Raw genomic sequence first — 115020 nt, forward strand, 5'->3', positions numbered from 1 at the left:
TTCCTTCCTTCCTTCCTTCCTTCCTTCTTTCTTTCTTCCTTTCTTTCGATGGCATCTGGCTATGTTGCCCAGGCTGGTCTTGAACTTCTAGCCACAAGTGATCCTCCCACCTTGACCTCCCAAAGTATTGGGATTACAGGTGTCCTGCTTTTCTAAGATGAAAGCTAGAAAACTTGTATTAGGAGCCTGTGGTCTGGAGTTCACCAGTCAGGGGCACCTGACTGAGATGCAGGTGACAAACATGAGGACAAAGTATACACAGGTGTGCACTTTTCAAGGGATCATGGTGGCACACACATCTGACGTGCTTTGGGTAACAGCTGTGTGCTCCTGGGGCAGCAGCAGCATGTGTGGTGGGTGCCACAGCAGTCACGGGTAGATGGGGTCCTAGCAGTGCACAAACAGCACCAGCAAGAACTTGCGGGTGGCTGCAGCATTCTCATCCAATAGCTTCTGCAGCACGGTCTTCTTACATATGGTTCCTGGAAGCTTTACCTCAGGCCTGGCTCCCGGGCTCTCCCAATATCCTTTTAGTACATTCATTTCTTTTCTGCTGAATCAGTTCAGTTGCAGCTTTGGCTGCTGGTGATGAGGACTGGTGGAGAGCTTGTGAGACATGGGCAGGGAAAGACAGGATACCTGCAATCATTTGAAAAAAGTCCTTCACAGAAGGGCCCAGTGAACCCAGATAATCCAGGAGAAGGCTGATTTCTTCAATGGGGGAAATGGAGCACAGGTTTCTTCAATGACACAGAGAAACTAATCTTCACGTATTCCCTCTGCATGCAGGATGTCTGGATAGACCTTAGATACTAGCAGTTAAGGCTGGGTGGAAGGAATGCTCTGAGGCAAACAGCAGGAGTTTAATCAACCACTAGATACTTGAGTGGCTTCTGTTCCCCTTGACTAACCAGCATAGACCACGCCAGGTCAGCCTTTGGAGAAGCTGTTTCTGCTTCCATTGTGTTCTCTACCCCAGCTAGTAGGAGTGCTGAATGCCTGGTCAAGCTCTGCAGAAGGCAGAACAAGCCAGGTGCCAATCCAGTGCCCCAGACCAAGTGGGTCAGGGCTGCCCAATCTTGCCAGGAACTGAGACCAGCCAGGGGTGATGCAGAGCTGATGTTCTAATACATTCTTTACAATGGACCCATTTTACTTAATTTTTACAATAGATCTATAAGGTATATACATATTATTTTTAGTTTTCTAGATAAGAAAAAGTTCAAAAGAGTTGTCTACCTAAGTCACATAACTAGTAATTTCCTAGAACATGATATAGGTCCTAAATATGTATTGAATGAGGGAAAGTGCCTGGCTGAAGTTTGGTCTGAGGACTAAGCCCTTCCCATTCACCTTGCAGCACACTATCGTGTGAAGTCAAGTGCATCTAGGAAATACTACACCACTTCCAGTCTTTCTTCTTTTTTGAGGAATTTTTCTAAATTGTCAACTCACCTAGGGCTTAACTTCCTGTAGAATTGAAGATGCAACTCTATGTGTGCTATAAAATTCTAGCTGTGTTCAGGGATAGGCTTCTAATAATGAACATACCTTTTGTTGTTGTTGTTAGAGGCAGGGTCTCACTCCCACCCAGGCTGGAGTACAGCAGCAGTGATTATAGCTCACTGTAGCCTTGACCTCCTGAGCTCAAGTGATCCTTCCATCTCAGCCTCCTGACTAGCTGGGGCTACAGATGCATGCCACCACATCCTGCTATTTTTTTAAATTATTATTATTTTTAAGAGTTGAGGTCTCACTATCTTGCCCAGACTTGAACATACATTTTTATGATGTTGCTTTTATCCGTAGTCTGCCGGCTGATTTGATAGTCACTATTGTTCCATGAAACAAGTATTAGCATGGCCATTTGAAGTGACTAGCCCGTGGTAAGGAAATGTGTGAATACTGCAGGCAAGCTGTCTCTCCGATCTTATACTTCAGGCTGGGCGTGGTGGCTCATACTTTTTAGGTTGTTTGTGATCAGTGGTAAGTGGGCACCAGCTGCCTACTTGGAGTGTTTTGTGTTATGAGAAAATACCGAACACCTGTTTGTTAATAATGATCACTTGTTCAGAGAGAATAAATGCATGGGTCAGAGTCTACTGGGGCCTTCAGCCTGGAATGCTGTCAACAACCCCAGAGACTCTCAGCTCGGAAGGGCGCTGGCTCCCTGGATAGACCCACTTTGCTGTTCTATCTGGGTGTCTGCCTCTCAGTTCCATCAGTGCCGCCTGGGTGGGATTCTCTATGGCCAAGCTGGTACTCATTATCAAATAACTTCTTTTGTAATGGCTTTTCTTTTAAAAAATTCTTCTTATTATTATTTTAAGAGAGAGTTGCTCTGGCTGGAGTGCAGTGACCCATCATAGCTCACTGAGCCTCAAACTCCTGAGCTCAAGGAATCCTCTCCCCTTAGTCTCCCAAGAAGCTGGGATTACAGGTACACGCCAAAACATCGGACTAATTAATGGTTTTTTTTTTTTGAAATAGGGCCTTGGGGTCTTGCTATGTTGCCCAGGCTGGCCTTGAACTACTGGGCTCAAAAGATCGTCCTGTTGCTGGGATTATAGGCGTGAGCTACTGAACCCAGCAGGGATGCCTTTTTTTTGAGAGAGTCTCGCTCTGTCACCCAGACTGGAGTGCAGTGGCTTGATCTTGGCTCACTGCAACCTCCACCTCCCAGGTTCAGGTGATTCTCATGCCTCAGCCTCTGGAGTAGCTAGGATTACAGGTGCACGCCACCACATCCAACTAATTTTTATATTTTCAGTAAAGAAAGAATTTTGCCATGTTGGCCAGGCTGGTCTCAAACTCCTGACCTCAAGTGATCCGCCTGCCTCAGCCCCCCAAAATGCTGGGATTACAGGTGTGAGCCACTGTGCCCAGCAGTGATGTCTTTTCTGCTGCCACTTCCTCCTCCCCTTGGTTGAATTATATTCCTACTTTGATCGCATTTCCTAAGATCAGAATGGGCCTTAGGCTCCTCTACCTGTGCAGGGCTGGGTTTCCCCCAGGGCAACCTAGGAGAGAGGTGAGGTGGGGTAAAAAGCACCACATAAAGGCGCAAAGCCAGTAGGCCAAAGGACTATGGGGGAGGGAGAGCCATGGAGGCTGTGTGAGCACAGAAGACTAGTTGACCCATCTCTGGGGGTGCTGGAGAGCAGGGTCCCCAGGGCCCTGTGAGAAGTCTCGCCTGCCTGTGGGGAAGCACAGCCTGAAGCCACATAAGCAGGCCCCCGCTTCAAGGTCTCTCTCCACTTGAGCTCCCTGGCACTAGACTAGATGGGCTCTGTTCTCATCCGCAGGACCAGCCTCTTGCTAGGGTTCTCCCCTCCCCACCCTCTCACTGCCCAGTAATCACTCACACCCAATGTTGCCAATGCAGAAGTGTTTCTGGGGGTGGCTGGAAAACCACGCCGCCCTGTCAGCCTGCCAGCTACTCTACAGCACTAACATTGGCTCTTGGTACCCACTGGCATCGCGTGTGGGCAGCACTCTGTGCTGACATGCTGAAGGTATTCAGTGCTCCCTCTTGTGGGTGATGTGTGGATTAGAACATACATTAATTTGGCAAGTGTATCTTGGGAAGGGTAAGAGGCAGCGGTGTTGAGTCTGGCCAATAAGCCCATAGCCATTTATTGTTATGATCTCACACACTCTCCCAGAACCATCTAAGGGAAAGCCAAGGTGCTAGCCCCTCATCTAGAACATTATGAGCAATTCATAGGACCAGGTGCCAGAGGCTGGGCACCAGGGTTAGCTTCATCTTTACTCAGTGAGAAGACTTTGGGCAAGTCACTTTAAAACACTCTCATCTTCATGTATCAAAAGGGGGCTAACCAGGGACAGTGGCTCACACCTATACTCCCAGAACTTTGGGAGGCTGAGGCGGGAGGATCAACTGAGCCCAAGAATTCGAAGTCACATTGAGCTGTGATTACACCACCACACTCCAGCCTGGGTGACAGAATGAGATCGCCAGTCTCTTTTTTAAAAAAGAAGGGGATGGGCAGGACATCTAACTCTCTGCATCATATTATCTCGGAATTTTTTTTTCCAGGTTCAATAGCATGTTCTTTTCTGGTTTTGTTAATAAACTGAATTTGCATCCACACACCCAGCAGAACAAAGCCAAACACTAACATGGGGATTGCAGTTAAAGAAAGTGAGGCATTTATTGCAGGGTGCCAAGGAAGGAGAATCTGGCAGTTCATGCTTCAGACCAGAACTCCCAGACAGTTTACAGGTAAGACTTTTTAAAGACAGAGGTTACAAGCCAAATCATAAACCATACATTAACACATGGAGACTATACATTGGCTTGACCTAAAAAGGTGGACAACTCAAGGCGGGGGAGGGGTTGGGGCAAGGGTCACAGGTGAATTCATGAAGGTTTTCTGATTTGCAATTGGTAAAGGAGGCAAAACTTTGTCTAAAAATTTGGAGTTAGCAGAAAAGAATGTTAGCTCTGTTGGATACAATGAGTTCTCAATTTCTTTTCAAAGAATCAGTATGTCAGTATGTTTAGTTCTTTCCTCCATTTTAAAGTTGAACTTCTTTGCAGTTGCAGTAAACAACCTTTTCCACCAGTTCTAATCAGTAGTTCACATCTGTTCCCCCGGTCCCCTGCTTCGTCCTGACTCATCCTGGTCACCTGCTCCAGTCACCTGCTTTGATCTGAGTTACCCCTGGTTACCTCCTCTGACCTGTCCTGTAACCATCCTTCCTGTCAAACTACCCATCCTGCTACTCTGGCTCGTACCCCTGCTCTCTTTAAAACAGCCAATCAGAATCAGCCTAGACTGTGTGGTTTAACCCTAGCCAATAGGGAAACAACACAGCAGTAGGGGCTACCTCAGTCAGGAATAAGAACCCTTTCCTTTTCCTTGTCCAGGTGTGCACTGCCCATTGTTCCGTCTGTCAGCCACACACTTCTATAGAAGTAAATTGTCTTGCTGAGGAAATTTATATTCAAGTGCTACTTTTGCGGCACCGAAAATTTACATATAACAGCTCTGGCCCATGGTGGTGAATAGGTGGTCAGAGTTCAGTCCTCAGTTCCCCTTTACCTGAGGTCTAATGTGCCAGCAGATCATTTGGTGGGGGTCTGGATTTCTGAAAAACAACTCAGGAAAATATTGTAAGATGTCATCTTTAGTTTCTATAGGGAACTGAAGTTTTTGAGACTCTAACTTCCTTGGTTGTTGTTTAAGGATACTCTTGCCTTCTTGCTTATCAAGTTGCTTACCAGTTTCTTAGGGCTAGGTAGATGCCTGGAATTTCCCTTGAGGGAACTCAGATTTTCCTTTATTTCCATGCTGAGTGGGTGGAGAGGGTGCCTGGCAGGCTTCTAAGAGGACTCCCTGCTCCTCTCAGTTTCTCAAGTACCGAGCAGAGTGAAGGCAGGGACAGAAGAAAATACAACATAGGTGCTGCTGCTCTTCCTACCCTCTGCCCCTATCCCAGCAAAGACCCAATTCAGATATGGGCTGGGAGGAAACAGGAAGTGGGGTGTGGAAGCTCTGGTGAGACAGTAGTTCAAGTATCTGAAGATGGTTATCAAATTCTGCCCTCAAGAGCATTCCATGCATGGTTAAGCAATCTAGTTCCTTCAAGCTTCCTCGAAGGCCCCAGTCTCCCTCTCCATCCCCTTCTCCACTGGGCTGTCTCCTCTGGTGGCTCCTGAATTTGTCAGGATCCCTCAGTTCTGGTGGCAACCAGAGTGGGACACATAATTTTACTCACATTTCTATCCAAAAATTACAAAATTGGGCAGCCGCTAACATTGTAACAAAAATCAGTGGCTGAGCCAGTAATAGGATCTGGGTTTTCTGATTTCTAAATCAGTCATATAGCGCCTTGCTGTCGTTGGTCAGTACTGAGTTAGCAACCTGAACCCAGTTAATTTCCCACCTGTACACTCAGTTCCATGCTGTTTCTGACACTGCTAACTCCCAAGCAACCCTCACCAAGCGTGAGGTGGAGGTGGAGCTATGCACACACAGGGGCAGCAGCTGGTCCTGCCAGGGATCAGGGCTTCAGCTGGGGCATGGGGGAGAGGGTGGGTTGGAGGGTGGGGTGGGGATACGTTCTGAGAAACATGTCCTTAGGCGAGTTTGTCCTTGTTTGGACACCATAGAGCAGTGGTCACCAACTTTTTTGGCATCAGGAACCAGTTTCATGGAAGACAATTTTTTCACACACAGAAGTTCAGTGGGGAGATGGTTTCAGCATGATTTAAGCACATTACATTTATTGTGCACTTTATTTCTATTAATACATTGTAATACATAATGAAATAATTATACAACTCACCATAATGTAGAATCAGTGGGAACCCTGAGCTTGTTTTCCTGCAATTAGACAGTCCCATCTAGGGGTGATGGGAGACAGTGACAGATCATCAGGCATTAGATTGTCATAAGGAGCATGCAGCCTAGATCCCTCACACGTGCAGTTCACAGTAGGGTTCATGCTCCTATGAGAATCTAATGCTGCTGCTAATCTGACAGGAGGCAGAACTCAGGTGGTAATGCTTGCTAACCTGCCACTCACCTCCTGCTGTGTGGCCCAGTTCCTAACAGGCCACAGATCAGTACTGGTTTGTGGCCTGGGGTTGGGGACCCTTGCCACAAAGTACACTTACACAAATCTAGATGGCATTGCCTACCACACACCTAGGCTGTGTGGTACAGCCTACTGCTCCTAGGCTACAAACCTGGGCACTGACCACTGCAATGCAATGGTAAGTATTTGTGTGTCTAACCATAAAAAAGGTACAGTAAAAATACAGTATTACAAACTTATAGGACCACCATTATAAATGTGGTCGGTCCATCATTGACCAAAACGTTGCTCTGTGGTGCATGACTGCTTTATAAAGCACATTACATGGTGATCAATGCTACAGAAAAAGAAATAGAGCAGCATAAGGAACATGAGGGTTGGGGACAGATTACAGTTTTAACTCATGTGGTCCCGTAAGCCTAATGGAAGGAGACATTGCATCCAGAGTTGAAGGAAGGGGAAAAGCATTCCAGACACGTGGACAAAGACTCGAGGTTGTTTATTTTTTACTTTTTTATTGAGACAGAGTCTTGCTCTGTTGCCAGGTGCCAGGCTGGAGTGCAGTGGCGCAATCTCGGCTCACTGCAACCTCCGCTTCCCAGATTCAAGCACTTCTCCTGCCTCAGCCTCCCGAGTAGCTGGGACCACAGGTGAGTGCCACCATGCCCGGCTAAGTTTTGTATTTTTTAGTAGAGATGGGGTTTCACCATGCTCTGGATCTCTTGACCTCGTGATCCACCCGCCTCAGCCTCCCAAAGTGCTGGGATTACAGGCGTGAGCCACCTAGCCTGGCTATTTCTTAAATTATAAACAGCATACCAGAGGATGCAGCTCTAGCTTAGAATTAAAAACTGACATACGTACGTGTATAGGCTGGTGGCAGGCCAAGTGTTGGATTCCCTGGGTTGCTGCAAGGGCTGTGGTGTTGGGTGTGCTGTCTGTGTGTGATTCTCTCTGGTTGTGGGGGAGTGACCAAGTGGGCAAGTGACCACTGCTGTGTGTGGTGATTGTTGCGACGGTGTGTGGTGATTGGTTCTGATTCAGTGCAGGTCACTGAGTGTGTGGCTGGGAACACTTAGAAGTGGATACACACTTGTGTGTGACTGTGTAAAAGTGTGTGAAACATTTTCTCACCATTTCCATGGAGCAGCCATTTTACCAGAAGGTTTGCAAGGAACTTCAAGGCTTGGAAGCCTAAGAGTTTATCTGGTAATTAATTTTAAGCATTATGTCTGTGCAAAATAAATGTGGATTATGAAGAAGACAAAGTCAGCAACAGTGAGATTCACGGAGCTTCCTGTGTACGGGTTGACATCACTCGTTCATTCTCTTTTGCTGTTAGGCATCTTTGGCATGGGAAAGTGTGGGAAGCCCTGGACCTGACACATCCTGAGGCAGCGTGGTTCCAAGTGATTGGGAGTCTGAGGTCCTGGATGCTGGCCAGCCCCTGTGAATGCCCAGTCCTCAATGAGAAAATCTTCCCTATTCAAGGTGGCAGTTTGTCCTTGAACTAGGTCCAGACTCCAGAGCTAGTCTCTTGGTTTGGTCCAGTTTGTCTAGACCCTGTGACCTCTATAGCGAAGTTAAGAGTGTGGACTTAGGAGACAGAATGCTTGAGCTTCAGCTTCAGAGATGTGCCTCGGTTTCCACATTTGAAAGTGGGGATGGGCCAGGCACGGTGACTCATGCCCATAATCCCAGCACTTTGGGAGGCTGAAACGGGAGGATCCCTTGAGCCCAGGAGTTTAAGATCAGCCTAGGCAACACAGGGAGACCCCATCTATACAAAAATAAAACATAAAAAAGTAGCTGGGAGTGGTGGCTTATGCCTGTGGTCCCAGCTACTCGGGAGGCTGAGGTGGGAAGATTGCTTAAAGGCCGGAGTTGGGGGATGCAGTGATGGAACCACTGCACTCTCAGCCTGGGCAACAAAGCAAGACCCAGAAATTAAAAAAAAAAAAAAAAAAAAGAAAAAGAAAAAAAAAGAAAAAGAGAAAGAGAAAGAGAGAGAAAGAAAGGAAGAAAGGAAGGAAGGAGGGAGGGAGGGAGGGAGGGAGGGAGGAAGGAAGGAAGGAAGGAAAAAGAAAAAAAGAAAAAGAATAAAGAGAATTATAGCACATAGCTCACTGAGTTACTAGGGAGGACTAAATGTAAAGTACTGCTGCTACTGCTGCTTCTGATAAGGATGATCATGTGCAAGAAGCTAATGCTTTCTTTCTCCAAAGATACTTCTTCCAGGAAATATACCACATCACCTCTTTCTTCACACATTCTTTAAAGTAGGACAGGCATGGATTCAAATATACTAGTTTTGTCTTTTCTTTCTTTCTTCCTTTCCTTTCCCTCCCTCCCTCTCTCCCTTCCTTCCTCTCTTTCTTTCTGACAGTCTTCCTCTGCTGCTCAGGCTGGAGCGTAGTGGTGCAAACTCAGCTCACTGCAACCTCTGTCTCCTGGGTTCAAGCAATTCTCATGCCTCAGCCTCCCAAGTAGCTGGGACTACAGGCATGCACCACTATGCTTAGGTATTTTTTGTAGTTTTAGCAGAGTTGGGGTTTCACCATGTTGTCCAGGTTAATCTCGAACTCCTGACCTCAAGTGATCTGCCCGCTGGGGGCTGGCCACACGGAAAAGCCAACCATGTAGTTAGTGTTGGGGCTTTGAGTTATGATACCAGTCCAATCTCCAGGAAGGAAAAATGGGGCTAGAGGTTGAGTTCAACCACATAGCCGATGATTCAAGCATGCCTAAATAATGAAGCCTTAATAAAAGCTCTGGATACCAAAGCTCAGGAGAGCATCCCTGGTCAGGATATTGTCAGGCTTCGATGCTGGGAGGGCAATGGGTCCCTGAGAATGAGGGAAGCTTCACATTTGGAACCCTCCCAGACTTTGCCCCAGGCACCTCTTCTGTTTCTGGTCTGTTCTTTTTTCTGTAATAGAACTGCAATCATAACAGTGCTTTCTGGAGTTCTGTGAGTTGTTCTAGCAAATTACTGAAACAGAGAGTGGCTATGGGAAACTCCAAATTTGTAGCCAGCTAGTCAGATGTAAGGATGGCCTGGAGACCCCTGAAATTGCTGCTGGTGTCTGGAGGACAGCTTTGTGGAGGAATGTGCCCTTCATGTTGAGTTCCCATTTTCTAAGTGTACAATTCAATAGCTTTTGCTAGGTTCACAGAATTGTGCAGCCATCATCCCCAACATGTTTTTTGAACTTTTCCAAATTTCAGATCTGGTGTCATCAAAAAGGAACCTCCACTCCAGGTTCATATACTTAATTTGATTATTTCATCTCTTTAGACTCTATTAATTTAGAATATTACATATATTTTAAATATTAGTGACTTTTTTTTGAGACAGGCTCTTGCTCTGTTGCTCACGCTGGAGTGCAGTGGTATGATCACAGCTCACTGCAGCCTTGGCCTCCTGGGATCAAGCAATCCTCCCACCTCAGCCTCCCAAGTAGCTGGGATCACAGGTGTGTGCCACCACACCCAGCTAATTTTTTATAATCTTTTTTTTTGTAGAGATGGGCGTCTCCCTATGTTGCCCAGGCTGGTCTCGTTGGGCTCAAGAAATCCTCCCAACTCAGCCAGTCAAAGTGCTGGGATTACAGGTGTGAGCCATCATGCCTGGTGACATTGACTTTTAAAGACTTTTTATCCAGCTATAACATAAGGTAAAAAGCACAAATCCTGTGTATTGCTTTTTCACCTGCTATAACCCTATAACCAGCATCCAGATTAAAAAACAGATCATGTGAACAGGAAATAAAAGGATTGGTGGCTATTTTGGCTAAGCCCAGGTGTTGCAGTTGTGTGTGTTTTGATCTAAGGGTAGCCTCCAGAGTAGCTGGGATTACAGGTACCCACCACCATGCCCAGCTAATTTTTGTATTTTTAGTAGAAATGGGGTTTCACCATGTTGGCCAGGGTGGTCTTGAACTCCTGAGGTGATCTGCCTATCTCAGCCTCCCAAAGTGCTGGGATTACAGGCGTGAGCCCCTGTGTCCGCCCTGAGCACAATCTTTTTAACTAGCTATACATGTGATACATATAGAAAATAAGCACAAAGTGGGCCAGTAGTATTTAATGAAATCTAATGACTAAACATAAGTCCACAGAGGGAGAAAAACATTGATCAAATTCACAAGTCACACTTCTAATTAAATCTCTTTAATTTCCAGGGTCAGTTGTTCATAAATCTATCTACTCATATAAACAACTCTGCCCTTTGAAACGAATCCACTGTGGTTCAGATCTGTTGCCTGTTTTTCTTTTCTGAGAGTAGAGAGAGCTACCTTCATAAACAGCATTTCCTAGCAAGAGCAAGGCAAAAAAAACTTAGTGCATTTGTGTCTTTCAGGGCAGACTGGTCTATCAAGTCCTTAATTTCCCCTCTCTCCTGTCTCCCTCCCTTCCCTAAAGGATGTGCCTGTAGTAGGTACAGCTTTCTACCATCCATCACAACATTTCATTCCTGTTTCTGATGTTCAAATATAAGTCAATTCTGGTCATCAATAAAAAAACCAGACTGCCAACAGGATAAGTAATGAGCCACTCAGATTAAGGTATGCACTAATAAAAATTTAATATCAGAAAACAGCATTTTTTAACCATTCACAATTAAAGTGGAAAGAGACAAAATTATAAGGCAGCCATCCATGGAATGATTTCATGTTTACAAGGGATCCAAAAAAGGGGACATTTAAAATCACTGTTCCAGCTACTGAACCAGGGGAACTGCAGTCTTAACCCATGAGATTTCTAACTTGCTGGCAGATACCACAAGAAAAAAAGATCAAAGCCAATTTCCTTGTGTTAAGCCACTGGGTTAGGCTGAGCAGAGAGAATTCCTAAATGGTTGTCTAGTTCTTTCCCACCAGTCACACATTTCCTTCAGGTGTCCTGGAGTGAATCTAGATGTCTCAGGTACAAACAGGTTACATCACTGGTTTTAATTTCATAGCATCTCCAACAGTGCACTTTGAGTGATGTGGACCATTCTGTATTGAGCAGAAATTTTCTAATGCAAGGAAGGTTCCTCTGTAGAACAACTACAGAGGATTCTCACTTAACGCTGCAGCAGTTCTGGATGAATCTGGTCATTATTCTCAGTCTCCCAAGGGGCTCAGGGACCCACAAGGCCGGCACGTTCTTTGGGGGTTTGTGCTGCTGTCATAGAGTTCCTGTGTTCAGTCCCTAGCTACCATGTGTTTCAGGGGCTTAATACACTCCGATGCTGGTGTGTCCTCTTAGTTCTAATCCTTGAAAAAGAGAAAAACCAGGCAGTGACACTTAGAAGTAGGCTGGTAAAAAAAAAAAAATCATAATCACATTTTCTCCTTTCTGCAAAGAAAGGACAACTCAAAACAGCTACTCCCTTTCTTTTCTCTAATGATTCAAAATACCAGAAAAGGGCTGACTTGGCTGTTTTGAACTGGGAAAGAAAAAGGTGAAAGGGGGACAAAGAGAAAACACGTCACCTCTGTAGGTAGTACTGTTTCCAACTATCTACATTCCAGTGCAGAATCTTTGCCTAAAAAAAAATTTGGCAACAGTGTGCACAGGAAAACTGAACCAAACTTGGAACATCACTGCTTTTGTGAAATAAGAACTGACAAGCAATTAACTGGAGAAGTGGGGGGAATGGATCAGTAGTATTCTTTAGCTTAATTTGCCATTTAAGAGAGCACTTGGAATCTGAGGAAAGTCTACCCCTACCAAGGAAAGGGAGTCAAATTGCAATTAAGATTAACTTTGGTTATATGGAAAGATGAATCATGCTTTTCGTCATCAATTGCATCTCTTTGGTAGCCAATATTTCCATCTGTAATCATGGCAGCAACTTAAGTACTGCCAATGTTTTCAAACATGTTACAGCATTAAGGCATCCACATCTAAAGAGGCAGTTTTAAACAAGAGGAAAACGGAAGTGAAATGTGCCAAGAAGTGAACATGGACATGGCCTCTCCTGGAACACTGCCCACCACCACAGCAAGCTCTTCTTCCAGTGAAGGAGGCCTGTGCCATGCTGCTTGGTTCCCTGCTGCCTGAAGATGCATTTGAGCCCTATGAGATTAGTATGGCTATTTCTGCCTACCGACCAGGAGAGAAATGAGTAGTTCCTGAGGCAGCAGCTTTAAAATCTGGGAAAGCCCATTCATAGCTTCTGAGAGCTAAGAGGGCCGTGAAAGGTTTGCTTGTTAATAGTGAAGTCCAGAGGGGAAGGCAAATTTGGAAGTCAGATGGTTCAATCCTTGCCAAAATTCAAGGCTCCATCCAGCAAGATATACTAGCCAAACTTTTAAGCATGATGGCAAGGCACTGCTGAAAGAGGCTTTGGCCAGCAGAACAATTTACTGACCATTGCACACAACAATATGATAGAAAGCACTACTGTCCAAACCAAACCAGACGCTACAATCTGCTATTTATTTCACAAAGTCAGTTTCCAGAGAGAATCTAGGCAACCATATAGTTTGAAGGACCAGATGAAACCTCAAATCTCTCATAAAGTCAGCTGTTACCATCCAATCAAGGAAGTCATTAAGTCATTTGGACTTTCCATCCTATACCTTCTCTTGGTTGTAAAATTGTATGCAATTGTTGCCAGTGACTACATAAAACTGTATCTTATTTGTGCTACTTTCCTCACTGTGGCCAGCAGAGGGCTCACAAGCTTTATTTCCACAGCCGCTGATCCAGTGACAAATTTACAAAGGAAATAAAGAAATCATAGGCATGCTGGCTTATGTGTCATAGAAAACATTTTTACAAACTACTACATCCACTGCCCTGAAGAAACTAGTCTCGGTTCCCCCTTAATGTAATGTGTTTTGAAATGGTACAGAAAATAAAAATAAATTAATAATACAGTATTACACACTTATTTGACAAGACAGGGTTTACACAAATTTTGGCAAATGAGAAAAAAAAATTATCTTAATTTGTTAAACACTTTTGCTATCTCAATTGTTTAAATTACCAGAATATTAGTGATTGTGTCAATTTACACATGACAGAGTGATACTTTAAGGGCCTAACAAAGCGGCATTTGACACAAAGGTAACTTCTTTGAAGGGGGATAAAGAATAAAGATATTATCTTCATCATCACAGTTCAAGAAGTGGTTGTCCTGATAAGAATTCATCTCACACAAATATTAACACCAGCAGTAAGCAGCAAATTGTGGGGAGGAGAGACTAGGGGAAAAGTTAGGAGAAAAGCATGGAAAAGACAAAGAGACAAGAGACACGATTCCAATAAGCTTTAACTCAACAGGCAAACACTTCTTATTTATGATCCATCTTGCTACAGGTGGTTATGTGAGCAGACACCGTGTCCCCTAAGCTGACCTAGTATTTAGGTTCCTAGAGGGATTGCTGATCTGATAAGAGAGACAGAAAAAAAAGACAACTATACATATATATTTTGGTAGTCTTACTTTTAAAGGAGGCTACCATAAAGATATCAATAACCATCCAAAAATCACTTAAAGTTTAATATCCCTTAATTTCCAAAGCTACTTTGTGATCTGACTGTTCCTGAAGGAAAGCCTAGGCCTGAAGCTACTAGAACTTGGCTCCTCTCTAAGAATGTGGAGACAGATATTCTGCAAAGAGAACTTGAAAAGGAATGCTACAAAATACCAGTCACCTCTTTAGAGGCTACTCCCACCCCTCCCGCTCCATTTGATGGAATGGCAGGCTGGATTCAGAGAGGCATGTGCAAAAGGAGCTGTTTAAGTCCCTCTAGACATCCCCTTTAAATGGGTATCTCTTTTGAGTATAAAGTGAGCTTTCAATGTGTCTTGCCATCATTTTCCTGACTCTAATCCCAAATTAACTACAATCACCTTTAGCATCTAAGAGAGTGGGTGCTATGACCTTCCATCAAGGCATATGGCATAGATGCTAAAGCACCAGTCTTACATGGTGGGAACCATGTTAAAAATCAATGGATAAAGTGGCAGAGCCTCTAAACTAAGCAGAAACTGAATTACAGAACACTGTATTTTCATAATTACTATTTTGATGTGAGTATGAAATTCTCCTCTTTTCCTTAAAACTAAATTTCATCTTCCCTGAGAATAGGGTCAAGAGAAACATTAAAACTCAAAATGTCAAGGGCCTTTTCAAAGATAACACAATGGGATGTCTACAGCTAACTGCAACATGTTTCTACTCTAAAAGCTTTTCCATTACTCCGGTTTTAATCTCACCTCCCTCCGGACTCTAGGAATACATGTGGAGATGGGCAAGGCGAGACAAGAGATTGAGGAAGTGAGTAGCTGTTCCTCGCCGGCTGTTCTCACTGGATGGCAAACGGCCTTGGACCGAGGCTGGACCTTGAACATTTAATGCTGGTGTCCTATTGACAGGATGAGGGGAATGAGGCAACCCAGAACCAGGGCTGCCACCTCCAGGCGGCTGAGGCCTCTCCCTCCTGTGGTGTCGGGCTTGTGGCTGTGCCCTATTCCGCCCACCTCAGGGAGGACATGTACTGTGGCAACATAAAGAAATGTCCCGGCAGAGAAAAGCATGGCCACTCCCGTGGCGTTCACCTCGGAAAGGGCTTCTTTACTGCTCTGTGAATTAAGAGAGAAAGGAAAAACTAAGTCAAGTAAAATTCAGGGTCAGGAAGAAGTCCCAATTAAAAAACACTAACTATTCTTGACTGGTGCTGTCTAGGACACTGGGGACATCTAGAGAACAGAGCAATTTTTTTTTTTTTTTTTTTTTTTTTGAGACGGAGTCTTGCTCTGTTACCAGGCTGGAGTGCAGTGGTGCGATCTCGGCTCACTACAACCTCCAACTCCCTGATTCAAGCTATTCTCCTGCCTCAGTCTCCCGAGTAGCTAGGATTTTTTGGTATTTTTAGTAGAGATGGTTTCACCATGTTGCCCAGGATGGTCTCTATCTCCTGACCTCATGATCTGCCCACCTTGGCCTCCCAAAGTGCTGGGATTAGAGGCGTGAGCCACCGTACCCGGCCAAGAATAGAGCAATTTTAAGTTATTCATGGAAAGCTTCCAAATAAGGGTTTAAGAATATCAGTGATATATGCAATTAATTTTTTTAAAAAACTTATTGTAAATCAACAATTTATAATTGTATATATTTATAGGATATAAAGTGACATGATTCATGAGTATAATGTGGAACAATTAAGCTAATTAACATCTGTCATCACAAATATTTATCATCTTTTCTGGTGGGAACATCTGAAATTTACTCTTAGCAATTTTGAAATGTACCACACACTATTATTAACTATGTTTACCACAGTTCCATCATTCTGTCCATCCATCCATCTAACGTATCTGTCTTTAGAGATGAGGTCTTGCTACATTGCCCAGGCTGGAGTTCAGTGGCTATTGACAGGCACAATCGTAACACACTACACCCTGAACACCTGGGTTCAAGCAATCCTCCTGTCTCAGCTTCCCAAGTAGCTGGGACTACAGGTGTGTGCCACTGCTCCTAGCTCACAATTGCTTTTTAAAACTAACTTTAAGTGCTGGTTCAACAGGTTTGGCTTGTATTATTCTTGAGATAGAACTGATAACATAGTATTGCAGATATTAAATTTAAGACATACATTTATTGATTCTACTAATATTTAATAAGCATCATCTATGCACCAGGCTCTGGGCCAAGTGCTTGAGATAAAAGTAATCGAGATGCAGCAGCTGCCCTCATAGAGCTTAGAAATATCTCATAAACTAATCTTTTAAAAACTCATTTCAACCTTTTCTATTAAAAACGTGGACCTGTAGACTAAGACAATTAATTAAAATGCTAAGAAAAGGACATGCCACAGATGCAGCAAGTAACTCCACGTCTCCAGAATTATCAGTACCTTCCTGTCAAAACTTGCACTGATTACTGAAATGACAGAGTAATCTTTCAAAGGGAACAACATACTGTTCACTGAAAGAAGAGAAGGTTCTTCAGGTAAAGGGTTTTTATAACACACTGTTAGCAACTAAGATCAACAAACCCTTGCTTAACAGGAACCTAGCCATTCTTTATCTCATTTTTCATATGTTCCTATTAATACAGGTTTTACTGCCAAATACTGAATTGACTGACACTCAGAAGAATCAATGACCTTTAGAGAGGGCGTCGGGGAAAGAGTTCCCATCAACTAGCCCTGAGTCAGTATGCTTCTAAGATTTTCCTTCAGTTGCCTGCCAGTTGACATTTAGGAGGGTTGTTGCTAAGAACTACAGCCCAGACAGACAGGATTATAAGGCATGGAAAGGTCCAGCTTGGAAGCAGACGAGCACACGTTACCTCAGGTCTGAAGCTATGTTCAGTATAAAGTATTCAATATAAAGAACTGGACAGTCGCTATTTGGTGACGGGAGAGCTGGGAGGAGAAGAGGTTGAGTTAGCTGCTCAGCTGCTGTTCTCAAAGCTGCCATGTGGCTTGTTACTCATGCTTCATGTGTCTACCTCAACATTAAATATGGACGGGTTTGACTTATTAGGTGTCTGTCAAATGAAACTGGCACGGCTGGTTAAGTTACACTATTTTAAATATTGAAGGACAATCATATTTATGCAAATATTCTTGGAACGGATAGGGAAGTAGTTTTCAAATTAAATGAATAAGGAAATGCTAAATTTCTGAAGTGGACAAATTGGAACTAGGATATTTACCCTGTACAATTTTTACTCCTAATTTTATCATTAGTTTGAGAGAGAAACTTATTGGAAAAATTCAATCCTAGAGACCATACGTCCTAAGAGATCAAAGACACTTGTTTAGATAGCTAGGAGTAGATTCGCTTACCTTACTCAGTCCTAAGTATGTCAGCATGGACATAACTGGTGCTGCCAGTGCAAAGACCAGCAAGTGCTTTCTGATTCGATTCCGCTCTAAGCCAGCATGCATCAAGAAGGAAACCAGTCCAAAAGCAGCTGGTGCCTGGAAATAAAAAATAACCTCTTATTATCACTCTAGAAGTATGGATTCCTTCTACGTCAAGAAGTACATGCCATTTGACTATGTTTTCTCATACAAAGAAAAACTCACAAAAGGACGGGCACAGTGACTCACACTTGTAATCCTAGCACTTTGGGAGGTCGAGGTGGGCAGATCACCTAAGGTCAGGAGTTTGAGACCAGCCTGGCCAGCATGGTAAAACCCCATCACTACTAAAAATACAAAAATGTGTGATGGCGGGTGCCTGTAATCCCAGCTACTTGGGAGGCTGAGGCAGGATTATCATTTGAAACCCCGTCTCTACTAAAAATACAAAAAAAATAAATTAGCTGGGTGTGGTGGCACTTGCGCATAGTCCCAGCTACTCGGTAGGCTGAGGCAGGAGAATAGCTTGAACCTGGGAAGTGGAGGTTGCGGTGAGCTGAGATCGTACACTGCACTCCAGCATGGGTGACAGAGCAAGACTCCGTCTCAAAAACAAAACATAACAAAATCCACAAAAACCAAAAAACAAAACCAGGCAGAATACTAAAGCTGAGCTATGCCTTCAGGAGTTAATGTTTACCAAGAAAAAATTCCTATTTGTGTGTGTTTCTTGGACAGTAGAAAAGAGAAACGGTCAAGAAAAGAAAAACACTTTTGAACAAAAATTACTATGAAATATAGAAATCCGAGGAGAATCTGACAGTTTGTGTATATGGCTACACAAAAAAATTGAAACCCATCAAGCAAAAGCTTAAGAAAATGAAACAAGAAGCTTTGTACAGATTTATCCAATTCTCTAAAATGAATAGCAATTATGAAACTAAGAAAAATTTCCCAAATTCCAGAAAAAACATTAAGGACCATGAGAAATTTTAATTATGAAGACACTCAATACCAAACCTTACACCAAAATTTTGCTTACCTTATGTAGCATGATTGCCACAAACACAATTAACTGGACGCTAGTCTGTGAAGTAGAAGCTGCTGCTCCCAAAGCAACACCATCAGCTACATTCAGAAACAAGGAAACATAAAATATCATAAACAACAACAACAGTGTAGTGGCTGAGTGTGTGAGCTTTATAGTCAGGTCCAGCTGGATGCCAGCCTTCTTATCTTTAAAATGTGTTCAATAAAGTATGTATTTCTTAGGGTTTTCCTGAGGATTAAATGAGATAACTTACATAAACAGCTTAGCATCTGGCCCAGACTATTCAATGTTAGTTATTTTGGTTGTTGTTGTTACTGTAAAACTGACATCCAGTTTTCCAACTAATCAAAAAATCCATTGATTAATCAAACTGTAACAAGAGAAATACCAAAGAAGAATTTCAGAGGAAGCATCTCTTAATATAGGTAAAGAAACAAAACAGTCCCATCTACTCGGGAGGCTGAGGAAGGAGGATCACTTGAACCCAGGAGGCAGAGGTTGCAGTGAGCCGAGATCATGCCACTGCACTCCAGCCTGGCGACAGAGCAAGACTGCGTCTCAAAAAAAAAAAAAACATACTAGAACTCTATATAGATGATGAATATACAATGAGTAAACATTGGTTGAATGAATGAAATGTGTTAGAAAATCGTATTATACTGAGAAAGGACCAGGTAACAGTGTATCACCTTTCACATGCCTTTGTCACTGACAGAATTCTACTACTAGGACTAGGTTTGGCTTATGATTCTAAAGTGTACCCTGTCAGCAATGCTGAGACCTCTGCATTCCACCACATACCACTTCTGCTTAAACTGATGCTTTGCATATAGACTGGTAACAGGGCTGTTCTGGACAAAAGTGCCACGGCTCTTTTCCAGATGACATTCTAGAGCAGAGGTCAGCAAACTTTTTCTTAAGGGCTAGACAGTAAATATTTCAGGCTTTGCAGTTACTTGGTCTCTTGCAACTATTCAATTCTGCCATTGTTGCACAAAAACAAAAGAAATGGATCATTGTCATTGTCTATCTCTTCCTTAGCCTCCTGCAACTTTATCTTCATTCTAACATCAGTCGTGTTTGCCTTTCTCCATCTTTTATTGCCATCATCCTAATCCAAATTTTTATCACTCAAACAAACCTAAATTAGCTATAGGTTCCCTACTCCCATTTTCCCCTTATCTAATTCATTGCTATAGACACAGACAATACATACATACATGGTCATGGCTGTGTTCTAATAAAACTTCCTTAATTTGAATTATATAATTTTCATGTGCTACAATATGTTCTTCTTTAAAGAAAAAAAAACCTGCCATGTATGTACCTATGCAACAATCTTGGATGTTCTTCACATATACCCCAAAACCTAAAACGAAACAAAACAAAACATTAAAAAGAATAGAAACCTTGGGGATGCTCTGCAGAGAGGTAGAAAAAAAAAAGTACAAAAACGATTCTTAGCTTGCAAACACCTGACACTGAGCATGCCAGGCTTGTGCTTGTGTTGGAGGACTTCATTAAGTAACCGTTTCCTCAAAGGCCAGTCCAAGAGCATTCAGTGCAGACAGTCCCTGAAATATAAACACTGAGGTCTCCCCTGTGTGACAGAAAACAAAAGGTTCTACTGCAATCCAACCCTACCTGCAGCATGGACGACCAGACCCAGCGTGGTGGTGATTTTGGAATTGCTAGACCTTGCTGCTTCTGGATCTAAAGTGAAAATGAGAAAGACAGCATTAAGTTATGTGTGAGACAGAAACTGTTCAAACAATGATCTAGAGGTGAAAGAATTTTGTGAAAGGTCTTAAAGTAGATTATTTTCCTCACTACCGTCTTTTTTTTTCTCTCTTTTTTTTTGGCGGGGGAGATGGAGTTTCACTGTCACCAGGCTGGATGGAATACAGTGGCATGATCTCAGCTCACTGCAACCTCCACCTTCTGAATCGGCTCCAGGGATTCTTCTGCCTCAGCCTTCCCAGTAGCTGGGAATACAGGCACGTACTACCATGCCCAGCTCATTTTTTTTTTTTTTTTTTGTATTTTTAGTAGAGATGGGGTTTCACTATGTTAGCCAGGCTGGTCTGGAACTCCTGACCTTCAATGATCTGCCTGCCTCACCCTCCTAAAGTGTTAAGATTACAGGCGTGAGCCATCGCACCTGGCCACTATCTTTTTTCTTTCTGATTCAAAGAGAAGCCATCCTGAAGAGGTGGCTAAGAAGGAACTCTTCATTTGACCCAGCCTTCCCTTAAGAAAAATCACTGAAATGTGTAACCCCCAACAACCCCAACTTCCTCCTATTCCTTAATCCTCTTCCTTTACCACTCCAAGGAAAGTGCTCTACGGCCTCTGATCATTTCTTTCCAGACCAATCTAACTGTCATTGCCTATCTCTTCCTTGGCAACCTGTAACTTTATCTGCATTCTAATATGTGTCACATTTTTATTGCCATCATCTTAACCTAGATTTTCATCACTCAAACCTAAATTAGGAATAGATCCCTACTCCTAGACTTTTCCCTAATATAATTCATCTTACACATCCACATCAGATCCATCTTTTGAAAACACCACCCTTAGCAGGGTGCAGTGGCTCATGCCTGTAATCCCAGCACTTTGAGAGGCCAAGGCAGGTGGATCACCTGAGGTCAGGTGTTTGAAACCAGACTGACCAACATGGTGAAACCCTGTCTCTACTAAAAAATACAAAAATCAGCCGGGTATGTTGGCAGGCACCTGTACTCTCAGCTACTTGGGAGGCTGAGGCAGGAGAATCGCTTGAACCCAGGGAGTAGAGGTTGTAATGAGCGGAGATCGTGCCACTGCACTCCAGTCTGGGCAACAAGAGTGAAACTTCATCTCAAAACACCACCACTCTTCTGATGTGTCAGTTAACAGGTAAGAATCTGCTGCTTTTCAAATTCAGGGCAAACTGCCATATTAGGTAGGTTCCTAAGCCCTTTAACAGCTAGTTCCAACTTATTTCTCAATGTCCAGTTTAGTTAAACCAGTTTGTCAACACCATCTAACAAAACATTCTTATTCTCCTTTCCACAAATCTCCTTACCTGTAATTCTTGGCACATACTGAACTTCTCAGCTCATTAACCCAAAACTTAGACATCGTTCAAACTACAGAACCACTTCCCTCAAGAAAGAACAAAATACTGAAGATTAAGCATGGTGGCTCATGCCTGTAATTGCAGCACTTTGGGAGTCGAGGTGAGAGGATCACTTGAGGCCAGGAGTTTGAGACCAGCCTGGGCAATATCATGAGACCCTATCTCTACAAAATTTAAAAAATTTAGCCAAATGTGGTAGTGGTGCATGCCTACAGTCCCAGGTATCTGGGAAGTTAAGGTGGGAGGATCACTTGCCCCTAGGAGTTTAAGGCTGCAGCAAGCTGTGCTCACGCCACTGAACTCTAGCCCAGGTGATAGAGCAAGACCTTGACTCAAGAAAAATTAAAAATAAAAATTAAAAATAAATTTAAAAAATTGATTCTGGCTCAAAACAACTCTCCCTTTGCCTACATCTAGTGATCTATGGGGGACAGTCTCCACATGTGACTTCAAAGGTTCTTCTATATTACCACCTCAGATACAGAAAGCTATTTTTACGTAAATGTTTTATATCCCCAGATGGGCTGTAAATGATAAAGCATTAAATATTCTACTTCTATCTCTTTTCCTTTAACATATCTCACAGAATGTAGCATAGCACTAGGCACATAACAGTTACTTAATAAATCCTTGCTGAAGGGTGAAAATGAGTATTTATGTGTATTAAATTAAGATGTTACTGCTATCATAGGAAACATATAAGTAAATAAAGTTAAAAGATGGGATCATCAGAATGCCAGGTAAAATGACAGATGAATATCAGTCAAGTAAATTACAGGGGATTTAATCTTCTTAGGAGTCCAGCACACGAAAGGAAGGTGTTTACAATGGGAAAGTATACGAGTAAAGTAACAAGTCACCTCTTATTAATAAATGATATTTTCCTACTAAAGTATTGCAAAGATGGGAAGCTAAAGAGCCAGGAAACAGTTAAATGTTACCCTGAATTGGACAACAGTCAAATTACACTGTGTACAAGCTGGCTTTGGCCTTATTTTGTACAAAGACTTGTGGTCTAGTTACACTTAGGATCTTAAAAAATAAGAGGCTTTAAAATTAGAAAGTTTTTATAATCCTATAGAAAAAGACTGCAGTTTAGCAGAAATTAATATACTTTTATTGATATTTTATAATACGTAAAACTCTGCAAAATAAAAACCAGATCATCACACACATGAAAGCCAGCAAAAACAATGACTTCAGAGGTAAAACAGGAGGAAGAATAAAGGAACACAAGCTACATTTAATTCTCTGTGTAGCATTACAGGGTACTACTGGGCCCATACATTTTATTTTTATTTTTTTAGAGACAGAGTCTTGCTCTGTTGTCCAGGCTGGAGTAAAGTGGTCTGATCACAGCTCACTCTCACTTCAGCCTCGAACTGAAGTGATCCTCCCTCCCATCTCAGCCACCTGAGTAGCTGTGACTACAGGCACGTGCCACTATGCCTGGCTAATTTTTAAATTAATTTTTTGTTGAGATGGGTCTTGCTATGTTGTCCAGGCTGGTCTCAAACTCCTTACCTCAAGCCATCTTCCCACTCTGGCCTCCCAAAGTACTGGGATTACAGGTGTGAGCCATTGTGCCTGGCCTGACAATCACCATATATATCTTTAGAATCAGGTTTTTTTTTTTTTTTAAATCATTTGTTAAATGGAAATTTCTTTCAACTTACTGAGGAAAATTTTTATTTTTCATATTTAACATGTTTACATTTACATACATGTTTCAAAAGACAGAAGTGAGTGACCATTTCATCATTTTCCAAATTTCTCTTTGGCAGATCAAGGATTCTGAGAAAGTAGAGATGGTATGGAAGAAAGATACCCTGAGAGAAGGCTGGCTTTGCATCAGCTCGGTCTTCTTCCGTCTTTTCTTGCATAAGCAAACACTCACACAAGTACATACAAACACAGACAGCATGGGATGTTAGAGGGAAACTAGAGCCACTCACCCCTTCCCAGGATCAGAGAACACAGAAAAGATCATTACTTTCCACAGCTACTCTCTGTTCTTGAACTCACAGCACTGTCCTGACCATGAATAAGGACAGGTAGGAGAAATTTACAACTCCCTGAACTACAGGTTCACAAGTGTGAAATTTGACCATCCTCGTTTCTCTCCTCCCCACCTTTTTTTTTAGACACAGGGTCTTCCTCTGTCACACGGGATGAAGTACAGTGATACAATCATAGCTCATTGCAGTCTCAAATTCCTGGGCTCAAGAAATCCTCCCACCTTAGCCTCCCAAGTAACTGGGATTACAGGCACATGCCACTGTGCCCAGCTAATTTTTAAGATTTTTGTGGAGATGGGGTCTTGCTTTGTTGCCCAGGCTGGTCTCGAACTCCGGGGCTGAAGCAATCTTCCCATCTTGGCCTTCCAAATCACTTGTGATTACAGGCGTGAGTCAACATGCACAGTCTACTTTACATTGAAATGACAAGAATCACAAGAAAAATGTCTTGGAGGACAATGTGGCCAACTATGTAATACAGCTAGAGTCCGATACCACCCAATGGTGCTTCTTATTTGCTGTTTGGAATAAGGCACATGAATAAAACCATTTATTCCTAAATCAACTTTCCAAGATAAAATTTTATTTAAAAAAAAAACTATGGAAAAAAATTAGCTGGGCACAGTGGCATGTGCCTGTAATCCCAGTTACTTGGGAGGCTAAGGTGGGAGGATTTCTTGAGCCCAGGAATTTGAGACTGCAATGAGCTATGATTGTATCACTGTACTTCATCCCGTGTGACAGAGGAAGACCCTGTGTCTAAAAAAAAAGGTGGGGAGGAGAGAAACGAGGATGGTCAAATTTCACACTTGTGAACCTGTAGTTCAGGGAGTTGTAAATTTCTCCTACCTGTCCTTATTCATGGTCAGGACAGTGCTGTGAGTTCAAGAACAGAGAGTAGCTGTGGAAAGTAATGATCTTTTCTGTGTTCTCTGATCCTGGGAAGGGGTGAGTGCCTCTAGTTTTTAATACAAGATTAAAAACTGTTCTAGACAAAAAGCATTTTGTTTTGTTTTAAACTTAATCCCATAATTTTTTAAAACCGTAATTTGGAAATAATTTTAAACCTTTAGGAAAGTTGTAAGAATAGTTTAAAAAATTTATATATTTTTTTCTCAGATGGACCTATTGACTAACATTTTGCCCCATTTACTTCATCATTTATACTCATGGTCTCTGTACACACACACATTCTTTTTCCGTAACATTTAAACATTGTACACACACATCAATAACCCTTTATCCCCAGATACTTCAATGTGCATTTTCTAAGATAAAAGATATTTTCTTACATAATAACAGTATAGTTATCAACGTTGATATTTTTCCTAATTTTCTTGCATACTAGAATTTTGTTGATTGCTCAATATTGTACTTCAGGGCCTATTTCCTTTCCAGGAAGGATCCAGTCTAGAATCACACATTTCACTTAGTTGTAACTCTTTAGTCTCTTTTAATCTGGAACATTTCCTCTCCCTTTGACTTATAATATTGCCATTTTTGGATAATACATTCTCCTCCTTTCTTGTTTTTTTTAGTTATAAAAAACTTTTGTGTGTATGTCCTTAGACTATGGGTTCTTGGATGGAATGCTACAAAGGCAATCATGCTTCTCAGGGTATCACATCTAGAGGTGCAGGATATACATCTGTTGCTCACTGTGGTGTTAATTTTGAATTATATCCTGGACATTGCCAACATTATCTCATGGATAGTTGGATTTTGTTATATTCCTCCAAAGAGTAATTTTTTTTGTTTGTTTTGCTTTAAGTAACTTAGTTGGATTAAAACTGCAAACTGTCTTCTGGGTTGCTGCTCAGTTTTCAGTTTCAGCTTCCAAGCACAGGTCAACACACCCAGCTAATTTTTGTATTTTTTGTAGAAAGGTTTTGCCATGTTGCCTAGGCTGCCTCAAACTCCTGGGTTCAAGCCGTCCACCCACCTTGGCCTCCCGAAGTCCAGGGATTATAGGCACGAGCCACTGCATCCAGCCCAGTTTAGTTCATAATTCTCTTCAGTTGAGCTACCTGAAATCTGCCCATGCAAGCATGGTTCAGGGGTCAGCTAGAGACTGAGGCAGTTTATATACAGAATTTGGGGCTGAGTTTCTCTCCTTTCTAGGATTCTTCCTTCTTTTCAGTGCTGTGACTACTGAAACTCCTGAACTCTGTCCTCTGGCCCTTTAAGACAGAAAGGCTGAGTTTTCTATCAGTTTTACCTGTCCCACAGAGGGCTGATTACTAAAAGCAGTAAAAATAGGAAATGCATCCTGTTCCAAGTGTTGACTCCCCTCCAGAAGTTACTTGCTTTGGGTCACTCTCCATTGTTTGTGGTTTTTATGAATTCTGTCCAGCGTTTTTAGTTACCTATGAGGAAGCTGATCTGAGAGCTTACCTGGTCATAACAAAAGCAGAATGCTGGTGACCTTAATTTTGACTATCTGATCAAGGTGTCATCTGATTTCTTCATTTAGTTACTTCTTTCCCCTTGAAGTCGATAAGGAAATAAAAATTTGCCCCCTATATTTAACATTCATTGATGATACACGCCTGAGTCAACCTTTACTGAGGCTTGAAAAAAATGAGTATTTTTCCAACTCCAGCACTCTCTCTATATTTAACAACTGGCATTAAGCATTCTAGGAGCAAGTGCCCTCTCTTCTTCTCTCCCTCTCTCTCTTTTTCTCTACACACGCACACACACACACCCACCCCACAAATGGGTTCATGAATTCTCATTTTATCTTTTTCTTTTTGAGACGGAGTTTCGTTCTTGTCTCCCAGGCTGGAGTGCAATGGCACAGTCTCAACTCACTGCAACCTCCGCCTCCCAGGTTCAAGCAATTCTCCTGCCTAAGCCCCCAGCAGTTAGGATTACAGGTGTGTGCCACTATACCCAGCTAATTTTTGTTAGAGATAGGGTTTCACCATGTTGCCCAGGCTGGTCTCAAACTCCTGACCTTAAGTGATCCACCTGCCTCAGCCTGCCAAAGTGCTGGGATTACATGCATGAGCCACTGCGCCCAACCGGATTGCCATTTTTTTTTAATGGTTTATGCTTTATTACTGTTCTTAATTATGTTGGTGCTCAACTTATCCCAGATGTGGCTGGTGGGAACCCTTTTAAGAGGGTTCCTACATCCTGTGACATGCTCCCACCTTCTTCCTTTGTTTTTTTCAGTACTAGATGTTCCAAGCTCACTTGTTCTTACCCTGCCCCTCTCCGGGAATCAGCCCTGATTCTTCTCTGAAGAGTCTTGGCATGCTCATGCTAGTGGGATGTCTTTATTTCTAGGCCCCATCTGCAGACAGAGCTAGCATGTATATATATATATGTACATATATGTGTATACAAATATATATACATAAACAAATATATTTAGAAATCACGAGTCCAATACCTCCAATTCCAATCCATCCCTATAGGGGTTCTTTCTTGCCTTCCTCACTCTGTACTTGTGTGTTCCTTCTTCTACACTTAGAACCCTGGGTCCACCAACGTTAACATGTGGACCCATTTACTCAATCCTATAAAACATCTAAAGCAGCTTCAGTACTGTTTTGCCCATTCCATTACAAAACAACAACGACAACAAGTTCAGTATGTGTTTACAGTTTCTCTCCCAGCTCCACCTAAGACTAAACATGTATAGTCAAATGCTATATTCATAATTTGCTTGAATTAGCTTTTTTTAATCCCTTCAGTGTGATTTGAAATACAATTCATCTGTTTCCATTAGTGCTCCCATCCTTATTGGTTTCATTCTATTTTTTGAATATGTAGAATATTCACGTTTCCAAAAGTCAGAACTATACCAAAAAGGCATGCTCAGGGAAATATCATGTGCTCCCAAAACTCTTCTGCCCTCTCATATCCTCCACCCCACCCCATGCAGTTAATAAATGTCTTTTGTTTTCTAGCCAGTTCTTCTTATGTTTCTTTTTTGTAAAGATAAGTAGATACAGTTGATCACTGAACATGTAGAGGCTGGAGTGTTGACCCCCTACACAGTCAAAAATCCACATAGAACTTCTGCCTCTGCAAAAACTTAACTGCTAATAGCCTACTGTTGATCAGAGGTCTTAATGATAACAAAGTCGATTAACACGTATTTTATTTGTTATATGTAGTAATACTGTATTTTTACAATAAAGTAAGCTAGATAAAAGAAAATGTTATTTAAAAATTGTAAGAAAGAGAAAATATATTTACTATTAAGTGGAAGTGGATCATCATAAAGGTCTTCATCCTCATCATCTTCACACTGAGTAGGCTGAGGAGGAGGAGGAGGAGTGAGAGGAGGAAGAGAAGGGGTCGGTCTTGCTGTTTCAGGGGTGGCAGAGGTGGATGAGGTGAAGGAAGGGGAGGTAGGAGAGGCAGGGACACTTGGTGTAACTTTTACTGAAAGAAAATCTGTGTATAAATGGATCCACATAGTTCAAACCCATAATGTTCAAGGGTCAACTGTATGTTTTTCTTATTTCCCCTTCCTTCTTATATAAAACATAGTATATGGTAATGATCATTATATTTTTTGCTTTTTTTTTCATTTAACAATATCTCCTGGAAATCTCTCCCTATTAATTCACAGATATCTCAATCTTTATTCTTTTATTTTTTTTTTAGAGCAACAGGGTTTCGTACTGTCACCCAAGCTGGAGTGCAGTTACGCAATCATAGCTCACTGCAGCCTTGAACTCCAGTTTCAAGTAATCATCCTACCTCAGTCTCTCAAAATGCTGGGATTAAAGGGTGAGCCACTGCACCCTGCCTGAATCTTTATTCTTTTCTACAGCTACATGGTACTCCATTATGTTACATACCATAGTTCATTCAGCCAATCTCCATGACATTTAAGTATTTTCCAATGATAAATAATGCTGCATTGAATAATCTTGTGCATATGTATTTTCATATTGGAGCTGTATTCAAGAAAATCCCTAGAAGTGGGATTTTTGGTCAAAGGGTAAATACATGTAGTTTTGTTAGATAGTGTCAAATTTCTCTCCATAGGTATTGTATCATTTTGCATTGCCACCCACAGTATGAGTGCCTATTCTATCATAGCTTTGCCAATCGGTTGTATTGCTAAGCTTCTGAAGTTTTGCCTGACAGGTAAGAAATGGTATCTCAGCATAGCTTTGATTTGCATTCAAATGAAACCGAACATCTTTTCATATGTTTAAGGGCAATTTTAATATCTTATTGTGATTGTCTGTTTGTGTCTTTTGCCTGCTTTTCTACAGATTTTTCTATTGACCAGAGATTCTTAGCCTGGGGTCTACAGAGGTGAAAACAGGTAGAATTCAGAGGATGTCTGTGACTTTAACTTGAAAAAAAATGTGTTTTTATTTTTTACTAACCTCTAACTGAAATTTAGCATTTCCTTTATCTTTCTTTTTTTTGAGATGGATCTTGTTCTCTTGTTCAGGCTGAACTGAATGACCAGTTCATGAGGTTCATGGCTCAATGTAGCCTTAAACTCCTGGGCTCAAGTGATCTTCCCACCTAAGCCTCCTGAGTAGCTGGGACTACAGGCATGCATCATCATTGCTGGGTAATTAATTTTTTTGTAGAGATGGGGTCTCACTATATCTCCCAGGCTGGTCTTGAACTTGAAGGTCTCAAGTGATCCTTTCCCCTCCACCTCTCAAAGTGCTGGGATTATAGGCATGAGCCACCACACCTGGCTGCATTTCCTTTACTTTTATTATCATTATTATTTTTGAGACAGGATCTCACTCTGTCACCCAGGCTGAAGTACAGTGGCATGATCTTGGCTCACTGCAGCCTCAACTTCCTGGGCTCAAGTGTTCCTCTCGCCTTAGTCCCCCTAGTAGTGGGGACTACAGCTGTACACCACCAGGCTCAGCTAATTTTTGTATTTTTTTGTCGAGATGGGGTTTTGCCATGTTGCCTAGGCTAGTGTCAAACTCCTGAACTCAAAAAGAGCCACCCGTCTTGGCCTCTCAAAATGCTAGGATTACAGGTCTTTGTCACTGTGACCGGCCCGGCATTTCATTTAATTATAAATGTAGAAAAAACATTCATAATTATATCATATAATTAGTGTCATATCATAAGTAATATCAGCACTATCTATACTTTACTGCCAGTAGAAATCAGACTAATCAGACAATTTTATGGTTGTAGTATATCTTTAAATTATTGTTTTCACTCATCACTACTTTAAAGACATACAGAACTGCTACCACATTGCATGATTACAGCGTTCCTGTCTGCAGATGCTTGCTTATGTGATGGAGCTGGGCAACTATCAAGCAGCTCCGCACCTAACAGTCACTCAGCCACCAAATAGAGATAGTCACAGGGCTCTCGCATTGGGGACCAAGATATTTATGCTGCTTTCCAATACTTCCTGTCTGCAAAATTCCCTGCTGACATATCTGAAAAAAGATATCTATGAATCAATCCTTGGAGAAGTTTCATAACTCCCAAATTTATTTCTATTACCAGGTGATCAAAGTGTATCATGTATCAGAATCCTTTTTATTAATATAAATCATATTAAAAATGTTGACCTAGCCAAAGATGAATTCATTGATTTTAAATCAAAACAGTTACTATGACTGGAGTTAAATTTGAAAAGTCTTGGAGAATTCTAGTTGTCCTTTAGAGAAGCTTATCATTCCTTAAAAAGCAAGCTACAAATGTGTTTAAGTACATTTGTAAGAAAATACCTTTGTAAATCAAGATTTTCTACACCAGTAACCATCAGAACAAAAACTCAAAATCAACTAGATGTTCAACCTGACATACATGTTGCCTTCTTACAGACTACCTCAAAATTTAATGTTCTTAAGCCAAGCATAGTACTATGTAAAAGCTAGCATACTAATGTACTAGAAAATAAAATTCAACTCTAACTTCCTTAGGATTTAAATGTATTATTTCATTATTTAATGCACTGATAAAAACATACCTTACTATATCACAAATTTGTTCTGTTTTAGTAACTATATTTCAACATAGGTGGCTTTTTCTGTAATCCTATGTACTATGTTTTGTGTATTTAAAAATAATATTCCAATAAAAAGTCCACAGTCTTTAGACTGCCTAAGGGCTCCACAGCAAAAAACTAAGAACTTCTGCCCTAGACTCTCAAACAAATGCGACAGCTTTAAGACAAGCAAAGTAATAAACCACTAAATACTTCCTTGTTCCACATGCCACAACTCAGTATCTCTCCCCACTTAGTTAAATGTTCACTAGAATCTGAGAAGACAAAGAGTTTTAGCACTAAATATAGCCACTGATACAGACTGAAATATTTGATCATTTGTAATTTTCTAAACTGCAAATTTATTGCACTGCCCAGAAAGCCTTGGAGCCACTCACCGTCAGTAGAATGCACATGGGAGTTACCAATCTGGTCCACCAGCAACATGAAAACGAAGCCCAGTACGAGGGAAACACCAATGTAGGCATGTAGCTGTGTGTGGTCGTGGCTGTGCTCATGTTCATGGACAACTGACATTTCTGCTGCTTTGTCTGATGCAATCACATTATGTGTTTCACTTGCTTGGTGGTGTTTTCCTAGAGCAGAATAAACCATAAAGAGAAAAAATGTTTTTCCCCTAAAACCATTTTCATGAAGAAGTTTCCATTCTTTGTATTTCAAGCTCTACTTACTTACTGTAAAGACATCCACTTTCTATATTGTAATCCAGCCAATCATTAACTCCTTCAACTTAAAGTTCATGGTGAAAAAATTCCCAAATGTCTTCTGCCTTTGGCATGCAGACCTTCTGACTGCCTATTATTCTCAAAACCTGGGAAGTGGAAGCAAATCACCATGCAAGAAAGCAATCATATTCCCAAAAGGACATCATCCCTAAATCTTCCTCTGTCTGAGAAATTCATGCCAATCTCATCAGAAACTACACTGTTTTATTCTGATGAAAATAGGCGAATGAAAAGCAGTAACAACAAAAATAATTACAAACAAATTCATCTAGTTTATACCTAGGTTGATACAAACATTTCAAATAAGGAACAAATTGAGTAGAAAATTTTTAGCTTTATAAAGTATCAGCAGACAATCGCCAGCAAGAAACCAAAAGGACAGAGCAGTTTAAGAGGCACATCCTTCAATCTAAATTCATTTCTAGAAATATGGAGGTTGAGAGACTCTGAATTGCAGTAAATGACACCTGGCCGGTTGAAAATCCCAGTTTACGGTAACATATTTTCATTTAAAACATAAATGCTTCAAGGCCAAAATGCTTATCTTTGCTGTATTTAAAAAGTAGAGAATAACATACTAGACATTTATAATTTATAATCAGGTTAAGCAATTTAATCTTTTTTAAAAAAATTGAGATCTCATCGTTCACCCAGGCTGGAGTGCAGCAGTGGTGCAATCACGGCTCACTGCACCCTCGACCTCCCAGACTCAAGCAATCCTCCTATCTCAGCCTCCCAAGTAACTGGGAAACCACAGCCAAGTACCACAACAATCAGCTAATTTAAAATTTTTCTGTAGAAACAGGGTCTCCCTATGTTGCCTAACTGGTCTTGAAATCTGGGGCTCAAGTGATCCTCCTACCTCAATTTCCCAAAGTGGTGGGATTACAGGTATGAGCCACCATGCCCAGTCTACAGACCCTGTCTCTTAAAAACAAAAACAAAACAGGCTGATCGTGGTGGCTCATACCTGTAATCTCAGCACTTTGGGAGGCCAAGGCGGGCGGATCACAAGGTCAGGAGATTGAGACCATCCTGGCCAACATGGTGAAATCCCATCTCTATTAAAAAATACAAAAATTAGCTGGCTGTGGTGACGTGTGCCTGTAATCCCAGCTACTCAGGAGGCGAGGCAGGAGAATCGCCTGAACCAGGGAGTTGGAGGTTGCAGTAAGCCAAGATCTTGCCACTGCCCTCCAGCCTGGTGACAGAGCGAGGCTCTGTCTCAAAACAAAACAAAACAAAACAGTTTCACAAAATAATATCCAACCCTACAATAGTTATAATACACTCTTGTATTTCTTTCTTTCTTTCCCTCTCTTTCTTTTTGAGACAGGGCACAGCCCTGTCACCCAGACTGGACTACAATGGTGCAATCTCAGTTCACAGCAACCTCCATCTCCTGCACTCAAGTCATCCTCCTACCTCAGTCTCCCAAGAAGCTGGGACCACAGACACAAACTACCAAGTCCTGCTAACTTTTATATTGTTTTTCTGGAGATGAGGCTGGTCTCAAATTTTTGAGCTCAAGTGATCTACCCACGTTGGCCTCCCAAAGTGCTGGGATTACAAGGATGAGCCGCTGTGCCTGGAACTATTCTTTTCTTTTTGAGACAGTCTTGCTCTGTACCCAGGCTGAAGTACAGTGGCATGATCTCGGCTCACTGCAACCTCTGCCTCCAGGGTTCAAGTGATTCTTATGCTTCAGCCTCCAGAGTAGCTAGGTTTACAGATACACTACACAGTGAGTTCTTGTGAGATCTGATGGTTTTACAAGGGGCTCTTCCCCTCTTCACTTGGCACTTCTCCTTCTCACTGCCTTGTGAAGAAGATGACTTGCTTCCCCTTTGTCTTCCATCATGATTGTAACTTTCCTGAGGCCTCCACAGCCATGCTGAACTGTGAGTAAATTAAACCTCTTTATAAATTTCTAACCTTTATAAATTACCTAGTCTTGGGCATTTCGTTATAGCTGCATGAAAATGGACGAATACACTGGGCATGGTGGTGCACACTTGTAGCCCTAGCTACTTGGGAGGCTGAGGTTGGAGGACTGCTGGAGCCCAGGAGTCGGAGGCTGCAGTGAGCTATTATTCTATGATTGTGCCCCTGTACTCCAACCTGGGCAACAGAGAGAGAGACCTTGTCTCTGGAAAACAAATAAATAAATAATTAAAATAAATCATTATATAAAAGAAACCTGCAACTTATATGTTTATTGCAGCACTATTCACAATAGAAAAGATTTGGAATCAAACTAAGTGTCTATCAATGGGTGAATGGATAAAGAAAACGTGGTAGATAAATATCGTGGAATATTATGCAGCCATAAAAATACATGAAATCATGTTTTTTGCTGCAGTGCAGATGAAACTGGAGGTCATCTTAAGTAAAACAACTCAGAAAGAGAAAGCCAAATACTGCATGTTCTCACTTACAAGTGAGACCTAAATAATGTATACACATGGACACAGCGTATGCAATAGTAGGCTTTGGAGACTTGGCAGCACGGGTGGGAGGAGGGTGAGGAATGAGAAATTACTTAATGGGTACAAGGTACATTATTTGGGTAATAATTTCACTAAAAGCCTAGATCTTACCAGTATCCAATGTATTCATGTAACAAAACTGCACTTGTACCCCTTAAATTTACACCAATTAAAATGAAGAATCTTAAAGAGCTCTATTTTTATGAATAAATGTCAGGGCAAGAGTTAATAAGGGCAGATTAACCCATCCCTATTCATTCATTCATTCATTCATTTTTCCAGATTTATTATCTGGAAAATCTTAAAGATTGGATAATACTCCATTCTGTGTGTACACGCATGCGTATTACAATTTATCCATGCATCCACTGACAGACAGACACATTGATTTCATATCTTGGCTCTCCTGAATACTGCTATAGTGAACATAAGAGCAGAGAGATATTGCTTTGAGATACTGACTGCATTTGTCTTGGATATATACCCAGAGGTGGGATTGCTGGATCACAGGTATTTATATTTTGAGTTTTCTGAGGAATCCCCATACTGTTTTCTATAATGGCTGTTTTACATTTCCACCAACAGGGTACAAGGCATCCTTCTTTTCTACATCCTTGCCAACAGCTATCCTTTGTCTTTTTGATGACAGCCATTTTAACGGGTGTGAGGTGATATCTCACTGTGTTTTTGATTTGCATTTCCCTGATGATTAGTGATGCTGAGTGTTTTTTCATATACCTGTTGGCCATTTGTATATCTTCATTTGAGCAATGTCTATTCAGGTCCTTTGCCCATTTTAATGTCTATTCAAGTCCTTTGAGTTGTTTTCTTGCTGTTGAATTGCTTGAGTTCCTTTATATTTTAGATATTAAACCCTTACCAGATATATGGTTTAAAATATTTTCTCCCATTCCGTTGGTTGTCTCTTCACTCCGCTGATTGTTTCCTTTGCTGTGCAGAAGCTTTCTAGTTTGATAGAACCCTATTTGTCTATTTTTGCTTTAGTTGCCTGTGATTTGGGGGTCATATCCAAAACATCATTACCGATAAAAATGTTAAGAAGCTTTCCCCTGCATTTTCTTCTAATAGTCTTACATTTAAGACCTGAAACTGTACGTTTAAGTCTTTAATCCATTTTAAGTTCAATTTTATATTGTATGAGATAAGGGTCCAGTTTTATTCTTCTGCATGTGGAAAGCAGTTTTCCCAAAACCATTTATGAAGAAACTACCCTTTCTCACTATGTGTTCTTGGTACCTTTGTCTACTATCATTTGACTGTAAACAGAAGGATTTATTTCTGGGGTCTCTTTTCTGTTGTATTGGTCTACATATTTATTTTATCCCAATACCATACTATTTTGATTACTATAGCTTTGTAGTATATTTAGAAATCAGGTAGTGGTATGCCTCCAGTTTTGTTCTTCTGGTTCAAGACTGCTTTGGCCTCAGGGCCTTCCATGGTTGCATATAAATTTTAGAATCGTTGTTTCTATTAAGGTTTATTTGTCTTACAGTTCTGCAGGCTGTCCAAGAAGCATGAATCTGAGGATCGCAGGAAGCTTCCAATCACAGCAGAAGGGGAAGAGGAGTCAGCATGTCACATGGTGAGAGAGGGGAGAGGTGCTATGCTCTTTTAAACAACCAGTTCTCCTGTGAACTAATAGAGGGAGAACTTACTCATTAGCAAGAGGACAGCACCAATACATGCATGAGGGATCCACCCTCATGACCCAAACACCTCCCGCAGGCTCCGCCTCCAACACTGGGATCAAATTTCAACACAAGATGTGGAGGGGACAAATATCCAAACCATAGCAAATGCCACTGGAATTGTGATGGGGTTGCATTAAATCTGTAGATCACTTTGGGTAGTATGGATATTTTAACAATATTAATTCTTCCAATTCATGAACATAGAATATCTTATTTATATCTTCTCCAATTTCCTTAATCAATGTTTTATAGTTTTCAGCATATAGATTTTTACTTCCTTGGTTAAATTTATGCCTAAGTATTTTATTTTCTGATCCTATTATGAATGAAATTGTTTTCATAGTTTCTTTTTCAAACAGTTCATTGTTAGTATACAGAAATGCAAATGATTTTTGTACGCTGATTTTATATCCTGCAACTTCACTGCATTTGCTTATTAGTTCTAATAATTTTTGGATAAGTCTTCAGGTATTTTCATATATAAGATCATCTCATCTAAAAAGAGACAACTTTACTTCTTCCTTTCCAATCTGAATGCCTTTTTTGTTTGCCTGACTGTTCTGGCTAAGGCCCCCTGCATTTTATTTAAATGTAGAGCCAAGTGACAAAAAATGCCACAGATTATCATACCTCTACAAAGAATCTGATACATGGCATTCCTACAGAAGTGATAAAAATGAGTGGCATAATCTATATTGAGCCATCGCTGAAAACAGCAGTTTTGACAATACATCATATTTGTATTTTCACCTTTGACCCAAAAGTCTACCTTCCTAAACATACCAATTCTAACAGACCAAAGAATTTTGATGGTCAAATTTTGGCTCAACAGTAAAGTGCTGCATTACGCAATAATCCTTGAAGTTCTTAAAACTTCTTTCTATAGACAGTTTTTTTTTTTCACATGAAAGATGATAATCATCTAATTCCAGTGATTTTAGGGCTATAATTACAGACAAGAGGTTCCTTTTTATGTTAATTAGTATTTAACAATGCTTATTAAAGCATCAGAGCAATTAGTTAAGATGATATACTGAGTTCTGAAAACAATATATTTCATAATTATAAGGTCCACAGAAGAACAAAACTATAGGCTGTAGTAACATGTATACAAACTTTTTTCTTGAAGTATGAAGAAAAGTTAGTTTGCTTTACAATAAAAAAAGATGGAGGTGGGTGTGGGGGGGTGGGCATGGTGGCTCACACCTATAATCCCAGCTCTTCGGGAAACCAAGGAGGGTGGATCACGAGGTCAGGAGTTCAATACCAACCTGGCCAATATGGTAAAACCCTGTCTCTACTAAAAATACAAAATTTAGCTGGGCATGGTGCATGTGCCTGTAGTCCCAGAATGCTTGGGAGGCTGAGGCATGAAAATCACTTGAACCTGGGAGGTGAAGGCTGCAGTACACTGACACTTATCACTGCACCCAGCCTGGGTGATGGAGCAAGACCCTGCCTCAAAGGAAAGAAAAAAAGAAGAGAAGAAAAGAATAAAGATCTCAAATCAATGAGCTTCATCTAAAGAAACTTTAAAAACTAGGAGGAAATAAATCAATTATTTGAAAGACAGAAACTTCCAAAACATACTCAAAAAGAACTAGGTAACTTGAACAGTCTTATATCTATCTATTTAAAAAACTGAATTCATAGTTAAAAACCTTCCAACATAGAAAACTCCAGGCCAACATGGCAAATTCACCAGTAAATTCTAACAAATATTTAAGGAAGAAATATTATTGATTTTATACATTCTCTTCTAGGATATAAAAGAGAAGGGAACGCTTCCCAAATCTAAGAGGCCAGCATTCCTTAATAAAACCTGTACACAGACATTGTAAGAAAGGAAAACCACAGGCCAATATTCTTCATAAACCGCAACACAAAAATCCTTAGTAAAATATTAGTAAATTGAATCCAGCAGCATCTAAAAAGAATTATATATAATAACTAGGAGATGGGTATATGCAAGACTAGGTCAACATTTGAAAATCAATCACTGCAATTTGCTCCATTAACAGACTAAAAAAAGCATCTGATGAAATTCAACATCCATTTAAGATGAACACTCTCAGCACACTAGGAACAGAATGGAACTTCCTTATAACATTAAAGTGGCCATATTGCCCAAAGCAATCTATAGATTCAATATTATTCCTATCAAATTACCAACATCATTTTTTACAGAACTAAAAAAAAAATTCTAAAATTCATATGGAACCAAAAAACAGACTGAATAGCCAAAGCACTCCTAAGCAAAAAGGACAAAGCGAAACGCAACACATTACCTGATTTCAAACTACACTATAAGACTACAGTAACCAAAACAGTGTGGTCCTGATAGAAAAACAGACACATGGACAAATGGAACAGAACAAAGAACCCAGAAAAAAAGCCATACACTGACAGCCATCTGATTTTCAGCAAAGTCACCATGGAGGACTCCCTAGTCAATAAATGGTGCTGGGATAGTTGGCTAGCCATATGCAGAGGAGTGAAACTGGACCCCAACCTTTTACCAAATACAAAAACTAACTCAAGGTGGATTAAAGATTTAAATGTAAGACCTCAAACTAGAAGAATCCTAGAAGAAAACCTAGGAAACCATATCAGCCTTAGGAGAGAATTTATGACTAACTCCTCAAAAGCAATTATAACAAAAACAAAAATTGACAAGTAAGACCTAATAAAACCAAATAGCTTCTGCACAGCAAACTACCAACAGAAAAAACAGAATGGGAGAAATTATTCACAAACTACACATCTGACAAAAGTTTAGCATCCATAATCTATCAGGAACTTAAAAAACTAAACAAGCAAAAGACAACCACATTAAAAAATAGGCAAAAGACATGAACAGACACTTCTCAAAAAGACATGCAAGCTGCCAACAAACATAAAAAGCTGCTCCAAATCACTAACCAGCAGAGAAATGCAAATCAAAACCACAATGAGATATCACCTTATACTAATCAAAATGGATATTGTTAAAAAGTGAAAAAACAACATGCTGGCAAGGCTAGGGAGAAAAGGGAACAGTTATACACTGTTAGTGGGAATGTAAATTAGTTCAGTCACTATGGAAAGCAGTTTTGGAGATTTCTCAAAGAATTTAAAACAGAGCTAACATTCAAGCCTGCAATCCCATTACTGAGTATATATCCAAAAGAAAACAAATCACTGTACCAAAAAGAAACATGTACTCTTATGCTCTTCACAGTACTGTTCTCGATAGCAAAGACATAGAATCAACCTAGTTGCCCATCAACGATAGACTGGATAAAGAAAATGTGGTACATATACACCACGGAATACCATTCAGCCATATAAAGAATGAAATCATGTCCTTTGCAGCGAGGTAGATGAAGCTGGAGGCTATTATCCCAAGTAAATTAAGGCAGGAACAGAAAACCAAACACCACATGTTCTCACTTCTAAGTGGGAGCGAAACATCAGGTGCCCATGGACATAAAGATGGCAATAATAGAAACTGGGGACTACTAGAGGGGGAGGAAAGAAGGAAGGTAAAAGGTGAAAAACTATTGGTATGCTCAGTACCTGGGTGATGAGATCATTGTACCCCTATCCTCAGCATCATGAAATACAGCCAGGTAACAAACCTGGACATGTACCCCCTGAATCTAAAATAAAAGTTGGGAAAAAAAGAGATAAAGGGAATCCATAAAAAACCTGTATCTAACCTCATATCTAATGGTGAAAGACTGAATGTAAGTAAGGCAAGAATGCTCATTTTCATTCCTAATCAGTCTCAGAATGGATAGTCTAGTTAGGGCAACAAGGAAGGGAAAAAAAGGCAGATAGGAAAGGAAAAGGTTTAGCTGTCCCTATTCGCAGATGACATAAATATTTATGTAGCAAATCCCAAGAAATCTATAAAAAAGCACCTATGCATAATGAAATTTATTATACTAGAACTTTCAACATATTAGAATACTAGAAATTGAAAGCATTTTGAAAGTATTATTTACAATTTTTAAAAACTTGAAATATTTAGACATAAATCAATAAAATATCTGCAGCTCTATAAGCTAAAATTACAACACTGATGAAATAAATCAAAAATCTAAATAAATGGAGAGACTGGGCTCATGGATTGGAAAATACAATATTCTTAAGGTGTCTATTATCTCCCAAATTTATGGATTCAACTTAATCTCAGTTAGAATGCCAGCATGATTTATTCTGTAGATATATGACAAGCTGATCTAAAAATTTTTATGTAATGGCAAACAATTTTATGGGAAGCCAAAACAATTTTGAAAAATAAGAACAAAGTGGGCTGGGTGGGGTGGCTCATGCCTATAATCCCAGCCAAGGTGGGAGGATCGCTTAGGGTTAGGAGTTCAAGACCTGGGCAACAGAGTGAGACTGTCTCTACAAAAAGTTTAAATAATAAGCCAGGCATGGTGGCGTGCACCTGTTGTCCTAGCTGCTGGAGAGGCTGAGGTGGGAGGATCGTTTGAGCACAGGAGTTTGAGGTTACAGTGGGCTATCATCATGCCTCTACACACTCCAGCCTAGGTGAAAGAGTGAGACCCTGTCTCAAAAAAAAAAATAAATAAATAAATAAATAAAGGACTACACTACTTGATTTCAAGATTTGCTATGAAGCTACAGTCATCAAGACAATGTAGTACTGCAAAGGGTAAACAAACAAATCAATAAAACAGAATAGAGAATCCAGACATAAACCAACGCAAATACAGTTAATTGATTTTTGACAAAAGTGCAAAGACAATTCAATAGAGAAATGATTTTTTTTTCAACAAATGATGTTGGAACTACTGAACATCAATCCATATGCCAAAAAAATGAACTTTCACCTACATTCAAAATTATATCAAAATAGATCATAGAACTAAATGTCAAATCGAAAATTATAAAAATTCTAAAGGAAAATGAAAGAGAATATCTTTGTGAATGTGGGCTCAGCAAGGGGTTTTTAGATATGATACCAAAAGCACAATCTCAAAAGAAATAACTGAAAAATTGGACTTCATCAGAATTAAAAACCGTTCTCTAAAAGATACTGTTAAGAGAATGAAAAGATAAACCACCAACTAGGAGAAAATATTTGCAGAACATGTATCTGATAAAGGACTTGTATCTAGAATACACAAAGGACTCTCAAAACTCAATAATAAGAAAACTCAATTTTTAAAATGAGCAAAATGCTTGATATCACCACAGAAGCTATAACAATGGCAATTAAGCATATGACAAGATGTTCAGCATCATTAGTCACAGGGAAATGCAAATTAAAACCACACTAAGATATCACTACGTTGCTATTAGAATGGCTAAAATAAAAAACTAAAACAAAACAGACAATACCAAGTATTGACAAGGAAGGGGAGAACTTGAACTTTCATCTATTATTGATGAGAATGCAAAATATTACAGCAACTTTAGAAAGAGTTTGTCAGTTTCCTATGAAATTAAACATATATTTGTCATGTGACCCAGCAATCCTACCTGTAGGTTTTTTGTTTTTTTTTTTGAGACAGGTTATGGCTCTGTCACCAAGGCTGGAGTGCAGCGGCACAATCTTAGCTTACTGCAACCTCCGTCTCCCAGGCTCAAGCAATCCTCCCACCTCAGTCTCCTAAGTAGCTGGGACTACAGGTATGCAGTACCACGTGTGGCTAATTTTTTGTAGGTATAGGGTTTTGCCATGTTGCCCAGGCTGGCACTTGTAAGTATTTTTGCAAGAAAAATAAAAACTCACGTTCATACAAAAACCTGTATATTCATAGTGACTTTATTCATAGTCACTGAAATCAGAAACCACCCATAAATGTCTTCCAACTGGTGAAGGAATAGACAAATATGGTTCATCCAAACAATGAAATATTACTCAGAAGAAAAGGTACAAATTATTGATATACAGAACAATATGAGGGGACTTCAAAAATCTTGTTGAAAAATTGAATTAAAAGATTAAAAAAATTAAAAAATATAACCTTTATTTCTCAACATAAGCTCTATCAAGTGAGAGACACTTTTGTAAACAATGATACCAGCTTTTTAGTTCACCTCTAAAAACCTAAGGGTCCCGGAAATTTAACCATGTCAATCAATGCAGTCATTTTTACATTATTAACTGAAGAAAAATCGGTGCCCTTTGTAGATTTTAAGATTAGGAAACAAAAAGAAGTTGGAAGGAGTCAAATCAGGACTTTAATGCAGATGCCTAAAATCTTCCCATTGAAAATCTCGCAAAATTGCCCTTGTCTGATGAGAGCAATGAACAGGAACATTGTCACGGTGGAGGACTCTCTGATGAAGCATTCCTGGGCATTTTTCTGCTAATGCTTTGGCTAACTTTCTAAAAACCCGCTCATAATATGCAGATGTTATGGTTCATTGGCACTCTAGAAAATCAACAAGCAAAATGCCTTGCACATCCCCAAACACTTGTCAGTGACCTTTGCTCTTGACTGACCCACTTTGCTTTGACTGACACTTCCACTGTTCGGTAGCCATTGCTTTGAATGTGCTTTGCCTTCAGAATCATATCCGTAAAGCCATGATTCATCCTGTGCTACAATTCTTTGAAAAAATGCTCCAGGATCTTGATCCCACTTGGATCCCATTTCCATTCAGAGCTCTGCTCTTGTCTGCAGCTGATCTGGGCACAACAGTTTTGACATCTATCGAGTGGAAAGTTTGTTCAACTTAAAATTTTCAGTCGAATTGTGTAAGCTGAACCAATGTAGAGGGCTATGGGGTTGATTATTTTTTATGCTGTTAATTTTGTCTTCTTTATTTACGGTATGAACAAAATTAATCTGTGAAAATAGATGTGGCTGGTCATTTTCAACATCATCTTGTCCCTTCTTAAAACAAGTTATCCATTTGTAAACTGCTGAATTCTTTGGAACACTGTCCCCATAAACTTTTTGTAAACCATCAATTATTTTTCCATTCTTGCACCCAACCTTCCCCACAAATTTGATGTTTGTTCTTGTTTCAATCTTAGCAGAATTCATGTTACTCCAATACAGGCTCTCTTCCTTGTCTTAACCTTTTTAGTGCCTCTAACTAGATGTTATAACAAGTCAGTGCAAGCTTATTTTAAGGTTTTTGAAATCTATGCATAGTTTTTCCACAATACACATTTTCCCTGCATATACTGAGATTCGAATGCATTATGCTAAATAAGAAGCCAGACCCAAAGATTACATGATTCCATTTATACAACATTCTGAAAAGGCAAAACTATACAGACAGAGTAGAGATCAGTGGTTTGCCAGGGGTTGGGAACGGAGGAAAGATTTTAGTCTTAAACTATAACTGGCCTGAGGGTGGTGGCTCACACCTGTAATCCCAGCACTTTGGGAGGCCAAGCTGGGAGGACTGCTTGAGTCCCGGAGTTGGTGACCAGCCTAGGCAACAGAGCGAGACTCTATCTCTACAAAAAAAATTAAAAATTAGCCAGGCATAGTAGTGTGCATCTACAGTTCCAGCTACTCAGGAGGCTGAGGTGGGAGGATGGCTTGAACCCAAGAGAGTTGAGGCTTCAGTGAGCTGTGATTGCAAAACCGGACTATAGCCTGGGCAACAGAGTGAGACTCTGTCTCAAAACAAATAAAAAACCATACCAAAAAAAAAAAAAAAAAAAAACCAACTATACCTGAAACATGGTATATGAATTATATCTCAAATTGATATGAAAAATAACACAAAGAAACTATACTTGAAGCACTTCTTTACTCTAGTGTTTCCAAAACTTGTTCCATAAAAATCGTAGACAATTTGTTAAAAATAGATATCCCAGGATCCTTCCCTGGAGATTGATTAAGGAATCTAGGCTGGTGGTCAGTAAATTACACTTTTAAAATGCACCTCTTCCTCGAAGAAATGATAAGGAAATCATTATCACACAAGTTTAGAAAACAACTGCCACCCATAAAAAGCCAAATATTAGGATAGTGATTTCTATAGTGGAATCACATCTCAGAAAAATTCAAGATGGCTCACTAGGATATGAAAGAAAATACAGATCTTCTATGTATATTTAAATCTCAGGTCTCAAAAATATTCCTATTTTTGGAGTGTATTTTATAATGTACACATTAAATCAGTGCAATAGTGCATGTAAACCATTCCCCCACCCCGTAGGATGTATGACCATAAAAAAGTAGAGACCACTGCTTTAAGGCTCCCCAATACAGCTGACCACTCCTCAGCCCCTGTCCTATCTTGCAATCCTTATTTATATCTGCCACAACATTTCACCCATCAAACCCCAGGCCTAAGAGCATCATCATTCTGGATAAAGGACACAGTTATTTTCCTCTACCAAGATCTGAAAAAGTATATATTATATTGTATCTTGTAAGAAATTTGGAAGTGCCTACTTCTTTATATTATTCTTAACATCTGGTAAACTCTTGGTACTTGAGGATTCAGCTCACAGATTTAACAGCTGTGGTGTCAATCTTTCACAGGTAACTGTGAAGTTCCATGACAATGTAGTCATGAATGTAATCTGATTTTGCTGAGTCGCAAATGTGAATCAAGTATGCTTCTCGGCTGTGTGAAGGACCAAATTACTTTGCTGGTGAGTGAACCAAGCTGACCACCAAGCATTTACTCACACATAACTATACTGTTCCCTCTGCTTGTTGCTATTAAGGTCAGGAAAGGCTTCTTTAATTTTTCAGTTACAGGTATCTTTTACTGCATGGGTCCTCACCAATTATCTATAAAGTTTACTGTAAAGCGTCCTTAAATATTTATATCTATATGTTTTTTAAATAAAAAAAATGCAACCACTATCATGTGGGATTTGGGAAGTGTTTGAGTAAGCATTAAAAAAGAACTGTCATAACTTAAAATGACTCATATTCATGCACTATGGCAAATAAACATTAAGTGGTATTCATGAATTGGGCCATTCAATTCACAAACTGCTAAGGACGTGTTCAATATCAAAGACAGCAAGATATCTCTCAACAATTCTTCTCAGGGTAGAATTTACGGTAAACATGAACTGTGCTCAGAAAATATACGACTAAGCTTCATCCTGCCCCTCCAAGTCAATAACATATCTCAAATAAGGCTCTTCTCTTTCTCACCCTCAAGAATGTCTTCATAAAGGGCATGTACTCCTTCAGGCACGATGACCGCCAGAGCAGTTCCACAGAGAAGTCCAGCACCCAAAACAGTCACCAGCTTCAGTCGCTCCTGGGCAGAAAACAAAAGAAATCATTGTAAACTTTGATTAATGAATGGGAAAAAGTTTCTGAAGTACCTGTAATCAAGACTGTGAGCTGCTCATTCGTGAGACCAACATCTACGGTAGACAGTAAAGATGAAAAATGATCAATTTCATGAATAATGCCAATTAAAACAAAGAGGTTTTTGGTTTTTTTGGTTTTTTTTGTTTTTCTGTTTTTTTTTGAGACAGTCTTGCTCTGTCGCCCAGGCTGGAGTGCAGTGAGGTGTCTTGGCTCACTGCAACCTTCACCTCCAGGGTTCCAGTGATTTTCCTGCCTCAGCCCCTGTGTAGCTGGAATTACAGGCACATACCACCACATCTGGCTAATTTTTGTATTTTGAGTAGAGACGGGGTTTCACCATGTTGGCCAGGCTGGTCTCAAACTCTTGATCTCAGGTGATTGGCCTGCCTTGGTCTCCCAAAGTGCTAGGATTACAAGCGTGAGCCACCACACCCAGCTAAATGATTTTTTTTTTTTTTGAGACAGAGTCTTGCTCTGTTGCCCAGGCTGGAGTGCAGTGGCATGATCTTGGCTCACTGCAACCTCTGCTTCCTGGGTTCAAGCAATTCTCTGTCTCAGCCTCCCAAGTAGCTGGGATTACAGGCGCCTGCCAGCACACCTGGCTAATTTTTGTATTTTGGGTACAGAGAGGGTTTCACCATGTTGGCCAGGCTGGTCCTGACCTCCTGACTTCATGACCCACCTGCCTCAGCCTCCCAAAGTGCTGGGATCAGGCATGGGCCACCACGCCTGGCTGAGATGAAATTTTTTAAATGACCAAGTTAACAGTTAAGAAAACATCTGCTATCCATGATAGGGAGAACACGTACACTTTAACACTAGAATGTGAATTGCTACAACCTATCTGGACCACAATTTGGCATTTCGATTTAAAGCCTCAAAAATGCAAACTCTTTAATACAGAAATTTTACTTCTAGGAATTCACCCTAAGAAAGAATTGTGCAAAGATGACCATTGTACTTTTTACGAATGCAAACCTAAAAATAAATGTCCAATAAAGGAGACTGGCTAAATAAACTATAAACTTCATCAGAGTACCACATCACTCAGCTATTAAAAATTACGATATAAGTCTGTTCATGGATATAGGAAGTCAGGAAAGGCAACCAACATGTAATGATAACCTCATATTTATAAAAAATATTTATACATAAGTAGAACACATTACATTAAACATTAACACATTTTTACTTAAAATGTATAAATAATTGCAATAAACATATAACATAAAACATTTATAATTTATCTACAATAAACATGTATTACTCATATGATGAAAAAAATGTATTTAGACATTAATGCTAAAATTATTCTATGGTTTTAATCCAACTTAATTTTAATTGTTTTCTTTTTACCCGAGTTTGAGAGACTCCCTCCTGTCATACAAAAGATTAGATTTCAAAGCTTCTTGAAACAGCAGAATACCATAATATGACTTCCTGGGATCTTGGAAGTATGAAAAATGATCTTAAGAACTATAATTAGGCGGGTGGATCACTTGAGGTCAGGAGCTCGAGACCAGACTGGCCAACATGGAAAAACCCCATCTCTGCTAAAACTACAAAAATTAGCTGGGCGTGGTGACGCACACCTGTAATCCCAGCTGCTTGGGAGGCTGAGAAAGGAGAATCACTTGAAACCAGGTGGCAGATGTTGCAGTAAGCCGAGGTCGTGCTGCTGCACTGCAGCCTGTGCGACAGAGCAACTCTGTCTTAAAAAAACAAAACAAAAAACAAAACTACAAGGGGAGCCAGGCACAGTGGTATGCACCTGTTCCAGCTGCTCAGATGGTAGAAGCAGAAGATCACTTAAACCCAGGAGTTCAAGGCTGTAGTGTGCTACAATCACATCTGTGAATAGCCACTGACTGCACTCCAGCCTGGGCAACATAACAAGAACTGTTTTTTAAAAAACAAAAAATAATAAAAACTACGAGAAGCTGAGCATGGCAGTACACACCTGTTGTCCCAGACACTGGGAGGCTGAGGCTGTAGGGAGCTATGATCTTGCTGAATTATACTTGAGCCTGATCAACATAAAGAGACCCCATTTTTGAAAACAAAACCACAAGGGAATAATTATGTATGTTGTTTATGAAAAAGTTTCAATAATTTAATGGTATATCACGTACTTCATCTGTTTGTTTCCTGGTTAACAAAAATAGCAGCTACAATATCTCAGATACACTACTGAACTTCTGACTGAGAGACTGGGGTCTAACTAGCTTTTATAAATATTATCTCTATGGGAAAATGGTTTCTTAGCTAAAAGGCTGGTTGAAACATTACCCCCTCCTTGTTTGGAGGGGAGGAAAGGGATCTATGTGTCTACTGAAAAAGGGGGAAATAAAGCTGCAGTGTCAACACCAACTAATACTTGCTATATAGCAAGAGGAGAATCCCCTGATCCCCAGTACACAGCCAGGTCAACCCTTATACTTCAAAATGGCTATTAGGTACTTATAAACTGAGAGTATTCCAGTTAATGACTCAGTACCTCAACTTTTCCTCTATAAAATATTTCTACATGTCTTATAAAGATACAAGAGGCAAGAGAAGAAAGTAATTGAAGTATTTTGGAAAAATGACGCCAAACAACTGGTGTTACTATTTTATACTTTATTATATTTTTTACAGGCGTCAGGACTCACCTATTTCGCTATTTAACACTGACCTATTCTAAGCTTCTTTGTCTTTTCCAATATACTAAACTCCCCAAACACTGCTAATCACAACATTCATTTGAAAGAAACTGTCGGAGCAGGTAGAATGAAAAACCAGCTCTATTTTGTGTAGAAGGTAACATAGTAACTAATGAGTCTGTTTATCATTCTCTCAAACGACTGACTTCATAAAAATCGCCCTTATTTTTTTTAAAAAAAATTCATAAATCTAAAGTATTATTCTAAGGAAGCACAAAAATTAGGGGAAAATTGAACTGAGTATACTATTTCCTTTCAGGAATTTGGTTTCATAATTCCATAATTCAAATTAATGGACAGATTGTTAAGGAAGAAAACTGTCCTGTCAGCATTAAGTATACTCTACTCTGGGAAACAGAAATGAGAGATACCCCTGCTTTGCAAATTAAGGGAAAATGAGAAAGGATGAAGGTGATGTACTTAAAAGAGAAAGAGCTGACTGCTCTCAAGAGTCATTTGGGTGGTAGCTTACATCATACACAAATATTAATTGTTTGTGTTTTATATACCAAATATAAGACCTAAAACTCAAAAGCTCCTAGAAGAAGATGTAGGCAATGTCTTTGAAATCTTGGGATTGGCAAAGATTTCTTAGCAAGGATGGGAAAAACATAAACCATAAAAGAAAAAAATACAACATCAAAATTTAAAACATTTGCTGATCCATTAAAAAAATGATCAGGCCGGGCACGATGGCTCACACCTGTAATCCCAACACTTTGGGAGGCTGACGTGGGCAGATCACTTGAGTTCAGGAGTTCGAGACCAGCCTGGCCAATATGGTGAAACCCCATCTCTATTAAAAATACAAAATTTAGCCGGGTGTGGTGGCACATGCCTGTAGTCCCAGGTACTTGGGAGACTGGGGCAGGTGAACTGCTTAAACTTGGGAGGTGTAGGTTGCAGTGAGCTGAGATCACATCACTGCACTCCAGTTGGGCAACGGAGAGGGAGACCCTGTCTCAAACAAGAAAAAATAAAAACAGACAAGATACATAGTGAAAGAAAATGTTCACAATACAGCTATCTGTAGTGAAAATACATGCATATGTGGTGAATGCTGGGGTAACACTGTCTACACCCCTTCAGGTCAGAGACACCTGTTTCCCAGCTCCTGGGAGTGCTACCTAATGATGACGGCTCAGGACTGAGTCTGTCCCTCTGAGCCAAAGACAAATGACTAGCCTGAAGTTATAACCCCTCCCCCAGGGCAGCCCATATCCAATAACTAGCCCAATGGGGCTGTGTGGAAGGAGGTAAAAAGCCTGACACCCTTGCCTCAAGTCAGGATAATTCTGAAGTGCCATCCAGCTTCAGAGCCTGCTGCAGGGTGAGTTGAGGCCTCTATTTAACGGAATTACATTTCAACTTCACTTAATCCTGCTCATTCTCTTACAAGCTATTCCTAAGAGCACTCTCCCACAAAGTTCCTGCATGCACATCTCCTTCTCAGAGCCAGTTTTCTGAGGAACACACCTATGACACTGACAATGGACTTGTATTTGAAGTAGAAAGAGCTTCTACAACTCAATAATAAAAGACCACCAATTTACAAATGGGTAAAACACTGAACAGACACTTCACAAAAGATGTATGAATGGCTAATAAGCCCATGAAAAGGTGCTCAAGATCATTTAGTCATCAGAAAAATGTAAATCAAAACTATGCATGATGCCATTTCATACCCATTAAAATGGCCAAAATTGAAGACTGACAACTCTAAATAACTACAAGACACAGAGCAAATGGAAAACTCACATATTGTTGGTGGCAGCATAAAATGGTACAACCACTTTGGAAAATTAGTAGTCTCTTAAGAAGTTAAACCAGCATTCTCCTTTTGAGTATTTACCCAAAAGAAATGAAAACATATGTCCCCAAAATACTCGTGCAAGAATATTCATAGAAGCTTCATCAAGGATATCCACAATCTGGATCAGATGACAGAAGAATGCATAAACAAATAGTGGTATATTTAAACAATGGAATACTACTCAGCAATAAAAAGGAATAAACTAAGGGCACATATAGCACATAAATGAATAAATCTCATAAACATTTTCCTGATGTTTGGGTGAAAGAAGCCTTACACAAAAGATTATGTACTATATGAATCAATGTATATGAAGTTTAAAAACAGGCCAAACTAATCTATAATGACTGAAGTCAGAACAGTGATCGCCTCTGGTGAGCAGGGATGAGGAGGTGGCCACACAGTGGGGATTCACTGGAAAGTGGCATCAGGTTACTTTCTAGAATAATAGAAATGTTCTAAATCTTGATTAGGCTGTGAGTTACATTTATAAACATTTGCTAAAATTCATCAAACTATATTAAGATCTGTACCCTTCACTCTATAAAATTACCTATTTATAAAAAAATTAACTGGGTAGTAATTTACTCAAAATTTCTGAAAGGATTTTAGAACTATTTAAATTAAAACTATTTTAGAACTATTCAGTTTTAACAAGGCTTCTTTCTTCATGGTAGTTCTCTGAAATCAAGGTGAGAGATCTAATTAGAATACTAAAAGGCACTTCCAAAAATTTTCCTTAAACAATCTCATCTGTCATTCAGATATTTCTTAAAAAATAATTCACTACAATTTTATGCCAATACCATCATGGGGAAACCAGTGGTGTTCACAACTCTGGATCAACCCACAATTTACTAGGCACTTAGCAAGTGCTTCATAATACTTCACTCTCGGGTCACATAAAAGGCTACATTGAGATAAGTTTTAAAAGCAAGAAAAGAGTTCAAGACCAGCCTGGCCAACAGGCCGAAATTGCATCTCTACTAAAATACAAAAATTAGGCGGGCATGATGGTGCCCAACTGTAGTCCCAACTACTTGGAAGGCTGAGGCAGGAGAATTGCTTGAACCCAGGAGGAGAAGGTTGCAGCGAGCTGAAACTGCCACTGTGTTCCAGCCTGGGTGACAAGGCAAGACCCTGTCTCAAAAAAAAAAAAAAAAAAAAAAAAGAATATGAACAGGAGTTTGGTGCAAATTTTTAGAAAGCCACAGTAAAGGTTTTCATTAATCTTTAGACCCACATTTTAAAAATAGGGATATTAGCTACCAAAGTTATCACAGAATTCAAAACTGGAAGAAAATATAAAAAAACTAAAAATGATTTCCTCTCAATACATAGATGGAGAATTGAGAGCCAAAGATGAGAAGCGATTTGCTCAAGATCAGATGACTAAGCTGGTTAGCGGTATAGGGATGATTACATTTGGCACTGCACTCCATGACAATGTTCATCACATCGCATAAACATACAATCCATTGTATAAAATTTATCTCCAGAAAAGATGATATTCATGCAAACTTTTGGAAATTTATCTCCAAAATTTATCTTCAAAAAAGATGATATTCACACAACCTTTTAAAATAGTATGAATCACCAAAATCCTCTAGCAACATCAAGAGAAAAACCAAAATCATAATTAGTTATAATTCTTCTCTATTGATGTTTCTAACAGTCCGTGACAAAATAAGGACAATATAGTGAGCATATAATAAAGCTTTATTTCTTCAATGGAAAGAACTATTTTTTATTCTGAGATTATGTCCTACCTAATGTTTGGTTAAAATGTCCTTTCTTTTAAGAAATGATGGTGACAATAGTTTTTGTTTTTAGTTTCAGTGTTCTTACACAGTAAAATTAAAAGGAGGTAATCTTGTATCAATTCTTTGAAATTATAAATATATGATCTGTGAAAACCATGACTTAAGTGCAAGCATTAAATTATAATACCATCAAACATTCAGAAACAAAGAATTTGAGTTTGTAGGAAGAGACCATCAAGGTAAATTTGAATGAATCATCTAGTTTTGTAGAATTTCCTTTGAAGAAACGCAGCATGAGGTGAAACTACCGTATTGTTTTCAGTTCACTTTGAAATTAAGTACATTTATTTACCAAATAAAATTAAATATCCACTGAACACTGTTTACTGTTGGTTTCTATAACCCCTTCACCACAAAATTACGAGTTCTGTCAGGGCAGAGATCTTTAATTTACTGTCGAATTCACAGTTTATAAGACAGTATCCGGCACACAGCAGTTTCTTAAATATTTATTGAAAGAATGAATTAAATGCCCACCACCATGCAAAGCACTGGGGACTTAGTGCCGGCCACTGGGCTCTGATACAAACAAATACACAAATGCAGTGGAACCTCTTTACAATATCTGTGCCAGGAAACAGACCTCAATTATTCCTTTTAAGTGTAACCATAGCAATAATTTTCAGTAGAATTGATGGTTTCACTCAAGGGACATGCAAATACATTTAATAAAGGGCCATAGGCTGGGCAAGGTGGCTTATGCCTGTAATCCCAACACTTTGGGAGGCCAAGGTGGGAGGATCATGAGGTCAAGAGATCTAGACCATCCTGGCCAACATGGTGAAACCCCGTATCTACTAAAAATACAAAACTTAACTGGGCATGGTAGCAGGCACCTGTAGTCCCAGCTACGAGGGAGGCTGAGGCAGGAGAATCACTTGAACCTGGGAGGTGGAGGTTGCAGTGAGCTGAGATGGTGTCACTGCACTCCAGCCTGGTGACAGAGCAAGACTCTGTCTCTAAATACATACATACATACATATATACATACATACATACATAAATAAAATGGCCATAATAGAATTTCATCATAATAAATGTGAGGCAATGCTTTCATTCATCTTATTAGTGCAAACATCTTCTATGACATATATTTCTTCCAAGGAGCTCAAAACTCAGCTCTTGTTATTTATTTATTTATTTGAGACGAAGTCTTGCTCTGTGGCCCAGGCTGGAGTGCAGTGGCACAACTCGGTTTACTGCCGCCACCACCTCCCAGGTTCAAGCAATTCTCCTGTCTCAGCCTCCCTAGTAGCTGAGATTGCAGGTGCATGCCACCACACGTGGATAATTTTTTTATATTTTTGGTAGAGAAGGGTTTCACCATTTTGGCCAGGCTAGTCTCAAACTCCTGAACTTAAGTGATCCACCCACGTTAGCCTCCCAAAGTGCTGGGATTACAGGCACAAGACACTGCACCCAGCCTTTTTTTCTTTGTTTTGTTTTGAGACAACTCTGTCACCCAGTCTTGAGTGCAGTGACATGATCATGGCTCACTGCAGCCTCAAACTGCTGGGCTCAAGCGATCTTCCCACCCCAGCTTCCTGAGTAGTTAAAGCCACTGGTGTGCACTGCCATGCCCAGCTAATTTTTAAATATTATTGTAGAGATGGGGTCTCTCTATGTTGCTCAGGCTGGTCTCAAACTCCTAGACTCAAGTGATCCTCCCACGTCAGCTTCCCAAAGTGCTGGGATTACAGGCCACTGTGCTGAGCCTCAGTCCTTGTTTTAATCTTCAGCAAAGCAATGTAAAGATTGTCCTACAAAATTTTTATCAGCCTGATAAATGTCTATGAGCCTTTTCATGGTAACCAATATTACAGAGACAACACTCTTGATGAAAAGAACCAGTAGCCCAAAACAATAAGCATTACTGCCACAGGTTGTAATTTCTATTTTAATTTGAAAAAAATTCTTTACCTGATCATTTTAGACTCAATCTGATTTATTTTAAGAACTAGAATTGTGGATTCACATTATTTGTATGGCTGTATTCTTTCACACAACTTGGGATTCAATCTCAAGTTGTGTTTCTATTAAAGTTAACAAAATGCTGACAGGTTCTCTTTTGCTTATGGTAAATCACTAAAAGGTTTACAGTATTTAAATGGAGAACTGCAAATTCCAAGTGTCATTCAAGATGAAAAGAGAGTTCCCAAAGCAACAATTTCTGTCAGTGAAATGAAGTATTTGCTCAGGAGAGGCATGAACTGTGTACAATGCCATTGGTTTTATGTTATCTCATTTTAGAAGTTCACAGTTGCAGCCTGACTGAACCAAAGGATCTGCCAGATATATTAATTAAAACAACAGCTTGCACTCTATGCCATTAACCATCAGCATAAGCTTTGAAGTCAGTTTAATTTCTTGGTAGACACCAAGGTAGTTAAATGGTCTTTATTCCTATGTTCACAGAAACAGTCAACAAATTGTTTGGTTCACCTAAATACAAGCCAACAATTTTAAAAGCTTTTTTTTTTTTATTGAGATGGAGTCTCACCCTGTGGGCCAGCTGGAGTGCAGTGGCATAAACTTGGCTCACTGCAACCTCCGCCTCCTGGGTTCAAGCACTTCTCCTGCCTCAGCCTCCTGAGTAGCAGGGCTTATAGACATGTGCCACTACACCCGGCTAACTTTTGTATTTTTAGTAGAGAAAGGGTTTCACCGTTGGCCAGGCTGGTCTTGAACTCCTGACCTCAAGTGATCCACCCACCTCAGCCTCCCATTGTGTTGGGATTACTGGCATGAGCCACCGCAGGCAGCCTTTAAAAGCTTTGGATATGGAAAATATTTTATCTCAAGCTTCCTTGTGCCACGCCCATTTTAGTAGTCAAAGCACCAACTATGGCTTCCTAAAAGAAACCCCCCAAAAATCAAAGGTACATCTCTTATTCTAAGATTGATCCCTTCAAAGTTCCAGGCACTGAAAAGATAAAATAACACAGGTTATGGGGTGACTCTTGCTCAGGTAACAAAGTTTTTCCCCATATTCTTACAAACAAAACTGTTTCAAGAGATATTTCCTAATGTCAATTTAGCCACTACATTATCTGCTGCTAAGTGTTAGCAACAGGTAATAAAGAAAACTCAGATCTGATTTGGTTCTTCAAGTCCTCACAGCTGAAAAAAGATGCCCAAAGCTTCCTGGCTCTAAGTAGCAGCTGTGTGAAACTGGACAAGTCTTTAACCTTCCTGGGCTTCGTGTCCTGTGTGAGAAGGGGCTACTGCTACTGTTAGTATTATTGTGTAGGAGCAGGGTATTAGTGCACTTAGCAGAGTAGGTGTTGTTATTACTTGTCTTCAACATCATCAGTAGCATGCAAAAAAAGCTTCTAAGCACCTCCACTGCAAGAATAACCAAAGTTCCAGTGAACAAAGCTACAACTTTGCCATGTTGCAGGGGCATATGGGCTTCCTTTTTCTGAATTCATTTGACATCAAGGTTACTTAACATCTTCTAAGGCAGTAATAACAAGCAATGACTTTATTAATGTCATTTCCTCCAATCTTGGAAAATAGATTAATTTATTTTTCTTTTTGCATAAAATTCCTTTCTAAACATAAAAGACCTAATATAAATCCCATAAGATTGTTTGATGTAACTACAAAGCCAAAACAAACAAAAATCCATTGAAAAAGAACCTGGAAAAATATTTCCAATAAAGGTATCATTGACACATAAGTTCAACTGAACTGAGCAACTAAAATAGTATATATACCTTTTCTTCTAAGAAATTAGTACAGTTTTTTAAATGAACAATGATAATGTTTGTAAGAATACAGTGTTGTTAGCCTTGGTTGGAAAAAATGCATTTTTAATAACTGGTAATATAGATTGAGAACCTTCCGAAGAAGATTCATGCCCTTTAGCCCTATCATTCTACCCCTGAAAAAACAATCTAAAATATAGTCATTGCTTTAGACACAAAAATATTCATGCAACACTATTATCATGACAAAAATGTAAAAACAAATTAAATGCATATTAAGAATTTCTGTACATAATTGAATGTAATGAGGACATTTAAAAAAATGCCCAAGGCCAGGCACAGTGTCCCCCACCTGCAATCCCAGCACTTTGGGAGGCCAAGGCAGGAGAATCGATTACTTGAGCCCAGGAGTTTGAGATCAGCCTGGGCAACATAGTGAGACCTCCCCTCTACAAAAAATACAAAAATTAGCTGGGCCTGGTGGCGCGTGCCTGAGTCCCAGCTACTTGGGAGGCTGAGGTAGAAGGATCACCTGAACCCAGGAGGCGAAGTTTGCAGTGAGCAGAAATCATGCCACTGCACTCCAGCCTGGGTGACAAAGTGAGACCCTGCCTTAACAACAACAACAAAAAATGCCTACAACAAATTTTTGAGAATAAAGGAAAATGCTTATGATATACTATCAGGTTATAAAAGGGAGAATGTAAATTGTACATATCAACCATAATTAACTATGTTAAAAACGCAAACAGAACAAAAAGAAACAACTGTTATTAGTGATTCTAACTGAACAGGATAATACTTTTATTTTCCTTTTACACATTACCACATTTTCTAAATTTTCCAGTGTCTTTGAAAAAATTGTTAATTTAATTAGAGGCTATATAAACAGGGGCTTTGTACTTACTGAACTTGAAGCCCAGTTTCCTTATCTACAAGCAGGACAAGAATTCTTTCCTTTCAAGGTTACTGTTAAAATCAACATAGAACCTGACATATCAGTTGACATGTGGTAATTATTATACTATAGTCGAATTAGAGAACATAGTGTCTTTAATGTGAACATAGAGATGTCTTCCCCTCTACTAAGTAGTTCTAAACAACTGCACTTTGACATTGTGTAATAATTACAAATGTTTTTCAGTCTCTCCCACCCCCACTGCCATGCTATAACTTATTTCCTCTACTTGCCTGCCCACCCCTTCCAGTTTGCAGAAGGCTTAGAAACCAGGCAGTCCAGAGGCTTGTTGACTCACAGACATGAGTTGTTTGGCCCACACAGTGATGCCATATTTGAGTAAGTGGCCAAAGGGTCAGGAGACTTGATATAAAAATCCAGATTTCTAGCTTTGGAAGAATAGGAAAATTTGGTGTCGTCAAATGGTAAGTGCTCTTTAGACGCCCCCAGTTCTCACTTTTCCCTAACAACTCCCAGGCACTGTCACTGAAGGTCAGCTGCCATATATCATGACAATGGGGCTGTTTTATCTCACTCCAGGCTTAATTCTCTGTTCAGCCTCATTTGATTTTATGATCCATTACCTACCTGTATCACTCAGGTCCATTCATGAAAGAGAAAGCATAAAGCAATTTGAAGAGACAAAGTTTAACATAAAGAATACCTACAAAAGGGGGCCAGGTGAGGTGGCTCACACCTGTAATCCCATCCCTTTGGGAGGCCAAGATGGGTGGATCACCTGAGGTCAGGAGTTTGAGAACAGCCCAGCCAACATGGCAAAACCCCATCTCTACTAAAAATACAAAAATTAGCTGGGTGCGGTAGCAGGCACCCACAATCCCAGCTACTTGGGAGGCTGAAGCAGGAGAATCGCTTGAACCCAGGAGACAGAGGTTGTGGTGAGCCAAGATCGTCCCACTGCACTCCAGCCTAGGCAACAGAGTGAGGCTCCATTAAAAAAAAAAAAAAAAAAAAAAAAAAGAATACTTATAAAAGTATAAAAGGAGACTAGAATTATGAAATTATGAGGAATTGACTCCTAAGAGAGAACCCTAAGAATATAATAGCAGATATAAGGTACAGCAACTATTCTAGAACTGAGATAAGAGTGCTCAAAGATTGGGAGGCCGAGGCGGGTGGATCACGAGGTCAAGAGATCGAGACCATCCTGGTCAACATGGTGAAACCCCGTCTCTACTAAAAATACAAAAAATTAGCTGGGCATGGTAGCGCATGCCTGTAATCCCAGCTACTCAGGAGGCTGAGGCAGGAGAATTGCCTGAACCCAGGAGCAGGTTGCAGTGAGCCGAGATTGCGCCATTGCACTCCAGCCTCAGTAACAAGAGCGAAACTCCATCTCAGGAAAAAAAAAAAAGAGTGCTCAGAGAAGGGGCCCCACAAAGGCTGAGATCCAAATCCTGTTGAAAAGGGAATAGGTGGGGCTCAGTGAATGGCAGAGAACTTTCTATGGCACCATGCTGGTAGAACTTGGTGAAAATCTGTACTCTTTGTTTTGGGGAAAGCTGTTCATGGAAAAGTGACTCACTGGCAAGTCTATAAAGCTGCCCAAGAGGAGTGCCGGGGGAAGTACTGACTGCTGGATGTGTGAGCAGCTGTGTGTGCAGGAGCCTGGGGCTGAGAAGCCACTGGTGGTGCAGGAGCTGGCTGTGAGAGAACCCTGGGCCAAGGCTGGAAAAGCCACAGCCACATGTGCTGGAGGAAGCTGTGAAGAAGCTGGGTGACCTACAGGAATTGGACACCGGGGTGGCTGCCTGTGCTATAGGAAACAGTGCTGGACAAGCGTGCCAGAACCAAGAAGGGAAACCACTTCCACTTATAATTTCTCTCCAGTACGCCTTGCAGACAAAGCATAACATTGTGCCAGTTGGTAGAGGAAAAATACTTGAGGGGCCCAGAAGCATTTTTTGCAGAGTAGTCAATGAAGAGTGAATTTAAAGCTGAGAGGCGATAAATTGATAAGTGGCTCACTCGCTTACCAGAATTACATTAAAAAGATACACACGAGCCAAAGGAGAACCAAGAACAGTAAACAGCAAACAAAATGCTTGCTCTCCAGGATATTTGGCTAATAAGAGACTTTTCTGGTCCTTTAGATTAATGTGGATTCCGGATGGCCAAGTTCTACACAGGGAGGTGCCACCAAAATTCTTCTCCTTCATCATCATTATGGTAAGTAACATTTATTAAGTATTTATTATGCCAGGCATGCCCTATTACAGTCACTTTACATATATTAGCTCATTTCACCCTCATAACAATCCTATGAGGTAGGTACTTCTATTATCTCCACCTAAATACAAGGAAACAGGGACACATAAAGTTCAATTTGCCCAGGTTCACAAAGCCAGTAAATGGCAGAGCCATAAACTACAAGTCTAGCTCCAGAATATATAATCTTAAGCACTATGCTAAATTGTTTCTCTGCAAGACATACTTGTTCAGTTTTTGGCTTTTAGCATCTGTCTTCTTTCCCCAATTTGTCTTTGTCAAATGCATAATGAATTAATGAAAGGAGCATACAGCAAGGTGTAGGAGCTAGGGTACAATGTTTTGGTTAATAGAAAATTAACCTCAGGCTGGGCACGATGACTCATATCTGTAATCCCAGTACTTTGGGAGGCTGAGGCGGGTGTATCACCTGAGGTCAGGAGTTCCAGACCAGACTGGCCAACATGGTGAAACTCCATCTCTCTAAAAATACAAAAATTAGCTGGGCGTGGTAGCAGGTGCCAGCTACTTGGGAGGCTGAGGCAGAATTGCTTGAACCTGAGAGAAGGAGGTTGCAGTGAGCCAGGATCGTGCCACTGCACTCCAGCCTGGGCAATAAGAGCAAAACTTCATCTCAGAAACAAAAAAAAAAAAAAAAAAAAGAAAGAAAGAAAATTAACCTCAGATAAATACAGGATTTGCAACAGATAGTTTGATGTAATTATCTATTAGTTACCCTCAAGACCTTTTCATTTAAAAATGAATTTCCATATAAGAATTTCCAGTCCAACTAATACTTATTTCCATTTTATTTCAATAAAGTTAAAAATGAATATTAGTATTCAAGGAGGATTAACATTTCCATAATTTCTTTATAGGTTTTCAGAAATACCAGTACTCAATTATATTACTTTTTATTTTTTTTTTTTTGAGATGGAGTCTTGCTCTGTTGCCCAAGCTGGAACGCCACAGTGCAATCTCAGCTCACTGTGATCTCCGCCTCCAGGGTTCAAACAACTCTCCTGCCTCAGCCTCCCGAGTAGCTGAGATTACAGGCATGAGCCACTGTGCCCAGCCAGTACTACTGCTACCTGGAATTCCAGAGTGAGCTGAAGGGGATTTTATCATTCAACAAAAGTCTCATCGCTAAATTCTTTAATTAGACAAGAGGTTAAGATTGTCATATACAGAAACATTCTGAATCCATTTCAGGTCATCTTCTCTTGAAAAGGATGTCACTTCTCAAGCAGCACAATTTAGGACGACAAAGCTGTGAAGATGTCAAGTGTGAAATTAATCTTGGATAGTTCACAATGGGAACTACTTCAAATTCCAAAATGGCAGATGTTAGCTTAAAGGGCATCTATGACATATTAACATTTTTTTTAAAATTTCTTTGTATTTATATTAACATATTTCTTATAGGTTTCAATGGTATTTGGAGATTGTTTACCTCTGGAGTTCCAAGTTCTGCTACACTGACTAGGCAGAAAGCATGAGATATACTGTCGAAGGTATGAAACATGTTCCTAATTTGGGGAACTAAAGGCACCAATTTAGATAGATCCTATTTTCATTCCTTCTTTACACTGTTTATTAGAAAAGGCAACATTTAGTAGTCAAGTGATTTGGCAATGGGAATCTAAATGACTTAGTTCCAAATCCCAGTTCTACCACAGTCTGTGACTTCCAGGCCGAGTTTGCTCATTTGTAAAGTGAGGTTTAACATTATCTCATAGTCTTGTCCTGAGGATTAAGAAGACAGTGCACATCAGTGCCTGGTCCATAGAGCTCAAAAAACATTATTATTATATTATTATGCAGATAAGTCTTAATTACATTTATCAACATAGTATCCTGGAGAAAACAAAGTTTTTCAGGAAAATAATATTGAATCAGATTATATCCAGATTTTATTTCATCCAAACTTAGTTTTATCAAAGATCCTTATGAGACAATAATCTGTAGTTCAATCTGAGAAAAGACAAGCTGATTATTTCTTTGCAGATATGGATAAATTTACTGAGATTGCAAAGTTTAAAATCTTGTAATTTACATTCATTCATTTGAGACAGGATCTCACTCTGTTGCCCAGATTGGTCTCAAACTCCTGCAATCTTCCAGCTTCAGCCTTCTAAAGCACTAGAGTTACAGGCATGAGCCACCATGCCTGGCTGAAATCTTAGAATTTTCAAATGAAATTTCAAACAGGTATAAAATCTCTTGTATCACCGTAAGAGAATAAGAGCAATGTACCAGACAATATAAAAGTTCTTAAAAGGCCGGGCGCGGTGGCTCAAGCCTGTAATCCCAGCACTTTGGGAGGCCGAGGTGGGTGGATCACGAGGTCAAGAGATCGAGACCATCCTGGTCAACACGGTGAAACCCCGTCTCTACTAAAAATACAAAAAATTAGCTGGGCATGGTGGCGTGTGCCTGTAATCCCAGCTACTCAGGAGGCTGAGGCAGGAGAATTGCCTGAACCCAGGAGGCGGAGGTTGCGGTGAGCCGAGATCGTGCCATTGCACTCCAGCCTGGGTAACATGAGTGAAACTCCGTCTCAAAAAAAAAAAAAAAAAAAAAAAAGTTCTTAAAAATGTAACTTTGTTAAACCTACTTCAGAGAGAACCTATTGCAAAGACAGAAGCATACTGAACAAATATGTTCTTCAGACACAATAAACCTTTGATTTGAAGGGAACTCAAACCCCTAAAGATACTTATTATGAATGAGTCATTTATTATAATCAGACACTGATATGGTTTGGTTGTGTCCCCACCCAAATCTCATCTTGAGTTGTAATTCCCATAATCTCCATGAGTCATGGGAGGGACACAAGGGAGGTAATTTAATCATGGGGGGTGGTTAACCTCATGCTGTTCTCGTGATAGTGAGCTCTCACAAGATCTTATGGTTTTATAAGGGGTTTTCCCCTTTTTGTTCAGCACTTCTCCATCCTGCCGCCCCACGAAGAAGGATGTGTTCGCCTCCGCTTCTGCCAAGATTGTAGGCTTCCTTAGGTGTCCCTGGATGTGCTGAACTGTGAGTTAATTAAACCTCTTTCCTTTGTAAATTACCCAGTCTCAGGTATGTCTCTATTAGCAATGTGAGAATGGACTAATACAGACACAAAACTTTAAAACATAAAAAACAAAACAAAGCTTAAAATGAGAGTAAGTATAATCAAGAAAAGAAAGTTAAATACTAAGAAAAATACTATAAAGCAGGGACGGTAGAGGAAAAGCCCTGGCCTCTCCAAATAGAATGTTAATGGTGAATAGTAATGCAAATCCCAAAACAAGACCTTTGAATTCCAAACAAATTGCCGAGATGTTTCAGTGACTGGGAAGGGGTTAAGGGAAGGAGCTTCCCCATTATTATGTATGTTTCTAAATAAAAGGTTTAAAATTATAAATTAGAACAAAGTTATAAAAATGAAAATCTTTAAAAGTTTTTTCTTATCAGTACTGAGAATCTGCCTCAACATTTTTCAAAGTTTTTAGTATGCTCTAGACAGTGTTAAGCCTATGTTTATATTATTTTAACCTCACAACAATCCCAGAAGGTCATTTAACAGAATAGACTTAAATTTTAATAGCTTGTTCAAGTAGTGACACTGATTTTGAATAATACTGTCTTAAACAGTCCCTTTTGAAATCAGTGCATTATTAATCATATTAAACTTTAAAATCATCCTAAGATGCCAGGCGTGGTGGCTCATGTTTGTAATGCCAGCACTTTGGGAGGCCAAGGCGGGCGATCACTTGAGAGGTCAGGAGTTCAAGACCATCCTGGCCAACATGGTGAAACCCTGTCTCTATCAGAAATACAAAAATTTGCTGGGCATGGTGGCACACACCTGTAGTCCCAGCTACTCAGGAGGCTGAGGTAGGACAATCGCTTGAACCCAGGAGATGGAGGTTGCAGTGAGCCGAGATCACACCACTGCACTCCAGCCTGGCGACAGAGTGAGACTCTGTCTCAAAAAAAAAAAAAAAAATCCTAAGAATAGCACGTCTTTCACCTGCCAATTTATGGAATTTATGCCACTGGTTATTTTAGGGAGCTGGTCTCGCTATGTTGCCAGTGGCTATCCACAGGTACACTTATAGCTCACCGCAATCCTGAACTCCTGGGCTCAAGTGATCCTTCCTCATTGGCAATTGGAGTAGCTGGGACTACTGGTGTGTGCTACTGCACCCAGCTTTGCTGTTTTAATACATGAAAAATGTGGCATTATAACCCAAGCTGGTCTGCAATAAGAAAAGTAGGGAAACTAAGAGTCTTCAGAAATTTTTATAACAACATGATTACAATTATAGTAGTAATTTTTTATCTGTTTGAATCTAATAACAATACATTTGCGCTTGTATTTTCTATAATTTTTTTCCACTTCATTTTCCTACTATTTCATTTTTATAAGTGTATTGGTATGGATTGAAATAAAAATTAAAAACAAAAACTAGGCTGGATGCGGTGGGTCACGCCTGTAATCCCAGCACTTTGGGAGGCCAAGGCAGGTGGATCACCTGAGGCTGGGAGATCGAGACCAGCCTGACCAACACGGTGAAACACTGTCTCTACTAAAAATACAAAATTAGCCAGGTGTGGTGGCACATGCCTATAATCCAAGCTACTCGGGAGGTTGAGGCAAGAGAATCGCTTGAATCCAGGAGGCAGAAGTTGCCCTGAGCTGAGATCGTGCCAGTGCACTCCAGCCCGGGCAACAAGAGCAAAACTCCATCTCAAAAAAAAAAAAAACACAACAAACAAACAAAAAACCTGATCCTTTACTAGACAGGCTGAGGAATACTGCTGTAGAGCTCTGAGGCAAAAACAGCTTGCTTTCTGTTACCAGCTCTGTGACAAAGAGGAGACATATTCAGGTGAGTAACAACCCTTCGACAATCAATCTGAAATCCCACTTTGGCCATCTGGTTTTTCTATCATAGCTCCATTTATCAATTGGAGCACACTGAGTTTATACTAGGTAATATGGACTCTCAACCTACTTATGTAATATTGTTATTTAGAGCCAAAGAAAACTCCTCATTAGCAATTGAATCTAAAAAAGATAAGACAGTGCTAACCATAAACTAGTATGTCTCACTCCCTTACCAAACAGGACTTCATTTGTGTAAAGCATGCTTTGGCTTCCTTTAAAAGTTAAAAGTGTTTCTCTTTCCCATATGCCGAAAAAATCAGCATCCTGATTATCAAAGTTACTTATAATTGCATTTGAGAGTCAGACTTTTTTTCCTCTGTTTTATAAATTTTTAAGGCATGAAGGTACAGTTGCCAGGTCAAAGGGCAAGGAAGAGGTCACAAAAGTATCAAGAAAGGTAGTTTTGGGGTGAGGAAAAACTGAGAGAAATCAATGTCACATAAACCTCTTGGTGGTCATATCTGGCAGTTAGACTTCACACTACCGCAATTTCAGACTACTTGATTTTAACTCGTTTTTGAATACTAATCTTTCCATAATTGATCATCTGACTTTTATTCGTGCTCTGAGAAATTCTGAAGAAAAAGTATTGAATGAGAAAGCAGCAGCAGCAAAATTAAAAACATGAATAAAAGGCATTTCTTTTCATGTAAATCAAGCTTGTCCAACCTGTGGCTCCTGGGCTGCATGCAACCCAGGAGAGCTTTGAATGAAGCCTAACAAAAATTCACAAACTTTCTTAAAACATTATGAGGTTTTTTTGCAATTATTATTATTATTATTTTTTAGCTCATCAGCTATCTTAGTGTTAGTGTATTTCATATGTGGCTCGAGATAACTCTTCTTCCAATGTGGCCCAGGGAAGCCAAAAGATTGGACACCCCTGATGTAAATAAAAGTGAACTGTAAAATATTAACACTTATCTCTAAAAAAAAGTCAGACTTCCTTAAAGAGGCAAGTTGTTTATCCTGTGTAGGAGTTTGGGGAATTATTTTGTAAGGAAAGAAATTGTGCTTTCCAGTCCCCCATGAATGAAATTTATTTTGACAAATTTACCATCTCACTAGTTTCAGTATAACATTGGTCCATAATATGGCATAATTTGCCTAGAAAAAATGTTTAGTTACCAGGGGACAGAAATCCTAGTTGAATTCTAAAATGTCTTTAAGTTATATATAACTTTCATTTTTATTTTAACAGCTCAAAATGCACTGTGTCTGCTCTAATAATAAACAGATATTATGAATGCTGCTTTATAGCATTTTAAGACCTATAGCTGGAAAAGACCACTTGACCGACAATTTAAGAAAGCCAGAAATGAAAAAACATACTAATTGTCCTTATTAATGTCCCAGATAATAACACAACTCCTGTAAACATTTCCTTCCAGTGAAAAAGCAAATAGTATATATCTGCATATTGCAATAATCATTCATGGAAGTTTGAAAAAATACTGAAATTGGTAAAGCTATAAGCATTTTATAGAAATAAAAAGTTTTACTGGTTGCTTATCAGAATTACAATTATTCATAATGTTACTTCAGTAAGTTAAAAAATACACAAACCAACCCAAATCTCACACGTCAGCCTTACTAATGTCAATTCAATTCTAATACAGTTATAAGAAAATACGGTTCTGTCAAAGGAAACAAAGCAGGTTCACGAACTGCTGGGTAGGCAGGTAACCTGAATGAATGACATAGGCTTCAAGGGCAAGGAGGACTGTGACTATCAGCTGCTACTCAGCCCATCCCAACTGTTGCCTTGAGGAAATACTGGTAAAGAACAATAATAAACTGTCTGCTAATTTAACAGTCAGCCTGTGGGGTGGATTTGGTACACAGTCTACCATGTATACCAAGAATTGGTCTGAGTCAGAAAAGCTGGATTGAAAAAATATCTCTCCCCTGATTCTAATAAACTTCATGAACCCATCCAGTCTGTACCTCACTGATCTTTCTTTCTTTCTTTTTTTTTTTTTTTTTTTTTTGAGAGACAGAGTCTCAGTATTGCCCAGGCCAACTCCTGGGCTCACACAATCCTCCCACCTTATCCTCCTGAGTAGCTAGGACTACAGGTGTGCCCCACCGCACCCAGCTTGAGTTTTTTAAGTGAAGTTAGGTAATGTATATACTTTTAAAAAATGTTGTCATTAGATGCTGAGGGGTAGAGACAAAAAAGGAAACAGAAAAAGAGCAGCAACAATTCAAGCCTCCATTCCATCTGGCTATGGGCTTACTTTTCCTCAAATTGACAACTCCTTGTCCCACCTTCTTTCCCACCCACAGGCTATTTTCACCTGCAATGTCTCCTCTTCCTCAGGTTTCTTCAAGGTAAACTTAATATTTCACTTATACCTTTCCTTTCTACTTCAGGCCATTCTACTCTCCTCTTTCCTTTGAAAGTACTTTCAGGAACAGCATTGAAAGTAGGGCCTATTTTACTGCTGAACTCTAGGACAAACTCATGAAATCTTGTTCCCTCTAAATGTAGTAGTTATTCCCCCTAAATCTTTGAACACTGTGCACTTCGTGAATTCTTTATGCCTACCTAAAGGACCTATTGGAATGTTCACTGAACAGTGTTCATCTACCCATCTTCCTTGGGACCCTCGCTTAACGTTTGTTCAAGGAATGCCAATCAAATTAACCAAAATGTTAAAACATATTAACCAAAAATTCATTGCTAAGCAAATAGATTTGAAACAACTTCAGAATATCAATTCCAATGCTCACATTTGAAAGGAACTGTGAGTTAAGAACAATCTAATTTTTCTTTCATTCATTCTAGTACAAGCATCCAAAAAACAAAACAAAACAGCTTTCCTCAGAAAGTTATGTTTGACTTTCTCAACAAGAAGTTATCATACTGACTTCAATTCATATGGACAAATAACATTCTCCATTTATTTTTTATTTTTTTTGGAGACAGGATCTCACTCTGCCATCCAGGAATCCAGGATGGAGTGCAGTGGCCCAAACACAGCTCATTGCAGCTTCAGCCACCTGGGCTCAAGCGATCCTACTACCTCAGCCTCCCTAGTAGTTAGAACAACAGAAGCACACCACCACGTGGATAACTTTAAATTTTTGGAGGGACAGGGTCTCTCCATGTTGCCCAGGCTGGTCTAGAACTCCTGGGCCCAAGTGAGCCTTCCACCTCAGCCTCCCAAAGTGCTGAGAGTACAGGCATGAGCCACTCCATTTATTTTCTTGGTAACAATATGGAACCTTGATTCCATGAAACCTCTGAGAATCAAAAGAAATGTTATGGTGCCTCTCTCCAGGAAAATGCACAGAACCTCAAAATTTTTAAGCAATTCCAGGGGATTCAGGATAGTCCAGGATCTTCAGTGGAATATCTATCTACCCCAGGTTAAGAATTCCACTGCTGAATATGAGGTTTGTTTTTAAAAATATAGTCTTGCTTAATGGGACCTTTAGCTTTGAGATTAATCAAGGGAAGCAGCTTCCCTTTGCAACTACAACTACTACCTCACAGCCATCCTGACAGCTGACAGAAAATTGATAGTTTCTTACCTCTGAGAAATTAACAGCCAAGGGAATGATGCCAGCCACGTAACACCCCACCAACATAGCCAGAGACAGCAGGCTAATGGAGATGAAATCATCCATTCTGCCCTCCTTTATTCACCCACCACCACTTGACAACAAATTTCCAGTGGCTTTAAAAGGTGCTTAGGTTCTTTAAACACGTGTAGGTGGTGCAAAGAGAGTGGGCTTTCCAGTTCTTTAGGCCTTCCCACCAGCAGATGTGTTCACGAGGCACCTTCCTCTTGAAAGTACCTGGAAACAGATCCTTTTTGCTAATATTAGCACCAGAGAAAGCTTACAGCAATCTAAGGTCCCAGGCTCTGGGTTCTCAGATGCCAGTCACAGATTCTCGTGGGTTAAGAGAGATGCGAAAAGTCAATGGTGAAAATGTGCGAATGATCAATTTCTTCGATTGTCGGAATGAGGGTGGCACAACGTCTTAGGCGGCAGCGGGTAAGTAACCCAAGCGAACCTGTTCGTTCCCTAGACGCCCCAGTCTCCAAGAGGCGGCCCTGCAGGTGATCCGCCCCCCAGGGCAGGAAACCAGCCCACCAGTCCCAGCAAACTCTCCTCCGAGCCTGGGATGAGGAAAGGAGTCCTGCACGTCTCTAACGATGGGTCCTAGGGGTTCAGCAGCAAAGTTGACACAAGGCCGTCTCTGCCCTATACCCGGTGCTGCCCATGGTACTCCACTCGGCCGGGCCTTGACCCGGTGTCGCCGATACTACAGCTGCCATGGCCGCCAAGTGGCACCTCTCTTTCCATCCACTTCCGGATTGTCTCACCGCCCCCTCCTTTACAAGGGCACTTCCGGGTTACAACCGACCTCTAGCCCGGGATACTTACAGTGCCGCCATTTTTGAGTAGGGCTAATGAAAGATGACTGATGTCACTGTCTACACCGTTGATCACTTGAGGCGTATGTTTAATAACGAAAGAACGGAAGACAGCGTCTTGAAAAAAAAAAATCTTTCTAAAGCTAGGAAACTTTCCCCTACTTACCTTTTTGCCTTTATCGAAGATGGCTGAAACAGACTCAGTATCTGCTCTAGCTGCCGGAAGTGACTGTGCCTCTATGATCCAAAAGGCACTTTTGCGTTGCACTTCCGACGACTTCCGGCGGCTTCTCTCGCGGGGATTGGCTGTTAGCGGCGTTGTAGCTAAGCTCGTGTAGTGGCGGCGGTGCCTGCAGCGGCTGCAGCGAGGAGAGTTTGGCGCGATGGTAAGAAAGGCCTCCGTGGCCACCCAAGTCCGAGTCCCCGGCCTCCAGGGCGACCCTAGCCCCATACATTTGCCTTTCCCCACGAGCCCCATACAGGGCGGCGTGATGCTCTCCGCCACTAGTCGGTGGATCGATCCCGCCGCGGAGACGCCAGGCCTGACTGACTGTAGGCCCCGGAACCCTGGTCCGCCCTGCGGTTGCGCGCCCGCCTGCTCGCTTGGCTCAGGAGTGCCTTGGGCCTGGGGGTGCGCTCTCTCCCGATTGTTACTCGGTACAGGGAGGCTTAGGGATGGTGCTTTTTTTTTTGCTTTTTTTTTTTTTTTTTTTTTTTTTTTTTTAAGACAGCCTCACTCTGTCGCCCAAACTGGAGTTCAGTGGGGTGATCTTAGCTCACTGCAGCCTACGCCTCTCGGGTTCAAGCAGTTTTCCTGCCTCAGCCTCTTTAGTAGCTGGGATTACAGGCGCCCGCCACCTCGCCCTGCTAATTTTTGTATTTTAGTAGAGATGGGGTTTCACCATGTTAGCCAGGCTGGTCTCGAACTCTTGACCTCAAGCAGTCCACCCACCTCAGCCTCCCAAAGTGCTGGGATTAGAGGCGTAAGCCACCGCATCCGGCCGGGGATGGTTCTTTTTCCCTCCAAATGCTGCACCCTGCTGTAGGAACAATGGGCCAGGGTTGTCTAACCTTTTCTCAAAGCTGACAGATCCAGCTTACTATACCCAGCATGTTTATTCTTGCTTGTTGCCCAGGCTGGCCTCAAAACTCCTGGCCACCAGTGATTTTCCCCCGTCAGCCTCCCAGAAGACAAGGATTACAGGCATGAGATACCATGCCTGACCTCTCTAGTTACGTTTGAATAACTAGCAATCATTATTGCATCACAAATGGGGATTTTTAAAAATCGTATTATGAATTTCTCAAATAGAAACTTATATTGAAATCATGTTTTCCCCCTGCAGTCTCACACTATTTTGCTGGTACAGCCTACCAAAAGGCCAGAAGGCAGAACTTATGCAGATTACGAATCTGTGAATGAATGCATGGAAGGTGAGTTTAACACTAATCAAGGGATAGAAAAATATCTCATTTAGGAACTGGGTTTTCCCCCTCCAAATTTCTTTCTTTCTTTTTTTTTTTTTTAAGTAGTGCACCCCAAGCCCTGCCCTCATCACTTCTGACCTCCAAATTTCTTGAATTGCCAATTTTAAGAGGGAAGTTAGATATTTAGGCTGGATCATAGTTGTTGAACATATTATTTATTTATTATTTGAGACAGAGTCTCGCTCTGTCACCCAGTCTGGAGTAAAGTAATGTGATCTCGGCTCACTGCAACCTCCACCCCCCAGGTTCACATGATTCTTGTGCCTCAGCCTCTCAAGTAGCTGGGACTATACAGTCACTCGCCACCACACCCCAGCTAATTTTTTGTGTATTTAGTAGAGACAGGGTTTCACCATGTTGGCCAGGCTGGTCTCGAACTCCTGACCTCAAGTGATCTGCCTGCCTTGGCCTGTTTGTTGTTGAACATTTTAAACATTAATTATGTGCATACTATCCTCCTTGCTGCAAGTATTAGGGTTTTTTTTTTTTTAATTAAACTAATGTGTATAATGAATGACTTTCCAGAGCTTCTCATTGTTTTATAAATATTGTTTTATCGTTTGTCACATGTTAGTTTGTTACAGTATGGAAATATTTTACAGGTATCCCTTATACTGATTAAACTCATGTACTATAGAATTGTGTGTTTGTTTTTAATTGTTTTAGTAGATTTAAGGAATACAAGTGCAGTCTTCTGCACTTCTGCACTTATATAGATACATTGCATAGTAGTAAAGTCTGGGCCCTTCTTTTTTTTTTTTTTTCCTTAAGAGACAGGGTCTCACTCTGCCATCCAGGCGGGGGTGCATTGGTGATCATGGCTTATTGCAGCTTCAGTTTCCTGGGCTCAAGCAGTCTTCTTGCCTCAGCCTCCCAAGTAGCTGGGACTACAGGAACCTGCTACCACACCTGGCTAATTTTTTGTTTTTTTATAGAGATGGTGTCACTGTGTTGGGCATGTTGGTCTCAAACGTCTAGCTTCAAGCAGTCCTCCTGCCTTAGCCTCCCAAAATTCTGGGATTACAAGCATGAGCTGCCACACCCAACTAAGTCTGGGCTTTTAGTGTAACCATCACTTAGTGTACATTGTATCCAGTGGTGATTTCTCATCCCTCCCCATTCTCCCACCTTTTGTAGTCTCCAGTGTGTGTTATTCCACTCTGTTTGTCCATATGTACACATTATATAGCCGCCACTAATAAGTAAGAATGTTAGATATTTGACTTTCTGAGTTACTTCACTTGAGATAATGACCTCCAGTTCCATCTATGTTGCTGTACAAGACATGGTTTTGTCTTTTTTTTAATAGCTGAGTAGTATTCCATGGTATGTGTGAGTATATACGCACATGGACACCACATTTCCTTTAGTCATCCACTGATGATGGACACTTAGGTTGAGTCCATGACTTTGCTGTTGTGTATAGTATTGCAGTAAATATATGAGTGCCAATGTCTTTGTTTTTGTTTTTTGAGACAGAGTCTCACTTTGTAGCCCAGGCTGGAGTGCAGTGGTGCAGTCTCAGCTCACTGCACCTTCTGTCTCCTGGATTCAAGTGATTCTCCTCCTCGGCCTCCTGTGTAGCTGGGACTACAGGTGTGTGTCACCATGCCCAGCTAATTTTTGTATTTTTAGTATGCCAGGGTTTCACTGTGTTGGCCAGGCTAGTCTCTAACTTGTAGCCTCATGTGATCTCGCCACCTGAGCCTCCCAAAGTGTTGGGATTACAGGTGTGAGCCACTGCACCTGCCCTTTTTTTTCTTTTTAATAATAGCTATTCTAACTGATGAAAGTTGGTATCTCATTGTGGTTGTTAACCACTTCTTTTGAAAAATGTCTGCTCATATTCTTTGGCCACTTTTGAATGGGACCATTTGTTCTTTTCTGGGTGAGTTGTTTGAGTGACTTAGATTCTGGATGCCTAGTTTACAAACATTTTCTCCCATTTCTTTTTTTTTTTTTTTTTTTTTTTTTTTGAGGTGGAGTCTCACTCTGCCGCCCAGACTGGAGTGCAGTGGCGCAACCCCGGCTCACTGCAAACTCCGCCTCCCAGGTTTGAGTGATTCTCCTGCCTCAGCCTCCCAAGTAGCTGGGATTGCAGGTGTGTGCCACCACACCCAGCTGATTTTTATATTTTTAGTAGAGACTGGATTTCACCATGTTTGCCAGGCTGGTCTCGAACTCCTGACCACAGGTGATCCACCCACCTTGGCTTCCCAGAGTGCTGGAGTTACAGGTGAGAGCCACTGCACCCAGCCTATTTTTTTCTGTGGGTCTTAGAGTTTGGGCTCCTACTTTTAGGTCTCTGGTCTGCTTTAGGGATGTGTCCAACTTTGTTCTTTCACATGTGACTATCTGGTTGTCATAGGGCCATTTGTTGAAAAGACTGTTCTTTCTTGAATTGTTTTGGCATGCTTGTCAAAAAGCATTGACCATCAATGTGGGGGTTTGTTTCTAGACTCTCATTCCATTGATCTATATACCTATCCTTATGCCAATACCACATTGTCTTATTACAGTAGTTTCCTAGTAAGTTTTGAAATCGGGAAGTTTGAATCCTCCAGTGTTGTTGTTCTTCAAGATTATTTTGAGTTTCCTGGGTCTCCTGCATTTCTCTGTCAAATTTAGGATTAGCTTGTTGGTTTCTGCAAAAGCAGCTTGGATTTTTATAAGAATTACATGAATCTGTAGATCATTTAGGGGAGTATTGCCATCAGGTCTTCCAACCCATGAACATGGGAACGTGTTCACACCTGTCATCCAAGGACTTTGGGAGGACAAGGTGAGCGGATTGCTTGAGCCCAGGAGTTTGAGACTAGCCTGGGCAACATGATGAAGTTTCTGCTTTACAAAAAGTATAAAAATTGGCTGGGCATGGTGTCGCTAACTGTAGTTCCACCTCCTTGGGAGGATCACGTGAACTTGAGAGGTCAAGGCTGCAGTGAGCTGTAATCGGGCCACTGCACTCCAGCCTGGGCGACAGAATGAGACCCTGTCTCAAGATTTAAAAAAAAAAAAAAAAAAAAAAAAGGATTGTTCCATGACATTTTATAGTGTAGCGTGTACAAGTTGTGCATTTCTTTAGTTATGTTACATTTATTTCTAAGAACTTTATTCTTTTTTATGCTGTTATAAATGAAGTTTTCTTAGTTTCATTTTCAGATTTGTTAAGGTGTAGAAATAGAATTTATTTTCATACACTGATCCTATATCCTGCAACCTTGCCGTACTCATTTATTAATTCTAATAGGTTTTTTATTGTTTCCTTGGGATTTTCTATCTACAAGATAATGTAGATTATCTGCAAAGAGTGATAGCTGTACTTCTTCCAATCTAAAGTTGTTTTCTCTTTGTCTTGCCTAATTGCCCTGGCTAGAACTTCTAGTACAATGTTGAATACAAGTAGCAACAGTAAATATTTTAGTATTCTTCCTAATCTTAGCAGTAAAGCATCCAGTCTTTAACCATTAAGTATGATGGAGGCCAGGCGCAGTGGCTCACACCTGTAATCCCAGCACTTCTGGAGGCTAAGGCGGGTAGATACCTGCAGTCAGGAGTTCAAGACCAGCCTGGCCAACATGGTGAAACCCTGTCTCTACTAAAAATACAAAAATCAGCTAGGCATAGTGGCACACGCCTGTCATCCCAGCTACTTGGGAGGCTGAGGCAGGAGAGTCGCTTGAACCCGGGAGGCAGAAGTTGCAGTGAGCCAAGATTGCACCATTGCACTCCAGCCTGGGTGATAAAAGTGAAAATTCCGTCTTAAAAAAAAAAAATTATGATGGTAACCATGGGTCAGTGCCTTTTTAAGACATGTGAATTTATTTTCCTAATTTTTTCTTTCCATTCAGTAACTCATGGGTGATATTCTGTGATCACAATGTAGTATGCCAGTAGCGATCAAAAACACTAAGATAGTTGTTTGATAGTTTTGTGGTTGAATAGTATTTTTATTAGGAGATTTGAAAAGTTAATTTGGAGCTAATAAAGGGCCTTTGTACACAGTATAGGACATGTATTTGCTAGATAACTAGCATTTATGTCACTTATCCATTCATTGTGGTAGTCTTAAATAGTTGACAGTGGGGATAGACTGAAAAGATATATTCTCCTTTTGTGGGAATAAGAAAGGAGAGTATCATTGAATAAAAACTGAATAGATAATGTACTCTATAGATAATTATAGTTAGTAATGTGGGCTTGCTATTAATGATTTTGCTCATCTTTTTTATTATTTTGAGTACTTACATGCTTGTTTGTGTGCTGATGCTTTATGTGCATTATTTCAAATAAACTGCACAATTCTATGAAAAGGCACTCTTAACTATTTGGCAGGTGTGGTTCAGGGAATGGAGTCATTTGTCCATGGTTTGACAGGAGCAGAGCTGGAACTCAAGTCTGTCTGCATCCATAGTCCAGGATTACTTGGACTTAAATTACCACATTAAGACACAAAATAGTTACACCGCCATTGTGGTGAAGACTGGAGTGCAGTGATGCGGACATGGCTCACTGCAGCCTTGACCTCCCTGGCTCAAGTGATCCTCCCACCCCAGCTTCTCAAGTAGCTGGGACCACAGGCACATGCCATCATGCCTGGCTAAGTTTTAAATTTTTGTAGACATGAGGTCTCTCTATGTTGCCCAGGCAGGCTGGTCTTAAACTGGTAGTCTCAAGTGATCCTCCTGCCTCAGCCTTCCAAAGTGCTAAGATTACAGGCATAAGCTACTACACCTGGCCGGGTGAATTTATAAAAAACTATTTGCTAGTGGCAATAATCAAAAGCCATCAATCTACCATCTTTTCCCCAGCCCAACTTTATTATAAAGTAAATATGATATTGACAAATAGCACTACTCATATCTAGAAGTTTTTGTAAGTGATTGTAAGATTTTGGTTTTTGTCCTATCCTTCCTTAGGCGTTTGTAAAATGTATGAAGAACATCTGAAAAGAATGAATCCCAACAGTCCTTCTATTACATATGACATCAGTCAGTTGTTTGATTTCATCGATGATCTGGCAGACCTCAGCTGCCTGGTGTAAGTATTAGCAAACATGTCTGTTATCTTGTATTTTTTAATATTTTCTGTCTGTTTGAGGTGATTTATGGTATTGGGAGCTAACTATATGCCTGACACTGATCTTTGCATTTGCATAATATATAGTAATTAATATTTCTCTTACAGAAATAAGAGATTGGCAACATAAAGCCAAAGGCACAGAAAAAAAAGAACTTTGCTAAGTGATATAGTTAGTATCCAGAAAGGATGCTAATTAAGAAGTTCCATGTCCCTGTTCTTTGTTCCTTATACCTAATAATTTTGTTTCGCCTTTACAATTTTTGTCCTAAAGCCATTGTTTTTGGATTAAAACTAAGATTATCTTTTTTTCATGACATTTCAAAACCTTAAATGTGTGTAGGGCTGAAATTGTACTTAATTTTAATCCTAGCCTGTGTAAATACGTATATTTTGGAATATTAGAATGAGAGTGTTGAATATATTTGTTATAGTTTATTGATAATCTGCCTCTGACAACTATTAACAAGGAGCATAAAGTATTACGATAGACTTACCTAATCTTTTTTAGATTAGCAAATAGAAACTGAGTGTAAATACAGCTCATTTAACTGACGAAAATGGAGGCTCCTTATGATACAATGCTCAATCACCAGATGCTTGAATACTTACTACATGCCAGGTGCTGTGCTAGAAGTTGAAAGAACAGTGATGAGAAATGTACGAGTCTTATTCATAGGCACTTCCTGGATCACCACTGGAACAGTCCTAGAATGTGGCTGCACCGTGCTGTCTCCCCAAAAGTTCTAAAACTTGCATTTCGTTGGGATGTTTGAGTTTGGTTTTCTGCACCTCTTCATTGTGTTCCAGTTGTAGCCATTTCACTTTGGTCACTCAGAACATTCAAATGAATGTTGCATGGTACTTTAAGCCATGCAGACATCTAAAGGAAAAACATACCAGACGAGGGAATGGGGGACAGCTAGTGTAGAGGTCCTAAAGTAGGAGTGCCTGCCATGTTTGAAGTCATTAAGGAAGACTTTGAGGCTGCGGAGGAATGAGTGAAGAAGAGAATCTTAAGAGATTGGAGGGGCAGAGAGCAATGATATCCTGGAAGCCAATGCAGAAGTGTTTCATACTATTGATAGGTCAGAGAAGTAAGGACTGAGAATTTAATTGACCCCTAGATTTGACACTGTGGAAGTCTTTGGTGACTTCCAAAACAGTTTTAGTAGAGTGGTAAGAGTACAATGCTTACAGATTTCAGTGAATTGAAGGGAATGAAAAGAGGATTTATAGGTGGCCCATACAGCCTTTTTTTTTTTTTTTTTTTTTTTGAGAATTTTGCTTGAAAGAACAGAAATGGGGTTGTAGCTGGAAAAGGAAATTACTTTTTTTAAGGTGGGGAAAATGATGGTAAGTTTGCAGGCTGATGGGATGATCCACTAGAGGAGAAATTGATAGCTCGGATTGGCTCTTGAACAGTTCATTCATAAAAAAGGGAGGACAGGCAAATTTGGGGGCTAGGGGAATTATCTTCTTCAGTTATCTGAAATATGCCTCAGTTATCTCAGATAGGAAGCAAGGACACCATTTGAAACAGGTGTTAAAGGTTTGTGGAAAAGTAAGAAATAAGCTAAGAAGGTGAAAGAATTAGGAAACTAATTATTTCAGGGATGTATTAAGTGTCCTTCCTCCAAAGTACCTACCTGATAATCATTTAAAGTGGAATCAGTCATTGTGATCATGGGATTTTTTTCCTAGTCTCTCTCACCTATATGGCTACAGGGGAGGAGTAGATAGAGAGTAAAGATTTAGCTAAAGATTGAAGGCTTATATGAAGATAACAGCAAGGGACTGCATGACCATGGGCTTTGGGGTATAGGAAGAGGTGCTAGAGAGAGAGGTAGATCAGTTAATTATAGGTCCCACTGGATCAAGGATTGCTCAAATTAGAGTATTAGGAAGGTAGTGATCAGAGAATGACATACTTGAAATTAGGAAATTGAAATTGTTGGTAATGACAAGGTCTAGGGATCTGGCCAAGAGAAGGTGGGAAGATGAGATCATTAGAGGAAAAGAGTTCATGGAATTGGGAGGCCTAGATGTTGACAAAATCATCCACTTGATATGAAATTACTGATGTGTATATTAATTCCTAGAATTTAAAAACAAGTTGCTTTGCTTTTGTTCACTGCTGCATCTCTGGTTCATAATTGGTACTGAGTAAATATTGGTCATATAAATGCATGTCACCCATGTGTATTTGAGGCATAGCTTTCTAAAATTTTTGATAATGTTCTATTTCCCCTGTTTATATTACAGAGCTGTATTCTGCATTGATGAGATTAAAAATTGATGGTTGTCTTTATTATTTTATAAAAGAACCTTACTGAAGCATTCAGGATCTAATCCTGATGCTTTTGGGATGTTGTACTTAAACGCAGTAAGTGGGAAGTAAACTTGAAGCCAAGGATCATGTTTTACTCATCTTGGGGGGCTGTGTTTTAGAGCTAGCTGGAGTGTCAGAATTAGACATAGTTGGGTTTGAATCCTGGCTCTAGCATTTGCTAGCTCCCTTTGACAAGGTAGCTTGGTATTGCTGCCTTTACAAACGAGTTTTCTCGTTTGTAAAATTCAGACAAAACTAGTTCACCAGACTCCTTGTGAGGATCAAGTGGTTGCTGAGCACAGTAGTATTAGATTATGCAGCAACTCCATTTTCAACTAGATAGATGAAGTCAGGATGGAGTTTTATTTTTAATTACAAGCATGTTCTTAAATTTGCCAGGAGTAGAATGATAAGAATTTTAATTTCTACAAGTGAGATAAATTGTTAATTTCAACTGAGATTTAGAAAGTATTCAGGTTTTTTCAACAATATGAAAATTGCACAAAATAAAACAGTTACAAGTGATGAGTTAATGACATACAAGTATGTCATTAGTGATACAACATAACTTTTCTATCTTTGTACTAGACTTTATAAAAAAATTTTTAGAGACAGAATCTCACTATGTTACCCAGGCTGGTCTCAAACTCCTGGGCTCAAGTGATCCTCCTGCCTCAGCCTCCCCAAGGGGTTAGATTACAGGCATGAGCAACTGTGCCTGGCTGTACTAGACTAAAGTGTAAACTAGAAACAATATCTAGCATACTAAACTGATTTTTAATATAATATTTGCTATTTTAAAGCAAAATCGAGGGAAAGCTTTATTACCTAGATAATTCTTCCCACCTACAGTAGTTCCAGAAATATAGAAGAAAGATTAATGATAATTTATGGTTTTTAATAGTTTCAGCGAGAGTGTTAAAAATCATAAATTATCAGTAATCTCTCTCTTATAAATAGCTTGGAACCTATAGCTATTTATGTTGTTTCTAATGTTGAAAATTTTTTGGAACAGAAAATCAAACACCGCATCTTCTCACTCATAGGTGGGTGTTGAACAGTGAGAACACATGGACACAGGGAGGGGAGCATCACACACTAGGGTCTGTCGGGGGGAAATAGGGAAGGGACATCGCGGGGTGAGGAGTTGGGGAGAGATAGCATGGAGAAAAATGCCAGATGTAGGTGATGGGGAAGAAGGCAGCAAATCACACTGCCACGTGTGTACCTATGCAACAACCTTGCTTGTTCTTCACATGTACCCCAAAACCTAAAATGCAATTAAAAAAAAAAGTTTATAGGAAATTCATTAAAAAAAAGAAAAAATTTTTTGGCCTCTGGAAAACTTTCAGAATCAAATTTAGGACTTAAAACTATTTTTCCCAGATGACTTTGGTTATGCCTTTTTGTTATTTGAATATTCAGGAGAAATAAGGTATTGCTTTCAAAGAGGTCACCCACTGCCACAGCACATCCTGTGACAGCATATCCTCAACCCTCTTTCATTAAGAACTGGGATTTGGGCTGCTACTCCTAAGACCAGAGATTGGGTCCATTTTTTTGGTAGTCAGAGTATAAATATTTTCAGTTTTATGATCTGTAAGTTTTTAAAATAAGTTTTTGTAAGACGAAAATAATATCCTTTTGATTATGCAGGATTTCCTTGTTTGCTTAGAGACATAAAGGACATTTTCACCCTCAGTTATTATAATGATGAGAGTTATTCCTGATCAGTAAGAGAAGTTAGTATCACTGAAGATGCTGCTGATTTCACTGCCCCGACCACCGCTTCTGTTATATAAACCTACATTCATTGACTATCACAATAGGTTAAAAGATTCACCTGTGCCAAAGACTAGGCATTTTATTAAGTATGTAACATTTAATTATCTCATTTTCAAGTGCCAGTTAACAGCCATCAACACACAGCTTTCCATAAAGAAGGCATTATTACTATTTTATGAGTTGGAAATTTGCATTCAAGTTGATGGATTAGTAAATGTTCACAAACCAGAGTGATTTTTGTTGGGGGGAATGGTATAAACAAAGCCAGTCCCACCCAGATATGATAATGTGAGAAATTTTCCTTTTTAAGTTCTTCCGGTGTTAATATAAATGTTACAGTCTCTTCTGCCACAATTTGCAGTAAACTAGCTTAGAGCTTATTTAATTAGGACGCATGGACAAAGGATTTTCAGAGAAAATTAGTTTACATTTTAGAATGTTTCTTTTTATTTGGTTAAGTATTTTTTAAAATGGGAATCTTGTACATTTTTAATAAACCAGACTGTGACCTTATTGTTCAGAGGAAGAATATGATGTTAATTGTATAAAGCATTCCTACTTTGGAATTTATTTCCCTTGCCAAAAATTTTAGTGCAGGTTTCTAACTTAGTGATTAACAGTGAGGACTCTGGAGTCAGGAGTAGTTACTTAGCTAATTAAGTTGCTTTATTTTTTCAAGCCTTGGTTTCCTCATTTATGAAAAAAGGGGCCAGGTGCCTGTAATCCCAGCACTTTGGGAGGCCGAGGCGGGTGGATCACTTGAGGTTAGGAGTCCAAGACCAGCCTGGCCAACATAGTGAAACCTCATCTCTACTAAAAATACAAAAAATTAGCCAGGCATGGTGGCGCACACCTATGGTCCCAGCTACTCAGGAGGCTGAGGCAGGAGAATCATGTGAACCCGGGTGGCGAGGTTGCTGAGATGGTACCACTGCACTCCAGACTGACTGACAGAGCAAGACTCTGTCTCAAAAAAAAGTGGGGGATAATTGTACCTAGTCACAGGGTTGTAAAAATGAGTTAATTCAGATAAGAATTTAAAGCAACACCTAGTACTTCGTAACATCTTATTAGATACTACTCACAGTTTCACTGGAGTTTTACTGCTAATGCTAATCTGTGTACTCCTTGCCCTTCTGATATAGAGATATTTTGGAGCTTGCTATGTCTTCTGATAGTTCTTTTCCATAGGCTTCTAGCATTATTTATTTCAAAAAACAAATCCTAAAATACAGGTTATACGATTTTCTTAATACTTTACGGGGGTGGGGGAGTCAGCAAGAAATCTTTGTTGCCAGTAACATGTTTTTAAAAGTTTTCTTAGTTAAGTCAAAATAAACTTTGCAAATCTAAAGTTTGTACTAGTGTTTTTTTTTTTTTTTTAGTTTGAGACAGAGTCTTTCTCTGTCTCCCAGGCAGGAGTGCGGAGTGCAGTAGTGAGATCTTGGCTCACTGCAACCTCTACCGGTTGAAGTGATTCTCTTATCTCAGTCTCCTGAATAGCCAAGACTACAGGCACACGCCACCATGCCTACCTAATTTTTGTATCTTAGTAGAGATGAGGTTTTACCATGTTGGCCAGGCTGGTCTTGAACTGCTGACCTCAGGTGATCCACCCACTTCGGCCTCCCAAAGTGCTGGGTTTACAGGTATGAGCCATCGCATCCAGCCAGGTTTTTGTTGTTGTTGTTGTTGTTGTTGTTGTTGTTCAATCACTAAAGGAACCATAAAAATGGAAACTAGGTAGAAGAAAGAACGCATGGTTTCTGGTCATACTCTGTCAAGAATCTGATATGTAACATATTGGGCATGTAACTTAAAAGTTCTAAGTCATGCTTTCTTTTTCCACTATAAGATTGTGTGAAGTGATATAAAGTTCATATCACTTAAAATTTAATGGCTGTGTAAGTAGCTCTGTCAATTTCTCATTAAGTTTGTTTTTGGAAATGTACACATCTGTGCCATCATTGGGCGGTTATAATTTGGGAATTTAAACACCTGACAGTGATTGACCACTGTGACTTTGCTTATCGCCTTTCTCTCCTCAGTTACCGGGCTGATACCCAGACATACCAGCCTTATAACAAAGACTGGATTAAAGAGAAGATCTACGTGCTCCTTCGTCGGCAGGCCCAACAGGCTGGGAAATAATTGTGTTGGAAGCATTATGGGGGATGGGGGTGGGCTTGGAACACAGGTGTGTACAGCGTGCTGTAGTGGAAGTTTTGTATCATAGTAATCCTGTTTCCACTTTGTTATACTCTAGCCAAGATTGACTGTATTAGATGAAATGTGAGGATTTGTTCAATCAGAAACCCCCATTGCCCCCTCTTTTTTTTTCCTTTCTTTTTTTTTTTTTTTACTTAAACATTTTTATGATGATTTAGATGGAAGTTGTACTTTGTCAGTTAATTTTGGTTCCAGTCCTTCAGTTAGCTGTTCATGTCTACTTTATAACATTCACTATACTAACTCTTCTTCAAGATGGGGTGGGGGTGGAAATGCAGTTTAGCCATGTCCTCAAGATAAAGTCTTGGTAAAAATAAATAAATGTCCTTTAGTTATATTTTCTCCTTGAGTGATTTTTTGTGTGTGTGTCTTTGAACATTGAATTTTCTTGCAAAGCATTTTTTCATTTTAAGTTTAAAAATCAATAGGCTGCTACACCAAGAATTTGAAGAAAGCTTAAGTAATGTGTAACATATTTTGCTGTGATTTATGTGAAGCTAATATACTTTTATATCACTTTCGCCAGCATAATTAAATGAATCTTAATTATAGCTCCAAGGTTTGTACCCACTATTGATGCAAACATTATAAATTACTTTCTAGTGATATAGCTTGTGTGCAGTAGTAACCGACAGATTAACTTCTTAGCATTGATCAAATCAAGTACTTTTTTTTTTGTTTGTTTTTGTTTTTGTTTTTTTTGAGACAGAGTCTCACTCTGTGGCCCAGGCTGGAGTGCAGTGGCACAATCTCGGCTCATTGCAACCTCCGCCTCCCAGGTTCTTCTAATTCTCCTACCTCAGCCTCCCAAGTAGCTGGGACTACAGGTGCATGCCCGCCACACGCTGCTAATTTTTTTGCGTATTTTAATAGAAATGGGGTTTCACCGTGTTGTCCAGGCTGGTCTCAAACTCCTGAGATCAGGCAGTCCGCCTGCCTCAGCCTCCTAAAGAGCTGGGATTACAGGTGTGAGCCACCGCGCCTGGCCATCCAAATCAGTAACTCTTTCTAGGAGTTCTTTGTACCCTTTTCAGAGCCTTCAGTTGAATACTAATTACCTATAAGGGCAAGGGAAAGACCACAAAAAAAGTATAAGATAGTCATCTCTTTGGTTTTTTTGTTTTTGTTTTTTGAGACAGTCTCACTCTGTCACCCAGGCTGGGGTGTACTTCCAATCAGGTCAATCATGTACTTTAAATCAGCAAGTATATGAGCACTCTCTGATTCTGGTATTATCACATTACCAACAGCCAGTGATATCTTGACACAGCCTAAGATTGAAAGTTTTTTTGGAAGGCTCATGAATGGTCTAATATCCCCTGTTCCTGCCCCTACTTGGACATTAGGGCCTTAAGTATTTTTTTGTTGTTTTATGCAAGACAAAATTCTACCGAGAACAAAATACTCAAATGTGCTCAGTTTTTCCATAGAATAATCCTGTTAATGGAATGTTATCACTGTACCAAGAGATTATTAAAATTTTAGGGTACCTGACTAAATTAAGTATAGTTGTACTTAATGTTTCACTGTGAAACCAACCAAATTTTAAAGCTAAAATAGGCCAGGCGCAGTGGCTCAGGCCTGTAATCCCAGTACTTTGGGAGGTTGAGGCAGGCAGATCACTTGAGGTCAGGAGTTCAAGATCAGCCTGACCAACATGGTGAAACTCTTAACTCCACTAAAAATGCAAAGCTTAGTCTGGCACGGTGGCATATGTTTGTACTATCCCAGCTACTTAGGAGGCTGAGGCAGGAGGATCCCTTGAACCAGGGAAGCAGAGGTTGCAGTGAGTAAGCTGGGATGGCACCACTGCACTCCAGCCTGGGTGACAGAATGAGAATGTATCTCAAAAAATAAATAAATAAACAAAGCTAAAATAATCTCACAGAAAAAAAAAAAAAAAAAAAAGATCCAAAAGTAATCTGACTGTCCTGTCTTTCATTTGACCTGTCCTGCTAAAGTAGTTTTATTTCTTTAACAAATATAGAGGATCTTTGGCTTCATCTTTTGTTTTGTTTTGTTTTTGGAAAAATACTGTAGAGCAGATGTAAAGGGAATGGAATGTAGTACCATTTCTGGTGTTGGGCTTACAGAGGAATATATGAGAAAGGAATGCGAGAAAGTATCTGGATCCTAGATGTCAGGCGATGAGAACAAAAACAAGTGGAGCCGTGTTTGGAATCATTAGAAGCTTTAAGGAAGAATAGAACTGGAATAAATACAGAGAAAAAGACATTTGTCTATGTCCCGTAATACACAGAAAAAGAGCCTAAAATAGGCTTTTTGTGAAGGTGAAATGTGCAATGAAAGTTTCGGTGGTTTGGCCTAGCTACAACCACTGGCCTTGTGTTAGAGATTTAGAGTATTGATTGATTGGCCTTTCCCCAACCACAAGTATAACAGGTTTGATTTCTGCTTATTAAATGATATTTTATGCTGCTACCTACAGATGAAACCTACCAGACAGATTATAAAATTCCTGCTTCTCTAATGTACCTTTTATATACCCGAAAATTTCTAAAATATTTCTTGATGATGGCCATTTCTGTCCTTTAGTGCTTGATTTAAGAGGTCCCGGGAGTATAAAAGGGAGAGTTCAACGATCTCACTTCACCTCTAGTTCTCTGGCTTAAAATATTTCCAGCAACTTACTAAATGCTCAAACAAGTATGTATCTTAACTCCCATTGTTTGGGATAGAAGTAGTAGTGAACTGTTTTACTTTCAGCAAGAGAATGACTTAAGGGATGAGCAAACAATTTTGTACTGTCTTAAAAGCAGACCAGACTGGGTTGGGGGGAAGAGGACAAGGTAGTTTTCTCAGTATGATATCAACTTTACATCAGGATGGTTCTCCTTTATCAAATTGTTTTAACTAATCATTTGAAGGTTGGAATGAAAATCAGGATTAATACATAAATTGTTTAATAAATGTTACTGTATTTGTAGGGATATTTCTATGTTTATGTTAATTTAATTAATTTTACTCTGTCACCCAGGCTATAGTGGAGTGGTATAAGTCACAGCTCACTGCAGCACTACCTCCCAGGCTCAGGTAATCCACCTTAGCCTCCTGTGTAGCTGGGATTACAGATGCTCGCCACCGTGGCCAGCTAATTTTTTAAATTATTTTTTGTAGAGATGGGGTCTCCTTATGTTGCCTAGGCTGGTCTTGAGATCCTGGACTCAAGTGATCCACCCGTCTTGGCTTCCCAAAGTGTTGGGGTTACAGCCATGAACCACTGCACCCAACCTAGGGATACTTCTTAAAGAAGAAATATTAATTTATATGTTAGCATAATGATACTAGTATTGCCCCTTACACATAGCATTTTGCTGCCTAGGAAATATTTCTACATCTTTCTCATTATAGCAACCCTTTGAGATAGGAAACAATTATATCTCTATTAATGGTTTTTAAAAAATTTGATTGCCTAAGTGATTCACCCAGATCACAAAGCAATACCAAAATTGTGCTAGATGAAAAAGACAAGGTTTTAACCTCAAAGATCCTGAAGGGGAGCCCCATAAAATGAATAGCTATGCTAAATAGTGGATCCCTAATTCTTGTCAAAGGGACCTTTTTAGACTCAATCAAATATTTGGTTTCACTAGACCTGAAGAGGTCACACTTGGCACCAATTTAGTTAAAAGCACATGGGACACAGAAAACAGCTTGCCAGCCCAGCATCATCAAGTGTTTCTCTTCTGTGGGAGTAGTCCTCTGGTGGTTCACACAGCCATCCAAGAATTATCCTCTGAACACAAGGAAACACACAATAGCTCAGATACAAGAGATAAGAGTAAGTGTAAGAAAGAGCTACCCTGACCTAGAAGCTTCATGTATAACAGGAGCCACTATCTCTTGTAATAGCTTCATGAACATAGTTTCTGGGTCCCTACAAGGAATATGCCCCATTTACAGAGTCATTTTATTCAGAGAAACACAAGGCCATGTCTACCCATCAGGTATACTGTTTCTCCCAGTCTAGGTGTAATTTACCACATAGGGGCCATGTTTCTCATAAGCAATCTGATCTAGTAATACATTGCACCATTATGTTTCCTCAGRAACAGAGCTGTGAAGTTAACCCGAGTTGACCTTGGGTCAGTGTAGTACATAGTGGTGCAATGTATTACTAGACCAGGTTGCTTATGAGAAGCATGGCCCCTAAGTGGTTACCTTGGGTTAACTTTCTAGCTCTGTTCCTGAGGAAACATAATGGTGCAATGTATTACTAAACAAGAGACTGATGGAATGATTAACCTCAGAAGAAAAAGTGACATGGAAAGTTGAAAGGGTTTGTGTTTAATGGTCTTAACCCATTAAACAGGTAAAACAAGTTATTATCTTGGAGGAAAGGAGGCTGGGCATAGAATGGGGAGTCAGAAGAACAATTCTCAGAGCTCATACAGGGTAGGGAAACATACAAGTTCTGACCAGTAGAGTCCTGTGTCACCAACTAAGGATTCATTGGAGCGTCCAAAAGTCTTACACTTTTTTAATAAGACCAATAATGGTCCCTTAAATGAGGCTACTATAGACTTACCATAGCAAAGTTTAAAAATGGATCTTAGGCCAGGTGCGGTGGCTCACACTTGTAATCCCAGCACTTCGGGAAGCTGAGGCAGGTGGATGATTTGAGGTCAGGAGTTCGAGACCAGCCTGGCCAACATGGTGAAACCCCTTCTCTACTAAAAATATAAAAATTAGCCGAGTGTGGTGGCGGGTGCCTGTAGTCCCAGCTACTCAGGAGGCTGAGGCAGGAGAATATCTTTAACTCGGGAGGCTGAAGTTCTAGTGAGCCGAGATTGTGCCATTACACTCCAGCCTGGGTGACAGAGCAAGACTCTGTCTTAAAAAACAAAAACAAAAATGACTTGAATCAAGTTGTATGCCAAAGTAAAGTTTAACATTCAAAGGAAGGTAATAGCCAAACACTGAATTAAGTAATATCCCCAGTTCAGCATTTAAATTATTAGACATGCAAAGAAATAGGAAAATATGACTCATAACCAGAGACTAAAATCAATCAATAAAAGCTAACCCCGAAATGACAGACAGTGGAACTACCAAGGACATTAAAATGGCTATTATAAATATGTAGAAGTATTCAAAGGAAAGTTTGAATATATTATGAGAGAACTAGATTTTTTTTTTAACAAGTGGAATGTCTAGAGGTGAAAAATACAGTAACTGAAAAAGAAAATTAACTGAATGGAGTTAGCAGATCACACACTGCAGAAAAAGCAGTAAACTTAAAGCTAGAGCAATAGAAAGTTTAAAACGACAGCACAGAAAGAAGACTTGACGGTGGCGGGGGTGAGGAAAGAACAGAGTTTTAGTGACCTGTAGTATAATAGTAAGTGGCCTAACGTTATGTTATTTCAAAAATATGTATCTCGAAAATAAAAAGTATGACAACAATAGTGTAAAGGACAATGGAGGAAATGGAAGTACATGGTTGAAATGTTTTTTAACATTTAACATATTAAAATTTGATGTCTCATGAAAAAGAAGCAGGTAGACGACAGAACCAAAAAAAAAGGTTGAACTCGTGGCAAAAATGTTTCCAATTTCATGAAAACTGTAAACTCAGATCCACGAAGTTAGACCAACCCCAAGTATGATAAATAAATACAGCAAAGAAAAAGCATGCACACCAACACACATCATTAAATTTCTATAAACTAATAATAAAGAGAAAAATCTTAACAGCACACATTTTACACACATGGCCAAACAAGAATGACAGCAGACTTCTCATTGGAAACCATGCAAGCCAAAAAGCAATGATATAACCTTTTCTTGAAATGCTGAGGGGGAAACTCAATCTAAAATTTTATATCCAACAAAATATTTTTTAAAAGACAAACTAAAAGATTCTTCAGGTAAACAAAATCTGACATAATTGATTGCTAGCATACTTGCACTGTAAGAAATGTTAAAGCAGCTAGGCGTGGTGGCTCATACCTGTAATCCCAGCACTTTGGGAGGCCAAGGTGGGCAGATCAATTGAGGTCAGGACTTCAAGACCAGTGTGGCCAACATGGTGAAACCCCATCTCTACTAAAAATATAAAAAAATTAGCCAGGCATGGTTGCGCATGCCTGTAGTCCCAGCTACTCGGGAGGCTAAGGCAGAAGAATTGTTTGAATCTAGGAGGTGGAGGTTGCAGTGGGCCGAGATCGAGCCATTCTACTTCAGCCTAGGCAACAGAGCGAGACTCTGTCTGAAAAAAAAAAAAAAGAAAAAGGAAAGAAAGAAAGAAATGTTAAAGGAAATTCCTTAGGCAAAAGGTAAATAAAAACAGACGGAAACAAGATTTACACAAATACAAGGGAAGTACCAGAAATGGTAAGTATGTGGATTTTTCTCTCATTTTAAAATATTTTTAGTAGATGATTTACTGTCTAAAGATGTACTATGGGGTTAACATAGAATTAAAATGTAAGACAACAAGCCAGGCTCAGTGGCTCACACCTATAATCCCAGCACTTTGGGAGGCTGAGGCAAGAGGATCACTTGAGCCCAGGAGTTTGAAACCAGCCCATGTGACATGGCAAGACTCTGTCCCTACAAAAATAAGAAAATTAGCTAGGTGTGGTGGTGCATGCCTGTAGCCCAGTTACTCACAATGCTGAGGTGGGAGGATATTTTGAGCCCAGGAGTTGGAGGGTGCAGTGAGCTATGATCACGCCACTGTATTCTAGCCTGGTTGGCAGAGTGAGACTGTATCTCAACAATAAAAAAATTAATTAAAAGTATGACAACAGTAGTATAAAGGACAGTAGGGAGAAATGGAAGTACATGGTTGAAATATTTTTTGAACATCAAAGGTAGACTGTGAAAAGTTAAAGATATATACTTGAGGGCCAGGCATGGTGGCTAATGCCAATAATCTTAGCACTTTGGGAGGCTAAGGCAGGAGGATCAGTTGATGCCAGGAATTCTAGACTACATTTGAGCAACATATCAAGGCCCTGTCTCTGAAATAAAAATAAAAAATTAGCCAGATGTGGTGGCATGTACCTGTAGTCCTAACCACTCAGGAGACTGAGGCAGGAGGATCACTCAGGCCCAGAAGTTCATGACTTCAGTGAGCTATGATTGCACTCCAGCATGAGCAACAGAGTAAAAACCTGTCTCAAAATAAAATAATGATCTCTATTTGTAAACCCTGGAGAACTCACTTAAAAAAAAAAAAAAAAAGATTGGGGGGAAATAGGAGAGGAACAGCAGGGGGTGGGGAGTTGGGGAGAGATAGCATGGGGAGAAATGCCAGATATAGGTGAAGGGGAGGAAGGCAGCAAATCACACTGCCACGTGTGTACCTATGCAACAATCTTGCATGTTCTTCACAAGTACCCCAAAACCTAAAATGTAATAAAAAAGAAGAAGAAGAAGAAGATAGGATATCAAGATAAGGTGGAAACCTGGGGTTGGAGGAGTTGCCATGGTAATGCTAACTCCCACCTTCACCCACAGGCTTTTGTTATAGATTATCTACTCTGTACCAGGACCCAAGAACAAAGAACAGGTGGGAAAATAGATAACAAATAGCAAGATGATAAATTTGGACCCACTCATTAATAATTTCATGAAATATAAATGGTCTAAACAAAGAAAAGACTAGGATTGTCAGACTGTATCATGAAGCAAGACAGCACTACATGTGGTCTATAAGAAATCCACTTCACATGTTAGGACACAGGATAAAAGTAAAAACGTTGGGGGAAAATATGCCATGCAAACATTAAGCATGAGAAGCAGGATTGGCTATACTTAATATCAAGCAAGTGGACTTCATAACAAGGAATATTACCAGAGATGAAGAGGGATGCTTTGTAACGATAAAACCAACTTCATCAAGAGATGTAACAATCCTAAAAATATAGGGACCTGCTATGGTTTTAATGTGTCTCCCAAAGTTTATGTATTGGAAACTTAATCCCCAATTCAACAGTGTTAAAGGTAAGGCCCAATAAGAGGTGATTTGGTCATGAGGATATGAGCCCTATGAAGAGATTAATGTCATTTCCACAGGAGTGGGTTAGTTATCAGGAGTGGTCTTGACATAAAAGTGAGTTCAGCCCCCCTTGCTCTCTTTCTTGTTCTCCCTCTTTCTTGCTTTCTGCCTTCCACCATGGGATGACATGAAGGCCCTTGCCAGGTGCCAGTGCCACGCTCTTGGACTTCCAGGCTCCAGAATTGTGAGCCAAATAAGTGTCTATTGTTTATAAATTGCCCAGTAAGAAAGTATTCTGTTATAGCAACAGAAAACAAACTAACCCAACACTCAATAATAGAATTTAAAAATACATGAATTAAAAACCTCAGGATATTTTAATGTGCATTTATACCAGTGTAGTTCAAAATGTTGCACACCTGAGTATCTTGTTAAAATGCAGATTTTTATTTGGTTGGTCTGAGGTGGACTCACAGGCTACGTTTTTCACAAACTTCCAGGTGACCACACTTTGACTAGCAAGCTCTCCCACACAATACTGCTTTCCGTGAGGTAGCATAGGAAAGTGCCTGGTAGGTAATAGGTGAACAGTAAATAGTGATAGAATCTGACTAAACAGTGCAAGGCACATAAATGGCTGCAAAGATGGGCAAGAATGATCTTAGGCAGTAGGAATAGAGACGAGCATAAACTTTAGTACATGGAGCAATATAACATTTTTATGGGAGGGAATGCTGGTGGAGTGCTAAGAGGACAAGGAATCATAGGTAAGTAACAAGCGTAATATTGAAAGACTACTCACACTCTGGGCTAGACATTAAGGTAAGTGAATGATGGGCTAGGAGATAGGAGGGGCTGAGATAGGAGGGTCCTCTATTACAGGACCCTCGGGCTTGGCCAACTATATTGCTTCTCTAGCTTGGAGAAAAGGAGTATAGTTAAGTCTCTTAGTGTCTGTTCCATAGTGAGTAGTTTGAAGAGTATCCAACAATTCTGGGCCCTTTCCCACAATGACCATAATGACCCTCGCCATTCTAGAGATCACTTTCCTTTGACACTGTCAGAGAGATCAGAGACCTGTTAGAAGCATGGTCACCAGCTTCCAGCTACAGTGCACCTCCAGAAAGGATTACCATAATGTTCGTCTCAATTATTTTGCAAATCACAGTGGGAGGTTGCAGTTATAATGACAGAGGAGGAGGAAACTTCATGTTTCTTGCAGTGTGTTGGGAAAAGATTTGAAGATGCAGGTACTGAAAGGCTGTTGAGGACAAATGGTCATTAGAATGAAGTTGATTGGAGAGCAAAGTCAGCAAAGTCTTGCTTGATACTTCAACATATCCTCAATACCCTTGCTTCTCTAAGCCAAGCCCTCTGAATCTTTTCAGGTACTTGGATTGAGAAATTACTTCTTTCTTTCTTGTAAAAGGCTAATGATCGCTACTGAGACAATTATGTATTTGAGCCTTGTGACCTATATGTGAATGGTGAACATCTCTGAATCCTACCCAGTATTCCTGCAACAAACCAGTTTAGATATTGGGATTGTGCAGTCTGTATAAGATTCTGTACCAACAGAGCCCCTGTCAGTGAGTCAGTGTGCAGCCAGCATGGAGCATGCTGCCCTGAGAGGCCATGGATAGGAGGATCACTCAGGCTTCCCAACAAGGACAACCTTCTCCTCCCGCTGCCCATCACCAGCTTTGATAGCCACCCACTCCAGCCCCCAGCCACCCTCTGCCTAGACAAGCTCCTCTTCCTACTTGGGCTCTAACTTCTCACTGCAGGCCACCCCTGCACAGGGATGCCCTCCTCATCCTGCTTATTTACAAAGGTAATTCTGCATTTATGTGACCGGCTGTCCTAATAACAGTTATGCTGTTTCCATCTCATTTTCACTGTTTAACTTAATTCTTGGGTAAGTGCAGAGCTGGGTAAATGATAACTATTATTATGAAACAAACTCTTAGAGTTTTGCACACTTTCTATATGTACATTATACTTAATCAACATATTCCCCAGCAATATTTAATATTGCTATCATACAATACTGCCAGAAAGATTCTGTACCAACAGAGCCCCTGTCTGTTACTGTGAAGTTACCCCTGTATCTTATTCATGTTACTGTGAAGTTACCCCTGTATCTTAGTGGAGGCCTAGGACCCCAGGCCAGTCCAGTCACCAGCTGCTCAGGCAAGGACTCTTGTTCACCTTCTGATACTTCTTGATTCTCTAATAGGCTATCCTTGGCCCTTTGGTAAGGGCCAAAAGATCTGATAAAAACATAAGGACTGTTTGTTTGGTTGTTAAAATTTTATCTGTTAAGCTATTTCAAGAAATATCTGTAAATTTCTAAAGCTGCTCAGCCAGCAGTAATGACCCTAGCATAGGTGGGACCTTGCCTTGCCTTGATCCTTTGCCTTTTGCATTGATTTGCACTTGGCGCACTGTTCCTGTTGGAGATGTGCCCACCAGTATAAGATTCCAGTGGTATTAAGGAATTACTGTGACTTTAAGATTTGATAATGCCATTGTGGTTATTTTTTCAAGTTCTCTTTTAGAGTGTATATTGAAATATTTACAGATAAAATGACATATCTGAGATGTGCTTCAGATAATCCAGTGGAAGGGTGTAGATGAAACAAGATTAACCATAAGTTGAGAAGCTGGGTGGTAGATTTTCACCTCTTCTTTTTCATATGCTTGAAACTTTCCAGAAGGAAAAGTTGTAAAAAAATAAATAAATAAAATATTCGATTACAAAGTTATACTCTGTCTTGGCTACTGCATAGCTGTAGTGCTAAAGCCAGTAGGAACATTTCTGAGGCTGGCAATGTATCTGTGTTCCTTACTCCTCCATAGGGCTTTACCGTTTACCGGCCAGATTCATGCTCCATCCACCTGGATACACTGGCCCACCTCTACCCGCAGCCTGAGCAGAAGAGGGAGTGATGCATTCTCAAAGCAGGGCCTGTTTGGGCCACAAAAGAAGCCTTTATTGAGGATGACTTTATTGTCTGGTTGCTTGGCAGGGGGAGCTTGCAGGAGGCCGAGGTGGCTCTGCTGTGTCAGGCTGCCATTCTGCAAGCCTGGGAGCAGCAGGGGATGTTTGGAGCCACTGAAGCTGCATTTCTGACACATGCTAATGAGCTCGCCCAGGGATGTAAACAGAGTCAGCACTTCAAACCAAATTCTGGTGAAATTTAACAACCCTTGCTTAACCTCCCTAGACTGCTTCTGACTGGACACAGGCATGCCAATAGAAAAGGGAGCATTTCCCACCTCTGACAGCTTTCCAATACTGGTTTGTAAAAAGCTACCAAATGTGCCCAATCTCACTCAGTGTGGGCATCCCCAAAGGAGAAAAGCAAATGTGTTTTCTGAATTCCCAATTTCAGGCCTCTCCACTTATCTATAATCTTCCCCAGTCTGATCGGGAAGTAAGCTGTCCTGGGTCCAGTGAGCTGTGCCGGGGACCTTAGAGAGCTCCTTCAGGGAGTCAGAAGACTCATTAAGCTGACACTTAACAGCTGATTTTGTCATGCTAAGTTTAGACCGTTCCTAATCAGGAGCCACTAGTCCCTGAGGTGGTTGTGATCATTGCATATTTGCAAAAGTAGGTCTTTCTCTAGTTTTGAGCACTCGTGGTTGCATCACCGTGTAGGTACCGTGGACACAGCTGGGGAGGCCAACTACATGGATGTTCCTCATGAAGAAAGGCTAACCACTCTGTTTCCTAAGACCAGCCACTCACCTTGAAAACACATGCCAGTGGTTCACAGTGGAGCTCTCCACTCCTCGTGGACCCCATCCAAAGCGGCTCTTCCTGTTTTGAATGGAGTTGCTGACCAGCCAGCCTTTCAATCCTGAAACCCGGGTACAAGCTTTCACTTCTGCCTTCCTCACTTTCCACATTCATTTGGTCAGCAAGTCTTGCTTTTATCCTTGTCTCTCTGCCTTTATTAATTTGTTTTAATTATTCATTTCCACAAATATTTACTGAGCACTTACTATGTGCCAGACACAATGTTAACCTCTAGGGATATAATGGAATAAGACAGTTCCCCGTGATCCTTCCTTCCGTTCCGATCCTTCCTTCCTATGTGTTCTGTTTGGGCCCTAATCACAACCCCAGTGCCTGAGTCAGGCCCTCATCATTCATCATTTGCAACAGTTTCCTAATTGATCTTCCTGCCTCAGGGTGACTCTGGGTCAGTTAGTCAGTCATCATTGTCTTGTTCTGAATGACAGAAACCCATCTTTACTTATTTAGGTAACAGGAGTGAGGGGTATAGTTTACTGAGTTGTGTAAACAAATTACAGGAATGGCCAGAGCATGGATGAGTCTTAGGATCAAATGGAACCAGAAGCTGATGGGCAGCAGGAATGTCTGCTATTTCTGGTCCCTACTTCCCTGTAAGTGTTAGTGTCACTCCCTCCGCCCTCTGACCTGGCCAGCTTCTTTCCCAGGGATGCCCAATGTCTTCAAGTTTTACCACTTTAAAAATATTCCTTTCTAGTCGAGTTCAAAAATCCCAAGAAATATTCTTGGACTGGCCCAGCTTGGGTCACCTGCTCTGAGGACAAGGTGGGATCTGGGGGGTGGGCAGCCTCTGAGCTGGCCCCTGGTGAGTCCCACCTCCTCGTATTCATGCCCTTGTGTAAACCTGACTCTTAGGGGAAGGCTGAACTTATGAATGACTCTCCCAAAAATAGCATACAGCAAAAGTAATGAGATCTCACTACCAATATGAAGCTACAGAAGGACTGTGGCTTCCATCTTGGTGTGCTCTTTCAGTCTCTCTGGGAGTGTTGGCTCCGGGGGTAGCCAGCTGCCGTGTTGTGAGACAGCCCTATGGAGAAAGCCCATGGAAGTGAGCTTGGAAGCAGATTCTCTATCTCTGCTGGAGCCTTGAGATGACTGCAGCCCTGGCTTGACACACTGATTGCAACCTCATGAGAATCATTGAGCCAGAACCCTCAGCTAAGCCACTCCTGGATTCCTGACCCATGGAAACTGTGAGATAATAAATGTTCATTGTTTCCAGCCACTAAATCATGGGGTAATTTGTTACACAGCAATAGGCAGCTAATGGAGCCTATTATAAAATGGAAACTTCTATTCAACCCACAAGAGAAAGAGCATTTCCCAGAAAAAGGAGGCAGGTAGTTTTGGCTGATGAAGAATAGACATCCATCACTACCCTCTAATAATCTATCCTCTTCCATGCTGTGGAAGAGGAAGTTTTTCATAATGAAAACCTGATTATGTCACTTTTTTGCAATTCTTCCTCTTTTTCTTCTTTTTTTCTTTATTTTGAGATTGGATCCCATTCTATTGCGCAGGATGGAGTGCAGTGGCAAATTCACATGTCACCATAGCCTCGAACTCCTGGGCTCAAGCGATCCTCGCATCTCAGCCTCCCAAGTAGCTAGGACTAATGCTGTGCACCACCATGACTGGCTAATATTTAATTTTTGTTTGGTAGAAACAGGGTCTCCCTATGTTGCCCAAATTGGTCTGAAGCTTCTGGCCTCAAGCAATCCACCTCGGCCTCTGCTTCCCAAAGTGCTAGGATTATAGGTGTGAGTCACCATACCTGGCCTTCCTGCTTGGAATTCTTTTGCCCCACACAGCCCCAGCTTGGAATTCTTGAAGCTCTCTATCACTCTTAGTTTGTTTGGGCTGTTACAACAAAGTACCATAGACTGGGTGGCTGATAAACAATAGGAATATATCGCTCCAGATCCACAGGCTGTAAGATCAGGTGCCAGGATGGCTAGGCACTGGTAATGGGACTCTTCCAGGTGCAAGATGGCCACCTTCTTGTTGTACCTTCACATGGAGGAAAGAAAGTGAGAGAGTTCTCTAGGGTGTCTTTTACAAGGGCATTAATCCCATTCATGAGGGCTGCCACCCTCATGCCTTAATCACCTCCCAAGGGCCCCCACTTTCTAATGCCATCACTTTGGGGGTTAGGTTTCAACATATGAGTTTGGGGGCTGGAGCACAAACATTTAGTCCATTACACATGTCAGGTTGTAGGTGTCCTGAAAAGCAGGTTCCATCACCCAGCCACCCACTCCCCTTCCTTTGGCTCCTGCTCTCTTACAGTCTCCTGGGGTGGAAGATCTGGGTCAATGTGAGTGGCTCCTAAGTGAGAAGAATATTGAAGAGGAAAAGCAAGGAATTACGACCTTCAGGGAAGCAATAACATTTTTCTTAAAAATTGTTTGAGCAAAGAATTTGTAGATATTTGCAATTTGTATGCAAATAACTAAAGACTCCTATATCCTGAGCCGAGACATGGCCCTAGGCAAAAGCTTGAAGATGACTATTGAGAAGCCTGCATCAGTTTCTCTTTGCTGCCAGTTTAAATGAAAATCTTAGATAATTTCAGAGCTGCAATTTCCACTGCCTTAGCCTTTCAACAAATCCATTAGTATGGGAGGCAGTTTTCTAACAAGGTAGGTGCATCCCCATCTGTATGTACCACATCATCTCTGCTGCATAATCTTTGTTCTCACATTCATTGTCTGTTTAATCAGGCACTGATTTGGCATCCACTTGCATATGCTGCGTCCCCTATGCCTGATGAAAAAGACTTTTCAGTGGGTCAAACCTCACCTAATTTCACGAAAACGCATGTCAACAGCCAAATTAAAAGAAAAAGCTGACAACAAATTGACATGCATCCCAAACCCCCGAGACTCACAGAACTGAGGGAGAACAGTAGTTTTATTGTACTCATCGCCACTTGTTCATTCATTCAACAAACACTTACTGCAAGCACCCACCATGCACGAGGTACTATACTAAGTGCAATAGACAAGTCATCTTCATGCAGTCTGCAGTCCAATTGGAGTGCAGAAAAGCACAGGCCATTCCAATGCAACCCTGATTCAAGGTTAAAGCGGGGAAGTACAGGAACCCAAGGAATCTCTAGGAGGGGCCCTCACCCAGTGGCTAGGGATGGGGTGGAGAATCTCAAGGAAGCTCCTGGCATTCTTGCCCTTGAATTGCATCCATTTGTCCATCCTATCCATCCCTGACAGGATTCCTATTTGCAAAGTTAACAAGCATGGCATGCATCTGTCTTGAATGCATGCCCCTTTTTAGAGCCCAGGAACCAGGGCTAGGACTGGAGTTGGAGTCAGCACCTTCCAGGAGAGGCTCATCTTGCCTCAACAGAGCCTCATTCATTCATTCATTCATTCATTAGCAAACACTTACTGACCACCTCTTCTGTACCAAGCTCTGGCAGTCCAGCCGTAAGCAGGACAAATACTTCTTCCTCAAGGAGCTGGGGCACTCTTTTGGGCACCATGCCTCTTTTTCTTTAATTACTTTAGCTCATTGACAAGTGTTATCTCATTTAAATCTCACAACACCCCTAAGAAGTAGTTATTATGATCCCTGCTTTGCTAGTGAGGGGACCTAGTTTCAGACAGTTCAAGTAACTAGGCAGGTTGCCCAGCTAGGAAGATAAAGGCTTCAATTCTAGGTTAGACTCCCAGCCTCTTCTCTTTCTCTTCTGTTGGGCAGACTGAATACTGGGCTGCGAGGGGCCTCCCGACAGCAGCTTTCTCTGTGTTGTGGATAAATATCTGTGATTCCTTCTCAGCAGCGTGACTGCCATCCTCCCTCAGGCCTGGTGATGGCAGCAAGGCCATGCGCTTGCTGTATGGCCCCCACAAACAGAGGGCACTGGCAAAGAACTATCTCCGCAGACTGCCTCTTCTCTGCTCCATGAGGCAGGCCCAGGGAGCCCTAAGTCATGTCAGGCAGGGATGCAGACGAGGCTCTGACAGCTGTGCTCTGAAGACCTCAAACAGAACCACTCTTCCGCCTTATAACCTTCCCTCCTGGCCCCAATATTCTGAAGGTTTTCAAAGCTTTGTTGGAACATTAAGTCTCCTGCTGAACTTACTTTCTTCACAAGGTAAAAGGAAGTGCCATGAAACAAGGTTTCAAAGTCAGACCAGCAGTCTTCCACTCAGGAATTAAGTGGGCGCCTGGACTCCCCAACCTCTTCTTTCTCTGGTCAACTTCCCACTGTTTCAGGCCACCATGTCTGAGCTGGAAAGTCTTGCCCTGATGGCTGGAGAATGTCCTGACCAGCTGGAAAATTCAAAGCTTTAGGGTCTAGCAGCTCTGGCCTGCCCAGGGTCACATAAAAATATCCTGATGGTTCCCAGACTGCTGTGCATGCTCTCCAGTTTACAAGGCCTGATGACAGACATTTTCCCATTTCATCTGTCCCCACATCATTCCCATTTTTCAGTTGGGAACACTGAGGCTCAGGATGCCCAAGTGGCTGGCCGAAAGTCTTCCAGCTCAGAAATAGCTGGACCAGAGCTACAGCAATTGTTCTCTTATTGCAAAGCCAAACTCTCCTCTCCATCCCTGCTGCCCAACACAGAAAAGCAGCCAAGAAATAACTAAGATGGACACACTTGGTTATAATCGTTTTAAATAAGCCTCACTGCTGAATGAGCATGCAGAGATCCAGGCACCTGGTAGAAGGTGTGGGGCTCCACAAAGCATCCTGAAGCCTCTACTTTGAGTGGACCAAGCCACAGGGCAGGGTATACACAGGTCTGAACAAGCACAAAACGAATGTCTGAGGACAAATAAGGCAGAGCAGAGAACCTTGAGGCCAGGAGGACATTTGGAGCAAATAGACCTGGCCAGGAGGCAGGGAGAAAGCAGGCCATGCTGCACAGAGCCCTGGGCCCTCAGGCCAGCCCCGCCAGGGACCTCACCCTCCCAAGCCCCAGAGAAGATGCCTGGCCCCAGGCAGACCATTTGCCATCGCCTCCAGAGCTGCATCATGGGACATTGTATTCCTGGGTCTATTTGTCCTGTAGTACCAATTTCCTGCCCTGTGACTTTATTATTTTTTTATTTACTTATTTTTTTGAGATGAAGTCTCATTCTGCTGCCCAGGCTGGAGAGCAGTGATGTGATCTCGGCTCACTGCAATCTTTACCTCCCGAGGTCAAGCAATTATCCTGCCTCATCTTCCTGAGTAGCTGGGATTACAGGCATGAGCCACCACACCTGACTAATTTTTGTATTTTTAGGGAGACAGGGTTTCGTCATGTTGGCCAGGCTGATCTGGAACTCCTGGCCTCAGGTGATCCACTCGCCTCGGCCTCCCAAAGTGCTGGGATTATAGGTGTCGGCCACCGTAATTTTAGGTGCTTCAGCCTCCCATCCTGTTTCTATATCTGCAAAATGATGACGGCAGAACCAACCCTGGCCCACCCTACCTCCCAGGGTGCTAAGAATCAGCCATGTAAGGATATGGGATGTGGGGACAAGAGCTCTCAGCCCGTTAGAGCTTTGCACGGGGCCTCAGTGTCCTCAAGTACAACATGGGGATAACAGCACAAACGTGTCAGGGTTCTATGACTATACAAACTGATACGTGAAAGGCAATAAGGGGCAGCAAGGAGCATGGACCCTGGATCAGACTTCATGATTTTAAATCCTGCTAGCTGGATAATCTTGGGCAAGTAGGTTAATTTCTCTGGGCTTTAATATCTTAGTTTGTAAATGGAGTGATATTGAAAATACCTACCTGATAGGGTTGTAAGGATCATAAAAGATAAAACGTGTGTCTCAGTGGTTAGTGAACACTAGGACCAGTTATAAATGTCACTGAAGGGAGTACTCGTAGAAAGGACTTTGTCATGTAACTTACAGTAAAATGTATGCCCGTCCTGCAGGCTGGGGGTGCAGCACTGATTCCTTGATTAATAGATCTTCTGCAGCAGAAGCTCTTCTAGAATGAAGTCAGCCATATGTGGCTGGTGCTGGGGAAGAAACTCATAAATCATGCCAAGCGAGGCTGGCATATGGCAGCTGGTTCAGTGGCAACCCTTAGCCCAGCCCGGTGCCCACCCTCCCTTCACCCCAGAGGTATCCATCACTGCCCAGAGCTCTGTGGCAGGCAGCTTGCTTAGCAGAGGCAAGGCCCACAGCACCCAGCTCTCTGAGTCTTCTGTACCATGTGGTGACATGTACTGGCCCCCAGTCAGGGGACCAGAACCCATCTCAATCACCAAAACAGTGGCTCTCAAACCTCAGCATGCATCAGAATCCCCTGGAAGGCCTGTTAAACTCAGAGGGCTGGCCCCACCCCCAGAGTTTCCAATTCAGTAGTTCTGAGTGGGGCCTAAGGGTTTGCCTTTCTTTATTTCTTTTCTTCTTTTTTTTTGAGACAGAGTCTCACTCCGTTGCCCAGGCTGGAGTGCAGTGGCGCCGTCACAGCTCATTGCAACCTCTGCCTCCTGGGTTCAAGGGATTCTCCTACCTCAGCCTCCCGAGTAGCTGGGACTACGGACTAATTTTTGTATTTTTAGTAGAGATGGGGTTTCCCCATGTTGGCCAGGCTGGTCTCTCACACCTGACCTCAAGTGATCTGCCTGCCTCAGTCTCCCAACTGGCCGCTTTTCTTCTTCTTTTTTTTCTTTTTGAGATAGGGTCTTGCTCTGTTGACTAGCCTGGAGTGCAGTGCTGCAATCATAACTCACTGTGACCTCAATCTCCTGGGCTCAAGTAATCCTCCCGCCTCAGCCTTCCAAGTAGCTGGGACTACAGACATGTACCACCATGCCTGGCTAATTTTTAAATTTATAGTATAGATGAGGTCTCACTATTTTGCCCAGACTGGTTTCAAACTCCTGAGCTCAAGTGACCCTCCCACCTTGGCCTTCCAAAGTTCTGGGATTATGTCATGAATCACTGTGCCCGGACAAGAGTTTGCATTTCTAATAAGTTCCCAACTGAAGGGGCTGGTCTGCAGGACCATTGACACATGCTCCTGTGGGAGTGAGTTTAAACCTCGCTGTTTATCCTTGGGCAAATTTCTTCTCTCAACTAAGCCACATCTGTAAAGTGAGTGTATCAGAACGTATCTCACTGCGGTGCATATGGTAGCCTTACTAAGATTCTGGGTACCCAGAAAGTGCTCAGTCTGTGTCAGTCCTCAGCATCAGCGACACATTGTTTTTGAGACAAGTAATGAATAGGGACGGTGGAGTTGTGACAGTACCAAACTTGGAAGAAGTGAGAGGAACAATGAACAAATGTATATTGTGTGCTTTCTGTATGCAATGTACTAATTCCTAAATGTCAAAATGCTTTATCGTTAAAAGACAAAGCAAAACAAAAACAAACCCAGGTAGAATGCTTTATCTTTAATTAATTCATTCAGCAAACAGACATTTGCCGTAAGTCTGAGAAGCAGGCTCTGTGCTGTGGCAGTGGGCGGTATGAAGCTGGAGCAGGCAAGCTTCCTGTCAGCAAGGAGCTACAATCTAACAGAAAAAGAGGACGAGAGTAGCGAAGACAGGAACACCTCATGGCAGACGGAGGAAGGTGATGACAGGCTGGGAAGGAACACTCGACACCCTCGAGAAGCAAGCTGGAGAGGTTCTTTTCAGACAGGTGGGGGATCAGGAAGTGTTTCCTTGTGGAGGCGTCATTTATTTGTCTGGAAAAATGGGTAGCATTTAACCCATGGAGTTAACAAAGTATGGGGAAGAACAGCAAAAGTACCAACAAGAGAAAGCAGAAAGCAACTTCAAACTACATGATTCAGGTCAGTTTGGTTGATTGCAGGGTGAGGAAGACAGATTGGGAGCTGAGGTTGGCCTGGCAGTCTGCTGTCAGGCACTGGACAGCTGTGACCATCGGTGGTTCACGGGGCTCCTCCGAGAGCATTCCACTTCCTTTGTGGGGCAGGTGTCCAGCACACCACTGTGGGCTTGATGATAGATGTGATGATGAGGCACAGGGGTGAGAGTTTGCATGGTCTAGGTTGGGGAACCCCCGGGAGCTCTAAGCACTGCCAGAGCCAGCTCACCTTCCCAGCATCCTTCAGAAGGAGAAGTCAGCCCCATGCCCCCACCAGATTACTGCAGGACCAAGGCCACCCCACACACCAAAGAGAAAGCCCCTAGTGCCACTCTGCAGCTCCACCTACTGACTTCACGACTTCCTATGACCTGATTTAACCTTAGCATCCCCCACACTCCCACCCCCATGGAGACCAAGGCTCTGGAAGGCAGAGTCATCCTGGGCGAGGGGCAGCCCCTGCCCTTGTGAGCAGAGAAACTTGGAGCTCTGTCTAACAAGGCTGTAGGACCTGCAGTCCACCCACGGGGAGAGCAACAAGCCTCCTGCCATGCTGGGAGCCGTCTCTGACTCAAGAGACACCCCTTCGGGGTGGTCCTAGAGCAGCTGTCTCCAAAGACTCGTACTTCCTGGTTCTCCTGCCAGAAAGTCCCCAAGATTCTCCTGCCATCCCTGGTTTCCCAACCAACTGAGGGTCTCCCAGCTGAGGACTTTCTCCGCCACTGCTGGGCTCAGACTCCAGTCCCTACATTCTTCTGGCTCCTGGGAAAGTACAGTAAGGAGTCCAAGGGTTGCCATCTTTCCCCTTGGCTTCTCCCTCTTGCGGTGAGTCCAGTGCTGAGTGTCAGGGAACACAATCCTGAGCCCAGCTTCTCCTGACTCTCTCCTGCACATCTTCCCCTCCCGGGGCCCCGAGCTCCCCTTCCTGGTACACAGGACTTAAATGTGCAAACACATCACTTGGGCCACTCAATACAGACATGGGAATGCTGAGCCCGCCAGTCTGGGTCAGACTCAGGAGCATACAGATCTACAATCCCTCCAGGGATACTGAGCAGGTTATCTGGACCACATCTTAAGAGACACTTATTTGAAAGACAAATTGTTAGACAGGCTTTGTTTTCAGATGGCTTGAGGGGATCAGAAGCAACCTGAAAGCATGACAAAGACAAGTCTTCCCTGAAACGCCTCCACGATAAGTATCTGTTCTCTCCAGATAAGGGTCACAAATTCCCATGCCAACTAGTCCCACCTTCCCGAAGGAAGAATACCGAGCCTTGGAGAAATGGTCCCTAGCTAAAGAAGCACAGGCCATGTCTGTTGGGGTTGAAATGGCTCCCATAGCTTCCCTCTAGAATTCCCCTGTTGTAACAGGCTGGTCTGTATCACCACGATGCCGCCTGCAGGGTAAAAAGCCCAGGCCACCCGGCAAGGTGCCAGCTGAATTGCCAAGTCTGCGAGTGTGGCCAGTGGACTTCACCAGACCTTATCCTACCCAACCTTTATCCAGCCTGAGGCAGGCATTGCCTGGAATGTCATTTAAGCTGTCCTGGAAGCATCATCTTCTGGGGAGAGAGCACCAACTCACTGACACCCTGGGTGAGAGTTCCCTCTCCTTGCTCCTGGAGCTCCTGCTTTCCCCTGTAGCTTTTATTGTGTGGCATCACAGCTGCTGCTGATGGTCCATCTCCTCTGCTAGAATATTTGTTCTTGAGGGCAGGGACTATTTCTATCTTGTTTATGTTTGTGTCATCACCTCTAGCAAAGTGCTTGGCATGTAGCAGGGACTCCGAAAATATTTATTAATAATAGTAATAACAAATTGATTAAGCGTTTAGAAAGGGCCAGATGCTTTGCAATCAGGCTTCACAAAAAATCCTTTATGGCTGTGAGTACCCCATTTAGCAGGTAAAGAAATCGAGGCTGAGAGATGAAATAACTTATTCAAGAGCTCACGGCTGGCAAATGGCAGAGTAATGAGGGATCTAGCTGACTGGGTATTTTAAAAATTTTAATTGAATTTTTATTTATTTGTAGAGAGAGGGTCTTCCTATGTTGCCCAGGCTGGTCTTGAACTCCTGGGTTCAAAGGACCCTCCCAATTCAGCCTCCTGAATAGCTGGGATTATAGGTGTGAGCCACTGCGCCTGGCTTGAATGGGTCGTTAGAGCCCACAGCCCCTGTACACTCTTCTCCACACGTCACAGGGCTGAATTCAGCAGGAGACAGTGTCCTCAGATGGCTGTGGAGCTTCAGTCCGGGTCAGCTACTCAGACAGCCCAGCTGCCAGGCCAGGAGAGAGTAGGGCCTCCCCTGCTCCATCTCCAGGTCTTTCCCAAGTGCCTGGCAGTGGGGACCTCTTCCCATAAGAGAAGATGGCTGGGTCTCCCCCTCCTTCTGGAGGAGCACTGACTCCGGCCATCACAGGGACACGCAAATACCAAACACACTGAGAACATTGTTGGCAATGAAATTGCAGACGTTATAAGCTCCAGCCTTTCCTTTCCAGGTTTCCTTTCCTGTTCCCTGGTGGGAGAGGACCACACCCCATGCGGTGCTGGGAGACCTCTCCCGCAGGCCTTGGGGTGCTGGAGCCCTGGGAGGACAGTCATATTGTCCAGGTTATTTCTCCCAACTGCAAATGGAGACAGCCCTCCTGAGGGGCCGGGGAAAGAGCCCTTGTAAAAACTGAAGCCAAGTCACAGAGCCCCAGGGATCCAGGAACTGCTCACTGCTGTAAAATGGGAGTCTGGTCCTGGTGCAGAAGTCCCTCCTGGCGCACCCCCTCCCCTGTAGGCTCTTGGGGGACTCTCCTGCCAGTGACACAACTGTTAATAGCCAACCTGGGGCTTTTGCTGATTCCTCCAGGGGCTGGCTAAAGGCTGACAACCTTAGCTCCCAGGGAAAAAAGTAAGTGGTACAGAAAATGGGCCTCGGGAGAGGTAGGTTTGGAGGAGAGCAAGCAAGAGGAGAGAGCCTGACTCAGGAGGGGCCAGCACCAGAGCCCTCCAAGGCTGAGAGTGAAAATAGATGGAGAGTGGAAACGGGGCCCAGCGCGCCAGGAGGGAGGCCCGAGCAGGCGGTGGGTGGTGGGCTGTGCTCCCTGAGCGGACGGAGGGATGGATCGGGGGATGGAGACTGCAGCCAGGGTCTTTTACAGTGACTTGCCTCCTAAGCTCAGACCAAGCTGGACACTGGAGCCAAGTTGTATGCTCTGCAGCCAGCTAGGGCTTTGCTCCAGGCTCTTTCGCCCCAGGGGTCAGAAGTTCTGGGTAACTCCAAATCAGCAGCCCTACAGCAAAGTGGGGCTGAGGGCAGAAATGGCTGCGTCCAGGAGAGGCTAGTGGTGCACTGGCCTGCCGACTGCAGTTCTTATGTGTGTTGAAGCAGCGTTTATTTTTACCTGGGTAGGTTCAGCTTCTGATCACAGACATGGTGGGGGTTTTCCATTGGTTTCCATGGAAACATTAGGCAGAGCATCTGCTACCCAATCAAGCAAGGCTAGTCTGGTAAGACACTTTTCAGAATTATTTTGCTGTTTTTACCCAGGAAGTGTGTCCTGCCTGAATTTGTACCACTGCCTTCTTGCATGGTAGAACAGGGGAGAGCAGCTCCAAGGGGACAGGGCTGGCTTCCAGGGAAGGAGAGCATGGTGGCAGGGCCATACCTACTTGGAGAAGCCATTTGTTTTACATTTCTAAGCCCCAAGTAGGATCCCGTGATGAGGCCACAGGAACCTGGGCTCAGCCTGACCTGAGCTGCTTCCTGGTTTTGGTGCCAGGCCTGCCCTTGCAGTAGGATCACCTGTTGGCCCCTGCCAGAGTAGTCAGGAGTTCCTAGGGTACCACAGGGCATGGAGGCCGACGAGCAAGCTACCAGGTGCAGGAGGGGGCTAGGCCTGAGCATGCTCAGTTTCACTTTTCAGAAAGGAGGCCCTGGCTTCCCCCACGAGGTGGGGGAGGGTGGTGCTGAAGGGCTAGGGCTGGAGGCAGAAAGGAAGGCGCTGGTGCACGTGGACATGTAAGAAGTGGTTTTATTCCAGGTGTGTGTTTCATAAAGACGAAGTCCTCAAGGACAGCTAGTGGCACATGCTTTGGTCAAAAAGAGGAAAAGCAAAAACAGAATAGAGCTGAGTTGCCACAAAGGACCGGCCAATAAGTGCAGAGCCTGGCCTGACCACAGCAAAGGAGGGAGAGACCCTCTCGAAGGCCCTCTGGTCAGCAGCCCTCTTACAGTCGACAGAAGCAGCCACCGCTCCCCAGCCCCAAAGGTCCACACCCGAGTGTGGCCCAGGCCTCCTGGTCCATCCTCTGGGGAGAGGCCTTTGCCCTGGGTCCAGTTCAGTCCTAAGCTGTGGCAGGAGGCTTCCCAGATGAACAGGGGATCTGAGGCTGCACCTGGCTGTGGATGAAACATCACGACAGAGGACGGGTGAAGCATGGCCCTGGGGCGAAGGGCCCTGCGCTGGCAAGTCCAGGGGGCTGCACTTGGGCACAGGAGCGCTGCTAAGAGGACGCTGGTGAGAGGAGACGAAACTGCTGGAGAGCCCTCCAGAGCAGGTGCTGTGGACCACCGACACTTGGCTGCCGACACTTGGCCGCTGACCTCAAGGGCCTCGTGGAGGGAGCAGGCAATGGTGGTTTGAGCACACCAGGGAGGGAGACTGGGAGGTGGCAGCTTGGGCAGACAGTGGCTTCAATCCAGAGCAGAGGTTCAGGCCCTTTGGGGATCAGGGACCTCTTTAAGAAGCCATGGACTCTTTTCCCAGGAAAATGCGTTTATGCACACACATGCAATATTTTAGGGACAATTTCAGGAGATTCCTAGACCCTCTGGAATCCATGAATTCTCTATGGGTGTGTGGATCCTTGGCCTATGAAACACAGGGGGCTCCTGCAGTAGATGTATCTGCCCCAGGCTGGTCTGCTTTATAGGGAGACTCCCAGGGTCCTGGTGCCAACAATCATTTGCCCAAGGTCACACTTCCTGAGCCAGTGGGGTGAGGGAAGAAAGGCGTGGGGATAGCAGGAGCAGTTCCAAGACAAGGCCGCGGGGTAGATGTGTGAATATGCTCTCAGTGGCTGTGGAAAGGAACTGGGAGTTCTCTACACAAACAGGAACCACAGCCAGCCTCCCAGCCCAGTGTAATAGCTGATCCTTCAAAAAAATCCCTCCTGTAGTGGGGAGGGGAATAAAGGCGAGGCTGAGACTGGGTGGCTTAGCCTCTAATGACGTAGGGGCTGTTCATAGTCCAGAAAGGAGGTCCCTTCTTTCCAACCACACTGATCCATGATGCTGTATTGAAAGAGGCAAAAAGCTTTGAGAAAGCAGGAGTCAAAAATGACAAACGAGGCTGCGGCTACTCAAGGATGTGTGCAGCTACATGTCTTTTCAATGGGACCTGACGGCAGGGACAGGGCACTAGCCCTTCATTAATGCCCGAGAGAGCGGTCTCAGCCTGACACATGGCCAAAAAGAAGTGGAGTCTGTCTGATAAACTACGCTGGAGTCTTCCCCTAGAGATCCCTTTGCAGCCTCTTGCTAAGGAACATGGGCACCCGCAGGCACAGGACCGAGGTACAGCGTTGGGCTCAGGCCCTGGGACTGGTAAAGTGTGGAAGGGACTGTGTCCTGGGGAAGAGATCTTGTTCTTTTGGGGCTTTGCTGCTCTTCTATCCACATTCATTGCAAATTACCCATTCTTGCTGCCAAGACCCCATCCATCCCCCACCCAACCCAGCAGCACCCTGGGCCTGGCATCTCTGACAGGTCACTGGGCTTCTTACTTCCTTCCTGTTCTTTTCCTGCCCCTGCAGGCTGCCCCTCTCCCCTTCTTCCCTCTTTTCCCAGCCTTCAGCCTCTCTATCCACACTGCCCACTTTCTCCTCGCCCTGCCTGCCCACACCACTGGGCCTCATGACCCAACAGGCCCCCATGTGGCCTTCTGTCCTTGTTCTCCTCAAGTGACAAGGGAGAGACCACACACTATAGTCCCAGCCCCAAGAAGTGCCAAGGGAGAGGACAAAGGGCCAGGGACACCTACTCAGTCTCTACCCGGCAATAGTCTGGCACCCTGACCATCTCCTCTCCCGGGGGCAAGGCCAGGACAGCGCTGAGGGCATGGGGCGTGCCCACCTGCACCCTCCTGGAACAAGCTTTGGAGAACGTGTGTCGTGGTGGGTGTTTGCTGATGGTCCCGGCGGAAATGTGAGGGGATGGGAACGGCCCACTTTGCACTCCCCCACCCTAACCCCCTTCCGGCCCCAGAGTCTCATGCAAAAGGTACAGGAGGCCCCAGGGCTACCGTCATGTGTGTGGCAACAGCTGCCACTGCTGGGCCTGGGCGTCAGCCTGACACTTGCTGGTCACCAGCTGGGCAGGCTTCGTCTCCAGGCAGAGGCCACTGACTGAGTGCTGGATGAAAGATCCTTTTCTCCTCCATTTCTAGGAGGAACGGAGATGGGTTAAAAGAAGAAGGAGAAAACAATGGTTTTAAAAAATAATGTTGTACTTTCATTTCACGTGCATGTACGTAACCCTTGTATATAACTAGGACACACTCCCTCCTCCTTTTTTTTAGACATGATCTTGATCTTACAGTGGTGCCACCATAGCTCACTGCAGCCCCGAACTCCTGGGCTCACGCAATCCTCTTACCTCAGCCTCCTAGTAGCTAGGACTTCACGTGCACACCACCATGCCCAGCTAATTTTTCAATTTTTTGCAGTTGCCCAGGCTGGTCTAGATAAAACTTGTCACCTCAAGCAATCCACCTGTCTTGGCCTTCCAAAGCACTGGGATTACAGGCAAGAGCTACCATGCCCAGTCATGCCCCTTGTAAACCAGGCTGTGTGTTCCTACGTAAGAGGCTGCCCCCACCCTACCCCTAACACAAGCTTTAAGCCCTGCCCTTCCCAGTGGGCTCTTGCTTCTGTAGTTTGCAGAAGTTCCTGTCTAGATCAGAGGAGGCAAAGCAGAAGTACCCTGTTCTTATTTACAGTTTAGGTTGGTTGCCATGTGCAAATCTGCATTTCTAGCTTCTATTTAGTGATTGGGCCCAGTTTCTTAGGTGGCATCAGTTGCTGGGGCTGAGGATCTGCCCTCTGCCTTATATAGGGCTCTTGCTCTCCAGTTCACCATAGTTCCTCCCTGGTCCCAACTTTTCTCCTATTGGGGTTTTCCCACCAGCTCCCTGTAGGCACTTGAGTTTGTCAGTCCCAGCCTAGGTAAATCTGTTACTTCGGCAGACATGATTTCTTCTTCCTGCAGTCCTAAGCTACTGACCTGTGAGGCCACTTATCTACACCCCTAGTGGGAGCTGCCTTCTTTGTAGGGATAACATGTGGGGCCAGCGGGGTGGCGGGAGACGGGAGCTCTCACATTACAGAGTCATGTAGGGGCTCCTGGTAAATGCCTTCACCTCCTGGTGCCTCCCTGTCCCTGGGTTTGATAAGGAGGAGAAGAGCTGCTTCCATAATGTACCACATTATGGAAGTGCCTGGGTGGAGGACGGAGTGTTGCTTTATGAGAAGGGATGAGAGGCAGAGACCTGGGTTTCCAGGCTCAGGGGAGAATACTACTAGTAAGACAGGTCTATTGTGGGTTTCTCTCCTATTTGCCTCCCATGCAACCACCTCCCCTCTTCCATCTCTCATTCACCATGTCTTTGATTAGAGGCAGGAGTGCTCGTGACCATGTAGAGGGAGCCCAGAGGGCTCTGAGAGCAGTGGGTGGACAGGGGGCAGCTGGGGGGAGAAAGACTAGCCCACCCAGCCACAGGGCCAGGATTTGGGCTGTGGAGGACCGTGCACACAGGGTGGAAGGCAGGTGTGGAGCCTGGGCTTCCCGGGTTGGGAAAGGTAGGGCTGAGACCTAGCCTCTCTGGGCCCACATGGCCCTGCAGAGAGCCCAAAGGTCAAGGGCCTTTGGATCCCCCACAGCTCACAGCATCCTGTCTCTTCGTGCACTTCTAGCCCTTGACATTTACCTCATGTAGGCCAAACCTCCAGCAATGCCCAGCTGGAGAGCATATAGGCATCCTCAGCCCAGGGAGCCCTGGTGCTCAGTGCTACCTTAGCATCTAGCCTTCTGTGATACGGTGGGCCTCACTCCCTTCTTTCTCTTCCACTAAACTCCCTGGGGGTCAAGGACCATGTCCTTTCATCCTTGTGGCCAACATGATCTGTGCATTCTCTGGCACAAGGTAGGCACCCAATGGCATTTTGTTTTAAGATGAACGAATGATTGAATCACCCAATCATTAGGACGTGGTCCCTAAACTGCAGGATTCTCACTTCCTGTCAGTGCTATTAGGCCCAGTCTCCGGGCCTCTTGACTCTCCAGGTCACTGAATTCTGGGCTTGTCTGAGAAACAATATCACATCATGCACTGTCCCATCTCCACTTCTTGGTTCTTGTGGATTTCTTGTGAGGTAGCAGGGGAGGGAGCCCCTTATTTTATAAAGAGGAGACTGAGATGAAGGGAGGGGAAGGGAAGACTGAGCTGGGGCCTGCTGACTCCATCACACCTGGTCTGAGGCACAGGAGCCTCTCGGATACAGGAAACCCAGCTAGCCTTGGAAACAGGACCAGCGGGGGACCAAGAAGGAAGGCCCGGATTCCAGAAAGCGTTGGCAGTGGGATAGCTGCTCATTCTGTCCTCCTGGGAGAAGAGGGGCACAGGCACCCAGAGTGCCATTGGGAGCCTGGCAAAACTTGTAGCAGCAGAATGAACATGTCCCAGGAGTTTCCTATACACCCTGTAGGCTGGGTCAGTGCAAAAGGGGGAAATGGGTGATTCAGGCCCAGAGGGGCAATTGAGTGGAGGCTTTGCTAGGAGACAATTCCTTAGTGAGAGGGGGTGGGCGTGGGTTCAAGGATTTGCCCTCGGCATGGGTTCAAGGATTTGCCCTCAGAGAGGTGGGTGCTCTAGGCGCAGGGGACACTGCACTGGCCCCACTGCAGGGCAGGGCTGTGGGTGGGCTGCATCCCCCTTCATCTGAAAGTGCTTAAAGTGTTCCACAGGCCCAGCAAGCAGGCTAGGCACACAAAACCCTCAGACACACACACAGGTTGGACGGAGAGGATATGGCTGCTTTCCAGAACGGCACAACAAACTGCTGTTCATCCTTAAAAAAAACATGCTGACCCAGGCAAAGAAAAAGGGAGTAGGAGGAAAACCTTCGGGCCAAATCAGACAGCCAGACACCTTTCTCACTGCAGGCTGGCCAGCAGGAGGCAGAGGGAGGGCTTCTGAGGAGGGTGAGCAGGGGAAGCGCTGGAGCAGCCTCTGGGCTTTGGGTTCCATTCCCTGGGCAGTGAGGGAGCCCTCCAAGCAAGGAAGGGAGCAGCACAGAAGGATGCTGGCTGGCTCTGGAAATCCAGCTTCTGGTGCCACTGTCACTTGCTGCTGTGTACCGTGAGCAAGTGACTTCATTTCTCTGTGCATCAGTGTCTTCCTTGACCCTGACCTGTCTCCCAGGATTAGTGGTGACAGTGTGGTGACAGTGTTGGATGAATGGGAAAGGCAGTGCTCACATGAGGCTGGTCATGCCAGCTTGGACATCACTGCGTCTGGATCTCAGTTTCCCCAGTCTGCCAGCAGTCAAGAAATACTTATTGAGCACCTACTATGTGCTGGCTTAAGACTGTGGGCCTAGAAGTCAAAGTGACCTGGGTTTGAATCTCATCTCCACCCCTTCTCAGCGGTGTGATCTGACATATGTTCTTCAGATTCAGCGAGCCACAGTTGACTCACCTATAAAATGAAGCTAGTACTAGAACCCACATCGCTGGGTGGCTGGGTGGATTAGATGAGATGATCTATTTCAAACATGTAACACAGGCTGTCCGTAAAATCTAACACTTACTTGAACCATAGTGGTTGTCAGGAGCTAGGGATACAGCGTTAACAAGACAAGTGGTCCCTGCCTTCGTGGAGCTGACAGCCTGCAGGATGGCACTAAACAAATGATTACCCAAAGAAGTATTTCCTCATGGGTAAAATAACTGGCTTGATCTAGATGTAGACTTTGCTCCCCCTCTGCCCCAGATCCTTGCTCTGCAGGGATTATTCGAGTTGACTGGGGTCTGTCCCGCCAGGGTCTGCCACCCTGAGGCATGGTCCCCTGGGGCTGCTGGGTCTCTGTGCCAGAGGCGAGGAGACTCACCTGCTTGCCTTCTCTAGGGTTGCACATCTGCAGTGTGACAGGGGATCCAGGAGAGGACATCAAGGTGGAGGTGGCAGCCAGGCACTTCCCCTGCTGCTGGATGAGGTGGTCACTGAACAGCCAGGCCTGCAAGGCAGGGAGCAGAAAGGCCAAGTCAAAAGTACAGCGATGGATGGAGAGACGGGTAGGTAGGGGATGAAGCAAACACATGGCATGTTTTTGTAAGATTTCTATGAATAATTATAGGAGCTAGGGTGGGTGTATGGGTATTCACTATATAATTCTTCATATTTTTCTGTATGTTTGAATTTTTTGATAATAAAATATTGAGGTGGGGGAGCTCAGCTGGAGCTGGCCAGAGGGCAATCACGGCTGTACCCAGGGACTGTGGGAGATGGGAGAGAATTACAAGACTTGGAACCAGGGCAGCTGGGAGCTGGTCCTCACTGGGGTCTCCATGACCTGCTTTAGTTTTGATGTGGGTGCAACACTCATGTGTGCACGGGAGTCTTGGACATTGCCTTTCACATGAGCCAAGCCCAGCTGCATCTCAGGAGAGAACTGGGCACTATCTGGGCAGCACTTCTCCCTCGGAAAGGACAAAGCAAGTGGTGCACATAGGATACCCAAGTGACAGGCATATTGAAATGCGTAGGATACAAATGCGTGGGAGCAGAGTATAGGGGCCCCTGGCAAAGTGGGTTTGTGTAAGGTGTAGGCAGAGGAGCAGAATAAGCAGGGGGAAGTCCTTTAACCCACTCCGAGCAATGCCCCCAGCTCTCTCTCACTCCCATTCCTACCCGAGGTTCTAAGCAGCTAACCTGGGCAGGCTGGGGGTTCTTGGCAGACCCTCTGCAGATCCCCATTCCAAGCAGGAAGTCACCAGCTGTGTTCTGGCCCTGAGATTCTAAGCAGTTCATCCCCTGCTTAATGATGCCAGGGAGTACTTCCTTCACAGGGACCCTGAGAGAGAAGGCAGCAGTTAGGCTTGTCCTCTGCCCCATCAGGCTTACCTACACCCTCTCCCAGACAGCAGCATCCCATCAGCTCTGGGGGTGCCAAGGTCTCCGTGGGAAGGGGCCTAGGAGCAGCCTGGCCAGCAAAAGGAGGTCAGTAGGGTTGGACGAGGAGCAGGAGTGGCTTCCGGGAAGACTGGGCGTTGGTTCCAGGGGTTCTTCCAAGGGATCTGGGAGTCCCTGGGACTGCCCTGGAGGCCGGGCCTGAGACATAGAGGATGGGGGAGCCATGGGGGGAGCTCAGGCCAGAAAAACAGAGCCCTTCAGTCCAGAAGGAGGAAAGCCTCAGTAGAACATGGGGCCAAAATGTAGGCTCAATAACAACAAAACGACAGGGAAGGGGGCGCTTTGAAGAGGCAAATTAAACACAAATATGAAAATGTGTTTAATCTCAGTAATGATTAAATAACTACATATCAGTCACCAATGTGTATTTACCATGTATGTATATTTGGACACACAAACACACACACTTAATTTAATGGCAATGCCCAGTGTTGGCAACAGCTGTGAGATTGAATCTTCTCACATCTTCCTGGCAAAAGCATAAATTAATAACAGCCTCTCAGGAGGGCAATGTGGTATTATCTATCAAAGCCCTTAGAAACACACACAACCTTTGACCAACATTGCCATTTCTAGGAATCTATCCTACAGAAATCATTATAAATGTTGTAAAAGATATTCACCTCAGAGTAGTTAATTATATGCTTACACACACACACTCTCTCTCTTTCTTTCTCTCTCTCTCTTTCTCTCTCTCTCTCTCCAACACCTTATGGGTAATAAACCTGAGGAAGCTGCTGGCCCCAGCTGATGCAGGCTTGCATACCTGAGTTCAGATTATGTTCATCCTTAGATTAAGGACTCACCAGGCCTGGGAGTTATGGGGAAGCAGGAGGGGTTACAGTCTAGCTATTGCTTCTCTGCCTCCTGTTACCTCTTTTGGGGAGAGAATCTGGGCTTGGGGGTTGGGCCATTATAATATTTTTGGCATTCTTTGATGTGAACATCTGCAGGATCTAGACCAAACCAGGTCTTCCTTTCTCAGGGCTGGCTAGAAGCCGCGAAGTTCCAGAACTGATCTGCTCCCAAGAGGCTCAGAGAGCCCCTTTCAATTCCTCTCCCACGCCCCTAGCAGCAGCCTGTGCCTCTCCAGACTCCTTTGGGAGGCCATGCAGCTCTCTAGCAGAGGTGGCAAACCGCTGGCTGCCAGGCTGAATCTGGCCCCCAGACACCATCTGACCTGCATAGCGTGGTGGCTGTGGCTTTTAATTAGTTGGCAATATTGAATGATTTGAAGGTTACACAGAAACCTTCAAATCTGAATCTAGCTTCCCTTGAAAAAACTGGAAGATCAGGCCACACTGAGCTTTTCCAGCATGGCACTAATCCACCGTGGTGAGTAGCAGCTGCCCCCTCTGGGTAGGGCTTTACATCCCAGTTTGCCAAAGTCCCAACAGCTCTCTATGGTCTCATCCATACCCATTTGACTTATTTACATCACCTGCCTGACCACTGTAAGAATTTGAGTTCGCAACTCCCGCCATGTGCAAGCATCTTGGAGGGAAGGAGCTCCACACTCTCAGCCTCATCCAGGAGAAATGTGTTACATTTCCCTTCTCTATAGAGACAAGATGGGTACTGAGGCCTCTTTGACGGTTATGGGGAATATCCTGCTCAGGGGGGAGTACGGGGGGATACAGCAGGAGGGCCAGGGGTTGTTCCAGACCCTGCTACTCCCCTGTTGCTTAGGGAGTTGTGCAAGCTGATCAGCTTTCAGAGGTGAGGTGAACACTGCCCAAGGTGGCAATGCCCAGTGATGCTTACGGAAGAAACCTTGGGCTTGGGGAGCAATCTCAGAACCAGATGCAGCTCCTAAGCTGTGGTAGCAGCTCCTGGAGCAGCTTGGGATGGCAGTCATCACCACCCTTCCCCAGCTCCCCGGCAGTGCCAGGCTAAGCTGTCCTGTTTGTAGGCAGCTTTCTAAAGTCTGCATCCAATTCCTTCTCTATGGGTCTCATCTATGTACGCAGGCTGCCATTATACCCATTCCCCAAGACACCACTTTCTGTTAGAAAATTGACAGGATATACTGGTTTTGTTAGAAGAAGAATGCTTACTGCCATTTGCTTGGAATTACTGTCATGAACGTGCGATGTCTACGAAGTGACTGGCACCCTCACAAACATAGTGTGCTTGTGCAATGCACAGCCTGAACAACTGTTCCTGACAGTCCTAATGCAAGTAATAAATTAGCAGTTGTTGAGGCCAGCTGCAGAGCTCTGACCTCGAGAAGGGGCAGAGCTGTGCCAGGCCTAGGAGAGCAAAAGCTTCTTCTTTCAGCCTCCTCAGTCTCCCCACTGACTGTTTCCGAGTGTGGGCAACTATTTAGGGACCCCCTGTTTGGAGGGAAGTTGGTATCATTCAGACCTATGGGTGCCCTTTCTAATCAACAAATTGATCCACTCCTGGCCCCTTATCCTGGGAACTGGGGGTGAGTAATCCAGATAGGAATGAGATCTGGGGTTTCCATCTGAGCCACAAAATATTATTTTAACTTTCACACAGTGGAAGAAGAAACAGAAGATGGCTTCTGCTCCTCATCAGCATGGCTGGTTCATCCACTTTCCTGCCTTGTGATGGAACCAGGTTTCTAGTAGTTATGAGACACTTCTTCCCCTGGGTCCTTGAGGTGCCATCAGACCCTGTGGCAGGGCACTGGGGTTGGAAAGGAGGGGCATTCCCAGACCTCCCCACCTCTTCCCACAGGCTGCCCAGCTCCTGCCCTAGGCCTGGAACTCGCGGGCTTCACCCAAATGTTGTATGAACATTGACAGAGTGTAAAGAAGTGACTGGTCTTTTTTCTTCAGGGTCTCAGAAATGATGCATCTGAATGAACACTGTCCCCTAGAAGTGACCACTTCGGGAAGTTGCATTTTCATAAATTAATATTCTTCCCATCACAGCTAGTGTCCAGGTAGCCAGGGTTATCTAGGCCATTGACTTTTTTCCAGTGACACTGCCGTTGCTCACATTGTTCTAGAATTTCTCGGAAATTGCTCCCGGAGTCAGTTTAATCTCCTTCCTGTAGAGTCATGCTGTATTTGGGACCTGGGATTATATTATCTGGGTTAATCATCTAGCTTATTCACCACACTTGGCTACAACTTAATGGTGGCTGTTGGCCAAAAATCAAACCTGTTCTCAAAGGACAAAGATTTGCCTCATTCAAGGATATGCAAGCTCTGAGGGGTGGAGTGTTCTGGAAAGCCACAGCAGCATTCTTGAGAGAAAGCCGGCAGCCGTGGGAAACCTGTTCCCCAAGGCGACAGCTATAGAGGGAGCATGCGGCTTTCAGACACGATTGACGATTGACGATTGACGCATACTGACTGTGTGATTTATTCAGTTACAAATATTTACTGAGTGCCCATTGGACAGGCACTGTTCCAGGAGCTGGAGATAAAGCAGTGAGCAAATAGATCAAAGCCTCTACCCTCATGCAACTTACAGGCAAGTTCAGGGAGATACAACACAATTAATTGGCCAGATAATGCCAAATGATAATAACGGCTACAAGGAGCATGGAGGAGACGAGGCTGGGGGAGGAGGTGGAGCTGGAAACTCAGAGTGTTCAGGGGACAGTCTCTCGGGAAGGGGACATTTGAGTCCAGACCTGAGGAAGGTGAGGAAATGAACCACGTGGATGTAACCGAGACGCTGAAAAGGTCATCATAGCTTATTGGCCATAGTCTGTTGAGAACGCACACATCCTCCTAGGTAACTACAGCCCGAGTGCATACATCATTTACATTTTGTTTTCTCATCTGCCAGAGCAAACATTTCCCGTGTTTTCTTCACAGCTTCTATGATTATAATATCAATGGGTGCATAATATTTGTTTAGATCGACATATGGTGATTCACTGAAGCCAGCCCACCCATTGTTGATTCTTTCTTTTTCTTTTCTTTTCTT

The 115020-nt window shown here is 42.3% G+C and overlaps 3 protein-coding genes across 10 annotated transcripts in view; 1 reads left to right on the forward strand and 2 right to left on the reverse strand.

Annotated features, from left to right (window-relative positions):
* Nucleotides 1-14171: 14171 nt before the first annotated feature.
* Nucleotides 14172-67930, reverse strand: SLC39A9 (solute carrier family 39 member 9). Of its 7 annotated transcripts, XM_032245803.1 has the most exons (8): nt 67496-67580; nt 44594-44702; nt 31228-31371; nt 30938-31135; nt 20081-20149; nt 18428-18513; nt 17368-17502; nt 14172-15154 (listed from the first exon to the last, which is right to left on the reverse strand). In XM_032245803.1, exons 4-8 carry the CDS (start codon nt 31074-31076, stop codon nt 14924-14926), a joined length of 660 nt encoding a protein of 219 aa, XP_032101694.1. In that variant the 5' UTR covers nt 31077-31135; nt 31228-31371; nt 44594-44702; nt 67496-67580; the 3' UTR covers nt 14172-14923. The 7 variants fall into 7 exon arrangements, with proteins under 7 accessions (XP_032101694.1, XP_032101690.1, XP_032101692.1 ...); XM_032245799.1 differs by lacking the exon at nt 31228-31371 and having other exon boundaries at nt 67496-67574; XM_032245801.1 differs by lacking the exons at nt 31228-31371; nt 67496-67580 and adding an exon at nt 66479-67285.
* ERH (ERH mRNA splicing and mitosis factor) lies at nt 67321-80583 on the forward strand. Its single transcript, XM_032245806.1, has 4 exons — nt 67321-67715; nt 68676-68763; nt 73737-73857; nt 80062-80583. The coding sequence occupies exons 1-4, from the start codon at nt 67713-67715 to the stop codon at nt 80162-80164; spliced, it is 315 nt and encodes a 104-aa protein (XP_032101697.1). The 5' UTR covers nt 67321-67712; the 3' UTR covers nt 80165-80583.
* A 25120-nt stretch (nt 80584-105703) lies between these two features.
* GALNT16 (polypeptide N-acetylgalactosaminyltransferase 16) overlaps nt 105704-115020 on the reverse strand; it is a 92026-nt gene continuing 82709 nt past the window's right edge. For both annotated transcript variants that reach the window (XM_032245809.1, XM_032245807.1), the window contains exons 14-16: nt 110848-110989; nt 110027-110152; nt 105704-106301 (exon numbers count right to left, since the gene is read on the reverse strand). In XM_032245809.1, the coding sequence (XP_032101700.1) occupies nt 106164-106301; nt 110027-110152; nt 110848-110989 (406 nt within the window). In that variant the 3' untranslated portion in view covers nt 105704-106163. The remainder of the gene's footprint in view (nt 106302-110026; nt 110153-110847; nt 110990-115020) is intronic.

Source organism: Sapajus apella, unplaced genomic scaffold (assembly GCF_009761245.1).
Source record: "Sapajus apella isolate SASKATOON/1434 unplaced genomic scaffold, GSC_monkey_1.0 scaffold59, whole genome shotgun sequence".
NCBI classification, from domain to species: domain Eukaryota; kingdom Metazoa; phylum Chordata; class Mammalia; order Primates; family Cebidae; genus Sapajus; species Sapajus apella.

Coding starts and splice junctions, on each gene's coding strand:
- ERH (XM_032245806.1), top strand. Junction 68,764..73,736: donor TGTGAATGAATGCATGGAAG/GTGAGTTTAACA, acceptor ATCCTTCCTTAG/GCGTTTGTAAAATGTATGAA. Junction 73,858..80,061: donor GCAGACCTCAGCTGCCTGGT/GTAAGTATTAGC, acceptor TTCTCTCCTCAG/TTACCGGGCTGATACCCAGA.
- SLC39A9 (XM_032245800.1), bottom strand. CDS start 67,807: ATGGGGCTCGTGGGGAAAGGCAAATGTATGGGGCTAGGGTCGCCCTGG. Junction 44,703..67,495: donor TCTTCGATAAAGGCAAAAAG/GTAAGTAGGGGA, acceptor TTTTCTGCCCAG/GAGCGACTGAAGCTGGTGAC. Junction 20,150..44,593: donor TTATGAAGACATTCTTGAGG/GTGAGAAAGAGA, acceptor TTTTCACTTTAG/ATCCAGAAGCAGCAAGGTCT.